At 41.2% G+C, this 144,179-nt stretch overlaps 2 protein-coding genes across 2 annotated transcripts; one reads left to right on the top strand and one right to left on the bottom strand.

Moving 5' to 3' along the window:
* The first annotated feature begins 4,724 nt into the window (after nucleotides 1–4,724).
* On the top strand, nucleotides 4,725–6,266 carry ier2b (immediate early response 2b). Its single transcript, XM_085276050.1, has one exon. The coding sequence runs from the start codon at nucleotides 4,874–4,876 to the stop codon at nucleotides 5,423–5,425; it is 552 nt and encodes a 183-aa protein (XP_085132176.1). The 5' UTR covers nucleotides 4,725–4,873; the 3' UTR covers nucleotides 5,426–6,266.
* A 21,985-nt stretch (nucleotides 6,267–28,251) lies between these two features.
* Nucleotides 28,252–136,249, bottom strand: cacna1ab (calcium channel, voltage-dependent, P/Q type, alpha 1A subunit, b). Its single transcript, XM_085276049.1, has 47 exons — nucleotides 136,073–136,249; nucleotides 134,337–134,476; nucleotides 106,465–106,556; nucleotides 105,970–106,122; nucleotides 105,372–105,559; nucleotides 103,166–103,269; nucleotides 102,928–103,043; nucleotides 102,747–102,791; nucleotides 102,378–102,470; nucleotides 101,979–102,176; nucleotides 99,980–100,092; nucleotides 99,138–99,250; nucleotides 98,539–98,670; nucleotides 98,371–98,443; nucleotides 97,054–97,174; nucleotides 96,754–96,821; nucleotides 95,907–96,013; nucleotides 94,700–94,853; nucleotides 92,256–92,869; nucleotides 85,009–85,316; nucleotides 83,967–84,099; nucleotides 83,631–83,760; nucleotides 82,387–82,446; nucleotides 82,082–82,188; nucleotides 72,073–72,172; nucleotides 71,362–71,522; nucleotides 70,901–71,038; nucleotides 70,337–70,538; nucleotides 70,074–70,238; nucleotides 69,875–69,985; nucleotides 69,468–69,551; nucleotides 64,684–64,800; nucleotides 64,526–64,591; nucleotides 61,665–61,756; nucleotides 61,339–61,489; nucleotides 59,989–60,116; nucleotides 58,842–58,938; nucleotides 49,788–49,893; nucleotides 49,364–49,471; nucleotides 45,818–45,921; nucleotides 42,109–42,230; nucleotides 40,724–40,859; nucleotides 39,348–39,461; nucleotides 37,080–37,115; nucleotides 33,044–33,236; nucleotides 30,336–30,574; nucleotides 28,252–29,161 (listed from the first exon to the last, which is right to left on the bottom strand). The coding sequence occupies exons 1-47, from the start codon at nucleotides 136,247–136,249 to the stop codon at nucleotides 28,433–28,435; spliced, it is 7,038 nt and encodes a 2,345-aa protein (XP_085132175.1). The 3' UTR covers nucleotides 28,252–28,432.
* Between the last annotated feature and the right edge of the window lie 7,930 nt (nucleotides 136,250–144,179).

Raw genomic sequence — 144,179 nt, 5'->3', positions numbered from 1 at the left:
ATGTCATGTTCAGTTCACCCCGCCCTGTCTCGTTATGGTTATCTGTGTCACCTGTGTTCCCCGTGTGTTCCCACTTTCCTCGTTAACCCTCTGTGTATTTCTGTCTGCGTCTTCCTCTGTTCGGCGTCGCGTTCTCCCTCATGTTGTGTGGATCTCCCTGTGTCCCTCTGCGTATGTTAGTTTACTTTTCCCAGTTTAGTTTTGTATTTCCTATGTTCTGCCATTCCAGCATTAAAGCTGTGATTTTGAGTTCATCCCCGTGTCTGTGAGTTTTGCTATTGGGTCCTTCTCCTGCCTGCCACACAACGTATCATGACATAGAGAGTGTGTGTGTGCTTTTGGATTTACAGCAGGTTTCTCAGCAGGTCTTAAAATCAGGTAAAGACAAACTGATCATCAGCAAGAGTGAGCAACTAAGAAAAAGCAGAGGTTTTGAAAGTTCGCTGATCTGGAGCATTTGGGTGTGTGATAACACAACGGCGAGGAGGAAAAACCTCTACAATGGAATTAAAGAAGAAGTTGCTGCCCATCAGCTTGGGATGGGTTATGGGGCATTTTCAGACAAAATGAAGTCTGTCATTCTACAATGAGAAAGATTATTCAAAGATTGAAGACAGTTGTCAATCTCCGCAGGAGTGGTGGTCTAAGCAAATATACTCCAAAGTCCGACCAAGCAATGCTAAGAGAAACTGCAAAAGTCCCAAGAGCTACATCTCAGACTCTCAGACCGGCCTCAGCCGGTATGCGAAACATTGAAGTTCACGACAGCACATTTAGACAAAGACTGAACCAGTATGGCTTGTTTGGAAGGGTTGCCAGGAGAAAGACTCTTCTATCTAAAAAAACCCAAAAAAAACCCCCACGGCAGCTTGGTTTGCAAAGCTGAACAAATCACAAGACTTCTGGATCAATGTCCTGTGGACAGACAAGACCAAAGTGGAGATGTTTAGCCATAATACACAGGGCAATGTTTGCTGGAAACTAAACACAGCAGATCAGTATAAACACCTCCACTGTCAAGCAAAGTGGAGGAGGGGTGATTTAGACCTATTCTGCAACCACAGGACTTGGACGCCTTGCAGTCACTGAGTCAACGGCGAACTCCTCTGTTTACCAAAGTATTGCAGTGTCACATCTGTCTGACAGCAAACGTTGGAAAAAACTGGGTCATATAACATGGCAATGATCTCGAGAACACCAGCAAATCTACAACAGGAAACAGCCTGACTGAAATGCTACGGTGGGACCTTAAAAGAGTTGTGTAAATATGAATGCCTGCAACTGTCAATGAACTGAAGCTACACTGTCAAGAAGAGCGGGCCAAAAGCCCTCCACAACAATGTGTGAATGTGATGAAGTCGTGCAGAAAACAAATGCTTCAAATTATTGCTGCTAAAAATGCTTCTAACAGTTATTGAGTCATGGGGTGTACTTGTATTTTTCTTAGATTTTCACACACTGCTTCCACATTTTGGTTCAGCTTTTGTCAGATGACGACGTGGTGTAATATGTGTCATGCACTGTTGTTTATCTAAGGTTGGATTTATCTATATATATTTTTTTTTAATTTGGGAAGGACTAAATTATTTTTTATTGTCCTGATAGGTAAAACTTTGGGATTAAAATAGGGTGTACTTTCTCTTTCCCTTGACTGTGGATATCCTACTGAAGAGCATTAACAACCGTCCTTAAAAAATAGACGATAGCAGCTATGGCGCTTTAAAATGTAGGCATATGTTAATAAAATCTCAGCCATTATATAATGTTCATTGTAGCAACTGTTTCTATGCTTTCCACCTGTAGTCTGCTTTGCCAACTAGGTCATCTCCCAGCACTACCAACCACTGTTTACTGTATCCTATACAAAGAATTACTGCGCAGTGAAAAAGCAGGCCCTGCCCTCTAGTCTGCTGCGCACACACACACACACACCAACTCACACTCCCCGCTTCACATTTGGCCTTAGGCAGAGGCAGTGTAAGTATAATCTCACATAACATTGTCACCATAGCGACGGATCCACAGACCTCAAGTGAAGTCATGTTTAGTTGTTTTCTTTGCTTAAGATCTGCTCAGCTTATATAGCTCATTAAACGTGCATACTAGGAGTAAAATGTGATTATAAAAAAAACAAAAACAAACTGCTAACAACAAATCAGTTTATTTTTTTACAATTTTTACTGATTCAGACCAAAAACTTACGTGATTGTTGAAAGAAAGAATGCAAGTAGTTTATTGCTACTTGCATTCTTGCAAGTAGCAATAAACTTTGATCATTTGCTTTTCTGAACATTTAAAGCGATCTCTGATAACATCTTTGTGATCTTCTAATTCTATTCTTTTACCCAAGTGTAAAGTAAAATCTATCAAATGTAAAGCAACCAGCTAAAACGACAATGTTTTGTTGGCAAAGTCATAAAAATATATTGCAGCTATTGCAGCCCACTTTATTGCCCCTATTCTTTTACACGTCCAGTAAATTGTATAGTTGGAATAACAAAGAAGACAGTGCATGCAGTGCAAGCTGTATCCAATATATTGTTTGTGTTTCTGGTGCCATGTCCACGTCATCAGGGAAGGAAAAGCAGTGATGGGAAACGTTTCCATGGTTACCGCTTGCATGTTTTACAGCACTTGAGGGCGATGATTACCAGTGTTAGTGATAACGAGTGTAATTGGGATGGCGCGCCAATGATTATACTGCACTGACTTGCAGTTGTGTGACAGGCAGAGTTACGTGTGGGCGTAAAAAAAAATGAAAATGAGTGCCTGACGAGAGGGCATAACTGTAGTTGTACTAAGTTATGGAATTTGCCTGATTTCAGGTGTATGAGTTCATTTTGTTTGATTGCTTTACTATTTCTGTCCTCCCCCACACACCCCTCCACACACACACACACACACACACACACACACACACACACACACACACACACACACACACAGTGAGATGCTTCAAAGTATAAGAAATTCATTTTTCTGCTTTTTAGTTCAAGTTTAGTTTAAAACACAAATTTACAAATATATTGATAATGTCACAAAGCTGTGTCCATCTTTTATATACAGTCCATCATCCCCACGTATTAACCTTAAACTGACCTTTACTAAATACCCAGAATTTGCATTTAAGCGTTTTTGTAGAAAAAAAAAACAAAGCAAACTCAGACAGGTTTATGACACAAGTAGGCTAAGTGAAAATATTTACTTTTGTCATGCTGACTTCTCTGATGCTGCAATCTGAATGGAAGAAATAGCTCGTTGTAGCTTTTATGCCTTTTTCCTTCACCTATTGTCATATTTCATTGTCCCTACCAAATAAAGGGAGAGATAAATAACAAAATGACTGATAAAAGTGCGTGCACATCCGTTTGCTCTCTGGAAAGACTTCTATTACGCATTTCTCCCTGCAGAATCTGAGGCTTTTCTGCGCTGTTAGGCTAAGATAACATATTTCCAATGGGACTTGAAAGCAGCACGGACAGAAAGGCTCCTGCCGTTTGACTTCGGTCGTACAGCTGCTAAGTAACCTTATTTACACCGGTGATAACTCCATATATGGAGTACAGATGACGCCACCACCGCCACCGGGCACACAGAGACAGAGGGGACCGTGGGGAGGAAGGGCTGCGGTTGCGCGTTCGCGTCACGGCTTTTCCACTGTGCGCGTTCCCAGGCTACCGGATGAGCCATATATGGAGGCAGAACGTGTGAGTGAATGACGCGGCGAGCGCATGAGTGTGTGGTCCAGGCGTTACTCCTGTTGTGGGGACCTAAATCTAGTTATAGAGCGTCTTCATGCTAAAGTGACAAACACACAACAAGTTGGTCAGATCTGAAGGTTTAAGTTTGGGACTGGGGCTAAGTTTAGACAACAAGCACTCTGGGCTAGTTATGGTTACAGTACAGCTAGTCATGTAAGTCAACGGAATGTCCTCTGAAGTCACGAGTATGCTGCTCTGTGTGCTTGTGTGATATAGAGGAGGAGCCAAAACTCACGAGAAACTGAACACACTTCCTTTTCCCACGTCAGTTCTTCGAATTGCTGCCTGGGTTTTTACCCGAATGTAAACAGCGGTTAATCTCACGCTGCTCAATTACCATTCTTCATTTATTGCTTTTTAAAGGTACTTTACATTCAAAAACATCCTTAAACACCAGGCAGCACATCTGACATCTGATGTGCTCAATAGCCTCTCATGTTTCAAACCTCTGCTCGTAAAGTTGCCACGAGCAAGTTTTTTAGATAGATAGATAGATAGATAGATAGATAGATAGATAGATAGATAGATAGATAGATAGATAGATAGATAGATAGATAGATAGATAGATAGTAAAGGGCGATTTAAGCCTACAATGATAATAAAATAAAATGTCTTAGAAATATTTTTGAATAAAATATGCATCAAACATTGAGACCATGTTTGACATATTTAAAATGTTTTATGGAAAAGTTTGAAAATGATAAAAAGAAAATATGTTACTAGAAACCAAAGCACCATTCAAGTTGATTACAGCTAAGGGAAAGATATCCAAGTAATACAAGACAAAACTGTGAGGAAGGAATGCTAGACAGAACAGATGGTGTGTGTGTGTGTGTGTGTGTGTGTGTGTGCTGCTGCTGCTGCTACAGCTACATCAGGTGTGGGCGGCGCCTGTTTGTCACTTACAGAGGAATGAAGTCCACATTACGTCAGAGAGGAAATAAAACACCACCCTGCTACTCACACGCTCTCATTTCTCAGATGACAACAAACGGAGAAGAGCCGGAGTCTGAGCTAAGATAGAATACAAGCTAGAAACTAAAGTTAAACTCTGCCTTTCGCCTTTGGTTAAAGTGCCAAAACAACGGTGCGCAATTACGCACAGAAAAACAATGAGTGCCACAACAGCAATGGAAGTGAACATCGAAGCCAGGCGGATCCTGGCCGTGTCTATAAGCAAGCTGTACGCCTCCAGGACCCAGAGAGGAGGACTGAGACTTCACCGGAGCCTCCTACTCTCCCTGGTCATGAGGTCTGCCCGGGACATCTATCACTCTTCCCGGGAGAGCGAGGTCCTGAGCGGGGCGCAGTCAGCTCCGGAGGAGCCGATGGACACCAGCTCCAGCCCAGGGGAACAAACCCGGCTACCAGAGCCTCAGCCAGAACCCCAGCTGGTACTTAACTCAACCGAAACGGCTCCAGAGGAGCCTGACAACACGGAGGACGGGTGTGATAGCGAAATCATAGAGGACAAAGAGAACTTAAGCCCTGCCAAGCAGTCCAGGAAACGCCGAGGGAAGGCGTCGGCGGCGCCTGACTTCCTCCCGAGTAAGAGGGCGAGGCTGGAGCCCGGGGAAGAGAGGTATGAGGTCCCACTCGGCAGCTGTCGCGCCGGGGAGTCCCTGACCACTTTGTCTCTAAATCGGGTTATACCTGCCTTCTGAACAGATGGAGGGAGAAATTAGCCTCCTATGGGGACTTTAGAGCGGAGTGATTCTCTACTCCTCGTTAACCTATAAGGGCGCTGTGATCCCTTTGCGCACCGCGGAGCTGACCTACATCAGCAGTCCCGGGACAGTGGGATTACCGGGGCACTGGTCCGAGCTCTCCGGTCAATCACAGTGTGCCTGCCGGGCTTGTAAAGCCCCCACAGATAACAACAAAGCACACAAGGAGAAGAAGCGGGCCGGCAAGAGAGACGGCGGAAAGTTTGAGGAAGAACCCGAAGGGGAACTGGTTGTGTTGCTTTTTGTTTCCTGGTGATTCACCTTCAGTTTAATGAGTCCAAACAAGTGACTGCCGCTGACTCAAAGTGTGTGTATGTGTGAATCAGCAGAAAGAGACTTGAGTCAGACAGAGAAGAAGTGAAGTGGTTAACAGTTGACCATAAACCAGTACACACACACATACACACAAAACCGGGCATTCAGGGATTTCCCGGCCTTTACACCCGGATATCACACTGAAACACTGTTAAGAGGAAGGACAGTTGAGGCAGACACACTGCTGCGCATACATTTACATGCACGTTCAGCTGCTGCTGCTGTGGACTTTGATAAATCGATACTACTGCTTGGGGGACTGTCCTACATACTGTGTTCACATGGCTGTCCACGTGGGGTTGGAAGCCCATTAATTTAAACTGTGCGTGTTTTAATGTCATTGAAACCACCTTGTTCATGTCTCGTCTGTGAAATGATGTTACCTCACATTCAAAGCTGCTCTTTAATTCATGTGACTGAATTAATGTTGTAAATGTTTCTAATAAACATGTAGAAAGGTTAATGAGTTGTCCTGAAATCTTTGTTCTAATAGACTGACGTTTAAAGTTTCAAACACACACACACACACACACACACACACACCTCCTTTTCAGATCAAAAGGTCTGCTAGTCAACATTAGGCCACAGTTTAGAGGGTCAATCCTTTAAAACAGGAGGAGGATGGTACAGCCCAGCGCCAGTCTGGCTTGCTGTCACTAATCTTGTGCTTACACTAAGACACATACAAACACACGCACACACAAATGAACAGCTTCGCTGGTTGTACCACTTCCTGTGGATTATGACAGAATTCTGAATCACATCCTACCAACATGACCTGACACCGATTCGGTGAGGGGGTATTAGAAGAGTTACGCAACATCGCAGCTGGGGCCAAACGCCGCTGCTGAATAATGCACACAGCAGCAGGTGGTGTTTAGAACCTGAGGGTTTCTTCATCATTAACTTCCTGCCAGCTGCCTCGAGTGTAACTACACCCCGAAACTCAACGACGGAGGCGACTCTGATCAGGTTGTTCCGGTTGTGCAGTCATCATCCTCATTATCATGTAAGATCCCTGTCACCTTTAACATTACCCTTCACCCACGTCTACTTCCTCCTCATTTACCGCATATTGAAGCAGAACCTGAGGTGAAGAGGAATTAAAAATGAAAGAAGAACTTACACAGCTCACACAATTACAACTCCCCCTGACCCCAAATACTGAAAAATTATAATTTTTACTCCTCAGCTTAGCTGTTATTTAGTAGTTCTGGCAAATCATTACCATTATTTTTGCCACTTATGGGTCACATGCTGTTCTAATGTAGGAGAGGATGGCAACACTGCTGCAACAAAGTGTGAGAGGCAGAGCTATAAATAAGCCAGGCTGTTTGTAAAAGACTGGAGTAATTCTTCAGTGTGACAAATATCCTGTTGACAAGACTCGGACACAGTATGTGGAATGTTTGCTGAAAAACCAATTGCGATGAGTTCATGGGTTTGATTATAGTTGCAGCCACATTTAGTACACAGTGAAGTCAGCAGTGAAGAAAAACAAGGTTCCTGGAAGTCTGATCATGGCATTCCTTTATTACACATGAGCTACAGTGCAGAACAATGGAGAGCACTAACATGACTGTGAACATTTATTATAAGGTGTTGAGGAAAAGGTGAAGTAGAAAGAGATTTTGACCTTCAGTCTGATGTCATCCTGAAGTGTGAAGAGTTCATTCGTTGGAAAAAACGAAAGTAATTCGAAGGTAGAGTTGTCTAACTTTTTCCACTGCTGTCAACGTTCCAGAGAGCCGCTAAGTCTGGAGCCACATGAGGTTTGTGAACACCTTAAGCTTAAAACATTAGACCCGTGTGTCATTCTTTTTGTCTGTAAACACAATTACTCAAAAGTTTTTGAGTAAGTTTACCTTACATCCACCGAGGTGTTGAAGGTAAACTCTATGATTTATTGGTTGTAAACTGACAAAAACCTTTATAACCTTATCACTTAGAAACTATGATTCGTGTGTGGTGTATGAAGTGTGGCGTGTTTTATCAAGATATTCAAAGTACCACATGAAGGTTTACAATATCATGCCACATTTGACCTCTGACCTCTCCTCCAAGATCAATAGTTTGGTCTCAAGGTCAAAGTGATAATAATGCTATGTTTCATAATGCCATTGTTTGTACTGACAACATATAGGGAATGATATAAGGGGGTTCTACATATCACCACTTTTCACTCACTTTTGCATTTCACATCTACTTCTCTTTCAAGTTGACCCCAAAATGTGTTTTTTAATAATAATAATAATAATAATCATAATAACTTTATTTATAAAGCGCTTTCAAACAAAGTGTGTACAACTATTTGAAACTAAAGAGATAAATAAAATTAAAGCGACACATAGCAATACAAGTAAAAAACACAATACAAGTTAAAAACAATAAAAATGTAAAAACTAAAAGCCATAGAATTAAGACATGTAAGATAGGGTGAACAAATGCATCTTCAACTTAGTTTTAAAAACCTCCACAGAGCATGCCTGCCTAATATCTTGAGGGAGGTTGTTCCACAGAAACGGGGCACGAAAAGAAAAAAGCACGCTCTCCAGTTGTCTTTTTTCTGGCTCCAGGAACCTTCAGAAGGCCAGAGTCCTGAGACTGTAGAGCACAAGATGGAACATAAAGGTGTAAAAGGTCGGGGAGGTATGAAGGTACCTTAAAATCTGCTCGAACCTGACAAGGTATCCAATGAAGACATCTCAGTACAGGGGTAATGTGCTCAAATTTCCCAGTTCTTGTTAAAATGCGAGCAGCTGCATTTTGCACCATCTGTAGACCTCTAAAACGTTTCTTTGGTAGCCCAGAAAGAAGAGCTGTACGCCTCCAGGACCCAGAGAGGAGGACTGACACTTCACCGGCGCCTCCTACTCTCCCTGGTCATGAGGTCTGACCGGGACATCTATCACTCTTCCCGGGAGAGCGAGGGCCTGAGACACAAATGCATGGACAAGAACCTCTGCAGTGTTGCTTGACAAAACTTGTCTGATTCTGGCTATGTTCCTCAAATGATATGCAATTTTTGTACTACAAACCTCTTAAAGAATGTGTAAAAAGAACAAAGAAAATTAAATCAATATATAGAAAATACTGTTATTAATGTAAGGGTGTTATAATGTATACTTATAATTTCAGTGCTCTTATTATCGTTATTATTTTAGGACTGCAGCATGCTACTTTCAGCCGTCCCGGTTATGAATTAGTCTAAACAGAAAGGACCATTTCACCTCAAAAATGAATGAAATGATCGATTTGCTTTCAGCTATTTTCTTGTGAGCGGATTTGGACTAACAGGAACTGTTCTTATTTTTCTGCAATAAATATAGTGCTATAATGGTGTGTGCTCATATTAAACATGGGTATAGTTTCAAATCATTTTTCTGAGCATATATAAAAGTGAGCCAAGAGTTTACGCTTATGATGTTAAAGAGAGGCAGTATCCTTCATTTGGCCACCCGAGCACACATCTCTGGCCTGTTGTTTGCATAGTCCATCCAATCTGAAGAAAGAGTTAGCACAAAGGCAAGGGTAATAGAGCTGAAATGGCTTGTTTCAATCAGAGGATGAACTGAAAGAGTGCAGTAAAAAACACATCTAATATTGCAAACTGTGAATCACATTAAACTGCTCAGCACAAGTAGATCCAAAATCAAAAACATGGAGGGATCATTTTTATCTCTTTTATCTTCCACCCCTAAAAAGAAGGAGCGTCTATTTGTGATTGATGTCTTGAGATCATCCAGAGTGATTTGAAGGTGTTTGTTTTTTAATAGCTGAAAAGATTTCACGAAACAAAAGGACAAAATAAGAAAAGTCTTTAAAATATATAAAAAACTGTGTTCGTCCTTAATTAAGTGGTGACCACTCCTCTGTGGTAGAATTTGGACCTTCAGTTTCAGACCCTCTGGTTTCTAATAATTCATATTTACAGCTATCACAGTTGTTTTCCTTCAAAAGGGCTCAGCAGCTTCAGTATCACACTATAAGTGTTTTTGCCACCAGATATGCATGCTTGTATAAGCTCTCGGATAAGTGACCCTGATCTGCCAACAACAGCTTCCACATCTGGGTCAAACCATACGTAGTAAACCCTACATGTGTACGCTTTCTGCGCTTTCATGTATAAATCCGTCTTTAAGCTGCAATAATTATGCTGCCAGAGTGAATTCCAGTGTGTGTGTTTATCGCCATGTGAAACAACGACTTAACTCGCTCTGTGTAATTTAAAACATGGGCTAAAACAATGCCACTTATTGGGTAAGTGAAGTTCCATGAGAATGAAACCCCCCCACAGAGGTGTGGTCTTAGCTCTCTGACTGTCATAAATAACCGCCAAAATTTTACATGTCATGCCAGTCAGCCACATTTTTCACTGCTGACTAACCGAGGCACTGATCAGTCATCATATTTCTCAATCATTGTCATAGTTTCATCATACCGTATGAGGCAGGAAAAAGCTTGCCCACACTTTAGTTTTGATGGAGGCTCATATTAACTCTTCACACACCACCCTGCCACCACCACAGTCCAGATTGGTCCTTTAATACCTGCAACTTCACTTTTTAGACAAGAGAAAAACCTTCTACTCAGAGGATGCGTACCTGAACACACCACGTTTTCCACAGCTGCGTACAACAGCTGTGGTACACAGTGTTCTACTTTAGCCACTTAAAGAAGAATATAACATGTCCTTGGACAGTTCGTGTGCTCCAATCAAACAGCATTACACACATTTAATAACAACAACAAAAAAATAGAAGCCTGAAATAAGTACTTCCATCAAACTAAATCGAATTTTCACCTCACACGCTGTTTATCTTATAAATTTGCAGGCTTGTGTGTTCACGCTGTTCTGAGAGGTGCCTTAATGGAGTCAGAGGTGCAAATCTTCCTTTTAAGTGAACCTGCACGTTTTTAGTTCTTTGTCTCTTTCCTTTCAGTGTGCCTCTGCAAGAAAAGCTGGTACACAAATGTACCGCTTGTTTCTAAAAAACCCAGCACTTCAAAAGGTAATAAACTGGGCTCAATCTAAGGACCATCAACATCAATTTTCTGTTCCTTGTAATTACGTCCTGCTCGTTTCTTAGTGTCTGACTTGACCGTGAGTGGAAGTCCTGGATTACAGCTGATAATGCTTTATAATCCTATTAGTGTTCAAGACCTAAGTCAGGATGTTTAGAGGTTTTAGCTTGAATTGAATTCAATGAATTACTGTATTATGTTGATACACTCAACAGTAATAGAGGAAGTCTTCTAACCTATAGCGAAAAGAATCAAGCACAGTTAAATCACGGTTTAACATATAAAATCAAAACCTGATATTGAGAGAGATTCAGTTTAAACCTTTAGTCTTTAAAGCTAGTGTATTTGTACTCTGATGAATTAAGTGACTTTGAAGGTAGCACGGTTTTGGTTTCTCTGGGCAAAAATGCCTTGTTCATGTCAGACGTCAGAGGAGAATTGCCTGACTGCTTCGAGCTGATAGGACACCAAAAATAACTCAAATAATCACTTGTTATGACCAAGATATACGGAAGAGCATCTCTGAATGGACAACACATCAAACCTTGAAGTGGCTGGGCTACAGCTGCAGAAGACACCCGATGGCACTCCTGTAAGGACACTGAAGCTGCAGTTCATACAGGCTCAACACTGGCTTCTTGTTGAATCCATGAACTAAAGCAAAGCAGGTTCCAACCTGGTACAAGCTGGGTGTAACTAATGAACTGTCCAATGAGTGAAAGTTCACTTTACCAGTTAGGCTTTTAAAAGGTTTGTCTGTTAGAGATGAATTATCCAACATGAGGGATACATAGAGATACAAAACAATTGAGTTCTTTGATTATATAAAATGACTCTAAAACGCTTTCTCAACTTTGAGTTAGGAAACTGATGCAGAGCCTGGTCGGAAGATTAAACTAACTGTCAAACATGGAGGTGATTGATCAGGGTGAGTTAGCCAATGATTAGCATTAGCTGTCTGCTTAGGTAAGTCTAGTTTATCCAGAAAATCTTCTCTCTAGTCATAAAGGTCTAGTGTGTCCAGAAGAGCGCAGTCCTGGGAACAGCTAAGATACTGCGCAGGACCCTCAAGCTCCCAGGCTGGTAGAGGACCTGAGCTTGAAGGATAAACCGCCCGCAGGGGCGTGCTGGGTGTTGTTATATGTATATATATATATATATATATATATATATATATATATATATATATATATATATATATATATATATATATATATATATATATATATATATTGCTCTGACTTGTATTATGAGTATGAGTCTATGGTCAGGGAGAAGGTCCTGTAACTCTCTGTCTGCAAAATACACTACATGATGACCAATGCTGGGCAATTAATTATATAGTTACTTCTTCAATAAAGTAACTGAGTTATGCAAACAACAAAGTTTTTTGCAGCTGTTTACCTAAAAATGCAGCCAAGGCGTTTTTTTAAATAAACATTTCAAAATATTTACAGAACAATCAGCTGTTCTGCATCAAATTTGATGCCACACAAATCATTTGTGTCACTCCAAAAAATAATTTCTGTCCACTATGAGATAAAGGAGAACAACAGCCTGATACCTGCAGGCCTGGCAACAGGAGATGTATCACTCCTGTAACATTCAGCAGTCGCCTCATTGTCCTGACACACACAACAAAACTATTGACTACACTACACACTAACTACACAAGATTTGCACTAAACATCGAAAATCTCTCACATCTCAAACACCGCCGTCACTCCTAAAACTTCCCCCCTGCATAAACAACTAAATGCCATACTGCCATATCATTTTTGTGATTGGTCGACATGGTACATTTTTCGACCAATAGGAAAGGCTGGGGGAGTTGGGAGGGCTGTTTTTGCTCACAGGGGAGAGTGCTTTTGAGGTTTTCCTTATAAAACACCGTTTTTACCGTTTCTTCCTGCAGTAAATATAAAGAATGATAGTATTCAGGAAGAAAACCAAACATTGCATATATTTTTATCATAACTCTGGTTTTACTTGGCCTGGTATAAAGTCCACACTTTTCCCGTCAATTGTTCTGCTCACATCTCCAATGGTTGTACACGTTGTCATTAACGTGGCTTCACTCCACATCAGCCACGCCGCTTTGCTAGCTAAAACACCAGTGTCAGCACATAAGGAAGCTGTCATAGCCTGTCAACGACGTTGATTAGCTGCGTATATATGAGTGTGAATCGCATCATTGGCTGGACTATAGGTTAAAGTGGCGTCGTTCTAATCCCATACGGGAGCAGCCAGTCACTTACTGACTAACACTGCAAAACAGAATTCTTAAAGTATTAATTTTAATTTCAATTCAGGTTAGATTTTTTTTGTGTGTGTGCAACGCAGATTTTCTGTGCGCAGAGACCGTGCCAGCAGTGCGCAATTGCGCAGAGGGAACATTGATTGCAACATGGAATTTGGGTCTTCAAACTAAAATAGGAAAATAGGAACATAGATAGTGCCATCATTGCCAGACCTGGCCCACATCTGGTTGACATACACCCTGCCATGACACCAGTCAGTCAGAAGTGCCAGCTTGATGCCGGATCCGGGCCAGACCTGTTTTCTATGAGCCTGGGCCACATACACCAAACCACAATCGGGCCAGATGTGGCATGCCATCACATAAAAAATGCCACCTACGTCAGGCCTGACCCATATCTGGATGACATACCACTTACCGGTCAGTCAGCAGTGCCGGCTTGACACCAGATCTGGGCCAGACCAGCTTGCTATGTGGGTATATTAGCACTGCTAGGTCCCAGCAACATTTAATTTTTTTTCAGACTTTCATTTAATTACATGAAAATTTAACTAAACTCAATTAAATTTTTATTTGTTTGTTTGAATAAGCTTCAGTCTTGTAAATGGAGACCTATACAGCATATCTATATATTAGCATGCTAATATATATTAAAGGATAAGACTTTATGGCATCACGTAGTGTGTTGCAATAAACACAAATTAAAGCTGACACTAATGGAATGTTATAGGTAACTATTTTATTTATTAAACATTTTATAGGTAATATCAGGAGAAATTTAATGCCAGTTCAGTTTAGTCATATTATGTATCGTTCATGAGTTTTCAACTCTAAGCTCTCGCTGATTTTCAACTGAAGATATAACAATGATCCAGCGTTAATATTATATTTCTAAAATGCCTCAAATACATGAATATAAAGTTAAACGTTTCTAAACACTGTCTATGAGAGTTGGGACCTATTTTTAGCAACCATGACTCATGCGGGAGTAAACAACAGTACATTTGTTGGGGACTATTTTCAGCTGCAGATTAATCCTCGCTTGCTGTTCTAGTGAGCATTTCCGGCAGAGCAGTTGTGTAACCGAGACCTGGACAAATTAAACAATAGACTGTGTGTTTATAGTGCATCAACTGGACCTTTATGCAAAGAGCTATTTTTTGGCTTTATTTCCACTGATCATTTAAAGGATCAGTTCATTCTGTGGACTGTTAATTGATTATATTTTGATGGTAAGAATAATAAGAGAATATGTCCAGGCCTAGTTCTCAAAATGAATGAGGTAAACACAGCTCTTACATATCACGCTGTTGCTACAGCAGCAAAGCAAAGAGATATGATGGATTCCCTGGATCAGTGCTGCCTTGTGAAAGCCATGTAAGAAGCTGCCTGATTAAAATGCAGAGTGCAGAGGCCAGGCAGAGGCATGACGTAGAGCTGTAGCAGCTCGGAGCTAAAAAAAAGAACAGGCAGGAAATGTCACAGGATGTATGCATGCGTCCAATGACGCCGCGCTGCCTGTGATGGTGGGAGATAACCTGTGTGATCGTGTACATGGGCGTAAATACAGATATTCTACACATTATAGCGCTGCATTACACTGCTTAGATGGTTTCAATTAATGTATCTGACATTTATATAAGCACATTAGCTATCGACATGTTAAAACAATGCATGTGCAAACATTAGCAGGACACAGAGCGGGATAGAACTGCAACTGACAGTCTCTGATATCTTAAAATAAAACATTGGCATTCACCACATTAACACATTAATGATTTCATGACAGTCACTCAGCCCACTTAGCACATCATACAGTCACAGGCTACAGACACCTCAGAAGGTCTGTTAGTACAATTAAGTGCACAGGAGGGCATGTTATTTGTTACATAATGACTGAGGTATAGTAGTATAACTAGCTGCTACAGTTTCCGGTTACAGTTATAGTCACAAAATCAGCATAAGATATACAAGGTACACCTGTTAAACTGTTGGTTAACACAAATATCTAATTAGCCAGTCTCATGGTAGCAACTCAGTGAATGTAGGCATTGACACATGGTCAAGATAATCTGCTTTCACATTTCCTACTTTATTCTGGTGACTTGTGTTTTGCTTTTGGTTTTACTTCCCTTATCTAATAAATGGTTTGCTTTTTGTGAAACCTTGCCTCCATATGTCTGCGCTTGGGTCCTCCACACTAAAGCTCAGGCTGCTATAATGGTCTGGGGGACTTTTTCTGGCACACCTTGGACTCTTTGTCTTCATTTAAACATCAAAGTATCTGAGTGTTACTGCTGACCATGTCCATCCCTTTATGACCACACTGTAAAGATCCTCCAGCATGATGTCACACAACTCAAATAAATCCAAAGCGATTTCTTGAAAATTACACAAAGTCACCAGATGTCAGTCAAACAGAGCACAACTGGGATTTGCTGGACTGGCAGATCATGGAAGTAAGAAAGTGCAAATGAAAATGATGGTAGAAACGTGACAAACGCAGCAACATGCAAAAACATCAGCTGTCTTTTTCTCAAATAAACAAATGAAACAAACATAAATGGCTATTTCCTCTCATAGCTACCACTTTAATTGCACGCTCTACTTGTGCAATGTTTCATTACACCTGATGGTAGAATTAGCACCACCTACGCCTTATGCTGCATTTCCATTACTGGTGAAGAAACAACTGTCCACAGGTCATTTTTAACAGAAGCCCACGTGATTGGCAGGAAATAAAAGTTTATCTGGCCTCAGCTTTTTTTTTCTTGATTTTTTTTTTTTAATGTTTCTGCGATGAAAGGGTGAAGCATCAAGCAATTAAGAGATCATATGAGCCATATGAGTAATTCAAAGACAGGATTTTTGGGGGAAATTACCTTCCCAAAACTTGTCATGACTTTTTAAACACTTCATTGTCCTCCAAAACCCCCCTGCTGAACAAACTGAAGAAAGTTCTTTGAACAGGGAGTCCCGCTCTGTCAAAATGTGGTTAGTGAGTGGCCTTGGGCTTCTCCAGAGAGGAGAAGGAGGAGGAAGTAGTTAGGAGTTGCGGCTCTGTGCGTGTGATTGCTCGATGAGTCCATGTTAAAAGGCTGTGAACACATGATATCCCGCTCTATTAGTGCTGACTGATATGTTTCATTAAAGCAGAGGAACTATGAGCATGAATGAGTAAGATAGCCTGTGTGTGTTTGTGTGTGTGCGTGTGTGTTTGCGTGTGCGTGCGTGTGTGTGCGTGTGTGTGTGCGTGCGTACGTCTGGCAGCAGCAGAGCTGGCAGAGATGGGAAATGATGCCGACGGGCAACACATTGTGTAGGAGGAGTCTATTTTAAGACTGCAGGAGAAGGACAAAGCGCTCTAATGTATCTGGCCTTGTGTGACTGTGTGTGTGTGTGTTTGATGCAGTAGGCAGGCTAATGGCCTGTGGGTATGCTTTAAGTGTCCTTAAAGCACACAGATCATTGTATCTTTTCATAAAAATCTAATTAAGACGCAACTCTTCTCATGTTTTTAGTCTATTTGGGTATCTGTCACGTGCCACCCAGTGAATATTAGTGTGTGTGTGTGTGTGTGTGTGTGGGAGGAGGTGGAAGACATCCATGTGAGTGGAGACGCAGGCAGACAGAGAGGAGGAGGAAGGATAGATGTGAGAAGAAGGATGGCTCCAGGAAGAGGCATTCAGAGAGACGAAGGGAGGAGGGATGTCAATAAAACGTGACTCCGTGGGGAGGAGGGGAGCGTAGGACACAGCAAAGGCTGCATGTGTGCGAACATGTAGGTGTGTATGTTTGTGTGTCTTCCACGGCTGCCATCAGTGACGTAGTGCCAGACGTAGACAGAGAGTGGGAGGAGGAACAGGAGGGAGGCACTCTGGGGACGCTCGGTGAGGGGGCGTTTGATTTCAACATGCTTCAAATTCCTAAATAGAGAGGCAGCTTTTTTTTTCAGGGTAATCACACCTGTGATGAGCTGGCTGCATACATGGACCACTTTTTCATTCACTAACTCGCTCATCCATTCAGGGATCTAGTTTGCAGGAGATACTCAGGAACATCTCAGTGACGTATATATTATCACACTGATAGTGATTAAAGTGACAGCAGTGATGAGATGGTAGTAAATCAAGCCCTCTCCAGGTTCTACAGTGAAATGAAGCTAATATAGAGAAAAAAGAGAATCTGAAAAGAATGACTCATTAAGAGATAGAATTTGGATGACAGATGCTGTTGAATCATTGCAGTTTAATTGCTTAGCAATTGCAAAACTCTAAATTTCTAATATTGTGCAATAAATCTGCCTGTTTGTTTGTTTGTTTGTTTGTTTGTTTGTTTGTCCGGAAACTCCTCACGTATGATCAGGATCTGCGCAACCAAAGCTGGCACAGGGTGCTTCACAGATCTCTGAAGGTTCTTATCGATATCAGATCATGTTGCCTAGCAATCACCTACCAACAGGCCAAACTGACTTATTTGTAGCATTTATGCACCTATAACATATTCAAGAGAGTAACGACTAATTTATATCTGGAAAAGTTGAATTTTACACGATATATTGTAATGATTTCAATGAATAATAATATGCCATGAAGTTGCCTAGGAACCACCTAACAATGGGCAAAATTACCTGTTTTTTGCCAGGGCAATGGGGCTGTGACCCAGCATTTTGAGTTTATTATGTATGTCTGATTTCTTATGATGTAATGGTAATTTCTAGTGTTATTATTAGTGTGTCTTAGTTAGGTTTGGTTTCATCCACACTCCCTTGTTTATGTGTAATTTTCGGTTTCCTGTGTAAGTTTGTCCTTTATGTGTGATTTTTAGTTACGTATGTGCCTCGTTTCCCTTTATCTGTTTCACGTTCCTCTAGTGTATCAGTCCTTCTCCCCAGACTGTTATGTGTTTCCTGTCTGTGTTTTCCAAGTCATATTGTCAAGCTCGTGTTGTCACAGTTTTCATCTCATTATGTTTCCTGTTTTATTTTTACGTTCTTGTGTTTCCATGTTCAGTGTGTTTAGTTTTGCTTCCCCTGTATCATCATTCATTTGTGTCAGCTGTGTTTCCCATGTGTTTCTACTTCCCTTGTTACTCTTCTAAGTATACATGTCCTCTGTCTGCCTTTATTCACTTTCATGTTTTTTTCAACTTCATGTTTTGTTCTTTGTCTCTTGTGTTTAGCATTTAGTTTTTCCCAGTTTAGTTCTAGTTAGTTTTGCCTCAGTGTGGATCGGCCTTTTGTTTTGTACTTTCTCCCAGCCACAAATAAACAGCTCGCCTTTTGTTAGATTATAGTTTGATTCCAAGTGTCTGTATTTGGGTCATTTCATAGCTAACAGCATGAAAAGATTATAATCATTATATTAACACTTACATTTATAGCTGCTTAGATTATAAATGACCACAATGTAGACATGAATGCTCAAAGTAATTTTTGCTGTGAGAAAGATTTTTCCTCTTTTGTATCTTTCTCCCACTTAAGTGTTTCAGTTCATCAAATCATTTCTATCATTACACTTAATACAAAATACAGTTTTTAAGTGAGGATTTCATTTCTCAAGGGAGAAAAGCTATCCAAAGCTATGTGGTCTTGTGTGAAAATATAAGTTGTGTGAGCGTAAATAAATCCCACAAACTTAGTTTCCCTGATACTGTTTGTTGCTTTTAAACTAAATGCAGATTAAGTAAAAGTTTCACCACATCATTCCTGCTGTTTCACTGTGAGCACGTGTGTCTGCTGTCATCCTGTTAGTGTGTAACACTGTATTATTCACATATTACTCTGTCATACCAAGTTGCTCTGATCTTGTGACGTCTGTTTCTGTCTTCTTGCTGTGACACTGTGAATAAAGTAGACAGCTGGTACAAACTAACATAAATGGTTTAAAAATGCATATAATAGTTTAAAATTTTTGTACTGACTTTTCTAAAACATTGTTCTGTCATCCATAATTTGGTTTAGTAATGAAACAGTACAAGAAGAAGAGCCACTGGTTACAGTGCTCACTGTCCCCGTATTTAAATCACCACACAATTTATTTACTCCTGTTACATGTGATCGTACAACATACGTCCTGAAAGTTCAGAAAACTCTCGCACGGACAGAGTAATTCATCTGTTGTTCTTCTCGGGATCTGGAAGCTAAAGGTTTAACCCTGAGTTGTCACGTGCCTCATTTATTTGGTGTTTTTTCATAATGAGAATCAATGACGTCTAAGTCCTCAGGTAAATTTAAAGAAAAAGTTAACGGAGAGCAATCTCTCAGTAAGAAAAAGAATCATGACAGATAGCTATTCCTATATGAACTGGGTAATGTTTTTGGATCCCACATCATTTGATGGAAATGAAAAGTATTGAGCTACAGGGGGCTGAATGGAAAGACAACCTGAAAATCAAAGTGACAACAGCTTTTTTTTTGTTTTTGAGCAGTGTAAATGACTCTGCTCCCAGCACGCCTGCTCATGTTTCTCATTGGTCATATGGTACCAGCACCTCCTCGTAAACAGATGGGTGATTTTTTCTTATCTTAATGAGATCTTAACAATTCACTTTGAGATGACAAAGTAAAAGAAGGCAGGCAAGTGTTTTGGGAGGATGTCTGGGCAAGGTTAGGTGGAGTCTACAGCAGCTAGCAACAAGAATAAATAAATAAATAAAAGTGGCACAAATATTTATCAAGACTTTTAACTAGCAGACACTATGAACTCATCCAGAAAGTATTTATTGCACTCATGAATCAGGGAAGGCAGAAAGTTGTTTTTTACAGACTTCTTTGCAAGTTGACTTTTATTTTAACACAAGAAGAGGCACCCTGCAGGCCATTAGAAATACTGCAGAGTAAAATGTAAGTAATGGTCATCCTTTATTTCCAGTTTGTGACTGTAGCATTTGGATTTGCGTTCAAGTTTGCAGAACATCACAATAAGCTTCTCCGAACAACCGAAATCTATTTACATGCATTTTCCATGTGATCAATTCCAATGAGAGTTTGTTCAGTCTTGTATTGATTTCAGTGAGTCCACCTACAGTTCTTTGTGGAGCTAAAACAAGCTATTTCACATCTGTTATCACACCAACTGTGATTAGATTATGTGTACTCTGATTCGTCAGCGGTGTCACGGTGTGTGGCATCAATGAAGCAGACAGGAGGATGGTTAGAATGCATTCTCTCTGGTTTATTCAGGTTCTTTAGGAAGAGTTCTGTTTGAAATTACAAAATGCACTGGTAGAAACAGCAGAGATAGAGAAAGAAACAGGGAGAGAAAGAGATGGTCAGAGAAAGTGAGAAAGAGAGAGGAAGAGAGAAAGAAGGGAATTCATAAACGGGAATAACATCACCAGATTCAGGTTCAGGCAGCTCTTTACTCTCAAAGGGATTGTTTATCATCCAGGAAAAGTTTAGTATTCCTTCTCCCCCCTTTTTAAAATCTTTTTTCTCTCTCTTTTTTCTTGTAATGTTATTTTAAGTGTTATCTATCCTTCTTACCCCATGGATACCCTCCCTCCCTCCCCGTGAAATAACTGGCAAATATAAGAAACAAACATTCTTTGATTTTATCATCAAAGTCATTTCCATTTTTTTTGTTAGCATGATTTTGTTTTTCCGTTTTTTTATTTGTGTTTTTTTTTATTTTTGTTTTTAAAAATAGAAGAAAAAAGAAACACATTGCTCTTAAAAACATCTATCTATCTATCTATATATATATATTTTACATATATATACTTTTTCTTTATATTTAATATATTTTTTTTAATTCCTGAAGTTGACTTGTTACCCAACATAGTGGCATGCACATTGCACATGCAAATCTGTAATTAAATACTTCTCTTTTATCTTAAATTGCCATGTATGATTATATTTTTATCTTTTTTTTCCACCCCGACTTGCTGTATGGTTTTCTACTGTGGCACTGGTTTTGGTTCTACTGGGTCGAGGGTCGGATGGCGTGCGTGGCGATGGATGGCTGGTGGCTGCTCCAGAGAGATTCCCAGCTTTGCATCTCAGCGCTGACAAAGCGTTTTAATCGGCTGGTATTCGGATCCCTTGAAGTCAGATTGAACCCTTTGTTTTTTAACAGTTGATGGAGGGCTGTGTAACTGGAGAAGGTCACTCTGACACCTTTAACTCCTTCTGTTTGGCTCGGTGTGACTGTTCCACCAGCTGTTGCCTAACTGTCACAAAGCAGCAGATTAAACATCTCTAGTGGCTTGAACATGACGTAATAGCTCGTTTGCTGCATCACTAATATTCCCTAAACTGGTTAAAGGGATTCAGAGTCTTCTTCACAAGAACATATTTAACAGTATTTTCAAACCTACAAAACAGTCCAGTTTTGGGATCTATCAGCCTGCAGTGTCTGACGTTGAGAGCAAAAAGCAAAAAAGAAATCGAATCTTCTGGAGGCAACTCTTCTCTGGTGAGCTGATGGCGATGCAAACAAACAGAGAGCACAGAGATGGTGAGGGAAGAATGAAGGACATGGATGGAAACAGTGGGGAGCTTGCTTGAGGGTTGCAGCGGCTACAGCAAGAGGCATTTCACCCGTGTTTCTGAAGAATCGATTTACTGATTGGATTAGGGAACCAGGCAGGTGTCATGCTTTTGCATTAATAACTCTCTCCTTCAGTGTAAATGTAAAGACCTTATCTGCTAAAGAGATTATCGATACGTTAAATGCAGTTTAATCTGCTAACATACAATGTAAGGGTTTGCCGGGCTGTATTTGCTGTTCTTCTGTTTCCTTGAGGTGAGAAACTGATCACTGAGAATGGTTTCTTTTCTCACTGCTGATCAGATGAGCTCATTTGAGTTACAAATTATTCATCTAAGTGAATAAATTCAGCCCCAACACCTGCCAGGCTCCACGAGGAACTGAGCAAGGCGCACACGCGGCAGACAGACGCCTCCAAACCAAAAATGCGCACACAAGCATCAACTCACTCAACCAATCCACACGGGCGTTTCACAATGAGCGATGACTGTGAAAGCTCAATCCCACCACCTTGCGTTCACGGGTGGTATGACACGATGAGGGAGGGCGAGGGGACGGAGGGAGAAGAGAAGCGACACGAGTGTAGAATGAATGGAGATCTGATGAACACAGAGAGTTTTTCCACAAACTTTATGGATTGTATACACAAGAATTACAGAGGCAATATACACATTAGATGGCATCGGAGAGAGAGACGATGGGTGACACATGTGACATGATGATCTACTGAGCCCCACCCCATCCCCACCCACCCCTTACAAATACAAACACGCACACACACACCCTCCACACCATCCTTACCAATGGGCAATGAGGACGTTAAAACGTAATGTGTGTGCGCTGTGAATATCTCAGATGAAGAAATCATCTTAGTGTCCTGTACAGTGTAAGGCACTGAGGATTACCTTCTGTAGCCGATGGTGCCAGGACACACACACACTCACACACACACTAATAAACGGACGAATGCATGCAAACCCAGTCCCGTATCTTCTCACATGTACACACACACACAGTTAGTGCTGAAACGATTAGTCGATTATAGAGACAGCCAACGCAACCTTCCAAAACCATTTACTACTTTAGACTTACTTATTTAACTTGAACCAAACTTGACTGTTATTTTATTCATTTCAAATAAAGACCGGGCTCATTAATGAACACTAATGGGAAAATGTGTTTTCAATGCTTGTAATCCACATAACAACAAACCTGCACTTTAACAGGAACTCTTAAGCCATTGCCAAAAATCTTAGAAGCTTGAAGTGATTTTTATTAGAAAAAAGCTATTAGTCAATCAGATATTCACTGGCAACAGTATTGATACCAGCGGTGCCGTGTTGGCCTCCCCCAGCTGACACTGAACTTCACACACTAGCAGACAACTCAACAGCTGAAGGAGATAACGCTCATAACTCTGAACAACAATGTCGTATTTTTTGCACACGTTCGCACAACTTAAAAGTACTTTTGCTGTTGATGTTTCTTTTTTAAAATATTCTCTCACTTTTCCCTGTGGTATTGACATTGGTTCTGAGGATTTTCCATGGCGTCAGTATTGACTTTTAAATTCTAGTATCGTGACAAACCTGATACGTATATGTATAATAATGACAAGGCTTAGCGATTAATCACACAAATCGATTTCAGCACTAAACACACTTGGACGCCACTCGAAACACCTGCTCAGTCATATACACTCACACACTGTCACAGACATCACAAACAGAGGAAATGTCTCCTTATGGCAGCAGTAGCCCCGCCTTCCTCACAGCGGGACAAAGCGTGGATGGGTTGACGGTGGAAAACATGGCTTCTGAGGATGAGTCTGAAAAGTGGTCCAGTGCCATTGTGAAATTGTGTAAAACATCTCTATGACCTCTGCTGCTGCTGCTCCCTGTCCTCCCCTCCCCCAAACTCCCCCCTCCATCCCCTGGAGTCACCAAAACCTCTAAGAAATTGCCTTCGGCCCCTCCCACCCGTCCCTCCCCTGCCTTGCTCTTGACCCCCCTTACACACACACACGCATGCACACATTTAGTGCTGTACAAAGGGGAGACCACAGAGTGGCTTCAGCTACATAAGCACAACTTTTGGCAGCACTACTGTACATTAAACCCCACGGTGTACTGTTTCTTCTTCTTCTTCTTTTTTTTTTTAAAGAGAGCCCTTATTTCTGTGTTTTCGAAACGTTGCCTCACGACTGACCCGCTGACACAATTTCACAGCCAACTGAGTGGATGGGTTGGTGCATCTGTTCGGTTTTCCTTTATCCCACAAGGAAGAAGAAAATCCAGAAATGATTAGTCACACATTTAGAAAGGTGACAGAAGCCAGAGGTGAAGATGCGAAGGAGATGTGGAGAGAAGTGATGACTGAGCAAAAAACCTTGCAGACCCTCCCCTCCCTCCCCAATCCTGTGCAAAACAAAGAGAAACACCCACAAAAACTAATAAAGATCAAATGCTCACTGATCTTTTATCGTCAAAGAGAACGGTGTTTGTTTTTGGAAATGCTCACACACAACATGCTTTCACAAAAGGGCAGTGTTGTGTGTCGGCCATTTTGGATCTGCTGTTACAATTCTGGACAAGCGAGTGGTGTCATGGAGCCAAAATGGAGGTGGCTTTTTAATGCCTGCCTGTCAACAGTGTGGCGTGTCGGCAGGCTGTTGACGGAGAGGAGTCGGTGTATAATGTGCTAGTGAAAGCAGAAAGGTGGGGTTACCGTTCCAACCTCTGACACCACACCAGGTAAAACCATACAATAACTCAATCTGACGCCTGCGTGTTGTCGTGTAGCTGACTCTTTGTTATGTTTTCTATCTAGCTACCTAACTCTAGAGGGACCTGAGAAGTAAGCAAACTGCCGTGCACCTCTGTGAAACTCTCACTACACCGCCTGAAACTGGACCCAGGACATCTCCGGGATGGACACGAGATGGTGCCACACCATAGCCAAGAGGGCTAGCCAGTTAGCAGGATCCTGAAATGATGGTCATTTTAGTCTGTAGAGGCCAAAACCTCAAGGCTTTGATTCCAACTGTGTGGATCTCTTAGGATTTTGGCAACTTTTACAAAAATCTGTATGTCTGAATGGGAGTTTTAAAGTCGTCCGTCCCACTCTGGATGCGATGTGGCTTTCCTGCTTCGAGTCTAGCCTTTTGACCGTTTCCTCACTGTGGCCCAGTTTTAAAGTCACCACTCTCCCCATTTCTATGCTAGTATGGGCGCCAGTGGGACTCAACTTTTAAGGCGTAGTGTGGATGATCTCATCTACTACAGTGGGTTAAGGGTTGAGGGGGGTGAGCGATGGACAAGATGGGGCATGACAAATTTGACTCGGATACAGAAGGCACTGTGGCTCTGTAGGGGGCTTTGGGGAACATTCCCCACCTGCCGTAACCTCTTGATTGTAGGTGAGGACAGAAAGGGGGTTTCGTGTTATGCGCCCCTTCATGCCCACCAAGCAAATGAACAGTTAACAAAAAACAACCACCCCCCCAATCCACATCTTTCCTACGCAATGCTCTCAACTACTAGGCCTGGAGGCAACACATCTTTTGGAGAGAATAGAAATTTGTGGAGGAAAAAAGGGAATCGTCATCAGGAGGAGGGAGGGAAAAAGACAGCTACAGAGGTACATGAACTGTGGGGGTGTGATGTCATGTGAAGTCTGGGGAAAAAAACATCGGTGCCAGTGTTCACATTTTCTCAGATCTGCATGTTCCCGTTTCCTCGGCCTGTTTTACAGAACCACTGCGTCGTAGGTTCACCTTTTTGAAGTAATATGATGAGGATGCCTATGAGGTCTGCATAGAGTCAACACGTGGACTGGGGTTTGTTTTCTGGCTTTTGCAAACAGCGCGAGGTTTTAAGAGTAGCTCGATTCTTTGACTTCTTTGTGAGCATGATCGGTATGCAAAATAAATATTTATCTGAAACTCTAATTATACTCTGTTGTCTATAACTACATCTACGATATCATATCTAGGTTTATCTGTAGGTAATCAACTATATTTATCTATACTTTATCATTTTGTCCTAGAGTTATTGAATATTCAATAAGTGTTATCCCTCATAACAATAAGGATGAAATATTATTAGTCCTAAGTGTTTCTGTCCTGAACCTTCAGCATCACTCTCTACCAAGCTGAAAGAACAGACGTCAAATGGACAGCAAAAGAAGGATAAATTAGGGAAAAGAAGGTCGGTGGATACTGAGGTTGGTTTTGGCAGGGAATGGTTTGCTACAACCGTATGTGACTGAACTGGGATGACTAGTTGACTCTGGTTAGCCAGACCTGAGAGAAGGGGTTGTAGGGTGGGGTGGATGGTCAGCATTGGCGCAGACAAGCAAGCGGAAGGGCGGACTGACAAACAGATATTGTCTCTCGGGCTGCATCCATGTTTCCTGCGAAACACAAGGACTTAACATATATATCTTGCAAAGATATAAGGTAAAGATCAGCTTTGACTCCTGATCTTGAAACTAGGATGTGGCTCAGAGACTGTCCTGTAGACAGGAAAGGTAGGGCCAATAACATAATATGTTTATCACTGCCCCCTGGTGGCAAAAATACTGACCGACACCAACACTGTACCACTAATACTGTGCTGTTCTCACTACAAAACTGCAGAGCCCAACAGATTGAAAAGCTTTTTTTGGCAGCAAGTGGGAGAATTCAATCTCAGTAGAACTTTTAACTTTTAATGACCTTTTCTGAGCACCTCTTAAGCGTGAAGAGAAGACAAAGTTTTCACGGCTCTCAATAAATTGTCCTACCTCTGACTCTGAACCTAAATTACTGATCTTTGGGTTGGCTTGACAGAGTTCTGACCCCTTTTGAACCACTTCAGGTCAGATAACTGAGAGTCCATCTGACCTCCAAATCCACCATTCCAGAGAGAAAAAAGTGTGTCTTTAAAGATTTGCATTATAGCACACAATGCTGCTCAGGAAGAGTTCCCAAGCCGCAGTTGACTTGAAACATTGCAGCAAGGCATCAGGAACCCGATAAACATCATTGAACGGGGGAATAATAACATAATGGATGTAAACAGGATGAACATAGCATACACAGCATAACTCCAAATAACATGACAACAAATCTACAGCAACAATTCAACCAATCATCACCATTATCATCATCATTGTCACCATCATTTTGCATTGACATTGATATCATTATTCATAAAAGTGTCATCATTAACAATAATAAATAAAGTGTGTTAGAGGTTCGCTTCTCCATGCCCTTTCTCCCTCTTGTTTCTCAAGTGCAGACAGAAACTTTAAGGTGCTCCTTGTCTTCTAACAGGTTGCAGTAACAGAGCTTTGGGCAGAAACGGAGACAAATAAAATACCCAACTGTCAAAACCTGCTTCAGGTACAAAGAAACCACAAAACAACATTTCTGCTGAGATCTGAGAGAGAAAGAAAGAGCTGGAAAGAAGGGAGCTTCTTTTGTAAACCTAAATGCAAAGTTTCCTACAAAGCCCCCCAGGTCCCACCCACACCAGTTAGATTTCCACTCTAATATGTATTTAATCAGTCATGCAGGTTTCCATCAAATTTTGAGCTCTGAAAAAGATCAAAGGAGGCTGAGCGAATGCAACAGAAGAACCAAGCTCCAATGTCCTAAGAAGAACAAGAAGTAAACGACAGAAGAAATACTGAAGAAATTAGTCTTTTTTTCCCATCCCTCCTTTCCTCTCCTCCGCCCTATTCAACTGTGTGATGTCATTTCCTGTCGGGTCATCCTCTGTTGAGTAACAGAGAGGGAAGGGGCTTGACAAAGTGTCCGACTCCCTTTCTCTAGTTACCTGAGCCCAGCCCACAAGTGCAAGTGAACAGGAAGTGAGCCCACACTGTGGCTCTCCCCCCTGCCACCACTATTACTACTACTACTACTACTATCACCACCATCTGCTGGACAGGAAGTGATGTCACATCAGTTCCATCAGCACTATGCGAGTCCTTAACAGTAAACAGAGATGATAAAACTCATCAAATATCAGCCAGCGCTGTGATTGGCTGGTTTTTGCAGTATAGGCGGAGCTTCCTGGTTCTGTCAGTTGGACAGGAAAAAGGTTCTAGATAAAGTGGTTGTTCTCCCTTTTTTTTCTTTTCAGTGTTTGTCATGTAAAGTTTCACTGTGTTCTTCATTGTTCAAGTTTGATTTTCTGGAGGCATAGCTTGGCATGTAAGGGTTGGGGGGGTCCTGGCTTTTTATTAATTGATGTATCTTTAAACATATCAGTCTAGGAGCAGAGTCTAAGCGGCGGACTCTGTGTTCCAGCTCATTTTCAGGCTTTTACAGTAGCAGTCTGGCCAGAGACAAATAGCACACGTCTAGCAAATCTAAGCAATCAGGCATCAGTCTGAGAGAAGTGCTTTTAGGCCTCATAACATCGCACTTGAATAACCTCGTGCTCCTCCCTTGCTTGCACTCCCACACCTCTCTTTTCCTCCTGCAGCCAGGTCTTGATGATCAAGGCTGATTCTGGGAAGTGTAGTTCTGAGATTGAAAGAAGCAGAGGTAAACTGTGTCCAGGCCTTGGCGGTCCCTTTTTCTTTTTTACCCATATGCTGCTCTGCCACTCATTTGAGTATTACACAAAATGTGTAAAAGGCTTTTCTGCTGCCCCCCCCCCTCCCCTCCACCCCTTCCACTCGTTCATAGTCTGAGAGCTGAAGGTAGAGGGTTTTGAGGGTATCCAACCCCTCCCACCACTCCGTTTTGTTTTTTGTTTTTGTTTGTTTTTTCTTTTAGTCTACATATCCAAGGCCAGAGCACTGGAGACTGCTGTTCTTCTTCTCCTCTCCTGCCATATCCCAAGCTCTTTATGGTTGCTAGCACCAGTCATCCTCATCCGTCTCACTATAAGGTTCATGCAGGCCCTTGCGGGGCCCTCTGGCATGGGCAGGCCGGTGGTGTGGGTGGGGTGGCACCCCTGGTGTTCCCCGTCGGTGTGGGGAAGGTGAAGATGAGCGGTAACCATTGGGTACCCTGCGTGGATGCGGTTGAGGGGGTGGAGGAGGCCCGTGGCGGGCAGTCCTAGGTGAACGTGGGTGTGGGTGAGGATTTCCTCCATGTGGGTGAGGGTTGCCGTGGGAGAGGCTCTGCTCGTAGGCGGGAGGCTCGTGGTGACGCTCATACTCATAATCTCTCTCGTAGAAGGGCCCGTCACACTCCAGGCTGTCCCCGGGTGGAGGCCCGCTCCAGCGGCTTCGGTGAGGCGACCTGGGTGAGCCGTGGAGGGGCGAGCGTGGGGACTGGTGCCTAGGGGAGCGTGGTGAACCATGCCGGGATGAAGAGCCCCCGTGGTGGGGAGAGGCGTGGCGTGACGGGGGTCGGTGGTGGTAGCCTCTGTCATGGTCTGGAGGGGAGAAGTGTCGTGGAGAGGGTGAACGCAGGCGACCTGGCCCTGGGGGGCCATAGCCAGGCTTGCGGACTGCGGGGGAGTAGGTGACATGTGGGCGTGGGACTGCAGGGGTCTGAGGCAACTGGCGGCGGCCTCTCCTTGGAGTGCTGGTCCCCGAGGTAGAGGGAACCGGGCTGCCGCTCACCGAACTACTGCCCTACAGCAAAATGTAAACAAGGAAAATCAAAACGCACCACAACAATAACAACAGAGACCAGAATAGAGCAGAACGGAGGTGAGATAGATAGACAGAAAGAAAGAGAGATAGATGGATAGAAAGATGGATACATAGACACCATTAAAAATCATCCAAAAACATAGTGATGAAGCAAAAAATTGACATCAAGAAGCCACATGTCACATTGAAGAAAAATGGACAGAGAAATGGTGACAAAGAAAAAAAAGCATAACAGAAAAAAGAGAGATTGATATCCATAAATAGAAGTGTGGAAATAACCTTTTGTGAACTCTTACTGGAGATTAAGGGTCACAATATATGTGAAATGATTAACTACTGTCCTCAAATCATAATAAGAAGATCCAAGTACATCAAAATATAGATCTAAGACAAAAACAGGTCATACCATACTATAATTGCATGTTTACACTGGTGCTTGAGACTTTGTGTACTCTTTTCTATATTTCTGCAAAAATGAAATTAAAACTTTTTGTTTTTAATATCAGCCCTAAAAGCAGATCCTGCAAATGTGAAGTATTCTACTTTGACTCTTCCCAATGTTACTTGGCTGTCAATAAATAGTACCTGAACCTGTTAGCCAGTAATTATTTTTTTAAACTGATCATCTCAAAGTATTTGCAGAAGTACATCGTTCAGGGCAAAAGAGGGTGAGTTGTTGATGTTCATTAGGCTGGAAATGTTACAGAACTATTTCTGAAGATATTGGATTTCATCAACCCACAGTTAGACACACTGTCTTTAAAGAATGAATTTCAGGACCACTATTATCCTCCCCAGGAGTGGTCGGCCAAAGGGATCGGCTGGGAGCTCACAAAAGAAGACTGGGTAACTTTTAAGCAGTAAAAAGCCATCCCGACATTACTGCATTCCAGCATAAGGACCTTATCCTATCTGTGAAACCGGGTGCTGACAGGATCATGTAGTAGGCCTTTTCTGATGTCCTATTAATGCCACCAAAATAAAAATCAACAGATCAAGTCATCTGTCTGTGAACTGAAGCTCAAGAGAAAGTGTCTCGTGCTTATGCAGAAATAGAGAAAATCTCAAACAATCCAAAATGCTCCCGATGAGACATTCTATAAAGAAATTAAACAGCTGAACCTTGACAATAATCTTTGCTTTTGGAGCCCACCTGTCTGTGACCTCGTCCGTCAGGCCCCTCGCTGGGTGACCGGGACCAGTGACGGTCGTGGGGATGCCTGTGGGAGTAGTCGTGGCGGTCGTGGCCGTACCGCTCCTTGTCCATGGAGCCGTGATGATGGTGATGGTGATGGTGGTGACGACGGTCCTTGGTCCGGCCACGGTCCCGCTCGCGCTCCTTGGGCGGCAGATCACCTGACTGTGTGGTGGTGCTGAGGTCTGTGCCCAGGCCTGGCAAAGAGACGTCTCAGTTTACATTTAAACCAATAATTTTATTATCCTTGAGAACATATTAACAAAAATTCTACTCAAAGATATTCTTAATTCTCAAGAAGTCTTTATCCACTTGATTAACACAATAAACTTTCCATGTTTACTGTAAAGCTAAAGTTCTTAAAACTGCAAAAACATGCAAGAAGAAAATCTACTCCAGTTGTGCAGTCAAATGCAGAACATCTCCACTCCAGAATCGATGTGGCAGAGCAGAGGATTCTCCATTAGATTAGAGAGCTCTTCAATTATAAAAGGGTTTTAGAGGTTAACTCTGTCAGCGTTGTTGCATTAGTTTTACAGCTGAAGCATGCAATTTGGACTCGCAATTAATGATGAAGTGGGCTGTCTGCTTTGTGCAATGTTCTTTTTAAGGACTTCTCTGTGCCAAGATTTGAATTGCACTAATATTTGTGAATATGATGATCTGTAAATGTATGTTGACTTAGGTAAATGGAGTAACTGCTGCTGAATTACTCTTGACCTGGCTGCAAACAACACTGCACGCAGTACTATATGTAGAAGTTTCTAAATGTCCATATGTTGCAATCTTAAAAGGTACTATCAAGGTACTATTTTGTCAGAAAGCAATTGCAAGTAGTTGCAGTCACCATCTGGTCACCCAGAGGTTCATTGGGCTTTACTCTGAATCGCTCAGTGACCACTTTCGATCACGAGGTGATTATACAGGTTGCATGGTGGGAGACAACCTGTCTCCAAACAATTATGGTCCTTCTAGGACTAACTAGAACCACTGATTGGTGAAGGTTTGTAAACCATTACCATCTAATGCATAAATGCAGTGTTAACGGATCGCAATTATGTGCAAAACACATCTGTCACATGATCTTTGCAATAGGAGACTCAGCTGATTGTATTTCGGTTCTATTCCTTTATAAAAGCAAGGTTGCGGAGTCAATTTGCAATTAAACCATTGCCCAATAATGGACCTAGCAACTAGGTCACTATTTGTGGAAGAATTTCTGAATTTCTGCTTCAAATCTATGAGGTTTGGCTCTGAATGTAAGCAGTTAATGTGAATTTCTGTGCATGTAGAAGGCAACAGCTTTCTGATGCAAAAATATTAATTTGAAGATGGCAGGTAGTTGCAGACATGGTCACCCTTGTTGAAGTCAAAGGCAGCAAGATTACAAATCCATTGCACACAGTTGCAATAAATTTTTGGACATGTTTTGGTCCTTAAAAACGTAATAAGTTAGATGAAGACAACATCGAACTTGAGGCTAATGTTTAATTTTAAAATATCCATTTGAATCTAAATCAATTCCTATGACCTTCCAGTCCTTAACTTTAGAGAAGGAAGAAGCATGTTTATAGCCTGGTACAAAAAAACCCCACTTTTGATTTCTATAGCTACTTCCCCTTGACCACAACTATGTTAAGGTTGCCGTGAGTCCTAAAGTATTCTTCTAAGTGATAGGCAGCTAGCTTAGCTGAACTGAGCTTTGACTGCTTATGTGTCTTTTGTAGCATTTTTAACTCACTTATTTTGCAGTTGGGGTTATGTGTACTAGCATATATATTACAAGAAGTCTATGTTACAATTTTTTTGAGTAGATATTCTAATACATTATTTGTATTTCAACATTAATAAGCACCTAGTCTCTGAATACATCTTGCTAACCAAGCTAATGTTACTAACAAATATTGTTACATCAATGACAGCCTTAAATAATAATTGATTTCTCATAGTGTCACAAATCACAAACCAATGGGTATTTTTTTTTATTCAGTCTACTGGTCAAACAAACGTTTCTTATGCTAACATGGCTAACATGCTAAAGTTTAGCATGCGAGGTAGAATTTTCTATTTTTCAGCTAAACCATCTATGATGTAGTATAGCTTAGCATAAAATGCCACATACTAATACAAATGGTAGCCTGTTATCAAGACTTAAGTTTCTCCTTGTGTAAAGAGACTTGGTGACATGAGAAAACTCCTTTCTTCCAAAGCACAACCTGTGCTTGAATGAAATGACAATAACATATTTTCCAAATTAACTGTGAAGTCTTATGATTTTGTCTACTTATTTCCAAGCCACAGTTTATTTTTCATATAAAAGCAAAGTTAAATCAACAAATAAGTCAAATGCTCATGAACAGCCACAACAAACTTGCCCTATATTTGTGATTGTCCGTGATGCCAATTGTACAACCAATTTACATTATTTAATTTTAACACTAGCCCTCAAATATGGAAAGTTACAGTTTTAGGGATCTTCTCATGGTGTTAAACATGACAGTCTGACCACAGCAATCAAAACACCCGTCAGCTTAGCCACACCATCTGTACGCAGACGATGCACTGCTCTCACACTGAGATTTATGGCTCATCTTTCTTTGGTGAACTGAACACTGGTGCAGATGTTGGTCTGATTTCAAAGGAAATAACCATTCTGAGTTACTCACCCGTGTCCGCGTCGGTGTATCTGGTCAGGGAGCGCTGCGAGGTGCGGTGGCTTCTGTCCCTGCGTCCTCCATGTCTCCCCTCCTCAGACACCACCCTCTCCAGCGAGTAGTCGTCCAGCCTCACGCCCCTGCCTGTACGCCCATGAACTAGGCTGGACGTGGAGCGACGCATCGGACTTGTGTCAGTAATGGTCTGCGAGGATAAAGGAGGCAGAGTAGAAGAAAATACAGAAGAGGGAGATAGAGGCAGATAGAGAAATCATAAGGTAGGGGAGAGAAAGATAAAAAGAAGTGAGATTTAAGGCCTTGGACTGCTGGAGTGGAGTCCGTCCTCATGTCTGAGAAGGACACCAGTCACTTCAGTGACTTTTGCTGAGTATATAACATTATGGTATTGGGCGTATAAGTGCTTTATGATCCAATGCCAACTCTTGATTTAGATGCGTGGTGGTTCAGAACAAGACGGCAATTCAGGATTTCAGAAGGTGCAGTTTGATTTGATAATATGAATATTTGGCTTGTGTGCTGTAGTGTGTGGTGACCTATACAGATCTAAATATGATTTCTGAATAGCCTAATCTGACCCCAGCTAACGGCATTAGCATTCATGTAACTTGAAGGAAAGGACCTGAAATCCCTTAGTATTAAGTCTAAGTATGAAACAACATGTGACACCATGCCTCTTCACCAAAATATGGTGATATGAAACGCACAGATATAAACAGGGAACTCACAGGGAGAGGAGAAAAGGGTAGCGCGACAGAGAACAAGCATGAGGTTGAGCTTTAGAAACCATGCCTCACATGCACAGAGGAGCTATATTGCTTTTCCCCACAGCAGCCATATTTCATTTACATGAAACTCGGGTTGAGATACCAGACAGTCTTTTTATGGTTTGATTTATAATTAAAAACACAAAATGCAAAACTGAAAATTCCACATTACTTGGCATTTCTTAAAAAATGTGTATATATTTATAGCCATGAAAAAGAACAGATTTTATGTAACTTTTGCTTTTCAAACTGGCATATTATAATTAGCTGGATGACATAAATGTCATGCCAGAGGTATGAAACACATGGTAAGGAGAGCCTTAGTCCTCATCATTAATGAGAATGATGCAAAGATGGTGTGGGAAGAAAACATTACGCCAATCTGACAATAGAGCAGCAAGGGTTACATCTTATTCAAAGACTGATCTTGTTTCTCACTACATGCATACTTTCTTTCTAAGTATGATCGAATATAAATCAAATATGGACACTCTGCGGATAAGACAATCCATCATTCTAGGCGCTCTGAGCCAGAGCAAAAGCTCTTCAAGAACTCAACAGGAAAATCCTACACTAAAAAAACTACGAGACAAAATGTTTCACTGTCCACTGTCTGTTTGAATAAACAAAATAATAAACAAATATCAAAAGTGAGCTGGTGATGTGATTTACTTCCTGCTCACCATGAAGGCTCATCTACTCATCTCATCTACTCACAGCTGAAATGTGACCTACAACATATATACTGGGACCAGTTCTACATGATTTTCCTGCTGGGTTCATTGTCAGGCTTCTCTGATCAGGAAAAAGACCCTGCCCACACTGTGAACCCCCACAAAGCCTCACATTAACTCGATGATAAAGCAGGTCAGTCTGCAAGCAGCAGGCCAGACAAAGACAAACACAGGAGGATTCTCCGCCCTGAGACGAATGTCACCACTTACAGCAGTCTGTACACAAGCCATGCATGTTCTCTGAGTAGCTGGCAGTACAGAAATGTGTACACCCTTAATCCACCCACACACACACACACACACACACACACACACACACACACACACACACACACACACACAGAGAAAAACTTGTGTCGGACTTCGAATAGTTTATTTTGACAAAAAGCCTCATTTCTCCATTTTAAATTGATGAGTTTGACAAAACAGCATTTTGTAAAGTAATGTTTTATTGAAGAATAAATAAATATCATTAAAAACCATTAGATATTTACAAAGTTATATTCTTTTCCCCCATTATTTGGACACTACAAAGGCCAAAGCTAATATCAAAAAGTTGCATTGCTACACCCATAAATCGCAGAAACTTTACCTGCTGCCACTTTCATTGTTTTCAACATGGATCTTCAAGTTTCACAGAGAGGATCAAACTCTGTGTCAAACTGACCCACCCTCGACGTAGAGGAGCTCCACCCTTTGTGAGAGCAAGATTTCTGGCTATAATCCAGAGACCAAACAGAACTTTTGAGTGGAAGAGTCCAGCTGTGTCCAAATCTGAAGACGGCACATTAGGTGAGGAGCATGATCAGGAGTATATCTGTCTTTTTTCTTTTAATTTAAAAGGTTGTTCCCCAAGAATATGTCCCAAGAGTCAGACTGTCAAAGCAGAGTTTTAGGGAATGTTCTGAAAATTCTGACTGAGAACAATCAGCACTGGAGTGTGTTTTTGTGAGATGGTACTTTTTTGGCTAGAATAACAATATTTAGTCACTACCGATCCGACTTGCCAGATTTGACTAGTCTTCCCTGGTTTTTAGTTAGTTTATCAGTCTCTTCTGTGGTCTTATTGTATACCTTTTGAGAGCAGTTGACTCACATTCTTGTAGACATCCAAGCTCTCAGTAAACTAGTCCATTAACGCCTCATCAGGCAGGTTTCTTTCAGTTTTTCATTTTTGTTTCATCCCTAGTTATACTGTTAATTTTGAATTGAAAGCAACTTAATGTAAGGTGCTGAACACAACGCAGCTACATCATGAGCATCACACTCTGCCTTTCATGCCACCTTTTATGCTACTGAACATCAGGCTTTGACTAAAGCAACGCCTTGCCTCATTGGCACACCACTTTCTCTCGCATCCACAGTGAGACTTTGCCACGTCATGCATGAGTAATGACATGCCGGCACCCTGCCTATCCCCGGTACTGGCCAACAGTCACATATCAGGGCAGTCCATGCTTTTCATCATACACTGTTGACCCGGTCTGCAGTGATGCAAAGGATTCAAATGCACAGGTAATAGACACACACAGACGAGCACACACAGACGCTGCGTACGAGCTGAACTCCTGTGAAACTCTCACAGGGAGTGAAAACAATGGAGCGCAGAGCGAGCTCAACATGAGCAAACTCGAGAGAGAAAAAGGAAGAAGAAAAAGAGAGACTCAGATAGCTCAAAGAAAAGCCGACAGAAGAGGAAGACAGAGGAGAAGGCCTGATCAAAGTAGATCTGAACAGTGACAATTAGGTCAAAGCTGAATCAAAGAGGCTCGAGTGCCAGATGGGTGGGGTTCACTGCATTAATGTAATAGAGGTTGACTTTTTCTAAAGGTGCATCAATGAAGGAGAACACAACCCATTACCACAAAAGACTATATGCAGACAACACAGAGATTTCTTTTAAAAAGGCATAAAATTCCTGCTTGATGCTGACTTTCATATTGTGTCTACAGACATGAACACAAAAGTGTGGCACAGCACTTAAAATGGTGGCTTTTGAAAACTAGATAGACGTTTGATTTATCTGAAATTTGGGAAAATCGCTGAGTTTCTGTCCAAGAGATGAATACCCTTTGCTCAGAACACTTGAGTGTGCAGCCACTCTGGAAACACTGGAATATTTGGTGAATGAGCAGAAGAGGTTTTGAATTTCCATTCAACCGACTGACCCACTTGGTTCCATCTCAGTGTTTGATTGAAAACTCAATCATGGCCCGTGAACACTCTGAATGGCTGTTGAAGAACAAATGTCGGCCACACAGAGTGCTGAAAATTTTGCTAAAATGAAAAGGATTTGGAAATGCAAACTGCCCTGAATACCAGGGCAGGGGCAGTTTCTTTGACACCGAATGGCGAGTCGAACTGTTTCACTGCTGTTCAGCTCCACCCATATGGCACCTGATGTGGGGCGAAATGACCAGCAAAACTACAATCTGCTGCAGATCCAGTTTGGAAAGACAGACCGTCAGAGAGAGACAGAGGAAACGAGCGGGGGAGAGGGCAGATGGAGATAGAGCAAGAGGTACATACACTGAGGTTATTTCCGCGAGGCCTGTGTCTCCTCCGCTGCAGAGCAGGCGAACACAGAGATGATAACGTATAGCAGAGCAGTGTAGCACGCACACGCACGTACACACACACGCACACAGAGCACAGGCCCGACGTAGCATAGCCACCAGGACCCGAGGAGAAAAAAGGATGGAGAGAGAGAGAAATCGATAACAGGATAAGACAGTGATTTGTGGAGGAGAGAAAGAGAGGATTTGTTTTTTGAAGAGGACAGATGAGGATGTCGGACAAAAACACAGGAGGATGAAAAATGAAATACAATAAAATGATATAAAGGAAGAAATGAAGGAGGAGTTGGGGTGCAGAGACAGGAGAAAGAGAGAAAGAGAGAGTTCAGTTAATTTCAGGATGTCTAGCGCGCAGCACACATCAGAGCCAAGAGATCTGCGGGCGAGCAAGAGGAGACAGAGGACATCCCCCCCCCCCCCCCCCACACACACACACACAAACACACACACACACACTTACCGAAATAGCACGAGCACTCTGGAAGGCAGAGCAGTGTTAGAATACAGTAAGTAACAGTGTACAGACGCACATGTATACTGTTTACACAACACACACGCTTAAACACAGATACACACTCACAGATACACGCACAGGATATTTTCTACAGAACGAGCTAGCTTTCCGTAGTTTCTGGATACTTTACGATTATAGAGACATTTTTCGTTTCAAAGCAGCGTCATATTAAACTACACTAAACCTCAACTCTATTTTTCAGAGTTGAAGACTTAGCAATGTTCAAATGTATAGGTAACAGACCTGGGTCAGGCAGTGTTTGCTTTAATGAGTGCATACTGGTGCGCAGATACTAAATATGAAAAGCATCTAAGACAATACAGTACAATAAATCACAGCCATTGGATAACTGTACAACAATGTGAGGGTAAGGTGATAACCGTTAGCTTTATTGTAACGTTACATTTAATAAGTGCTTCCACAAAAACGTAAGTAAAAAGGTATAAGCTGATTTTTTATTATGTACACAATCCTGCTGTTTACTCCAACTGCTCGGACAGAAAAGCCTTATGAAGGAACCAACATACCAAAGTGAGAGCAACATGACGTGATGCAGTGAAATGCTGTGGACATGAATGTGTTGGTGTGTGTGTAACTGCAGCCAGAGGCTTCAAAGTAAGTACGTAGGTCCACAAGTGCTGTATGTGACATGTGCTGAAATGTTTGATTAACTGAGTTTCAATAATCCTTCTTTAAAGTAAAAAGCAGATTTATTGCGTTATTTAATTAGATCCTTACTGAACTATTGCAACACCTGCCTTGGCGTGACAGGTTTAGCTAACACACCTCCGACTGTGGAGTGCTGGAAAAGCTCTCTGTTGGAATGGATTTGTGTGCCACAATTAAGTGAGGATACACAAACCTGATCTGCAGATGTATCGAATCTTTTTTCTTTTTGTCAAAGTTTTGTCAGTTAAAAAAAGGCATGCCTTACATGCGTGCACCCATCATCATACACGCCACAGCTTCACTTCAGTGACAGCGTGGGTAGCTGAGATCATGCTCTTCATCCTGTCAGTCATGGCCCAGTATAATGAACGGATGACCCACTTTATGTGTAACTTTCACGTCAACAACCGTGTGCTTTGTTTCCCTTTAAGTGTTGCAGACGCTGAGTTTTATTTATTTCGCAGCTGAAGAGTGACTCTGGCCACAGTTCACACGGGACAGACACACCAAGGATTCAATGGAAATGGAGCGGGGAGCAGTGACAGGGGAGGGGTTAAATATTCTCTACACACAGGTCTTCTAGATGTATATTAATATACATATCTAGGACACTGATCCAGCCTTCAGACCCAGTTTTACATTCTGCAGTGCTGCTCAGAGATGGAGCTTGGAGATGAGCAGTGATGGGTCAGCTGCTGGAGGAGTGAAGGGTGAAAGGGAGGCAGTGCTGGTTAGAGGATGGGTGGAAAAAGAGGAGGGAAGGGAAACGAGACAGAGGGAAGTGAATTTACAGCAGTCTCCTGTCCTGACATTGCATCCTAAGTGGCACGTCTCATTCAGAGACCCAGAGTTACCTGAAATGCTTTAAGAAATATGAAAAATTATTATTCGAACGAGAAGGTTTTAGATGATGTCAGACTCGTTCCTTTTTATTTGTTTTAGGATGCAGAGAGAAGCTTTTCCAATTCACTTCAGCTGTCAGGCATAATGTGAGAGAGTGAGGATGACAGTGAGTGATGGTGAGATGAAGGTGCTCACTTGGTTGTCTGCCGAGAGGCGGGGCATGGAGAGGGTCCGCCCATGCCCATCCATTGGGTGATAGGGCTCAGTGTCGGAGTACCCGTCCCGCCCCATCTCCCTCATCTCTACCGTCTGTAAAACACAATGAGAGGGGGCGTGACCACTGTCTGCTGAGGGGGAGACTCACTGACCAATCGAGCGAGGGGCATGACATGATGTTAATGAGTTACAAGGATAGGATTATTCATATGATATTAGTTTTCTTTTTTTTCAATTGCAGGACGAATAATAGGACAATTTATGCAACAAGCTGCATAAATTTAGTGTGGGGATGGATTAGGTCAGCTTATAAACTATAAAACCACATAACCATAATATATTTAGATCCAAAATCCAACAAGGAAATACTTCTTTGGAATCACTGGAAAACTATTTTAATATCAAGCTGCCAACCCTCTGAAAACTGGAGCCTCTCAAGAGCTCAACAGCCAACTTACACAACTTGTAATTCACATTTCGTCTTTGTGCAGCCGTCATGGGATTCAGAAGGGAGACGAGGCACTGGGGAGTAGGAGCACCCCAACAGACAAGCGGAAGTAAAGGAATAGTGGGGAGGAAAAGGTGTAGGTCACAAAACACATCTGTAAACTTTAAGCCACTGACTCGAGAGGAGGTTGGAGAGGAAACAGGAAAACTCAAGGGAGAGGAAGATGGTCAGACTGAGAGAATAAGGCCGGGGGAACATGGACTAGGGGGAGGAAGATGGAGAAAGAGAATGAAAGGAGAAAAATGGGCACATCTGGAAAAAGAAAAAGACTGCTGTTGTGCCTGCGGAGTAACAGCAGCAACATCGAAACGGCAGGAATGAAGGAGCTGATTAAGTGCAAAAGTCCAGGTCTGTAAAGGTGTCTTCCATGGCTTAGATGCCTATCCATCCACTTGTGTGCTTAGATAATTACAAAAAGACATTTCTAAATAAAATGCTCGCCAAGGAGCAAAGGAAACCAGGAGGTTAATGACACACCTTACCTGTCTTTAACTGCTCTCTTTAGAAAGCTGCGCTTTTCACTTTACAATGTAGAGCTCTGAACATTTTTACAGGTTAATATAAGATCGTTTCAGCTTTGAATTAGCAGCGGACACTGAAGTGGAGAAAAACCCTCTGAAATGTTTTGAACTGTATTTATTTAGCAGGAAGTTTTACATGTTAGATGCTTTAGAAAAACGTAATAGCAAGTAGGGTCACTGAGTAGCTACACAAACTGAAAAACCCTGCAGAAGTAGGTTGTTGAGTTGGGATTGCAGTTTCTTCCCTTCTCTATTATGTCCACAGATATTACTAGACCAGTGTGGAAGCAGGGACTGGTTGGGTTTAGACTTCGGTGTCATTATACCTGGGGGTTGTGACGGTTGTCGTGGAGGTCGTCGGGGTAGGGTCTGTCCGGGCTCCAGTTACCCGTCTTTTGGAACATTTCCTGGGCTTTGGCCGTCACCCATGACTGGCTCTCAGTCATGCCACCCTCAGGAGGTCTGGCACCCACACACACACACACACACACACACACACACAAACATAAATATGAATATTATTGGAATGCTAGGGATACTGTAATTTTTCAGTAATCCTTAATGCAACAACACCGAATTTGCAGAAGACCAAGGAATTAATTTAGAGTGGGATCAATATGTCGGCTACTATTGACCTGTTTACTGATTTATAGAGTCCGTCTAAACAGGAGCTGTACTTCAAGCTTAATTTTAATCTTAGCATGGTAACATGATTACAGATACTATAATTATCATATTGTTGCTTATTTATTAATCCTTTATTTATCCAGGTAAAAAATCTCATTGAGATTAAAAATCTCATTTCCAAGAGAGACCTGGCATCAAGACCTTATACTCATGTCTTGATAAACAGCGCTTGTACTTTTTCTGTATCTGATCTGATTTATGTTTACACTACATTTAAAATCCAAGGTTTGGAAATGAAAATGAAAACAAAATTACATTTTAATCTACACTTGAGGAAAAACTAATATCATAATTAACTGAAAAATAACTATGTTACAGAGATCACAGTGTATATTTGTCAGAGGTTTGTTTTAAGGATTAGGGTTTCTTTACCTCAAACTTCTCAATCACAGTAAAACATCAGTATATTATTTTGTTTGATGTGATGATATGATTTAAAAAAAGAGAAGCATGAGATTCAGCTGAGGTGCTGTGGATGAGCTGGTGCGAGCTAGTGGCACCATCTTTCTCTGCAAAGACTTTAATAAGTCTTTAATAAGAGAATAATGATAAAGTTATCAGAATTCCAGCAAACTTTGAAGCATCCTAACTGTGGCATGTTTTATAATCAATATCTTTCAAAGTTTAAATAAGGAGAAAAAACTAAATAAGAGTTTTGATAACCTTCAAGAAGTCACATGATGCCTTATATTCTAAATATGGCTCCTAAAATATTATAGTGAAAAATGTACAAAAACTGTAATAAGGCATAAAAGGTCTGGTCAAAAAAAAAAGAAGAAGCACATTTTGCTTGTTTTTACTTTCAAACCTTTCCTTTCAGCTCACTATAGCTCACAATCAGTGTTAAAGGCATTAGCTGGAATGGAACTGGCACAAAAGGGGGGAAAATAAAAAACAAACAAACAGATTTTTTGAATTGATCTACAGTGTGGATGCGACTGTATGCTTAATGTATTTGTACTGGACGTTTCTGTCTGAAGCGCCTCATTGCAGTGTGTATGGGCTTCCCCCGTTTTCTACTCACATGCTGTTGATGTTGTCTAGCTGCGTGCTGGAGAGGCCGTTCTGGCCCTGGCCTCCCTGGCCGTCCGTGCCGCCTCCCTCAGAGGGCGGCTCCATGCGCTGAAACATTAATGGCGTTCGGTTCTGTGTGAGATACACGACATGGCCTGCAGGCTTGCATCAGGCACACTCAGGGGGGCAGACACAGGACACAAACACAGGATGCACTCGCAGCATGCACCCACACGGGGGCGCCATCAGCAAGCACATGGCTGTGGGTATCCAAGGTAAAGTTTCCCCAAAGACTACTTGATCTGGAGTCTGCTTGCTACCCAGAAAGTGTTAAAGGGACACTGTTAACTCTGATATGTTGGGTAGAGATTCAGGGTAGCAAAACTGATCTCAGATCTGTGTCAGAGGGGAGCTTTTACCTTGAGGTAAGATTGCTCTTAAATCTCAGGTCTTGGACCAGGTTCTCATACTCACAAAGTATATCTATATAGAGACATTTTACTCAAAAATCATATACTGATCTGCCAAGTTGTTTTGAGTAACATGCCATTTCAAGAGAAGTAGTAATCTGATCCTAAACCAGCAGTATTAAAAAGCAACTTCTGCTTCCATCAGACAGGTCAAAGGTCAAGCCGTTTTACTCTCAGGAGATCCTGTTTCAACAGAGTCCTCTCTGGAGTGGCTTAGCGTTGATGGTTCATGACTGCGAGAGCCCATGTCATGTCCCTCCATGGTCTGGAAGCTAAAGGCCGGAGGATAAATGACTGAAGAGCTGCTCAGAAACAAATTCAAACCTCTTCAGACACATCAGGCTGATCTGTTGGACAGGAAGTCCGGCTACAATGTGCACCATTAATAATGGCCAGCTTTGGTTAGCTGCTTAAAAATGCTGACATTATCTAAGCTCGCCACAGGACACACGTCATACTGATTGTGTCAGACACAGAGACAACCGATATGACTTCTGTTTGTTCTCACGAATGAAGTCACAAAGATATCACTTTAAAAAAAAGCCATAAGTTTTTTGATCCTGTCCAACTGTCTTTTCCAGTGTCAAGGAGAAAAACTGTTTAAGTTTGTCTCTGAACAGTTTTGTTCTAGCACCAGAGCCACTGATGGATCCTGACAAAACTCATGGTAGAAATGTTTAGATGGATAGGATAATGACAAACAGAGAAACACTGAACACCTCTGGCTCCAACTGAGTATGTTTCTGCAGTTGTGTGTGTATGAATGAATGCTTCCATGACAGAATGATTACACAGGGAGACACTGGTCTCAGGAATCTTCCCTCAACGTCCCCGCAGACAGAGAAGGGAGCAGGCAGATTCAAAGAAACACAGGCTGAAGAGAATGGGTCTCGGTTAGAGAAACGTGGTGGCAATCAACCTGGATTGACCAAATAGGGAGAGCTTGACAGGTCAAAGTCTCTAGCTTCCTGGAAGGATAAATAGAAGACAGAAGGACACAGATGGCATGGAGGATGGGCACAAGGGACATCAGACAACATCCATGCCAAGGAAACAAAGTAGCCAACAAAGACAAAACAACAAAATACTGACAGACAACGATAACAAACAATGACTAAGACATTTCACACTTGACATGTGCACAGCAGGAATGAATGGAGGCAAAGAGGTAAACAGATGAGTTGTTAAAGAAAGGAGCCACCCTTAGCTTCTTTTATTAGTCATTTTAGGTCTAAAATAAATATTTGTCAATTTTACTTATTTTCTCTTTCTGATTTGGGGTCTGAGCAACAACAGGAAGCCGTCACGACCCGAACGCCTCACTGAGGACCCATCAGGAAGCATTCTGCCTCAACTGCCTCCTTTCAATGTGGAGGAGCAGCACCTGTACTCTGCCTGTGTGTGCAACCTCATTCTTCAGGGTCACTAACCACAGCTTGTGGCCATAAGTGAGGGTGGGAACATAGATCGACAGGTACAGCATCTAGATGAGGTCAAAGATATCACTGACGTTAAGTAACCTTATCCATTAACCATATGTTTTGAAGAAAAAACCCCTCAAGACTTTGGAGAACATTTTGCAAAAGCCCAAAGATCACACATTTTCATTGTACAGTGCTGCTAGACCTTAGAGCAGAGGTAGGGAACTCCAGGCCTCGAGAGCGGGTGTCCTGCAGGTTTTACATCTCAGTCTGGGTCAAAACACCTGAATCAAATGATTAGTTCATTACCAGCCTCTGGAGAACTTCAAGACATGTTGAGGAGATAATTTAGCCATTTAAATCAGCTGTGTTGGATCAAGGACACGTCTAAAACCTGCAGAACACCAGCTCTAGAGGCCTGGAGTTCTATACCTCTGCCTTAGAGGGTTAACCAAAAGTGGGCTTGTTGGCTCAGAAACTAAGGAAAGCAGCTTTCACTAGGGAGCACTTAAATCTGAAAAGCCACATCCAGGCAGTTCTGTTCACTAATTACTGTTTGCTGAAGAAATCAGCGTTCTATGTAAATGTGAAAATGTTCCATCATGCTGGATGTGAAAAATTAACTTCTGGCACGTGTGTTTCTTTTTCACTTGTGTGCCTTTATTGTGTGTGCATTGGCCACACATTGCACATTACAGAGGGTGGATAGTGTTACTTTAACGGCAGGATCCCAGTGGCAATGCTATGGGTAATGCCGCAGGGGGATGATAGGATGACTGAAAAGTGAAACCAAATGCCCAACCCTACTGGGTATCCAAACCTGATGCTACAGAAAAAAAAAAGACTTCTCTAAATATACACGTGAAGATTGTGGGTGGATTCTTCCTTCAAAGCAGCACGGTAATATGAAAACAAAGACTGCAGCAGAAAAGAGGAAAGCAGTGGCGAGATAAAGTAGAGATGACGAGATGGTTAAAGTCATCGTGCACTGCTGATGTTGAGAGAGCTGGTGTCGAACTGTCCGTTCAGTCCGATGGGATAGCCTGCATTCAGGACACACGCTGTTTTTGACATGATGTAGTGTTGGTAAGAGAAAGGAACAACATACTCTCCATTCACCAATGCACTCCTTCATTCGACAAAATGGAAATCTGGAGACAAGACATGCATCTGAGTCAGTAAGAATGAGCCTGACACCATTTCATGGGCAAATCTAGGAGCGATTGCACAAGTGGAGAGATGTTTCCACACAAGCGAGTGCATCTTAAAGGCATTCATTGACACAAGGGGACGAGCACTGACAAGGAACAAAGGTAAGGCCATGTGGTATCATCATCATCATCATCATCATCACTGTTCAGAAGATTACAAGCAACAAAATCCTTAGTTTAACCTTTGGTTATGCTTTATCCTCCTTACCATGCTCAAATTATCCATGATACAAAACAAACAAAACAAGTGAAAGTGTGGGGGAGGGTCAAGTTGCTAACTGTCTGGAAAAGATTATATAAAATAACCCTTTTAGCAAGCTTTGTAAAATAATAGGCTTCTTGATCTCTTGGTTAGCCAAGAAAGCAAGAAGGTACTAGAAAAAGTATGCAGATTTTTAGAAGCATGCTAAAGAGACGGTACAGTGCAAGAGGGAGGTAACCTGTGCTCAGAAGTGTAGCTGGGAGTCAGCACAGGATTTAAATGTATAAGACATGTTTCTTATTCTTTTAAATCCATATCTGGCAGAAGAACGGCAAACAAGAGACGACCAGGAGGAGGAACACAAAAAGAAAAAAGTCTTTCGGTATTTGGAATATTTCTCTGGCTTGGAGTCTACCTGTTCCTCTCGCAGGGCCTGCAGCTTTTTCGTCTTGCTCTGCCGGTAGTACTCCATGATCATCATGGCAGCGTAGATTTTGCCCACCGTCAAGTCTGTGGCTGCTGAGAAAATGACAAGTTACCCTGCAAGATTAGACCCGAGTGTGATGGGACCCTGAGCCATGGGGGAGGGATGGGAGTGGGGGACAAGACACAAACACTGACAGAGAAATACACAACATGCATAATCCACCAGCAGCTGGACATCCTAGCTTAGCATTAAAAAATAAATAAAACTGTAACGTCAACAAAATACTCAGCATTTGCTTTTTCTGAGCTGAGGAGCTCCTAGCTTTAGCTGACAGAGGTACACGCCGAGAATATTTGATCAGAGGTTACTGATACTTCTGAGCAAAGAAAAACTTTAGTTTCAGCAGTTTTGGTATGTGGATAAATAAATCAAATATATAAATTAAATACATTAAAAGTTTACCAACCATTTAAGCAACTGGAAAGCTTTGGGTGTTGCTAGGAAGCATAAACACTTGACTCTGGACCAATAAAAGAAGGTAATGTGGTCTGATGAGCCCAGATTTACCCTGTTCTAGACTGATGGGCACGTCCCCGTATCATCGAGCGATGACGTTTTTCTCAAGAAGGCAGCAGCAGGGACAATTTCATGGTTTGAGCCAAGAGTTGTATCATGACCGCTTTCATACATTTCAGAATGTCAGTGGGACAGTTTGAGCTCTTGTTGGGAGAATAGGGACCAAATCTATTTAAACTGCTTCAGTCTGCACACAGTTACTGCTGCCACTGCAAGCCGATTTGCAACCCACCTCCACCCCAGCTTCTACATTTCATTCCATTATGACTTAATCAATGTCATGTTGACCCTATCTAATGTTTGTTATCAATGATGTCTGCTCTCGATTTTATTGGCGTTCTTCCCACCTTAGGATTTCCACATATGCGTTTTACAGGGTGGGAGGATCCCAGAACAAAGCCATCCCGGCAAATATGAAAACAAATGAATTCTTGGGAGAAATTTATGAGCAAGCACACAGTCTGAAAGTTCACATAGCAAATACCTTTAAATGTTAAAGGAGCATTTCTGGCAGTTCTTAAATTATATCTTGCTCATGAACACTGTAGCTTGTCATGTTTTAAAAAAAAATTATATTGCACTTTCTAAGGGCAAATAAGAACCTGTATTACTTCATCAAAATACTTAACATTCAACAAACGAATAAATTTTTTTGTTTTTTTGAAGAATATCAGTAACCACTGTGCAAACATTCCCGAATGAAGCCTTAACTGAAACAAGGTTAAGCTCACTTGCTGGTGTACTACAGGCATATACGATATCACAACACAGTACAGTAACAAAGCTGGTAGTCTTTTCACAGGCAGATGCTGTTCTTATATCTTTTCAAAGGACATGCTCTTATTATTTCGCTATCATCTTATCATACAAGGAAAAGAAATTCCTTATAGATTAATATGAAGGCTTAGGACTAGGCAGCCACCTCATTAAGAAACGTGGACACCACAGCCAAGTGATCCCTGAGAAAAAAAGGAGCTCAATTTTTTTCCAAAAACTCCGGATACATATCCCCAGAGTTTGGGTGAAACACATAAATATTTAAAATCAGAAAAATATTGAGCTTTGTTTCGACTGTCTGTGAACATTGTGAATTACTAGATTACACCGCATACTTGTGGCGCCCTTTTCAAAGTGGCGTGGCTAAAAGTCTTCGAGCATTAAAACTGATATTAATGTGTGATAAGATATGACCACACATATCTTATATCTCAATCAATTCCATGCAAGTACTAAGAAGTAAACATGCACTATATGCATTTTCATAAACTTATTTTTAACCAATCAGGCTTTACATTCATTACATTTGTATAAAGGTTTAATCCTAAAGTCTTCCTGTAGTGAAAAGACTTCTATAGAGGATCTTCTATAGTAGGCACCTCCTGATAACAGGAATGACTGAATGGGTGGATAGTTTCATGGTGTGGGTTTGTGTCCTGCTGTTTCTACTCTTATGTGATGTGTCTGTGTGCCCATGTGAATCTAAGTATGGTATGCTGTATCTGTACATGTTATCTGAAGGGTAATCCCATTTAAAATCAATGAAAGCTGAATAAAGTTCCCACCTTTTTTATGTACAATCACTTAAGTATAGTTAGTGAAGGCATATCAAATTTTACTTTACTATAAACACTTTTTCAACTACATGAGGGTGAGTCAAAACGTTGGTCCCTTAGTTTGCTGAATTTGAGCCCTTGTGTCTTTATGAGATAACCTCTGCGTATTCAACTTACAACAAAAGCCATCTTCAGGACTAAATTTATCTGATCAATGTGATATGCCCAGACTATATTATGGAACATGTGAGCACTAATGATGCTCTTCCATTTCAGAGCCATAAGCTATATTAGCAGATTACAGTGACACAGGAGTTACAGCTAGAAGCTGAGCCTGATACCAAAACACAAGGACGAAGTACAAGTAATCAGTTTTTCACATTGTTGTGGAGGAATTTTGGCCCACTGTTGCTTTTGTTCACTGAAGTCTGCAGGCATTCATTTAACTCTCCACAGCATTTTAATCAGGTTGCAGTCTGGACTTCATTGCAGCACCTTGATCTTTTTCTTTTTCTATTGTAGATTTGTTTCTGTGCTTGGAATCACTGACCTACTGTATGTTGGGCCAAGCTTTAGCTGTGGGAGACACAGCCTCACATTTGAATGAGTTCATGGTGGACTGAATGAGTGCAAGGTGCCCAGGTCCCATTGCTGTAAAAAAAATCCCAAATCATCACTCCACCACCGTGCTTGACAGCTAGTATGAGGTGTTGTTGATGACGACATACTAATTTTTTGGAGCTAGTCATTATAGTCCAACACTTTTACTTTGGTTGTCCTGTAGAAAATGTACACAGAATCCTACAAGGAGGTAAAAAGAGACCTTTTGTATTAACATTTTAACCAAGTTTATCCAAAATGCCCAATTTTGAAGTTTTCCCCAGTGAATGATCAGAAAACAAGTAAAACTTCCCAGTTACCAAATGATTTAGTGCCACAAATTATTCTCTCCTGGACCTGGAGTTAAAATTATTCAAATTGATTAAGTGCTAAATTTTGACCCAACCTCATGTACAGTGAAGGCTTTGAAGTAACTTTGAAAACTTCTAAAGTGTAAAGTTAACTGGATTTGGATTCATTAAATAACTGACCTTGAACACAAATGACACGGTGTGACAAAGAGGCATCATCCATCTAAATTTACCGCCCAATTGATGATATTAGTCTGGCTTTATGCACGTACTATTTTGCTCTGGCCCAAAGTATTGGAGCAACATTTGCAAAGAATTTACATTTGTAAATCTATGCATGTGTGTAAGTACTGTTAATGTGTGTGTTTTTTGTTGTTGTTCCCCGATCAGGAGATGCAAAGCAGTGAATGACACTGGCTGGTAGAAGCTTTCCTCTTGGTGAGTTGGTGATCGGACACACACACACCACTTTGTGCTGTTTTCCTACAACTTACCCTTGTGAGGGGTAACCAGCAAGTCCAGTGTCTTCTGCGATAGGTTGGGCCAGATAGCCATCATCTCCTTTCTAAGCTCTGCATCCATCTGGTGCTTATCTGCACCACCTGGGTAGCATGTACCAAAAGCGTCCATGCACACACATTGAACATTTGTAGACACATGGAGACGTCCGACCACATGTGAAGAGCCCCCAGACACAAAAAGAGCAAGGTACCGACCAAAAGAGAGGCACAATGGCATGAAATCCAAAAAGAAATATATTTATCCATTCAGGCATCCAAACATTCACCCAAAAACAAAAAAGTAATTTGTTAGCAATTTGTCATATTTGCTACAATAATCTAAAACATACTTCTCAAGAGAAAGAGACAGAAACTGTGAAGAAAGAGACTCAAAGTGTCACAGTACTTCATACCATACCCTTAGCAATCTTTATGTCCAGTGCTGTCCTTATCAGAGCCATGAGCGTGGAGTTAAAATGCACCGTGCTGTCATCAGCAACCGGTAGATCCATGCGCAGCAGCCTCTGTGGAAAGCCAGTCAGGGATGAGAGGATGAGAAAGGGATGTGTCCCTGCTGAACTGTGGTGTGCCTGAACCTCCAGGAAGGGGAGGGGATGAGGGGTTGGGGGCAGGGTTGAGAGAGCTCCATAGACTACAGCCAATTCCAGCTGGACCGGATTTGCCCAGGTTTTAGTCAATATTCCCTGAGAGAGATTAGAATTAAGGCACAGATGCCTGGGTGTAGAGTCAGTGAATCCTCTGATAAAGGTGTGCCATATAGAGTGACTCTTGAGAATTCGTGGGTTAAGTCTGTTGCACAGCTTTGCTAATTTTTTGCATTGGCAAGTGCAAGAGCATTTACGTGATGACAGAATGTTGAATAGTCGAGTTCCAGTGTCTCCTGTTTCTTTTTTTTTCCAGTGATACTCTACGAAACAGCACAGCTATATCCAATGAGGGCCATCTGCTGCTAAGCAACTGTGAGAGCTGAGAACCACAAGGAAGAACAATCGGAGCCGAAATGGCCTCCGACCCAACCTGTGCCCATGTTCCCTAAATGTGTGAATGCATGGGTGCATTTACACATCTCTGTTGTTACACACATATAGATAGATATAACAGTACACATACACAGACCCGACCCCCCCACCCCCCACCCTACCCCAACAATCATCCCTTCCCTCTACACTTACACACAATTATTTGCACAGACTCCAATTAAGAGTGCTTAATTGGAGTCCTTTAGAGACAAAATAAGTTGACTGAAGAACAATAACAGTATCACTGGTGTAATTCTGCTATTTTTCAGGAGACTGCTGTGGTTTTGTTTAACTGAGGCAACTGCTATAGAGCTCCCCCTACCTCTAAAGAGGTTCCCTGTCTTTACATGTCTATACCAGGTAAAACCAATGGAGAAACCTGCAGATAGAACTGAACAAGCTAGGCCAGCTGGGGTCGCTTGCCGTTCCTATCTTGACCAGTTAACATCCATCAGATTTACCTACGAACATGAGCGTTGGGCACTCACGATGGCAAGCACGGTAGTACGATGGCGGTGGAGTTGTGTACGTGCTCTTGTGTTCCTGAGTGTGTGCAAGTGTTGGGCATGCCCAAAGCCAAGTGTGCAGCAGGCAGAGGGCATCGGCCAACATCCACAGCGCTCGACAGGCAACAGGCAGGCAGGCTCGATGTCGCCCATAGCCATGCGACAAAGAGGATTTCATGCAACACCCCATCAAAAAATCCAACAAACCCGGACACAGCATGCAACATGCATTTACTTCACTCCCACTATCTAAGCCCAAACTCTTCCCACCCAGCCCACTACTCCCCATTACTTCCCTTAAAACCCACTTTTACAATACAAGCAGCCGTGCATCCGCGCAAAGAGAGTATCCTCAATCCAATCGGATTGATCCTACTGATTGACAGGTAATTTCACACTTTTTGGATTCTTCTTTTGTTTTCTCCTTCTACTTTTTACATTCATGGCTGCCCTAAAGTCAAATTGGACAGCGAGGTGTTACTTCGTATCAAGTCAAGATCTCTCTCAATGCCAGACGGGTGCAGTGTTTTAAGGGGGTGTAAGAGTTAGAGAGGATTAGAGTTGTGGCATTCCCTGAAAGAAGAAAAAAATCATATAGAAGTTTAAAAAACAGATGATTGAAGTTCTGTTTTTTCTGTTTATTTTATTTATTTTTTTGGTTTTGGACCAACCAGACTTTGTGGTAATAGAGCTGTAGGGTAAGGGGACCGGGGCGTATCAAAGGGGACACATGGCAGGGATAACAGTTAGTCGGGCTAAACTAGTCAACTCTAAGCTTGGTCATGAGATGTAGTTACAGATAAAAAGGTAAAGGTGAGAATGAGCAGGGAGAGGAGGGTTGTGAAAACACTGAAAGAGTAAAAGAGGAATCAGGAGAACGTGAGTCAGTGTGATTTAAACTGAGAGGAGAACTGAGAGTGTGTGTGTAGATAGAAAAGAGAAAAGAGAGGCTGAAAATTACAGAACACGACAAAAGATAAAGACGAAGACTAAAAACAACACTGACAGAGGTCAGTTCAAAAGAGACAATCTGTCGTAGCAATACACATTTAACAGCTTTTTCTTTTTTTACTTTGAGTAAAGGGCTTTGTGTCCACTAAAGTGAAGATCAAGAACTTTGCCTAAATATTAAGGGCAATGTAAACCTTCCCCTCTTTATTCATTAACTGTTTCTCATATCACAAGGTTCTTTAATTGACTTCTTTTTGTCGGATTTGTGTAAATGAATACTGGAAGGTTCTGATGGCTGAAGTATGTGATGGGTGCTAGTGCCAAGACAGTTTGACATACTGGAGAGGAAACCAAGAGAAAGAACAGGAAGGAGAGGTAAAGTGGAGACAGAGTGGGCTTGACAGAGGGATGTAATGAAGGAGTGAAGATGGCTCCTAATTGGTGACAGACAAGTGGATGTAGAAGTAGAAAGACAGAAGAATGTGAGGGAAAGGATGGCTGGCAGGCAGAAGGTCAGTGGAGAGAAGAGGAAAACAGAGGAAAAGGAAGAATGAGAGAGGCAAATGGATAGTACAAAGATTACTGACATCCAGATTCAAAAGAAATGAGTAACGCTGGAGATTTTCTAATAATTGTTAAAATTACTGCTTTTCACTCACCACATATAATAAATGGGAGGCTACTGTACACACAGATATTTGGAGATAAGTGGATCGACTGCACGTACAGATAATTGACTTTAGGAGTCATATCAGGTGTAGCTCATTACAGGAGCAGGCAGATCTGCTGCAGATGACTGTACTGTATTTATTCTTATTGTATTCTAATTTTTGCGTCATAACTTTTGCACTGTCCACTTCCTGCTGTGACAAAACAAATTTCCCACGTGTGGGACTAATAAAGGTTATCTTATCTTATCTTATCTTATCTTATCTTATCTAATTTGGTGCTGGCTAAACAGAGTTGGCCAATTCATTAAGTATTTGCGTGAATTAGTGACTGTTGTTTCTTGGGAAATAATTTTAAGGGACTTTTTTTTTTGCTGTGAATTCTTCAAATAATTAACATATTTGTAATAACTTTGCAAAAATTTAAAGTAAAGTAAAATTTTGAGGTAATAAAAGACATTTAAACCATTTTGGAATAAAGTTGTAACATTACAAAAGCTGGAAATAGTGAAGTACGGTCAGTACTTTCTGGATACACTGTAGCTATCGATTCCCAACTTTCTGAGCTACTATTTCTGAGCTCCTGCTTCAGGTAAGCAGCATGTTTCTAATTTCTTTTTTCAACCAACACCATCGCATGTGAGAGATTAGATCCTTTCACGCCAACCCTACAAAGAAGACCGTGACCATAAATATTACTATTTTTTAAAGAGTATAACATTTCAATAACTATAGTGTGGTTCACCAAAAAGGGAACACAGTCATTATTAATAATTTTCCAGTAGTGTATTTTACAACCTACTCACTTGTGAGTAGCTTTGTTTCGTCTCCCTTCTTCTCAGTCCTCGCGACAAATAAATTGAATAAAACTGAATAAAAAATTGACATGAATTTTCTGTGAAAAGTGAACCACAAAACCCTTTAAGCTGCTGCTGAATTTCTAGGTGTAAGTAACATATTTCCTGATTTTAATTTAAAAAAAAGCTTAATTAGATGTCATTTAAAAAAATAAATAATCAGAGAAATCACTTCCCTCCTGGTTGAAGCACAAAAAGCACCAAACCATCTTGTCAACAGTGTTTTAGTGAATCTGGATGGCAATAAGAAGAAGGACAGGTTGAGAAGGACTCAGCTGAGGTGTAAAGAGAGAGTAGACAATAAGACGAAGAGACAGTGAATGCTGAAATGCTCAATCCAAATCTCTACACTGGTGGTCTGAGGAACAAAGAAGCCAGAGATGCTTGAATGTCAAAAAATCATCTTGAAAAATGAGGAAAAAAACTACAAGGGCCAGAACATGGTTGTATAAGCATTGTATATGTGTATGGTAATGTGTGTGTGCGTGTATATAATACACAGAATAATAGAGCCATCCACAGGAATAAGAGGCACAGAGGTTTGAAGACAGAAACCACTGCCGGTCCTTCTGTACCCGCATCGTGAACAAAACCCTTAATAAAATTATCTCAATTTAAGTGTTGCTTGTATATGTTTCCTGAAATAAATCAATGGCGTGTGGAAATTATGTATTTTTCACAAATTTTCAAGCATGATTTCACTGCACTAAAAATTTCTATAAGCATTTTATAGGACATAATTTTAAAATGCAAACCTGCAATAAATAATGAATAAATGTAGATTAAGTAGATGTATATATTTTAAAACAATTTTTTTTCTTAAGTTTGAATATTTCAGAACAAAATAGGCTATAAATAAATGAAAACTGAAAGTAGTCATTAATATTTAGTGGACTTACTTACACCAATCTAAAAACACATGGACGTCTGAAAGTTTTCTTACTTTCTAAGTTACACCTGTGCTTTAACTGTGTTTTGCTTGCGTCCGTGCAGGTTGCAGAAGGACTGGCAAAGCCTCCTCCGTTCCCTTACTCCTGTGGCTTGACGGGAGGAAATCAAAGAAAGAGGACTGACTACCAATCCACTATCACTGCACTTCACGACAAAAGCCCATCCCTCCATCCCCGCGGTCGGAGAGAAAGAAGAGAGGACAGCGCTCACCACCACCACAACCACCACTAACAGACAATGAGGAGAACACCGCTGGGAGGAGGGAGGGAAGAAGGGAGGGAGGTGGAGGAGAGTGGGTAAGAAGGAGGAGGAGGAAAAGGGACAGGGAGGCTTGAGCAAATGAAAGAGAAGAGGTTCTCTTCCCCAGCGATGGGGAGGCTGAAGAACGGAGACTTTATGGATGGGGAAAAGGAGGAAGAAATGAATGATGGGAGAGGGGAGGGAGAGGAGGAGGTGAGGGTGGTGGCTGAGGGGGGTGGAGGGGTAAGGTGGGGGGCGAGTCTACCTTATAGGCGACCCGGGCGGGACACCTCTTCCCGAGGCCTAGCGGCGGACACATGTGTCTTAGCATCTGATACATGTCTGTGTAACTGATCCGGCCGCTGGAGTGGCCACGAACACACATACACACACGCACACACAAACACACACACGTGCACCATATATGCACATGCATCCAACACCCCATACGCCAACACACCCACACCAGACAAAACAAAGACGGACGACGTAAAAACGTAAGAAAGAAAAACAATGGGGGGAGGGAGGAAGAGGAGGATTAAGAGGGAAGGACGGAGACAGACAGACAGAGGTGTGTTCGGGGGAGACATGAGGAGAAATAAAAAGAAACCGACAAAGGAAAGGAAGAGGGGGGGAAACAAATACACAGAGGTTATTGTTTTGATCACTGTGGATATGTGGTTGCTGTGGTGAGAGAAAAAGAGAAGGAAAGAGAACGAGAGAGAAAGAGGGGGTGTGTTACGTGGCTTCTAGTTTGATATATTGTAACGTTAGTGGAGAGAAGAGGAGGGAAGGGAGGAAGGCAGGGAGAAAGGTTAGGGAAGGGGAGGGTTGGAGGAGGTGTTATTTAGTTTAGTTACTTGCTATTAAGATACCGTTCTATGCGAGTCGAAAAGGGGATTTGAGTGGGTATTTTTTTTCGTTAAAAGTCGGTGCCCTCTTTCGCCGCTCGGATAGAACTGGCAGCGGGGCTTCTAGCAGGCAAAGAAAGCACCGCTGCAGAGATCGGAGTGAGTCACAGTGACAAGTCAATGCAGTCCATTATTGAGGCTTAGTCTCCACCAGGAACCTCCACTCACAGCTGTGCCTTTAGATGTTCAGGGGAGCCCTCCCTCAAGATGGGAAAGGTCACGACACATTTACAACAAGGGTAGCAGCTGAGTAGAAGGTATTCAAAAAGTTTTGGTTGTTTGAGAACCATTAGTTGTTTATAATACAATAAAATGCAACTGAATTAGCCTGTCCAGATAGCTTGTACCTATTAGTTTAGGTTGAATGAAGTGGAATATCTACTGAAGGGTACAAAGCACCTCAAAAAGAACCATTCAGTTTCAAAGTACTTCAATTTCGCAGCTGTTCAGCAGTAATAATCAAAAGACGTACTGTTAGAAAGAGTGGATTTGAGAGTTTTGCGTAATTGCTAGAGGCTGCCATGCCTCCAGACATGCTCGCAAAAGTATAGGATGAGTTTGATTATCATATGGATGTATGTTATGCATCCGGAGGGAGACACATCGAGCACTTGTGAACATCGTAAGTAAAGCTTTTTATTCAGCCATGTATTTAAAACTTTACTACAAAGTTCTATGTCTATTACTTAAACAAATATAGCCTTTTGAAATTGGGTGGTTCTTCCGATACACCCTGTATACAACAGGTCTCATACTACAGACATATTAGACGTCTCACAACTCAAATATAACTAAGTCAATAGAGGACAAGAACAACTTAACAAATGGAAAGGTGTAACATTGTGAACACACATATCTGCAGCCTGATGCAGATTGTTTGGGTTTTTTAACTGTTAAATACTACAATGTGAATTAAAAATAAATTGTAAGTTCACTTCAACTGGCTACTTAGCAGTAGCTTCAAAAAGCAAATGTAAACGGTATGACTAACAAATCTTCCCACGAACCTCTGCCGACACAAGCAGTTACTAAGAGGTACCTGGTGGACACAAGACTATTTTTAATGTCAAGAGTCCTCGCCCCAAACCACACACACACCCTGCCCCTTTCTTTTTTGTCCCCCACACACCAGAGCCACAAACAGAGCAAGTTTGGCCATCTCATCACAGTACTTCAGATAACAGTTACCCAACTCCTGCAGATTGATTTTACATGAAAATTATACTTAAAGAACTATAGGAGGTCGTTTGATAGCTGATTTGTTGTCTTATGAAACTAGTTAATAGTAGCTAGTCCTTTTAGCTTTAGGAAAAGTATTGCAAAAGTATGTTTAACTTCGATATTACTGTGCTAAAAGTACAGGGTGCATTTTATATAAAGGTAATGTAACAGGCTAAATACTGGTTTTGGTGTGTCTAATTTTTAAAGCCACTACGTGTACTGGTTTGAAAGTCCATACAAGTTAAGAAGGGTTTAGAAAAGAAGCTACTCAAAAAAAAAAAACCCTTTCAATCATTATATTTATCATTTACCATTATATCTGAAACAACCTTTTGTGCTACAAGGACAACCCAATAAGGAAGTGAAGAAAAACTGCAATTCCTCAACTGGACACTTGAGGCTGACTCCAGTCCATTATTGAGAAAATCCATCTTAGTTTATACTTCGACTTTGAATAAATGTAGAGCCTACCATACACACTATACAAGTAGACAATGCTGTTAGCATTTATCCCCGTGCTCTGCAATTTTACCACCAACACCAGGTGGCAGTGAAGTTTCCTCTCTTCCATTCTCAATCACCAAATTAATTTCCAGTTACTAAAAAATTAGTAACTGGAAATCCATATAAACAAATGCTGATCAGAATGGGCCATTCACAGCCTTGTGACCTGAGCTGATGTGACATGCTGCTACATTTCTAGAGATACCAACCAAGTTATGATAAACTAGTTGGAGTTGCTGAAGGGAAATGTTTGTAGATTTGTTGGCACACTTTTAACCTTCATCATTGGTGATGACCATAACGCTAAGGCTAGACAATCAAAAATATATCAAAAAGACTGTTTTGCCTTTCTTCAAAGTATGGGTTTAGGGTTAGATTTGCTATACACGATGACTTTGACCTCAGAGGGTTAATGCAACTACCTGATAAATAATATGCCTCTCTATATGACTAATTGTACATAAAACTTTCTAAGCGGTCCTGGCTCCAGTTTTGCTTTGTGGAATTACTGTTAATGGGCAGGTATTTGTGTATGTAATATAGCCATATAATGTTTGGTCACACCTTGTTAACACTAGGTTATAATGTAGCAATGATTTCAAAAAGCCAAGATGGCCATATTTCTATAATTGAGGCGTAATAACAAGACTTGGTGGTTTTGTCCATCTTTTATATACAGATTTTGGCTGAATTATGGCGTTTTTTCCTAGTGACATAAAACACAATGTTTTAGTGTTTCTGTGATCTATTTTAAAGAAATATATTCGATTTTTGTGTGAGTAATCTATCAGTATAAATGCACAAAAGACTACACATAGTGGCTTTAAAATGTAATATTACAAACAGGTTAAGACAGCTGTTCCCAAACATGTGCCATGGAAGTTAAAGATGTAGCAGCTTTTCATTTCAGCTAGCAACAAGAGCTCGTACTTGCTAGTTTAACTAGTGTCTGTCACCTGAATGAGCTGCTTCAGTGAGTACAATCAAAGTCTGCACACGTTTGACTTCCTGTGGCACATGGCTGGAAAACACTGGCTGTTAAGCTCAGACCAAACTCTCTTTGTATGGCTCTGTAATAACCCCTGCCTCCCGCACCCGAACCCCAACTCAAACAAGAACAATGCACATCGCTCAACCATTTTCTGCCCAGGCAAAATTAGACAGCAAGCAGAAATAAAACACAATGGCTGACTGGAGTCTAAAGTCTAATGTTTACACAATCCTGAATTCAAAGTAAACATGTCAGTGTAATTTTCCCCAGCTTTCAGTCAGAAGACAATAGCAAGTGCAGTGCACCACCTCATGCTTCACACACTGGTATCAGTGTGTGTGTGTGAGTGTGTACAAGAGAGTGAGTGTGTGTGTGTGCATTTCTGCATTGTCCCAAACATTCTCATTGTCATGTCAGAATGCATATACAACAGAACCCCCCCCACCAAAAAAATGGTTAAATGGTGAAATGAGCTTAAAGCAAACCCAAAAAAAAAACTCAAACCAATGGAAATCAAAAAGTTGAAGTAAGAACAAATTGGTTTTAAGAGTGATAGAGAGCAACATTCATTCCAGTCTCTTAAAGGCGAGCAGGTTGCGTTTAAGTTTGTGCTTTAGGGGTTTGGTCCAAACCTTGCAGGCCACCCTATGTGGGCACTTCTTGCCAAGGCCCAGAGGAGGGGAGATAACTCGCAATAAACTGTACATATCCTTATAATGTATGCGCCCGCTGCAAGAAAAATACAAGGAGGGGAGGTTAGGTGAGGGAACACACAAAATACAGAGAGAGAGAGAAAAGAAATACAAAGGGAGCAGAAAGAAGAAAAAGAAAAAAAAAGCAGAAAGATTCAGAAAATCATCTTTAGCATGCACGCTCAAAATTCACAGGGGAGAAGGGAGGGTCACATTCATCTCAACTTTGGAAGAGAAGGCATTTAAAGTTATGAGAGAGAGAGAGGAAAAAGAGAAATAGATGCTTGGAAACTGCTCAAGCAGGCCAGCCTTAACTGTCCCACTCTGAACTATCATCACACGTTGTAGATCCCATTTGATCTGCACGCTTCTTGGATAAGACATCGGCACGACAGCAGTCTTTACCCATTTCAGGGCAGGAGAGAAAGTCAGGGGTTAAGATGTTATTTTGCATTCAGCAAAAGACTATTTATACATTTGTGTAGATCAGGGGTGTCAAACATAAGGCCCGGGGGCCAGAATTGGCCTGGCAAACACACCAATCTGACCCACTGGACAACTTTGGAAAATGTGAAGGAGGCATAAATTTTGGACTTTAAATTTTGGAGTCATGCTGAAAGATTGCTTTCATTTACAACAGCACCATGTTTTTTTTATCATGTGGAAAAACTGAGAAATATTGTTGTGTTTGCATACTAAACAAATGTCTGTCCTCCTCCAGAAAATCTTATGTATGCAAACACGCGCTGCAACTTCTTATCTGGTGCGCGTCTTTTATTTTGACATAGAATGCTCAGCTGCGGACCACTTATGTGCACCCCTGTTTATATGGACGTTACCCTGGAAGCATTATAATGGTAACAGTACAATGGTATTCAAAAAGTTGACAGTATTATTTTGTAAGACTTTAATATAATACAGTACTATAAGGGGTTTTTTACACTAAGAAGCCATTTTTGGAGGTTAGTGTAGGTACACGGTAAAATAATAGTATATCGCTGTAAAATCAGAGAACTTTCCAACAGTGTGCAGTGTGTGTTTTAGTTGTATTTTTGTGTGGATTTGAGTCCACCTGTGTGTCACTCACCAGGCGGCAGGGTCGTACTCGGCCCATATCCTTACATACTCATCCAGGTGATGAGGCCCCAGGATGGAAGAGTCTCTAGTCAGGTACTCAAAATTGTCCATGATGACAGCCACAAACAGATTCAGCATCTGGAACAAGTATGTCGCAAACACAGTGATGTAAAAAATTTCTTCAAACAATAACATACCCTCACTGGCCACTTTATTAGGTACATGTTAGCCCTGGGCTGGACCCATGTTTTGCCTTCAGATCTGGCACAGATTCAACAAGGTGCTGGAAATATTCTTCAGAGATTTTGGTCCATATTGACACGACAGCATCACACGGGTGCTGCAGATCTATCAGCTGCACATTCATTAAACAAATCTCTATTTCTAGCGTATGCTTGAGGAATGCAGAGGCCATTTATGTACTGATTTCATTTCAAGAAACCAGTTTGAGATGATCTGAGCATGTTATACTGCTGGAAGCAGCAAAGTGGCTGGTGATACGAGGCTGGATGGATCCATGCTTTTATGTTCCATTTTATTGTTACAGCAGAAATCAACAGTCCAGGCAACATTTTATTCACTTCTGTTGAGCCTGTTATAGCCTCAGTTTCCTGTTTCCTGTTGACAGGAGTGCTACTTGTTGTGGCCTTCTGCTTCAAAGATTTGAAGTATTGTACACTCACAGATATTCATACACACCATGGTTGTAATGACTGGTTATTTGAGTTACTCTTGCCTTCCAATCAGATCGAAGCTGACTGGTGATTCTCCTCTGATGTCTGACATCAGCAAGGCATTTGTACCCAGGGAACTGCAACGCACTGAATATTTATTATATATATTAGAGATATTAAAGATGGCTGTATGGGGAAATCACGGTAGATCAGAGGTTTCTGAAATACCCCGTCCAGCCAATCTGGCAAAAACAAAGTGTCTGACACATTAAGCAGATTTTCTTGACCACGTCTGAATGCCTAAATGCATTCAATCTCTGTGATTTGATTAGTTGATTAGATATTTGCTTTATCAAACAGTTGAACAGGTGTACCTAACAAAGTGGCGGGTGAGTGGAATGGACTGAAATGCTTACATAGTGGCCTTCTTGCCCTACTTAAAGCACTTTCTAGTACAAATTTCACCTAATCAAACACATTCATACAATGCTTTTATCTATACCTAAGCACTTTGAACTAACATTCACACTCTGGTGGATGCATAGGAGTTTTTCGGGTTTCAGTATTTAGCCCAAGAATGCTTTGACGCATCGACTGAAGCAGCCACCGACCTTGTGATTGGCGACCTGCTCTATCACCCATATTTTGATCAACTGCGTAAAAGTGTATCCAGTGGGTTTTCTCACCAGAAAAGAGCACAAGAAGATAAAGGAGACAAAGTATGTGTAAGCGAAGGTGCTGCCACATTCTTTTTTATCATTCCCTGATTCAGGATCACACTCCTTCCTATCCAGGCAAGCCAACATGATCTCTTGCCACGCTTCACCCGTAGCACTCCTATGAGAGACATTAAAAAAAGAGGGCATTGTACACGACTTGATATGAACAAAGAAGATTATTAATATAGAAGATATGATAACATATACAATAGCACATCAGTGCTACTGTCCTGCTTCTAAGGAGAAAAAGACTGAGCGTCAACAGGAGAAGAAGAGAGGAAGTAAAGTCTTACCTGAACAGCAGCATTAGGGCCATGAAGAAGGTTCTGAAGTTATTGTGCTCATTGATTCCATCATCCTCAGTTAGTTTTAAGTTCCCAAACAACTACACACAAACAGCAGTCAAACAAGGAAAAATCAAGAAGTTTAGGCAACGTCGTTACAACAGGAACTGCCTTGTTGCAGCGTTTTCAGCACATTAACACATCAACAATAGATATTCTGCAGCACTCGACTTTTAATTGTCAATTTGCACATCATTTTCGTCGTTTAAGTTTTATTCCTACTAAATATTTCCATTTTTAAAAACATTTTCTTTATTCATATGTATTGCATTATGACTAAACCGTTAAAAGGAAACAAATAAGCAAACAAATAATACACAAGGTTTAATTTGGATGATCCCCCCTTCGTTATCATCTGTTGCATCTGTGGACAGACTCCAGGGATAAGATAAGATAACCTTTATTAGTCCCAAATTTGTTTTGTCACAGCAGGAAGTGGACAGTGCAAAAGTTATATAGCAAAAATTAGAATACAATAAGAATAAAATACTGTACACAACTGTACAGAATAGAATACAAAAAAAATAAAATACTATATACAGTAGAATGAATAAATAGAATAAAATATACAATAGGATAAAAATAGAATACAAATGCTTAATACAACTGAGTAAAAATACAACTTTGTCAGAAAAAGAGTATTGCACTTAGTGTTATTGCACATGTGTGGATGTGTGTGTTTGGTCAGTTGGAGTCTTTGTTGTGGAGTCTGACAGCAATGGGGAGGAAAGACCTGCGAAATCTCTCCGTCCCACACCGTGGGTGCTGCAGCCTGACACTGAAGGAGCTGCTCAGTGCTGTCAGAGTCTCCTCCATGGGGTGGGAGATGTTGTCCAACAGGGATGACAGCTTAGCTACCATTGTCCTGTCACTCACCACCTCCACTGGGTCCAGAGGGCATCCTAGAACAGAGCTGGCTCTCCAGATCAGCCTGTTCAGTCTCTTCCTGTCCCCGGCAGAGATGTTGCCAGCCCAGCAGACCACACCGTAAAAGATGGCTGACACCACCACAGAGTCATAGAAGGTCTTCAGCAGTGGGCCCTCCACGCCAAACGACCTGAGTCTCCGCAGCAGGTACAGCCTGCTCTTCCCTTTCCTGTAGAGGGCGTCTGAGTTATGAGTCCAGTCCAGTTTGTTGTTCAGATGAACACCAAGGTACCTGTAGCTGTCCACAGTCTCAATGTCCATACCCTGGATGTTCAGTGGTTGCAGTGGAGGATGCTTGTGTCTGCGGAAGTCTACCACCAGTTCCTTGGTTTTACTGGTGTTGACCTGGAGGTAGTTCAGCTGGCACCAGTCCACAAAGTCTTGGGTCAGTCCTCTGTACTCCTTGTCGTCTGCATCAGTGATGAGGCCGACTATTGCAGAGTCAACAGAGAACTTCTGCAGGAAGCACTGGGTGGAGTTGTGGGAGAAGTCTGCAGTGTAGATGGTGAAGAGGAACGGAGCCAGAACCGTTCCCCGTGGGGCCCCCGTACTGCAGAGGTTCTCACATACTGTGGTCGGTCAGTGAGGTAGTCCAAAATCCAGGTAGTGAGGTGATGGTCCCCTCCTGAGTTCTCCAGCTTGTCCTTCAAGACCGAGGGAAAAATAGTGTTGAAGGCACTGGAGAAATCAAAGAGCATGACTCTCACAGTGCTTCCAGCGGTCTCCAGGTGAGCGAGGGAACGATGTAGGAAGTGAATGACGGCATCATCCGCTCCAATGCCAGGCTGGTAGGCAAACTGAAGTGGGTCCAGTGATGAGCTCACCAGGTGCCGAAGCTGAGCCAGGACCAGCCGCTCCTGCTTCATTTGGATTGGATCTCTTCAAGTTAGAGGTACAACAATATGGATGCTTGTTCAACATGCATGGGGCTGTGCACTGTTAATTCATCCTACAGGGTCAGAATGTCAGTGCAGATTTCTACTGTCCAGAGACATGTGAGGGAGAAGATTAGCCATAAAAGAACTGAACCGCACTGGTATACAGCACTTTAAACAGGCAGGAGATTTTTGATTTCCCCCCTTGCAACTTTATCCTCTTTCTCAAAAGCAAATTTAAGTTGAGATGTGACGATTTCGACCCAAAAAAGTAGATGCAAAAGTGACACTCCCACAGTGGCATCCAGAAACAGCAGCACCGCTGGAAGCAGACAACCTTACAGCAAACATTTTGATCACACCTTGCATTTTTAATATTGTACTGCAGTATTTATTTGCCAGCTTATTTTGCAGATTTTACGTCTATATACAAAACCTATAATGAAACCCTTGTGATGACTTTTTGAAGCTTAAAGCAGCTCATTACCTCACCCTGCCTTTGATTTGAGATTAGTATGTATACTTTGCAGTGCAATTTATACTATGATGTTTAAAAAACTTAAAGGAACACGTGGTCATCACAGTTAAACACAAAGTCAAACATCAGCTATATGAATCTGTCTAGTTAGTTATGATGCAACAATATTTTTGGCAGTTCCATCCATTCATTTTATTCCACTCCGCTGAGTTGCGGACAGCCTGATATCCCCCAAGTTTAACTGACTTGTGTCACACTGTGATGATGGAGTGTTCCCTTAGCGGTTCTGAGTATATGTATATGACATGTTTTATGAGACGCACTGTGACTGCACAAGAAGATCTTTAATTTAACCTCTTTTTATCTTACTTGCACTTCTATGATGTGTAATGTAAGTAAACCTTTGGATACAGGATAGACACTTCTATCCTTTGTGAACAAATTCTGTGTTGTTCACACTGTTGCTGAAGCATTTAACTGTCCCAACCCATCAAATGTAAAAATCTCAGGACTCTGTAAGCAGTACTCACCTGCATGCCAATGATGGCATAGATGAAGAACAGCATGGCAATAAGGAGGCACACGTATGGCAAAGCCTAGCATGGCAGATAGGAAACACTTTTTAGTCCCATTAAGTGTATTGTGACATGTGCATACCTTTTGATTGTGTCATTTATTGACTGAATACCTTGAAGGACTGGACGAAGGTCCACAGCAAGATGCGAATGGTCTCTCCCTGTCTCAGCAGCTTTATAAGGCGAGCTGCTCTGAAGAGCCTCAGGAAGCTCAAACTGAAGGCATTATTCTAGAGCACAAAGGGAGAACACAGTGAGTTTCACCGAGTATGCCGCACCTGCACAGCATTCCTCTAACAAACAGAAAAAACAAAATCAACACTTGAAGAAAGAGAGGACAAAGAAAAAGAGAGAAGGGAAGTCAAAACCAACTAAATGAATGCAACTGCAAACATAACGGCTCTCAGTAAAAAGGCTGAAGGGGAAAAAAGACAGAAAGGAAAAAGGAGGAAGGAAAAAAAAGAAGAAGAAGAGTTGTACGAGTTTAAAGGTCATCATCCAATCTGATACAACAAAACAGTTTTTTTAAGAGAAAAAAAATGCACTGATCTCTGGGGAGGGTGGGGGCAAGCAGGCCACATCAGATGGAGCATAGTGCAATGTGCCTGTCAACCACACACACACACACACACACACACACACACACACACACACACACACACACACACACACACACACACATAATGACAAACCCTAACAGAGCATGGCTTGAGTTTGCTCCCATCTAGAGGAAGCTAGGTTTCTCTCCGTTGTCTCTAGAGGAGAACAACCAATCAGTATTTGACAAACCTTAATTTAGAGTGACATTACGATATAGATGCCTGTATGTCCTAAAGATTTTGGTATTTTTTGTTCCCTTTTGAAAAGAACTGATAAGTTAAATGTAAAATATGTGATTCTTACTGCCGGGATCTTTGCCAATGCCCTTGGGAATTTGTACTGAGCCTATTTCTGCTTTTTTGGCATGTCACACAGAGAAAATATTTCACACACAACAGCCAAACTCTGGTGAGGCTCTGGCATTTTGTCGTTCAAAGGCAAGGCAAAAAGAGGAGGATGAGGAAGAAGTGGTATAGAGGAAGGCGTGGGAGAAGGACCAGAGAGCAGCCTCAGTTCAGGCAGCATACTTTAGGAGAAAGGAGCTGGCCGACATGCAGTCCAGAGAGGGCCACTGGTGCAGATTGTACTTTTAACTGTATTTGAAGATTTAATACTCTGATACATTTGTGTGTGATACATTCTTGTGAGGAACACAGACATCTCAAACTACAGAATTCAAATATAAAAAAGTTTGGCTTTGCCTTGTAAGCAATATTTTTTTTAAACTGTCCACCTCGTGTTCTTAATCAGTAACCCTGGCAAGAAATTTACCAAACTACTGGAACTTTTATGGATGAATCTATAGACTATATAAAAGATAACACCTGGTAATCTTGGCCCAGGTGTAATGACACGGTGGCCATGTGCTATGAGCTTGTTGCCTGTAAAATGGTTACTAGACTGATGGTCAGCTGCTGTTTTTGGAGCAACTTTGGTGCATCAAGATGTTAACAGAACGGCAATAGGATGGAGTCACTGTGCAATCATTTTTCACTATTTATTGGGGTCAAGTTAGCAAATACATGTAATCTATTTGTAATAATACAGAAATAATGTGTCTAGTGTGGTTTAGTGGGGTAATTCGTTTTTTTACAGGGCAGGATAGGTCTGAATAATGTTTTTTAGTGAATGAAATAATCATTTAAAAGCTGCATTTTATATTTTTGTATAATATTAAAATTAGTTTGATGATCTGAAACATTTAAGTGGGACCAATATGCAAAAAATAAGAAATCAAGAAGGAGGCAAATATGTTTTTACAGCACTGTATGTAGATATTAACAGATTTGTGATTTTCATGGTGTATTATTAAAAATAGTCTGCATGAATTTGCTAACGTGACCTCATTTAATCGTAAAATGATAGTTGACTGAGTCCATCTTGACTCACCTAACTTGCTTCGAAGACGGCAACTGACTGTGATTAGTGGTCGCAGACCTGGTCCAGATCTGGGGGAAGATCCCCCAGGACATTTTGTTATCAGGCGCAAGCCCCACCATTGTCAGGCATGGATACAAGCATGTGGGGGCCAAACAAACTACTGAGTACTATTTCGAGCTGCTGCAATAAAATTTTGGCAAAATTGACTAAAATAGACTAGCGTGCCTCATTATTTATTTTTATAGTGTCTTTTAATTCAACCCTCTTTAGCCTGATAATTTTCATTTCCATATATTAATGTGGTATCCTTCCACCCCAAACACATTAGTCCTTATAAGTGTAGATATCCAGCATGCCCCCCCACCCCCCCACCCCACCTAGATCTGATGTGTTTTTAAAGTGTTCCTTTAATTTTTTGGAGGACAAATGTCCATCGACCTCACAGATCAATTTCATCCCAGGAGCCACCTGAACTATTTTACATTCAGTCCACGGATGAGTGAAGTACTGTGACCAGGAAGTTCAGAGAGTTTAAAAGTCCAACATCCAGAAAGCGCATGCACTGGGTTCAGGGTTAAGACTGGCCATGAGAGAGCAGGTGACTGGGGAGCAACAAATGAATCGAGGGTGTGCACAGTCAATGAAGATGCAGGAGAAAGTTTTTGAGAGATAAATTACAAACCAACCGGATTCTACATATGCCAATATGTAGAAAGAGGAATGGGAGGATTTTTGTTTTCATTTGTAGTAAAATGTGAGTGGGTGAAAGATATTTTTTGGGGGAGGAGGGGAGAAGGTAAGTGGGTGGGTTGGCGGGTGTTGGTTGTGTGTTTTATTTGGACATGGAACACACACCATCACCATCATCATCATCATCATCATCACAGGACCACCACCACATGTCATGGTGCAGCATGGATGGAGAACACGATGAAGGATTTCATAGTGCATTTTGATTGGATGGATTTTATCAGAGGAGGAGGGAGTGGGAGGGGCGTAGGGCGCCAACAAAGTAGAGAGGTTTAAAGAAAGCATGTGAAGAGATAGAAGAGGAAGACAGAATCAATATGGGCGTCATCACAAAAGCACTGAAACACTTCAAGACAACAGCAGTTCATTTGGGAAAGAGTAAGTTCAGCCTCTCTTCTTTTCCAGCTTTCATTAACCAAAGTTCATTTATTTGAAGTCAAAGGCAATTTGCTGCTCCATATTTTTTATTCTTTGACACTAGTGGAGTAGGTGTGCATGATTCACAACTTATACAAGCCCTCACTGACAGAGATAAGCTACAAGAACTCCTCTCCCTTTTGAAGCCAACTATCTTCAGGTGAGCAAAGCCAGGGCTGTGACTACAACATGGGTGCAAGATGAAACTATGACAAAGCAGACAAAGCAGCTAGAATATGGGTTTGTGAGATTTGCGAAACATTGCACCCTGTTTTTATTTACATGTTACACAGGGACCCAACTTTTTTGGTATTGGTGTTGTACAAAAGAAAGAAAAAAAGAAACAACAGCTTCCTTTTAAAACACTAAACGGAAGAATCCGGATATTTGCTTGAAGTGTTATTATTTGTCCAGATCCTAAAACTAGACAAAAATGAATCGACCTCTACATACATTAGTGTTTAGTCATTAACTTGAAAATGTCTGGGATGCTCTTGAGTTGACTGGTGTTTCGTGCCATTCTGTTTAGCAGATATGTCAAATCTTTAACAATGAACCAGACACAAAGCAAGCCAAGATGTTAAAGAGAAAAATAATAATCTTATTGGGTTTTTTTCTTTCTGTAAATATACAGCCAGCTCAGTTAACTTTAACCAAAAGCTGTTTTTGGCTATGTATGAAAATTCACAACAAAAGTAAGTGTTAGCTATTATGAACACTCAAATTTACTTGCGAAGCCAGTAACCAGCAGTTCAACTGCTACCACCTGGCAGCATCCTGACAAGAAATCAATCAGCTGTCTGAAACAATCAGTTCACTGTTTGAAGCAGCATAGGTGTCAATTAAGGCCTGTTCACATACAAATGTGGCCCCTCCAACACGGCCAGAGGGTGTTTTTAATCATCTGCAAACACTGCTAGACGGCAGTACTTAGCACAGTTACTGCTAATCTAGTCAGTGTGAATGAGAGGAAGACTTAGTAGAAGAAAGCCTGATGCCAAATTCAAAACACACCAAGCAAAAATGATACAACAGCTGGACAGTGAAGAGAGGCTGAAACTTCTACTGAAGTACTGGTCTCATATCCACACTTATATTAACTCATATGTACATACTATTACACATACAAGTACCAACAAACTCACAGGTAACATCGAGAGACTGCTCACTGAAGACAGGTTCAAAATGAGCTAGAAACAACAGCTGCACCGTGATACAATGTTCACCATCTACCGTAGCTTCCATAATAGGAGGAGCAGCCAGTGACTGCCTTCTTTTCTTTAAGTCCCACTTTTGCAAATGTGCATCTATATAATGTGAGGACACTTTTTTGGGTTGCAACCTACTGATCCAGATTACTTTTAATAAATGATCTCTGACAAGTCCAAAAATCAGTCCGAAGCTATTATTTATCTATGATGGACTGATGACTTCAGAAGGCTAAGCAAGATTTATGGAAGGATTCCTCATAGTCTTGCTGAAGCCTTAATATTGAATATCTCTTGCATCTAAAATAGTTTAATATCTCATGAATAAATTGCTTTAATACAGGCCATGACTTAATAATTCTGTCTGTTAGTGGTTTCAGTGAGGCCTTGGGTAGTGATTGCCTCATTTTAAGGACTTCACAGACGTCTCCAAAGGCCAGTCACCACATGTGCAAAAAAGCTGGCTTTTCCTCTGAGCCTCTTTTATATTCGACAAATCATTCTTTATTGTTCATTTGGGCCAAACACCGTACAGCACTTACCCCAAATTCTGTCACTAATATGTCAGTGATGCTTCCAAGGACAGACACAAAATCAAAAATGTTCCAGGCATCTCTGAAGAAATTCTGTCAGGTAAGAAAGACAACAAAACGAGAGATGTTTAAAGATCTGCATCTTTCACAACCTAAAGCCAGAAGGAGGTAAGGAGCCCCCATCCAATAGTGCTGATGTTACAGTAGAGACAGGGCGAAAGGAGGCTGCTAGCATGACTACTGCTCCACACGGTGCACTCTGGGTTTCTCCAGAAAAACATGATCTAGATCTGCCTCCCAAAATAACCTGCTTTATTAATGAATAATAGGATGAAATATTGGTGCATATAGACTGGGTCAGCCTACATAAGGAAAGTGTGTTTTTGTGTGCAGGTCGTTTTCATTTAAAGTCTCACCAGAGGGCCGAATGCTATGATCTTGAGCACTGATTCCAAGAAAAAGAAGGTGGTAAACACAATGTTGAGGTTCTTCAGGACATTATTGTAGACCATCGATGCACCTTCGAACTGCAGACACACACATAGACAGGAAAGCAATGAGAACGGCATTAGTGACATATGATGCATTATACTTCACTCAGAGGGCGACTTCTACCTTCATCATGAGGACGATGGTGTTGAGCGCGATTAGAGCCATGATGCTGTACTCAAAGGGCGGAGATACCACAAACTGCCACATACGATACTGGAAGCTCAGTTTGTTCTTTGGCATGTGGCGAGTCAGAGGCCTGGCATTGATGGCAAAATCTATACAGGCTCGCTGGATGAGGAGAACAGAGGGGAGGCGTGTTACGGTTAATTTACTTTTGGGACAAGACATCTGAAAAAGCACAAAGCAACTTTAATCTCTCTCCACACCTCATTTTTTTCTAAGCTGTAGTCCTCCATCATCTTATCCCCCTGTTCCTGGAAGGTGATGATGATGAGAGCCACAAAGATGTTTACAAAGAAGAAGGGGAAGACAACGAAGTACACCACGTAAAAGATGGACATTTCCATCCTGTAACCTGGGCTCGGGCCCTGATTCTCAGAGGTGGAGTCCACTGAGTGCTTCAACACCCTAAAAAAAGGGAGAGATGGAGGAAAAAGGCTAAATAAAAATGTACTGATACATATATTATCATCCCCAGTGGCTCAGTTTCACTCATTCAGTTCAGTTTTACATTTTATTTACATACAGCAGCACCAAATTCAAAAATTCAAATTCAAATTTTATTTGTCACGTACACAGTCATACAGAGTACGATATGCAGTGAAATGCATATATTAACGATCGTTGCTTAAGAGAAAAGAAACTTTTTGTGTGCTGAAGTAAAACTCTCGCTGTCACAAAGTAAAATTTGTATATCAGTAACAAATTTGATCAAAAAATGAGTTTATTATTTGTGTGTGGGTTTCTGTGTGTGTTTATAATCCACTCACTGTGGCCAACCCTCTCCAGTTGAGACGGTGAAGAGGGTGAGCAAGGCCCAAGCCACGTTGTCGTAGTGGAAATCGTACTTCTTCCACTCCCGCTTTTCAGCTTTAACTTCATCTTTCTCATATACCAAGTACTCGCCCCTGGTGAGATGGCACAACATGTTTTTTTAAATAATACAAACACATGAAAAACATTAGCCAATATGTAAAAATGTACGTTCACAAAAGCACCATAGCTATATGTATACTCATACTTAAAGGTATATTTCTGCTTTGTTTATATTTGACATAATAATAAGTTGGTTGGTTGGCCCAGTGTTCAGTAATGGCATTTTCCTATTGAAAAAAGCAGAATGTATTATGATGCCGAGCAAGCTCCTCTAGGTGGCAGTATAGCCATAAAGACTGTAACATTTATTTCTTGGTAACCAAAGACCGCCTCCCCAGAGAACATCTGAACCCACCTGCAGTCGCGCTCAAACTCCTTGGATTCATCTGTGCAATGGAAGAAGTGACCTTTGAAGAGCTGAACGGCCACCACAGCAAAGATGAACATAAAGAGCATGTAGACAATCAGGATGTTCAACACATTCTTCAGAGAGTTGACCACGCAGTCAAAGACAGCCTGCAGGGCAGAGATGGAGACATTTACAAATGTAATGAAGCCGTCTGAAAATTCTTAGGAGATGGCAGAGACAACTTTTAGAAAAGATTTTTAAAATGTAATTAAATTTGTTTGTATTTATATAGCGCCAAATCAAAACAACAGTTTTGAAGTGGTTTTATATTGTAAGATAAAGATGATACAGTAATAGACAGAAATTTCCAACAATCAAATGACCCCGTCTGAGCAACTGTACATGGCAACTGTGGGAAGGAGAAAGTCCCTTTTAACAAGAACCGGGCTCAGGGGAGCCATGTGCCCCACGGTTAAGGGTGATTAACTATAGTTAATTAAAACCAGGAAGTCTGTAAATCATCACAGTGTTTTTGCACTTTGGGGTAACACATTTCAGCTAGTTTACAACCTGTAGGATTATGATCCCCAGACAGATGTTGTTTTTCCCTCTTTTGGACACATTTTCAGCAATTTTGTCACAGTCGAGGAATTCAGTGAGTATTCAGTGAGTATAATGTTACCTGGGAAAATAAAAGTGATGGGCAAATGGCTCTACCTTTAACTTGGGGAGACGTTTGATGGTCTTAAGAGGTCGCAGCACCCTCAGCACACGAAGGGATTTGATTGTACTGATGTCTTTACTTTTGTTATTCCCCCTAGAGTTGATCCAAGGAATGACAAAAAAAACACAACGTTAGAAAAACATCTCAGCACCAAGTGGAGAACTGATGGGATGAAACAAAGAGCTCTTACCAAACCTTTTGAAATTATTCAACAATTATATTTGATAAAGGGATGAGGTGGGGTGAGGGACATTTTCATTAACTTTAATTTATCTTTTAAACATAACTTCTGTGTGGAAAACTAAAACAAAAACATATGATACGGCCTTGTATAAAAATCATACACATAACATTTGTGCGGACAGTCGCTTCTTCTGCAGGAAAAGAGAAACTTTGAACTGCACGTCAAACATGAAACCGGTGGGAGAGAACGTGTTCGGTTGTCTGACCGTTTGGTTTCATGGACATCGAGAAGCATCGCGACCTTTTCTTAAAATCTTCACTATCACACAACAAGACATTCACTCATTCCATACTGACAGGCATCTCCCGGCAGAGTGCCCAGCCAAACCTCTTTCTTTCTTTTTCAGTCATGCGCTGTTAGGTTCTCCAGGAGAAATGGATGTTTCGATTTGGCAGCATGAAACGTGAACTTTAAGTATTACATGGCTAGGATTATTTTTGATATAATCCTGAATTTGTTAAAGTTTAATGGACGTGTCTCCGATACGTTTCACATAGCTTCGTTTTTGTTAAAATCAGCTGTCACGTTTTGGATTTCTTGAAAGAGACGAGGGCAGTAGACAGAGGCTATGTGAGACACTTTGGACATGTGACATTGCTAGCAGAACACAATATTACATGTTGTAACACAAGCAAACACCAGGAGTGTTAAATGAGCCATGAAAGTGACCAGAGGAAATTATCTTGGGCTGAAAGTCAAGCGTTCTCAGTCCTGTGTTTTTAAATGCTTGTTTATGCCTGAAATCTATAGCTAAACATTTATTTGTGATTTGTGTACCCATATACCAATATCAGTGAAGAAAAAATTGAGGTGCCAAGGAACTAAATAGCTCAGTTGATCTTAACAGTAAGTGGATGGGCCACTTTGGGTGACAAAAACCAGAGGCCGGAGGCACTGGAGGCTTGCCAAAGCCAGTGCAGAAAAGAGGTTGTCCATCAAGAAGGAGCTCTTTAACTATGAACTCAGTTCCTGTGACAGAAAACATAAGACAATTCAATTCTTTGCTGATTGACTGAGTCGGAGCCTTGGCAGTTCTTCGTGTCTGCACAACAGGGTTTGTGTTGGTGCATGTGTGTGTGAGAGAGTGGGACTAAATCGATAATCAATAGGAATTCCCCTTTGAAGTTGACTCCAGGCAGCTTAGAGTATTAGAGTAAAGCCAAGTAAGGCCAAAGGTGTTGGGAATTAACAATATCCCTGCACATACAGACACGCACAAGATCTCACACATGCACACTAGCATAATAGCAAAGGCAGCAGTCCTTTTAGTTTAATGACTGACATATGATTAAATGTTTTTGGTATTCTGCCAAGTAAAATGATGTATGACAGAAAGGGGAGCTCGTTAAAAAGCGGAATAAAGTTAAATATAGTTAAACACCTGTGATCTGTGAAGGACTATAAAGTCTCTTCTTGAGGCCGACGACTCTCATGTAAAAATATCACAAAATACTTTGTCTTGCATTTCAATGTGGGATTATCTATGACATTATCTATTGATAGAAAGTTGCCTAATTTAGCCCAAAGGCACATCTATAGTAATAGCCTGTATTTCACCTTCATCTGTGTAGCAACACAACCACACCAGTAGAGTCTTGCAAATATTCTACATTTTCTGGGTGACAAAACAAAAGATACCAGACTCAACACAATGGGTTTTCCTGACCACCAGATGTATAACAGCCACAGAATGCACTTGCTCAGAAGCTTTGCAGCGGTGTTTGTAAGGTGTAGAACAATAAGTTTTCCCGTGGGAGTTGCAAATTTTGCAAAACCACATGACTTTGCCTCGATCAGGTGCAAAAAAAAAAAGCCAATGTGACATTTAATCTGAAGGCCACCAGGACGCAAAAGACTTCTAGTCGTCAAAGGAGCTTGCAAAGAAAAGCGTCAAATGGTCAATGGTCAATGGTCAAATGGTCAAATGGTGGAGAGTCCCAGATATATCTGGGACTCTCTAGTCCTACAGAAGGACTACTGATCGCTCTACAGGCTTTCCTGCTGATGGCAAAAACGCTCATCTTGAGGCTTCAAAACAATGGCCGGTGTAATTGTAGCTACATGCATCTTTTATAGATTTAATTTACTGGTTAGGCTCTGCATTTCCTTAACCCACCACTTGGGGCTGGCTCCTAAAGTGAGTTGCGTGCTAAAATGTCTAACTGTTGAGCTGAGTATTTATGATTGCACCAAAAATTTGTTTTGGATGAAATTCCAGCAGGTATCAGTGTTTCTAGGATACACACCCATTTTTTTCACTAGTATAGAAAGTTAAGTTTTATATATTATTTTTATATGTTTCCACAGTTAAAAAAGGCTATTTTCTGTGAATTAACAAAAAGCTTTCTGATTTATAATTACAGAACAGTCTGGCCAATGAGCCACCAGAGGTTTTTATGTGATTTTGCACATTTATTTCTTACAATTTAAGCCCAAAGAGCCATGCACTTAGTTTTTTATATTAAGATATCTTAGGGATTCAACTTATTTACACTAACAGGAAGAGTTTCATCAGTCCGGTCTACTTGAGATGAAAGCGGGCTCCATGTGGCCCATGATGTAAAATGAGTTTGACATTCCTGTCACATGGTTTGTAGATGTACCTTGTAATGAAAATTTCATAGCCTTATTTAATAGAATTACACTCCATGCTTTTGTCTAAATTTGGTCACTTCTGGGACTGAAAAACAAGATTTTGGAGAAAGACATAGCAAGGCTTCAAAATGCAAATTCAAAACGCTACGGATGACAGCATGATGGCTATGTCTAAGGTAAAAAAACCAAAAAACATTTGCTGTTGCAATTTAGCCAAAACAAAAACATAAATTCTAGGAAATTAGGTTAGAATACAGGCCAATAACAGGGAGGGACACACGCGCAGAAAAGGTTTATAGCCTCCTTTAGAAAGAGCTTACAAAACGACAGTGGGGGTGGGGTGTCACTTTGATACTATTGTTCTGGTAATTTTAAGTTGTGCGTTCATTAAACAAGGTATTATTACAAATCAAAGCCTTTAAGTCAAATCTACTGAGGTGTTTAGATGGTTTCCTGTGGTTTGTGGACACAGCGGTGGAAACGAGAACAAGTGGAAATGATACGGCGAGAATGAGTATGGATGACAAGAACAGTAAAGAAAGAAAGAGAGAGAAGCCAATTTGACCCGGTGATGGAGAAAAGAAGACAGCAGGATAGAGCAGGGCAGAGGAAGGACTTTACCCGCTGACGCTCCTGTTGAGTTTCCCCGAAGATGGAGACAGCAAGAGTCAGGGACAGCGACAGAAAGAAAGACCGAGAAAGAAGACGAGAAAGAAAGGAAGAGGGGGAGGGAAGGGAAAAAAGACATAGAAAGACACAAGCACACGCGCACACACAGATACACACACATACACAAAGAGGCCAACAAAGACAGACACAAGAGAGAGGGGGTTTGGTAGAAACAGGAAAAAATACATTCACATGAGAGACAGACAAAAAAGGACAGCAAGATGGGCATACCTGCATACCCGATTACAAATACACACCCTCCACCCATCAACACACACACGCATGCACACAGATTATTCCTTTCCATGCCCACCTCGTCTCCATAAAAAACACTGAGTGGGATACCGAAATACCTGTCAGCTAGAATATCACTCAAAAGTTTAGTGTAACTTATCAGAAATACACTATACTTAATGACTAAAGGAATCACTAATCATATATTACTTATGATTCTTAATGGAATATGTACATAGGTACACAGAAGCCCATTTTCAGTAACCACCACTCTGTTTTTCCAGCAACACATCGCATTACCTAATGCAAATTCCATCCATCTATTTTCTTATCGATGTGTCCAACCCTAATGTAAGCTTATTATATTAAAATGATTATTGATCTGAATATTTATTGAGCCAAAAACCACTTTACATTTGGCTCGTTGGGGCTCTGTAGCATTAGGCAATGTTGGCTTAATTACAGTCTTAAATTTTCACCTTGAAAAAAAAACAATTTCTAGTTTAAAAAAAGATTTAAAAAGAAAGTTTGCAACAGGGTGTACGACTCCTTTGAGAAAAACTGGTGGTGTTCTGTGAAGGACGCACTACAGGCTGTCACATGATACCGTTCATTCCTTTGAAAAAATAATACTTTCATATTTTTCATTTTTTGTCATTTTGAGACAATAATTAAACACATATTCTCCAAACCAACTAGCAAGTGTTCTTTTTCTTTTTCTTTTTAGATCAGCACAACAGTTTTCAGTGCTGACCAAACTGGAAAATGATTTCTAATCATCGGTTCCTTTGAAAGGATTGTACTGATATTTATCCTTAAGCTGCTTTACTTGATTTAGCTTAATATTTTCTGTTTAACTGAGCTCCTTTTCTGAGCTTCCTGAGCTATGTTTTTGTCCAGGGAACACACTGGAACAGTGCTGGAATGAGTCTTTTAAAATGGGCTGTATCGCTTTATGTAGATATTCCCTTAAAAATGATAAATGATTCATGGTAACACACATGAACAACCTCACATTTTATACTTAACTGTTTATCAAGTGGTCTTAAGAAATACCTTTCCAGGCTTTCTGCAGATTTCATAAAGTTTTTATTTAACATCGGCTCCTTTTTTAATACTCAATTTTAAGTCCAGTCCTTGTACCTGAGCTTTCTCAGAGGAACGTTTTGGGGTTTGTGTTGTTTCTTTGTAAAACCACTTAACACTGACTGTGAGTTATTCACAGATAAAAACAGCACCTAACTCAAGGAATAAACCAGTGTTGTGGCTACACAATTTTAAAATCATTTGTTCACATTTCTGTAGCTGAAGCTACTAAAAAAGCCAAAGATAACACAGTTTGACATGGAAACAGGGAGAAAATGCTGAGGTGTGCTAAATTACACAAGAACTGGACTGAAAATCAGCGGCGACACATCTTATGGAGTCATAAATCTGAATTCAGACATCGACTTCATCGAAGCAGTCTGGGATCATAGTAATATATTATGCTAATATAATATAAGCACATAATGTAATGCTTTTATATTTTTTAGAACATTTTGGCTCAAATCAATCGAATGCAATAAAAACGGGGGCTGTGTAATTTATTAAATAACACTACAACTCTTTAGAGTAGATTCTGTAACATGACATATAATGTAAAAGATTTACACTTTAAAATAAAATATAATAATATAGTTTTGTTGAGCCTCTTCGTGCCTCCTTACGTTGCAGCAATGTACCTTTTATTCCATCAGTGCTGCTTTACTCTCAGGTACCTTATTGAGCTCTGCAGTTATAATAAGAGCACTTCTGTGAATCAGGCCCCCTGCTGAGACTCTAGACGTGCAAATCTTCCCTCCCTCCTGGCTGTCTTTTGCTGCGGCCTGCTGTGCTACCATCTCTATGAAGAATTACCTTCACGGCTGGAGGAGGAAACTCAATTGCTGCATCCATTTACACCAATTCTTATCTTATCACACCATAATGATCAATTAGACAAGGCCTACAGCACAAATTGCCCTCATTAGATCTGCAATCAAATCTAGCGGGATTTTATCAAAGCTTGCTTTGCATGCACATCTACACAGGAGAAGAGAAAGGCGTTAAATCTTTCCAAGTGGCCGGTTCCAGGTTTTCTTGACACGTTAGAGCGCATAGATATATACACAGGACATCCATCACGAGCGGACACTCAAGAAACCAGGATTTGTGTGCACTTTCCCATACACACACACCGTCAACGGGAGAGGAAAGACACTTTCACAGTGTACTGTGAGTGCATGCAAATTTCACTAATGACACTGTATCATTCAGCATTTATTTTGGAGAATGAAAGGTGCCAAAAGCGTGGTTGTTGTGTTCAAAACCCATAAAAATACGAAGCCATTGTACTGCGACCATGCTAAAAAACCCTCTGTACAATGGTTCTGTGATGTACCTGCTTTTAAAGAATGTCATGCGTCAAAGTGGAATTACACAGGTGGGAGTGAAGCCTTCGCCCCCTTAAGTAAAAATGTCTGGTAGCTCAGCCCTGAAGCGGATGGTAGGATTGGGGAGGCAAAGGAGAAAACTACAAAGAGGGCGGAGAGAGGAGGCGAAGGTGTGAGGGGAAATGGTGGGAGAGCATCCTAAAGAGAAACGGGAAGGGTGATTCAAGAAGTAAATAAGGGGAGAGGAGAGGGGAGGAACACCAGTGCAGGGGGGCAGGAGGCATCTTCTTTTCAGTGGCGAGTCATGCTGGGGAGGGTGCAGCAGTGGACTGATTTTTAACTTGCCATTACAAATTTATCATCCATCTGAAACAATTGTTTGTGTTTCTTTCTAAAGTGGTGGAAAATTGTCACCTTTTACTATTTATATATTTTGCTATTTATACTTGTGTGTGTTTGACATTTTCCTTGCCTAACCAAAATAATCTAAAACCCGGGTACTATAAGTGTGTGAATGGGTGTGTGAATGGGTGGATGACTGCATGTGTAAAGTGCTTTGGGGTCCTTGGGGACTAGTAAAGCGCTATACAAATACAGGCCATTTACCATAGGTGGTGCTGGATTGGTGCTTTTAAAGGTAAAACCAATTAAGACCTTATAATCAATTAGGTATAAAAAAGTTACTATTTTTATTACTATTAATATTATCTGCAGTGCTTCACCAACAGTGTGACAAGTTCAATTTGTAGAGTATCGCCTTATAATTTGATACCCTATTTTCTCTATGCTGTATTTGCCTGCATCTGCAGCTTCCCTGGTCAGCTAACATCTACTCAAATACTGACCAGCGCATATGTGTTCATTCACCCTTCAGCTACACCATAACTAATACTATGTTGCCCTTTCTTTGTCCTCCTAAAATAAGGGAAGGATACGGGACTTCGGGGAGCCTGGGATGTTTGTTAGCTATGGATCTTTTGTTGGTTTGTTGGGAATTTGGAAGCCAGATCAGTGCTTCTGGCTTCTTACAGACACACTTCTGGGCAGTTCTTTCCTACCTTATTCACTTCACCTATTAGTTCGTTACATTTTGTGGCTGATTGATATGTATGAATGATTGTACATAGTTGAGCTGAGCTGATTTTGTGATGATTTAGAAAAGAAGCAAGTAATTGTTCACATTGGGTGAGAATTCCACTTTCTGGCCTTATATCACGAATATAATTTGGTATACTCTGTGTCTTTGGACTCAGTACAAAGTGTCACAAGTTGTGGCATTAAGATCAAATGTGATTAAGTGTCAAGAATTAATCAAAGAATCGAAGGATATGGTAACAGCTAGCATTTGATTTAATCTAACAATGCGCTCGATCTGTCTAATCTGTGTAATCTGTATTGATGACCTAAATCCACAAAATAATAATTTGATAAAACAAAAAAGCTTTAGTACTCTCATCAAGTATCATTTTATGGTTGTCAGGATGCTGATTTAATACCAATCCCAGTTTAATACTTGATACTATTTTCGGTACCTCTGCAGTAAAGAAATGAGTAAATGTTCTTTTCTCCTTACGTTATTGTTTTTCTTCATATAACCTGTTTTAAAAAATGTTCTTCATAACAAAAATAAATGGTTGGATTGCTGTTGTGATTTTCTAAAAAAAAATAAAATAAGAAAAACAAGAAGCTTCACTTCACGTCACATTCCGATTTCTTACCCCTTAAGTTTTCATGCAGTGGTGCTGTCTCTAAAACACGCTTCATATTTAATCTGAACACTCCCTTACAGTAGCTATTTGCTCAGATACAGATGCCATATTTAGGAGATAATCCTTTGCTTAAAACATCATGAACATAGCTCTTAGTGATGCTGTCTACTGTCCATCACAGCAAGTGTTCATGTAGACACTAAGTAAGACATGCAATAGGCATCCAAAGAGCTGAGGAGAATGCATGTTTTTATTTTCTACCAAACACAAACACACAAATGATCCCTTCAGCTGTATCCATCGCAATAACGTCTACTAAATCATTCCATCCACTACACCCTGCCCCAGCATGCCTTGCTTATTACCCTCCCATGTACTTTCCTGGGTCGTGCAGAAAAAGGAGAGTTAAATACCTGTGCCTCCAGTTTCATTAACATGGTCAGAATGGTGGAGGAGTATGTGTGTACATTTGAGTGTGTGCTGGCAAAAGAGAAGTAAGGAGGGACGCTGAGGAGATGAGTCCTTCCTGGGACAAGTGTTCTTCCAAGTGGCGGATGTAGAGCCTGGGCAATTAAAGGGTTAAAGGTGTCTGGGGCGCCCTCACCCCCACGGAATGACTAATTTTGACCTCCGGACAGGGGCATGGGGAAGAATGACGAGGTGGAGGATGTTGGATACAATGGGTTTTGGAGAGTGGAAGCTTGAATGGTGCATTTGGTGGAATCTGAATAATCAGGAGCGGATAATAGGAGTTGTACTCAACAAAGATTGGAGGTTGTGGTTTGTGGGATTAATGGTAAATTAGGGAGCAATGGGCAACACCTCTTCTTAACATACAGCATGAAAATTCAAAGCAGGAGTACTCCACAGCCAGATGTGAACCATACGGCGAGCAACTTTGCACTGTTTCAACAACGTTGAATAAATCTGCATTTAATCTGATGGTGTTCATTTCTAAATTGAGTACCATCAGATTTTCTTACATTTCTTCCACTGTATCTTTGTGCCAAATGTATTTTAAATATATAGCACATTCTAGTATTATTACTTAGTTCCTAATAATGTTCCTCTGTAGTCCACCCTTAGATATCTCAAAAACTGACACTCATGGCCGACAGAGGATGAATCTTACTAATTTTGATGATCTCCCAACTTTTCCTGTGGGAGTTCTCATGGCATACACCCAGGGGCTGTGGTTCAGTACGGAGAGGCCAACTAAGATCATAGAGAGCAGTACAGCACTCCCTTGCTAGGTTACTCTCTCTGCCATATGTTAGGAACAACAGAGGTGTAGGCGATGACACTGAGAAAACGGGTAGGTGAATATAGAGAGGGGGAGGTGCTGATATGAGAGAGGGAGTTGAAAGGTGTTTGACGAGAAGGCATCAGCAGGGACATGGGCTGAAGAGGACCTGGGGGGAGTGTTGGTAAGCAGGGCTTGGGGGATCTAAGTCAGGGACTGAGATGCAAGAAAAGGGAAGGAAGGACAAAAGAGATGACTCACGGCCTGGTTAGAAGGAAATCAGAGTGGCATGGATTGGCAAACAGGGAAAAAAGGGATCGGGAGCAAGGAAGATTTGGGAGGAGAAAATGTTGATAAGGAGCAGGTTGCACTTTATAGCTTATAGACAGTTGTGTGGGAAATGATTTGGGAAACTCTTACAGTGGTTGAAATGAAGATGACAGTATAACAAAAAGCCTCTTTAAATAAAAGATGGTGATGATCTTTTAAGTGTGAAATATCAGGGATACATTTTAGTTATGGATCGCCGTCAGTTGTCGAGATGAAGGTGGCGACTGAACATCGAGAAAGACCTGCTGATATGATGACACATGTGATGGCGGCCAATACAGAAATAGAGATGAAAATGGAAAGGAGTCAGCCTACAGAAAACAGAAAAGACTGGGAAAAAAGATGGACAGAAGCAGAAACGGGAACAGAGCGAAGGGGATACTAGACAAGAGGGGATGATGAGCTCTGACGCAGAGCAGACTGAGACAACAGGAGGGTGGAAGCCGGGCCTCGCCTAGTGTACACGGCTGACTGACAAAGGTCTTTCTGTCAATGGTTAAATGTGTGTGTGGGTGTGGAAGGATAGTGGAGTAGATGAAGAGGAGGATGGGGAGGGGAACTTACGTGAAGGCGAAGGCCACCAGAGCACCACTAACCACTATAAAGTCCAGAATGTTCCACAAGTCACGGAAGTAGGATCCCTCGTGGAGAAACAAGCCCAGCACCACCATCTGGAAGACAAGGAGTGTGCTCAGCATGATATATACTCATATACACACATACACAGGGACACTGACTTTACCCTCTAAAGCACGCTGGCCTTAACAAATACAGAAACACACACACAAACAGAGGACGCCTCATACAACTGCACAAAAAAGGGCTCAAAGTAGAGAGTCACACACAGTCGCACTGTGATACTTTGTTACCTTGATCAACATTTCAAATGTGAAGACTGCTGTGAAAACGTAGTCAAAATTACGCAGCACCTGCGGAGGGACACAACACCATGAGATAAATTAACATATTAGAGAGAGCAGATGAATCAGAGTGAGAAAAGATGCGACAAACGGAGGAGAGATTAGCAAAGAAAAAAAAGTACACACTAGAAAGACAATGATCCTAGTTCTAAACCTATTTTAGGTTTCCATTTTCAAACAGCTCAATCACAAAATCCACTTGCCGTGAGTGAGATTATTCATAATTTCTTCTCTTTTGTCATAATATTTCTTTGCGGTGTTAACCTATCCTCCACATTCTCTAAATCTTGATTTAATGTAATAACAGAGAAAAAAAAGCTACTAAATATCCAATCTCCATAAAGACATGTATTGATGCATGATCAGTCATCCAGGTAAGGAAATACGTCTTTATGGAAATCCCAAAAAGTTGATTCTGTTCATCGTGATGTAGCATTTTCAGTGGGAGGTGACTTCTTCAGTCTCAGCTGATGGCAGGTTTTCCCAACCCTCCATTTACATAATGACTAAGACGAGCACCAGTGACGATGATCAAGAATCATCATGGTTAATGATCAAGAAATTGACCCCACAGCTTATTTTTTGTTGGTGGTGTTAGTTTCAGTCATTATGCAAACGTACTGTTTATAAGGTTGGGGAAACCTGGGTTGATGAACAGAATCCGCAAAGAGATATTTGCATGTGATATATAGCCAAGGGCCTACATTGGTAATAGAAGCTTTCTGGTTTGCATTGCTACCGACCAATCCTGTTTGAGTAAGCTTTGGTTGGATGCAAGGAAATCCATCGATGGAACAGGAAATCTTGTGTGCCGGATATGAACTGTCGGTTGCAAAACTGCAAAATATCTGCCTTGCAATCACTCCTTGTTATCACATGTGGGTGTTATCAATAGGTATGTAAAAAGGAAATATTAATTAGGATGATGTGATACCTATGATTAATATGTATTATGAACAATTTAGCTGTAGCCAAATCCTTCTAGCCCTAGCACAAGCTATTTATATCACCACTGCTGACCTCTTCACTGACAGGATTTATTAACAACTAATAACTTTACTTTAAAACCATATACTATTCCCAGATCTTGCTAAAAGTTCTCAAAATATTCATTTTTATATCTGTTGTACACATCCCATCAAAAAAGAAGAACGATGCAGACAGAAAAACACAAACACATAGTCGTGTCTCACATCGTTTTGCGGTGACTTAGGGTTGACAGGGTCCTCTGCAGCAAGAGCGATGCTGCTCATAGCGATGACAGAAAGGATGGTGAACTCAAAATACTTCAGAGTCAGGATATAGTGACAGCACTTCCGAAACCTGGCGCAGACACACAGACGCGTGTGCATGTTAAGAAATAATAAACAAAAAACCCCACAACACATTAAATATGAAATATGTCTTAGGCTGTAAAGAAAAACTTTCCTTTACAATAACTTTTCCATATTCTAGAAAACAGCATGGTACAAAGCTTGGAGCTTGTGTTTGTGTATAAACACAGACACACACACAGAGTATATACTCACGGGTTAGTGGTGGACAATATGAAGCAAGAGCTATAAGGAGGCATGGGTTTGGGGCCATCTTCATCTCCGCCCTCGCTCTCCTCCTCTTTCTTCTCCTCACTTTTCTTCTGGTCGGTGTTGGCGTTCTTGTTCACTAAGAAAATCCAGCAAAGAAAACAGGGAGAACTCAGAATCGACAAACACAAAGAGACAACGTTTGACACATAAAGACTGATATTGCACTGTTGTTAAGTTCAAGAGGAAAGCCAACAATTTTAATTTAGGTGTCACTGCAGTGATATTATGCACAGTATTATAGTACAGTCAAAAACATGTTTTAAAAATAAATTAAACTGATAAAAAAAGTTAGACTGGGGTGCAGTATTGTAGTGAACTGCTCATGAGGGACCACTGGAGGGCGCTCTTTATTGGTTGAACAGGCAGCAGTCTGGAAGCAATGGTGACTGTGAACGTTTGGTTTAAGGTAAAAATAAAACTGCAGCCATGCAGTTTAGTATTAATAAAAAAAGGTGGAGGCCAGACATTCGTCTATTGCCATATCTAAGTGTATACAAATGCAGTTTATTGACCACATTGTCCACAATCCTATGTCCTTTCAGTAAGCGCAGGTAGCTGCTGCAGCAGAAATTATCAGGCATTATTGGAGCGTAAGGAGTGCATATTATTATAGTTGGGTACCTGCCAGAAAGGTTTTTCGTTACTGCGTTAGCTCTCGTTGCATTAGCACTACATTTTATTGTTGAAAAATACTCTGAAATACCATGAAGGTATAATGGCATCAGAAATAAATAATATTTTAGAGTATAATGTTTTTGCAATCTGACCCATAAAAAAAAAACACACTCTTTTATACATTTTTGAAAGTATCTTTGACGTGTTTCTCGAAGAGTCTTCTAACGTTAAAGTCAGTACAACCAGTCAGAAGTACAGTTTGTACTGCATTAATGTCTCTCTGTCTAAACTAGAAGATGCCTATCAAACAAATTATAGACCCCAAAAAGCCATCTTTAGTTTTATAGTCATACGAGCCTCCAAGATTCACCTTGTAAGATGGCGTTGGTCGAGGGGTAAGGGTAGACAGGGGGCATTTCTATGGCTGTGTAGTCAGGTTTAACCATGCTAGTGAGAATCAAGCTGTCCATGCTGTGAAGCAGCGTGTGGGTATCAGCATCGCGGCAGTTGAGCAGGTTATTGACATGGTCAGGATGGTCAGGGTGATCTGGTGGTAGGGCGTAAGGGTGCTCGTGGGCATTGGCCAGCTTGCTGTTGTTGCGGAAGTTGTCCAGGTCCTCATTATACTGCTGTATAGGACGGGTGGTAGAGAGGCTTGGTCCAGTACTGTGGTGTTCCCTGATGAAGGAAAAAGAGATGGGGGAGATGTCACAAGAGCAACGCAGAGCACACAGAAGGGCAGATTCTCTACCAAGGCCAATATCCTATGATGCACTTGATATGTGTCTTTATATGGTTGTAATACATAGCCTGGTAGTTTTAATTTAAAAGTCTTAAACTCTCAATAAACAGTCTTTACAAAATTCTAAATTCAGAACTAACATTTAAAATGGCCTTTTCATTTCTTTTCCATTCTATTATTTCATTGCATTTCCTTTTCCTGCTTTCTTTGGGATTACCTACAAAATTAGCAATGGGAGTAACTATGGAATTAGCTGTGAAATTAGCTAATAGATTAACTATTGTATTAGCTATTTCACTTAAAATTTCCCTAACTCCTTTGATCCTTGTAGACAATGCAATACAAATTAGCCATGTGGAGCAATGTAAGGAGCTATCTGATTGGTTACAAAGACACTGCAATTTGCATTTATAGCTTTGCACTGTTCAAGGACATTTAGCCTAGATGTTCACTGTCTTAAAATGTGCAACGCAGATATATGAAGAATGTTAAGGAACACTGCGATGAAATGGAGCCCTGATCAACTAAGTGTGCAGTAGATTTAATCAGTGAACAATTTGGTTGAATTTCAGATTTTAAATGGATCTGTTTGTTAGTGAATGACAACTAGCTCTGGGAGATGAGGTCACACCCTCATCTGTCCTAAACCATGTTCATGGAGGATGTTACAACATTGACAGACGATGACCTCTCAGCACTTTGAGTCAGCTTTTTGGCACCAGGGACCCTCATAGCAAAACAGCAACTTGGACTTCATGCAGTAAATTCTACCTTTCTGGTGTTTGATTCTACTAATTGCTCTCTCATTTAACCCACAACTAAAATCAGTCCCAAAGAGCTGGGTAAAAATATTAAGAAGGACATCTAGCGTGAACACATTTGTACTTTTACTTGTTCCGGGAATTACATTACTGAACAGTAAATCTATTAAAACAAATGAATGTCTTCTTTCATTTTGCATTACGTTTTGTATATAATATGAACAGGACTGCAGGCTGTTGAATAGATCAAATCACTAAAGTCATACTGAACAAAATGACCAGGTGAGTTAAACTAATTGACCACTTTTACAAGTTTTAGTTACATAACTGATTAAAGATCATCAAACTGAAGTGTGCTACCATATTCATATTCATATTAATGTACAGAATTCACCTGCTTGCTGCTACTACTGCACATTCACCCAGTGTATATACTATATGTGTATATATATATATATATATATATATATATATACACACACACACACACATATATATATATATATATATATATATATATATATAATGTTCTTCCTCTACCCCCCCCCCAATTTTGGCACATGTCGAGGAGCGTGTCAGGCTACATTTCACTGTGTGTTATACTTGTATAACTATGCATGTGACAAATAATAAAGAACCTTGAACCTACCAAAGGAGATAGAACGTTGGACCAGGTGTACACCAAAATGGCGAATGCATACAGAGCCCAGGCTTATCCCCGCCTGGGTAAATCAGACCATCTCTCCCTTCTGCTACACCCAATATACACACAAAAGATCAAGAGCACTGGGATTACAACCAAAACCGTGAGAACATGGCCGCAGGATGCTATTCCGATGCTTCAGGACTGTTTCCACTGCACAGACTGGGATGTATTCAAGGTGCAGGACACTGACAATCGTGTCGCATTGGACAGTTATACCTCCACTGTCTTGGACTACATCTGTTTCTGTGTGGACAATGTAACAACTTGGAAACGACTCCATGTGTTCCCTAATAATCCACCCTGGATGACACACGGAGTTCAACAACTTATTCGAACGAGGAACAACGCTTTCAAATCCGGGGACCAGGAGGCATACAGTGCTGCCAGGGCCAACCTGAGAAGAGGCATCAAGACTGCCAAGCAGCAGCACAGGAGGCGTATCGAGGCCAGGTTTGAGAACAACACAAACCCAAGGCAGGTCTGGGAGGGCATCAGGGCTATCACGGACTACAAAAGGAGAACACCATCACCCTCAGCCGACAGTTCTACTCTGGCTGAGGATCTAAATCTCTTTTATGCCCGTTTTGATAGGGAGAACACCGACCCTGTCCTGTCCCCTCTCCCCTCAACCGACCCTGCTCCGGTCCTGAGCACTCATGAGCTGAGGCGTGTGTTCCGGAGCATTAACACCAGGAAGGTGGCCGGGCCAGATGGAGTGCTGGGCCGGGTGCTAAAAGACTGTGCTGCGGACCTGGCGGATGTCTTCACCTCTATATGTAACACCTCGTTGTCCTGTTCACTGGTACCATCCTGTTTCAAAGCAGCAACCATCGTTCCCATCCCAAAACAGTCAAATGTCACATGTCTGAACGATTTCAGACCTGTGGCACTCACCCCCATTCCCGCCAAATGCCTGGAGAGACTGGTCATTAAACACATCAGAGCTGCTTTTCCACCATCCCTGGACTCGCACCAGTTTGCATACAGGAAGAACCGGTCAACCGAGGATGCCATCGCCACAGTGCTGCACACATTACTGAAGCACTTGGAACACAGGAACACCTATGCACCGCTCCTCTTTGTAGACTACAGCTCGGCTTTTAATACCATCCGGCCATACAAACTCCGTCCCAAACTCCACCAACTGGGACTTAACTCCTCTCTGTGCAACTGGATTGTGGACTTCCTCACTAACCGTAGACAGAGTGTCAGAGTGGGTAAGAACACCTCTTCCACCCTTGTGGTCAACACCAGTGCCCCTCAGGGGTGTGTCCTGAGCCCTCTGCTATACACTCTCTTCACCCATGACTGTATTTCCTCCTGCGCGTCCAATCTCATTGTTAAGTTTGCCGATGACACTACAGTGCTCGGACTTATATCCAACAACGATGAGACAAACTACAGGACAGAGGTGCAACAACTAGAGTCATGGTGCCACGATAATAACTTGGTCTTAAACACCAAAAAGACCAAGGAGATCATTGTAGATTTCCGGAGGAAGGGTCATAACAACCATCTGCCTCTCTTCATTGGCAGTGAGGCGGTGGAGAGGGTGAGCAGTTTTAAATTCTTGGGGGTAACTGTGACCGAGGACCTGTCCTGGGGCAACCATATCACCTCAGTTGCACGGAAGGCCCAACAGCGCCTCTACTACCTGAGGAGACTGCGGAGCGCACACATTCCCAGATCTCTGATGTTGAACTTCTACAACTGTGCCATCAGCAGCGTTCTGACGTATGGATTTCTAGTGTGGTTCCCCAGCTGCACCAAGGCCGATCAGCAAGCACTCCAGCGGGTGGTGAAAGAAGCTGGCAGAATTATTGGAACAAGTCTGCCAGAGATTAGTAATATCTTCCCCTCTCGCTCAGTATCCACAGTATCCTGCGGGACCAACATCACCCTGCGCGCCACCTTTTCCACCTGCTGCCCTCAGGGAGAAGGTACAGGTCTATACAGGCCAGAACATCCAGACTGGCCAACAGCCTGTATCCACAGGCTGTGAGGCTCCTGAACTCTCTGCCCCCCTCTCACGGACAATAACCATATCCAACTTCTTAATAGCACTGAACTGGTCTGCATTGGTGCATCATATCTTTATTCTCTTTCCCCCCCTGCCCCCCCCCCCTTTCTTAAATAGATAACTATCATATCTGACATCATATCTCACAGTACAAAAATATTGAATGGGTTGCATTGTTGTACTTTGTCATGTTTCTCAGGTCTTTGTCTGAATTTCTTATGAACATTACTTGTCATGTTCTCATGTTGTTGCTAAGGATTGTCTTATTGCACTGGAGTCACACTGGGTTAAATATTTACACTTGGGTTTTAAGGAGTATTTATTATTTTCTTCATTATTTTATTTACGGGTTGTACGGAAGCCCCAAACACAATTTCATTGTTCTCTGACAATGACAATAAATACTTAAATAAAAATAAATACTAAGTAACTTTAACCTTTTATTTCATTTTTTTCAGTGTACAATAAATAAATTAACTACATACAGTGGTCACTCGCTATAACGCGGTTCACCTCTCAAGGCCTCGCTGTTTCGTGGATTATTTTTTGTGCAATTTTGCATGCTTTTTTTTTTTTTTACAGCTCATTGTGTTCTGCATCCTGATTGGCTGTACACCACTGTCAATCAATCCCGTGCCGTGTCTCCTGTACAGCACAGATTGCGTTCAGCTTGTCAAATTTACATAAATCTTTGATCGCTAGCAGCGTGACTCTGAAGTGCTGCACTGCATGTTTGTACGTTTTCTCCCCAACAAACACAACAATGTCAATGAAATGTTTTGCACCGTCAAAGGCAACCGCGGGTGACTTTGGTTTTATTCTATAATACTGGACTTGTTTTTCTACAAGGGTTTGAACGTTAAGAGTGTTTAAACAAGAGAGAAAAGTGTGAACATGTTCATGCCTGTCTGAAAAAAGTGTATAAAGTGTGTAGTGAGGGGTTTTACAGCCTTAAAACATCTATAATAATTGTAAAAAATAAAGCTACTTCGGGGATTTCACTTATTGCAGGTTATTTTTAGAACGTAACTACTGTGATAAACGAGGGACCACTGTATACAGGGAGTGCAGAATTATTAGACAAATGAGTATTTTGTCCACATCATCCTCTTCATGCATGTTGTCTTACTCCAAGCTGTATAGGCTCGAAAGCCTACTACCAATTAAGCATATTAGGTGATGTGCATCTCTGTAATGAGAAGGGGTGTGGTCTAATGACATCAACACCCTATATCAGGTGTGCATAATTATTAGGCAACATCCTTTCCTTTGGCAAAATGGGTCAAAAGAAGGACTTGACAGGTTCAGAGAAGTCAAAAATAGTGAGATATCTTGCAGAGGGATGCAGCAGTCTCAAAATTGCAAAGCTTCTGAAGCGTGATCATCGAACAATCAAGCGTTTCATTCAAACATCAACAGGGTCGCAAGAAGCATGTGGAAAAACCCAAGGCGCAAAATAACTGCCCATGAACTGAGAAAAGTCAAGCGTGCAGCTGCCAAGATGCCACTTGCCACCAGTTTGGCCATATTTCAGAGCTGCAACATCACTGGAGTGCCCAAAAGCACAAGGTGTGCAATACTCAGAGACATGGCCAAGGTAAGAAAGGCTGAAAGACGACCACCACTGAACAAGACACACAAGCTGAAACGTCAAGACTGGGCCAAGAAATATCTCAAGACTGGTTTTTCTAAGGTTTTATGGACTGATGAAATGAGAGTGAGTCTTGATGGGCCAGATGGATGGGCCCGTGGCTGGATTGGTAAAGGGCAGAGAGCTCCAGTCCGACTCAGACGCCAGCAAGGTGGAGGTGGAGTACTGGTTTGGGCTGGTATCATCAAAGATGAGCTTGTGGGGCCTTTTCGGGTTGAGGATGGAGTCAAGCTCAACTCCCAGTCCTACTGCCAGTTTCTGGAAGACACCTTCTTCAAGCAGTGGTACAGGAAGAAGTCTGCATCCTTCAAGAAAAACATGATTTTCATGCAGGACAATGCTCCATCACACGCGTCCAAGTACTCCACAGCGTGGCTGGCAAGAAAGGGTATAAAAGAAGAAAAACTAATGACATGACCTCCTTGTTCACCTGATCTGAACCCCATTGAGAACCTGTGGTCCATCATCAAATGTGAGATTTACAAGGAGGGAAAACAGTACACCTCTCTGAACAGTGTCTGGGAGGCTGTGGTTGCTGCTGCACGCAATGTTGATGGTGAACAGATCAAAACACTGACAGAATCCATGGATGGCAGGCTTTTGAGTGTCCTTGCAAAGAAAGGTGGCTATATTGGTGGCTGATTTGTTTTTGTTTTGTTTTTGAATGTCAGAAATGTATATTTGTGAATGTGGAGATGTTATATTGGTTTCACTGGTAAAAATAAATAATTGAAATGGGTATATATTTGTTTTTTGTTAAGTTGCCTAATAATTATGCACAGTAATAGTCACCTGCACACACAGATATCCCCCTAAAATAGCTAAAACTAAAAACAAACTAAAAATTACTTCCAAAAACATTCAGCTTTGATATTAATGAGTTTTTTGGGTTCATTGAGAACATGGTTGTTGTTCAATAATAAAATTATTCCTCAAAAATACAACTTGCCTAATAATTCTGCACTCCCTGTATACGCTGTGTGATAATTGTGTGATTTTAACTAGAACCTACAAAATTGTACAGTACTCATGTTACTTTACCAAAGTTTTGGTGGCTAATTGTGCTGCTTAATACTTTTTATTGTTTAGATTCGACAATCAGATTTTAAATGGATTTGAAATGTTGTGAATAACACAAATGAACTTCAATCAATGGTGTCCTCACTAGTCTTTAATCATTCTATCTCAGGTCTTTTAACTCTTAACTATCATAAAGTTATGACAGCTGGACTGAGGAGACATTTATGATCGTGGCTCAAGAGTTGGCAGTTTGTCTTGTAATCGTAAGGTTGCCGGTTCGAGCCCCGGCTCCGACAGGCTCGGTCGTTGTGTCCTTGGGCAAGACACTTCACCCACTGCCTACTGGTGGCGCCAGTGTCCGGCAGCCTCGCCTCTGTCAGTGTGCGCTACAATGTAGCTTGCCATCACCAGTGTGTGAATGGGTGGATGACTGGTTGTGTAAAGCGCTTTGGGGTCCTTAGGGACTAGTAAAGCGCTATACAAATACAGGCCATTTACAGACAGCGTTTTAAATAGTATCTTTAATGGCTGTAGGTTGTAGCCATTAGCCATCTAAGACTGTATGTAGGATGGAAGTGACTACTTCAAAGGCACAGTGATAGCAAGTTCATTGAAAACGTTTGCAATAATTTTGGTTGTTAGGTCATTTCTAACCACTGTATTCACCAGTACAACAACCTATACTGACTGACAGGATTAATTCGAGACTTTCCTTACCTTCTGCAATGCCCTTTGCTCTTATCATGGTTGCCATGTCGATGTCGTCTTGCTCTCCGCCCTTCTCCTTCCACGATTTCCCCCCCCTCTCCTTCTTTCCCCCTGGATCGGTGTCGCCTGCCTTCCTCTCCTTCTCTTGCTGCCCTGCGGTGCTGCCTGGCCCTCCTGTTCTCATTATGTCCTTCTCCTGCCTCACTCTGGTGGGGGGAAACACTGCGAGCTTCACAGCCTTCCCTGTTCCGGTGCCGATGGCCTCGATGGCTCCGGTGGCTCCGGTGGCTGTGCCTCTCCTCCCCTGGACGGCCCTCTATGCTCGCCTCCACATTACCCAGAGATGTGCAGCTGAAGCCGTGCTCCATACGGGTCTCTGATAGCTGGCTTGTCTCTCTGCTGTCTGGCCCAAAGGGTTTCTGATGGTGATCGCGGTCGTAGTGATAGCAGTGGGCGGCACGGCGGCAGTGATCTATGTCCTGGCGCCGGTACTCCTGGTCAAGTGGCAGTTCTCCAGGTTGGGTCTTGTTGGTGTTATTATTGCGGTTGTCCTGTGGGTTCACCACCAACGGCCTGTCCAAGTGGGTTTTCATGTCACCACGTCCTTTCCGTGGGTAAGACGCCTGAGTTAGGGTGACAGGGTAGCAGATGACATTACGAGGTTATATGCAAACATCAGCCAAATGTTAGCCCTGGAGTAGCTAGCCATGTATGATCATGTTTTTCTAAGCAGGTCTCAGTACACCACTTATAATACATTTCAATCAAATACATTTACTTGAATTTAATTGAATCCTAGAGACTGACTTAAAATCTTTCTTTATCATTTGCAAACATGAATCTCTTGTCTAGGTGATCATTTATGTTAAGATGTATATTTTTTAAATCTAAATTGTCATTTGGAATTTTTTTTCACGTAGCAAGTAGCAAATTTAAACATTAGTGGTTGTTTTCCATGGTATATTAATAAAAGACAGTAAATCATGTAATAATGAGTAAAAAAAACAATACTGCAAACGGAAAGAAAACAGCTGCTCTAGAATAAAACCACAGCAATGACACTGCCATCCATGCATGCTTGAAACCTTTTAAATTGCTGTTTTAAAGAAGCAAATGCTCATCAAGCCAAGCAAAATACATCAGCTTTTCATGTATTTTGGGTTGCAGTAGCAATTGCTTCTAAGCTGGCAAATCAGATATAGTCCGGAGTATTTTAACCTTCTTTGGTATCATATTTTATATATACATATGTTAACCCAGAAATAAACAAGTAGGATTTACAGCACTCGTGCCGGTCCCATTCCCTCCCCTGGGTCACAGATACACAGTTCAGCAAACAGACCACCATTTTTGGCTCCATGTGAACAAGTTTTTAAACTTTTTTTTTAATTTGTAAAGCCACAAAATGCTAAAACAGAACCAGCTGTGAACATACAGTTTGCTGAGTCATATCCAGCCAACTCCTGATTTGCACTTTGCTCCATTCCAGTTTTGAGTCCACTGCTTTCTCTGCATGCCCCACTTTAATATTGCATTGCTCCCAAGCACGCAGCTTCAAGCCGTCCCATATAGCATTGCAAAAATAACACTCCTTCACAGGCTTAAAGGGATATTACACTCTGGCATCAAAACATGTAGATTACGTTATGACCCAGAATACACAGCAGTTATTAGTTTTATATATGAAATCTAATTATGGAAAAGAAGACAAACACTGAGCCATGACTCCCAAAAAGTTGATCCTGTTCATCTTGACATTTTCAGCTGGACGAAAATGCAACGTCCAGATGAACAGAATCAACTTTTTGGGATTTCCTTACCTGGATGATTGAGCATGCATCAAGACACCAAGCAATGACTGTCACATTGACTGGACATTGGATATTACTGTGAGATAAAGTTTACCGATCTTAAATAGACTTTACATTCAATACCCATCTATGGTCTAAGTCATCATCAGTGGAAACCATAACTCTAACTCTATGCAATCAGAATATGTAATTCTTTTTAAGCTGTTTTCCAAAATCTTGGTAATCAGGGGACAAAAAAGGCACACATGCATAAGGTTTGGAGCAGCTGTTGGGGTTATAACCAATGATGACTTGGACCTAAGAGGGTTAAGATAAACTCAATCTCAGAATTATAGATTAGCTTTAAAATTACTTGCAATTGAGCAGGATCTCCAACTCTTGGAGAACAATGGACACAAACGTTCTGATACAATGTTTTTGACCTTACAATAGATGATTTTCAATGTCATGTTACATATTAATACATGTGTCACAAGTGTCCTCCAAGAGTCATCCATTCAAAAAGAAGTGGTGTTAATATCCCTTTAAGGTGTTTACAGATTGCTTTACACACATTACAACAAATATTTACCATATATATCAGGAGTAGACTGTATACATATGTGTATATGTGTTTTTTTCTTAGGGGGGGAAACACCTCACCTCTTCTCCCTCCACTCCCGCCTTCCAGTCTTCCTGCTCCAGCTCATTGTAGAGCGCCTCGCGGCTCGTCATTAGGTTCTGTCGGCGAATCTCACTTGTTCTCTGCTCCCACACCGACTTATTTCCCTTGGTGTGGTTCTTTTGCTGCTCCTTACTGTTGGGGGAAATTAGGGGATGTTAGGCAGGAGAAAAGGAGTTTTAGTTACAGCGAAGATGGAGGGGAAACACAAGAGGGTGTAGTAAAATAAAAGAAAGGCAGACGTGAGTGATTTCAGGTAAGGCAGGAGGACGAGGTGGAGATAAAGTGAAGATGTTGAAGAATGAATAAGCAAGGAAATTGGTGTCATTGTATTGTTGTCAGAGGTGTTATGGGGAAAGAGATGGTAATGAGTAAGTGAGAAAGAAAAAGGAAAAGAAGGATTAGACACTTGAGGACAAACCCACTGAAATTTAGCCACACATCAGTAGCAGTAATGTAAAAACGGTTCATCCTTAAAGGGAAAATCCAATTATATGTATGACTTTAGGTATGTTCTTATTTATCCATGTAGACTGTTTAGGTAAGAGCTTTGCAGTTTGGCTGATACTGGTTTGAATAAAAGAAATGCATCTTACTTGCCTTATTATTACTGAAAACAACAAATAAAATTAGATTGGAGTTTTTTCAGAAATTAATCAGACCATGTTGTGAGCAGTTTTATGAAAAAATTATCTTCACCTGTGACTGAGGACCATCTCTCCAACACAAATTTACCAGCACCAAATCTTCTCAGCACAGGCTCAGTTAGCCACAGCGACTAAAAAGTCTAGTGGCTTCCAAAGGAGCAGTGAGTTTATTTGAGCAACATTCTCATGTATACCATTGTCAGTGTTTCTGCTGCCAGGAGAAGATTCTACAGGCTGTCCGCCTCTCGCTCTTCTTCCCTTCACAAAGCCCTGAATCTGTTCCTTTCACTCTCAGAACAATCGCTTTATCGTGTTTTAGAGAACAGTGAGAGTGTGATGGTGACTGTGTGTGTGTGTGTTGTGTGCAAATGAATGCCTGCCAATCATAAATGTTACGAAAGACAGTCCTGGAAGAAAAAAAACAAACATTGCACGTGGGATTGTGCCTCTTTGTCACTGCAGCCACATGATGGATTTTATGTGCAGTGTTTTGAATGTACTCACATCTTTGAGGGTTATCTGTGTAAATGTGTCAACTCACGCAGCAATAGACAGGTTGGCAGCCGACAGAGGGCTGACCTCTGCCACCTCCTTTGCCTTCTGTAGTGCTGTCTTCTGATTGGCTGCCTCTTCCTGTTCTTCTTCATCCTGTTAAAGAAGAACAGTAATCTGGTCTAAATTTTGGGTGAGCACAGAGTCCACTAGAGGATGCCAGACCCTGTTTTTGATTGTTTGGTCAGAGACATTCACACCAGTAACCTGCTAGAGGTCATGCTGGCCCTCCTTGCACAAATGAGCAGATACCGGTCCTGCTCATGTGTTAAGGACCTTCTACAGCCCTGTCCAGCTCTCCTGGAATCTCCTTCATGCTTTTGAGACTATGCCGGGAGAAATGTTCTGGCAGTGGCACAAATTGATGTGCCATCCTGGAAGACTATCTGTGCAACCTCTGCAGGATCCAGGTATCGCCTCATGCTACCAGTAGTAACACTGACTGTAGCCAAATGCAAAACTAGTGAAAAAGAAAAAAAAAACGTCAAAAGATGAGGAGGAAAAAATCTCAGTGTCTGTGAAACCGTTCCTGTTTTGGGGGTTGTCTCACTGCTACCCCTCTAGTGCACCTGTTGTTTTTATTAACACCAAAGCAGCTGAAACTGGTGAAAAATTCCCTCTGCTACTTAACTGACCAAATCAGTTTAACAGAGTATAACTTGATGTTATACTCTGATTAAAAAGTGTTTGTTTAATTTTTATCAGCCGTGTATATTTCTATAAACTGGCCCAAAGCATTCTCACAGTGAAAGCTGTCAGGAAGATCATTATGCTTGCAAGTGCTTTAGCTAACGACAACAGCTTGGTAACACATAGCATAACACGTAGACCTGTACCTTTGTAAGCTCCTGGGCATTGGCCAGATTGTCAACAGCGATGGCCAAGAAGACGTTAAGCAGAGTGTCTGTGGTGGCAGAGGTTAGGGAGAAATGCTGACAGGAAGCTGAGTGTTTTTCATGAAAAGCAAGTGGAGACAAAAAAGATACGACATGTTGTAGATAAGCAAATGACAGAAGAAGCAAAACAAGTTGAATTTTATGTATATGACAAAATATATGCATCTGTATAACTTTTCTTAGAACATATAGATACAGCACATTTGAGTACATGCACAGGTAAGCGTGAAGGCAGGATACAGTTGCCAAAGAGTGTCAGGACAATAAAGAAGATGGAGAAGATCATCCCCTTGTCTTTCACTCCACCCTGGGACTCAATGCCATAGTACATCACCTCATTCCAGTCTTCTCCTGTCAGGATCTGTCGAGAGAGTTTTAGTTTCATTGGTCTGATATAAAAGGAGTGAGTTTGCTGTGAAAGCCTTTAGTCGCTTCACTGCTTGACCACTTATCTGTTAACAATAAGTAATCAAGCAGTAATAATAACCTAACCAATAACATTTGGATCCGAGCTTGTGGTGTAATGTATATGCGCACTGAAAGTGTTGCATTTTTGTGGAATATTCATCCTCAAAAATCACATAATAAAGAGAACACAGCAGCTGGGAGAACTTCATGGTTTGCACATATTTCGCTCGATATTTCCAGAGAAATAATTTCGGAGATCTGATTGACCCAGAGCAGCATCTAGTTGTGTGTCTGAGCTAAAAACTGTATTATTTTACTATATTAGTACTGCGCGTTTTGAGCTACAAGTGCACGTATTGCGAAATGCAATAATCTGATTGGTCAGATCTGTTTATTCAGATCTGAAAAACTGGAAAACTGGAGCAAATTCTTTCAGCAAAATTACACAGTTGGTGTGCACGGCTGCCTTTAGAGCACTGGAGTTCAACGAAATACACGACACGCAAAATATTCACAGAGATTTTACGTATTCTGGTGGTTTTTTTGCGTCAACTCACTTGAACACCATTTCTAGTTAAAAGGTTTTGGGAGTTGCTGGACTGCAACGTCTCCAAGCTGCAGCGGCTTTGCTGTGAAATTCCTCCATGCTACGATAACCGTCATGCTTAATCTGCTGTTGATGTGCTTTGTAGTAAACAACAAGTAAGCTGAATTTATCAGCCATACATACATTGTCCAATCAAGCTTTACGAGTAAGGATCGGACCACTGTCCAATCCAAATATCAGATATCCCTAATTAGACATGAAGTTGTGTTACTTTAAATGCCCTCAGCCCTTTAGATACCTCTACACACTCTGATACACACATACCGCTGGTACATTTGAGTGACACAGCTCTGACAAAGTCACTCAAAGAAAATAAAGCAAAAACTGCTCCTAACAAAAGACAGCTTTCTAAATCACTGCAAGACAACACAGAAACATTGGACCTGCAGTCAGAACTGAACAAGACTGATGACAGCACAACAATAGGCTTTGTTAATATTCAGTCATGTGAAGTGTAGAAATGAGTCTGGAAAACCGAGTTACTCTCATTTTAATATTTGCTTCGTTCTCTAAGAAACCAGGCACAAAGCTTTCTTCCTCACCTGAAACACTGTCATGATTGCTGCAGCAAAAGTGTCAAAGTTAGTAGGAGGCGTTCCGTCGTCAAAGTTAAATCTAAGGAGAAGAAAGGAAAATGTACAGTAAGAAAATAGATGCTCAAATTTAATACTGGCAGTTGAGCTTCTTCTTAAGTTAGTGGTGATACTGACTGTCCTCCAAACAGCTGCATCCCCAACAAGGCAAATACCACGATGAAGAGGAAGAGGAGGAACAGCAAGCTGACGATGGACTTCATGGAGTTCAGCAGAGAAACCACCAGGTTTCGAAGTGGTGCCCAGTACCTGAGGAAAAGGAGGACGTGTGCAAGGAGAAGGACACATGATGAGGATAAATGAGACAACAAAAAAAGTAAGCAATAGAAGAAAAGAGAGAGGAGGAAGGAAAGAGGGCAGCGATAAAGAAGAGGATCGAAACCATTTACGTAAACTCTGAACAGGTACATGTTTTTAAGCCAAATTCAGCCTTTATTTTGTTAATTTGAAATTTTAACATGAAATTGTGTCTGAGCTGTTTTGCTCCTTTTCATGTATACCCTCCTGTTTTTACCACCTCTGAGCTTCTCCAGTAACCAACAGGTGTCCCAAATAGAATGACGTGCACTAGTAAAAACATCCAACTCTCTTTCATTACATGTACCATAAGCTCAGCCTCTTATCATGTGCTTCATTATCATCATCGTCTCATTTGTGTACTGATGGAAGAGCATGAAAGTCTAAGAGAAGTCAGAGGAAGAGCGAGAGACACTTACTTTGTGACTTTAAAGATGCGGAGCAATCGCAGAGCTCGTAACACGCTGATCCCGAAGGACGTGCCTGGTTTTATGGTGGCCCACACAACCTCGAAGATACTGCCGACTATTACCTGCACGCACACACAATTCAATACAGTCAGAATGCTGAGTTCAATCAGCAGCTATTAGAAGTTTAAGCTTGTATTTATTTATCAAAAAAAAATCTCTGAAGCCCCGAAAACAGAATTTTTCCTCTGCCAAGGCACAAGAACCCTTGTTTATACCATAGACATTATTAGGATGCTGCTTAGTTATCCAAGAAGCCGAGGTAAATGCATATTTTTCTTTATTATTATTTTACTTTGAATTGTCGGGTCCTTTCCAGGGGACCACCGGCTTTGTCAGTAAACATTACTTATATAAAGAAGAAGTCATAAGAAGAAGATTAGTCTAGTATTAGACTGAAGCTAAAAAGGAGTCATAGGTTATAACTTTAAAAGAAATTTGACCAGGCACATTTTGCACTTTTAGTTTTTGAATGATCACAAAACAGAGAAAACACCCATGTTTACTAATACCTATCACTAAACATTTAATCCTGAGATGGCTTAATTTAAAACAAAAAACTGGAATTTAAATGGAAATGTCTCTGTGTTGGAGTTAGAGTCTTTGCTTCTGATCACATTTGCTGAGGAATTAATAAACTGATAAGAAAAAACCCCAATAAAAACAAAACTTACTACAGAAGCAGACCACCACACTAATAAATTCAGTGAGAGATTAAATGCAGTGTTGGATTTTATAATCAGTACTTTTTTTTTTTTTGCACTTAGTTTCAGTGTGTGAGTTTGTGCACTCACCACACAGTCGAAGCAGTTGAATGAGGAATGGAAGTAGGGCTGGATGCCCAGACCGTACATCTTGATCAGCATCTCAGACATGAACAAACCGAGGAAGACAAACTCTGCATAGACTGGAGAGAGAACAAAGGAGAAAAGAATGATTTGGGGCACGAATGAAGCAAAGAGAAGGGATTTTGTTAGAAACAGAAGGCGAGGAATGTGAGTTAGAACAAGAGGGCGACGTAAGGATGTGGAGAAAGGAAGGTGAAAACGAAAGAAAGTGAGGCCACGGAGAGAAAAACCAAATGAGATAAAAAGACAAAAATCAAAATCAGGTAAAAAGAAGGTAGTAGTGAAAACCAGATGGGAGCATGACAGAGTGAGAGAAAGACTCAGTTGAGTGAATGATAATAGAGGTGCGAGCCACTAGCAAGTGTTGTATGAGATTGTGGTGATGAAGGGACTTCATCAGCAACGACAACTTTGTATGCTAATGCAGCTGAACACCAGCCAGGGACAACAAGCTGACTCCATCACGGCCTGTGTGTACACATGTATAAGTAAGTATTTATGTGTGTGGTCACATCAGCAGCAGCAAGCCAGCAACTAAAACTAAAGAGTTACACAACGTGTGTCAAGTGGAACTCAGCAAACAAAACTCTTCCGAGCATGATAGTGCAGATCAAGGATACGTGTAACTACAGAATGGGGATAACGCTTGAGAAATAGAGAACACACTCTGTTTCTGCTGTTTGGTGTAGTTAAATTTGTAAAGGCTTGTTTGCATGTGTAGGAGGAAACGGCAGATCTGAAGTGTAAAAAAGATGACTCAGGTTGGGACGAGGTGAGAGTGGGCAGCGGTGGAGATTAAACTGGAAACAGTGAAGCACATCACACGTAGTGTCAGATGTTTGCCTTAGTGTTGCATTTTGCATCCTGTACTCTTATTTGCATGTAGTCCACCAACGGTCCCTGCACATGGTGTACTGTTAATGCACATCAGTGCCAAACAGACATTCCTGTGACCCAAATAAAACATGCAGCATTAGTATATAAAGTAGTGTATAAATACTGAAGTAATCACTAGTTTTAATTTCTCCTGTTTTTAATCGTAATAATTCTTAATCATTAGCATTTAACATGCTGCTCACACAATAACACGTGATAAAGAGCTGGGGTAGTATTTTCTTTTTAAGTTACATGACTCACAGCATAAAGGCAAGAGTACATTCTATATTGAGTAAATGTTTTGAGCCACCTTTTGTTTGTATTTTACTAGGGAAATGGGAAATATGTGCAGTAATTTATTGAAGCATATGCAAACATAAACCTGGGTATATAAACCAAAAACAGACGAGCTTGAAAGTCAACACCCGACCTCCTCTGAACATACTGATCGTGATTTCAGCTAAAGAGTTTGATTCATCACTCTGTGAGAACTGTTGGCCCTGATATTCAATCCAGTTCTTGTGTAATTAGGTTTACCTAATTATTATTATTCAGTTCCAATGTACAGCGTTTTGCGGCAGCTGTGGTTGTTTTAAAGTGCTTTATAAATAAAGACGACAACGATGATGATACCTGAGCCTTCTCTTCCCGTTTCTCTTCCTTAAGAATGGCGTCTTGATGGACAGCCTTCCACTGAGACCATTTCTGATTATGCTTCCTCAAACAATGGATGGATCAACTTAAGGGCATTTCTTAGGTCCTGTGTCAAGTCTTTGCTGGACTTTTGCCACAACTTTCAGATACTATTCATTTACCATAGATGAGAAATCTGGCTCTAGCAAAATATAAAGGCAAACTGAACTAGTGGGGGAAATTCCTGTGTTAATTTATTAAAATGCTAGCAGTAATTAGCAGCGACCTGTGTGTGTGTGATGTGTCTATAGAATCCATGAATGTACCTTTGTACAGAGGGCATCTAGTATCAAAACTTAAAAATTGGGGTCCACAAACAAGTGTTTGTCATCACAGTGCATCCATCTTTTCTGTACAGTCTCTGGCTTTTACTCACAGAGAAAGTCAGTGAGCATCTCAGGCTGGTCGTAGTGCACCACGGCCACACAGATGGTGTTGAGGCCCACCAGAAAGAGCACTATCCAGTAGAAAGCCTGCGTCTTCACTATCTTACGGATGAAGAATCGCAGCCGTCGCTCTTTCTTGCTGTAATTGGAGCCCTCCTTACCGCTCTTTATGCTGGAGCGTGCAAAACCTAAGAAGAAGAAGAAGGAGAAAACGGGGACGAAGGGGATATAAGGGAGACATAAGAGTCTATATTTAAGATTTAACAGATTTATATCTCCAGTTCAGTTTCCTCTATCTTTACAATGATGACGATAGTGTAGAATTCAAAACACGACTCTGTTCTTGGTCCTTATTCGTCCTTTGCGTGTCATCCCTGTGTTTGTCTTACCTACTGCATCTCCAATGTTGTCCTCTCCTTCCTCAGGGTTCAGCAGCTCTGTCTTGTTGTTTTTGGTTTTGATGGTTGGCCTACGCCTCGAACCTAGAGAGAGAGAAACGAATTGTCTCGTCTTCAGTCTGTCTCTCAGATGTCACTCTCTCACCCTTCCCACAGAATCTGTCACTTGCTGCTGTACCGCGCTAAATCCCACATTTATTTGCACATTTAAATGAGCAGCTCTAAAAACCGCTAAAGCATTTAAGATAAAAAAAAAATTGTACTAGACTTTTATTTGCTGTACCTTTATTTATACTCTATGGGCAGTGCCTTTCTCACTGTCATACAAAAACATTAACACAGCAAATGAAGTTTAGTTACCATCAAAGTTCCCTGTAGTATCTTCCTCAGCCAGAATCACCTCCTCTGTAGAATTCAATGAAATGAGATTTTGGAGCATTATATCAGGATTTGGTTGTGTGTGTGTGTGTTTTTTTTAATTCTCTAGTAGGAGCTTGAGCAGCATGTGTCAGCACTGGTGTGAATGCGAGTGCGCACTGACCTGCTTTACAGATCCACTCAAGGTATCCGTTGAGCTCCCTCTCAATCTGCTGCTGTCTCCTCAGCTTGAGGAACTCGCTCCTGTTCTCCACTCGCTCCCTCTCTTTGGCAAATTCACTGTGGGAACATTTGTCATTTATTTTTTTTACTATTCATGGAACGAAAGTGCAAAACATAAATTATTGTGGGAAAAAAAACAAAGCTCAATTGTTTTTGTAAGACAAATGGCAGGCTTTTACCCTGAGAGTACACCCAGCACCAGGTTGAGCATGAAGAAGGAGCCGATGATGATGAGGGGGACGTAGTACATCCAATTAAAGTAACTGCCACTTACATCGTTACTCTGCAAGAAACACACGGCCACACATCGGTCATGCACTGTTGGTTTAACTTTCCTTTGCTTTTCTTCTGCAGAGAATGTCAACTACGTTTGTTCTAATAAGCCTTTCAACACTTTAGTCACTCTAGCACACAACTGTCAGATTTGATTCCTTTGTTCATTTTTGTGGAATGCTTCGGAGAGATGAGATCAAGGTTAACATGTACCAGAATGATGAGAGAAAGTGCACCACATCATCTGTCAAACATGGTGGCGTGGGCATTTATGTAATGCCAATGCCAGTGTGACTGTTCATACAAGTAGCACATTGAATTTTGAAATATTTGAGGCTAAACTCTTTGCTTAAACTCAGTCAGATGCTGCAAAACACAGAGATGGATAATGACCACTTCTAAACCAACCCTAAAGCTTCTCAAGGCAAAGAAAGGGGTATTCTTCAGTAGTTAAATCACTGATCTGACCCCAATCTGATCTAATAGATTAGATGTATCTCATAGATAGAACCTAACACAGCAGTCATTCCAAAAGTCAAGAGTGCTGTGGCCCATTTAAAACATCCCAATCTTAAATCTTCACTCTAATCAAACTACAAGATGAAGTGATGCACTTCCTTAAAATTTTTATTCAAGAAACCTAAACAACACAGGTTGTTGTCTATAAATTGCTAATGCAACCCAGTCTTATGCAAAGTGTTATTACCAAAACTTTGATGCAAGAACAGTAAATGCAGGTCAAAGTAATATCTCAAACTAACCCCCTCCTATTACCAGCTATAATTCACTTTTCATATAAATGAATAAATTCATACAGAAAAATTGTACCTGAACTACCTTCAATGCTCAACACCGCAGTTTGGGCATCACTGCAACAATGTATGCTTTTCAGTTACTAAAATCAAAACTGAAGGCAGCGAGAGCCACAAACAAGCAGCAATTGAAAGTAAAGTGGAAACGATTGTCCTCTGAGTATTATAAACTATACTAATATTTTAAAAATGTTTGCTTGTCCCATTACCTTTGAACCTCTGAAAACAGAGGACTGTATAGAAAATGTCTTTATACCTAAAGAGTACATTTTATTTTCATTCTTTTTTCTAAAATGAAAGCCAACACTTTACTCACATGCTGATTGTTTAATTTAAAATCCACTGTGGGTGGTGTACGGAGGCAAAACTAAGAAACATTTAGAAAGTATGTCCAAAGGTTTTTGGGTCTCCCTGTAATCCTCAGACACTGTGTGACTTACTTCTTTCACTCAACTCACAATAACATGAACCCGGCTGCTGGAGGATATTGTATTTCTTTTTGATAAACTATGAGCTAATAAGCTATGATTATAATCCACTGTTGGAGGGCTGCATCTATGCACTGGATTTTGTACTGCTGCTACAATGCTCAGTCCATCCTCTATTAAATTTTCATTGGTTTCCTCCCAACTGCTCGTGTGAGAGTGGAAGTCAGCCTTCATCCATCAGAAAAGATGTTAAATATAGAGCAAGACGGACCAGAATAGTGAGCGGAGGAGAAGAAAAAGAGAGCAGCTCCAAAAGCAGGAAAAGGACAGATGATGGATAAAGGAAGTCAAAGAGATAATGACAGAGTATACGGGATATGTCTTTTGGGCAAATAAATGGCATTTTGAATCAGATCTTTAAATACTTTATGCTTCGTTTGGATAATTGAAATTCAGCTCAACTCTAACCTCCAACCAATGTGGCAAGTCCAGTGTGCCTAAATACAAAAAAAGAGTAAAAATCACTTTACTGCTTTCACCAAATTTAAACCTCAAACTGCAGTTCCTTGAATGACCAGAGGCTTAAAAGTGAGTCAGTCTCTACCGGCTTCTATGTTAATACATTGGAGCCGTTTTAATGCATTTATCTGACAAATAACATGGTTTAGTCAATGGTCACGTTTCAGCAAATTTTCATTATGCCTAGAGGATTTTATTTATGGTATCACGAATTAGTAAATATTGGTGTTGGTGCAATGCACAAACCAGTGGGTACAGGTAACTGCTTTCCACAGTGAAAGCATGATGGTTCTCCCCAATCGCCTGATGTTCAGTTAAAAGAAAAAGGGTCTCGGGTGGCTAGTCAGACATACGTGGTACAGCATGTTTGTCCATCCCTCCATGGTGATGCACTGGAAGACGGTGAGCACGGCGAACAGAATGTTGTCGAATTGGGTGATCCCGTAGTTGGGTCCAATCCACCCTTCCCCACAGTGCGTGCCATTGGAGCACAGCCGGGATGGCGATGCAGTACCACACGGCCTGTCATCTGCAGTCTCATCTGATCACAGAGAGAAAGATACAGCTTCACTATAAAATAACTAAATAACCCCCATTTTGGGTGTCAGAAAGAAAAAAAATGCAGTGACTGGCTGTGTTCATCTGTTCAAGAGGCTAACAAATTCTGACAAAGTAACACGCTTTTTTCAGTGAGTTACACACATCATGTATTTTGAGTCTATGAACCCGGTCCTGTCCTATTCAAGTATTAAAACAAGCCACAAGGATAGCATAAAAATACCAGGACCCAAAAAACCAAAGCCTCCATCATTCATTTTATTATTTATTTGTTATTTTCCTAATGAACAGAAAACCTATGTACACCTGAAATGGGATGGGGCCACCACCCTTTCTGTTGGAACAAGTCACAAAGGCTCACCACACATTGGTTTTTTACCACTTTCTACTTACTTGTAACATCATCATAGCAAGTCTTGTGGAACTGTCCCATGTAAAACTCCAGGCCGATGATTGCAAACATGAGGATGGCCACAAATAAGAGGAGACCAATCTGCAGCAGGGGGATCATAGCCTTCATAATGGACTTGAGCACCACCTGCAGGCCTGGAGGATTCAGTGCAAGACACGCAAATAAATAATAGACATGGAATAGCTTGGGTGCTTTTTAGAACAAATCAAAAATAAAGTAGACAGTATGATACTAAGTGATAAATGTAAGGTCGATGTTGTTAAATGTCAGTCAGTAAATTAAGAGCAGTGAGGTTAGCTTGTCTAGTAGCTCCTCGATTGGCAACCACGTTGTAATGACAAAGAATATATAGAATATCAAAAAACATTGCAACTTGCAGTAAAATTTAGATTTGTTCAGATTTTATTCATTGGACTTGAATGTGACATGGTTGGTATGGAAGGATCTGAAATTAGCATAGAAGCAAAAACACTTACTTGGAATTCCAGACACCAGTTTTAAGGGTCGCAGCACCCTGACGGCTCGCAGTGTCCTCAGGTCAAACGTAGACCCCACTGACGACAAAATACTACAGAGAAAGAAACAAAATACATGAGATCGTCTCTGAAAGCAGTCAACACTATCATTTACACTCTCACCACTTTTTTAGGTACACCTAGCTTAAACCAGTTCTGCTCAAGGCAGCTTCAATGAATCCTCTCTTTGTGCAGGTCTCAAAACCGATTTTGCATTCTGAATATTCACAGAGGTTTGTAGTGAAATTTAAAGATGCAGTTACGATGTGTTGTTGTGCTCTGTTGTGCTATACTGACAAGGTACTTCAACTATTTTACCCATCAATGCTAGGCTAAGGGCTAAATAACAGAAAACGTCTCAGTTGAAAGCAAAAATAACAATCAGAAAACATAAAGACAACTATATGTTCACCTTAAACCAATATCTATGTGTGTGATGTGTTACTTCAGTAACAATATGTTTGCTGTTGGAAACTGCTGACACATTCTGTATCTGTTCTGACTGCTCTGTGTGTCTTTAATGTGTAGGTGTGTGTGTGAGAGAGAGAGAGCTCTGGCACAAAGTCAGCTGGAGAAGGAGCATGGAATTTTCCAACCTGTCTTGAACGTAGGCGGAAGGCAGGGTAGGTCCTATAGGAGGGGGAGGGAGGAAGTGTGGGGGCGTAGACAGGGGATGTACTGAGGAAGAGGAGTGAGATAGAGGGAAGGAGCGCACTGCATTGGCAGACATCTGATGCTTAAAAGTTTCACTTTCTTCTTTAAAGCTCAGTTAGTTCAAACAAGGATACTTTGAAATGATTTGCTTACTGTAACTGTCCACACATTAGCTACCAATGACAAGAAAGAGAAGCCCAGCTGTCGCACAGCCTCAGCATCATTCTCATTCACTAGCTGGCATTTTTGTGCATTTGTATGACTATCCTTTGACCACTGAAAAAACCTCATAATTCATATCTGGACTCATTTATTAGCTGCTTTCTCATAAATCAGCTTTTACATTGCCTGTAGTTGTAAGCAAGCTTTCCTATAGCACCATAATACATGACACCGTGGACCGGATTTGCTAACACAAACTGTGGTTGGTGGGTTTGGTGGTTCTGACCCTCTTGTATTTGTCACAAACTGATATACTAATGTTTGCGTTATTTCATATATGGGCCATGATTTCACAGCCTATGCAAAGACATTCAGAATGAAATCACAGAAGAAAAGAGAGAACAGGGGGATCATGATGATGAAATCGGACCTTATCCTGAAAATAATCAGGCCATACATGAACATCAGCACGTCTGATCCATGCATATACGTTAATAACTTTACATTTTTAAAGATTGCATTTAAAGGAAACCGTTATAATTTCAGGACCATGGACAGCTCATACGGTTTTCACTGTGATCTCACGAGCTGTGCATACATGGCTGTTTGTAGTGGTTGACCTACACAAATTCAAAACGTGAGATATAGATCACAGATACAAAAAAAAACCTGCATATTTTTTTTAATTTAATTTACTTAATTTTTTTCCTAAACAAATCCACCATAGTAAAGTTGTGGTGGCACTGTTAACACAACCAGTCTGAGAGTATAGAAATGAACCTTTGTCAGTCAGACATTTACGGTTTGTTCTGAAGATGGACGAGATGTAAGTTGTCTTAATACAAGAACAGAGCGTGATGTCAAAATACTGTAGCACAGTTCACAGTCCTACTTTGGGCACCTGTCAGTTACTGAACCCCGTTTCTATTTTTATGACTCTGTCTGCCACACTGCCTACGTTTAGCATACACATTTATATGGTTTTCTGATTACAATTAACGAGCAGCGCCTGTCCTGTTAGTAAATGACTTGCAGCTGAATATCATCTCTCAGTTTGCCTAATTGTGCTTAACTGCACGACTCTTGGAAGACTATGCATGCCATGTTGAAATGAACAGATTGTGCCTATCATTAGAACAGCACAACTTTTGCAAATCACACGCAAACCTAACCCCACCTATCAGCACTATGTGGAAATGGAGGTGCTCACACGCTATTTTGTCCCATCTTTATGTGCCGTATAAATGTATGCCCTAAATTAGAAAAAAAGCAATATTGTATTTTTTTAACCATGTGTGAGAAAGGCATGAGATTTAACAATAGGAGTAGCATTTAGCAGTCAGTCGTACCACCCTTTCTAAGAAACAGGAAGTGGACTGAAACAATGACAAAAGGGCTGCACAAATCAAATCTAAAACTTGCTAAATGTTGGCATCTGCCACCCTGCCATCCATCCATCCATTGCTTTTCCTGTTCCAGCCACTACCTTCTTAATCTCACTCCCTCCTCCACTTCTCCACAGGTTGGTTGCTAATTCCAGTAAGAGGTCATTTATTAACAGACACAGGGACAGCAGCCAATCCCCTCATTCTCTCAATGGCTTTTTAACTGCCACAGCTAAAGGCAATGCTGCAGATTTGAAAATACCTGACCTCAGCAAAATAAGCAAACGGCTTCAGTCTTCAATCACCGCGTTCATGAGAGCACTCAGAACATGAAGCAAGTGAAACAGCATGACGTTTACCGGTGGCTTGAGCTGATGTTTAACTACAGGTGATCAGAACAATTGTTTTAGGAATGTGCACACGCTGCATGGCTGCTGCTAGTGGCAGTTTAATAAGTTAACATCTACTTTTAAAGCATACTTAAACATTATCAAGTTTCATGGACAAAACAGATTTTGTCAATAATAAATGAACAAATGTTCTCGATGAGAACATCACGACGAGGTTCTAGTGAAAACAAACAGCTCAGAGCAGCTTGTTTAAGGGAGTCTACACTGAGATAGTTAGGTAGTTTAATAGTAACCTAAATGAATTTAAACCAGATCATTATAATCAGTGTAAACTGAACTTCCGTTTGCCCTTTTTTCTGCCTTGCTTAATTCATTTTTCTCATACACTTTCCCACAGCATGATATTATATAACACTGTAAACCTGACATACACCACATCCACTGAATAGGTTTGTTGTTCATGATTTAATCTATTGTGGATGACTTTCTGTTGGTTTTATGATCATATCGTTTTCTTTTTTGGCCTGCACAAATTACTGCTTACTCACTTGGAGCATTAAAGCTTAGGGGACATTTTTCTGGGCAGTTGGGTTTATGCCTGGATAAACAAATGGATGAGGTAAGAGAACAAAGGGTCTGTTTTGATATCATTAATCTGACTTTTCTGCTGTTCCGTCTCACTGTGTCTGTCATTTATTGCCTTGCCTTTCGCCCTCTGTTTATTTTTGTCCCACTTTTTTTCTCCTGTGACAATCAATTTAAGGTGAATCTAGAGCTCCAAAATTCATTCATGTGAGACGGCATCTACCGCTTTTGAAGACAATTCTAACACTGAGGATGCAGTCGCCACTGTCAAAGGATGAACCTGCCCACAGTGTATTGATGTGGCCAGTAGAGGGAGCAGAGAGTATGCTGCTGGTGGTGATAGATGGATGAAGTGGAAAGCGAAGTGCATGGAAGATTGCGAGAAGACACAGAGGAACAGCTATGGGTGACAAATCCCTAAGAGTTAAGTTGAAGGAGAGGAGGCAAACGTGAGGAGCAGAAGGCTGTGTAATCATGTTATACATGACCATTATGATCTTTTTAATTAGTATCACAACTTTTGCTTAAATCTTTCATGAAAAAAGGCACCAGTTAAACAAAGCTTTGATGCCACAATATTAATTTACGATTGAAAATCTGAATATTTTAATAGTCAAGACAGTTATTAAAATCTTTAGTAGGTGAATGCAAAGATAGGACTAAAACCAAAACTATTTTGAAGAAAAAGTTAAAACCAATACTCAAAATAATAAAAGAATAGCACCTGAATGGACCACCAACAGTAGGGTCCATTGTATATACCTAAACTAGGCTGGTGTCTTTGACGTTAGATTTATTCTTTAGTCAAGATTGGGATTAGAAAGTGATTTAACTAGCTCCTCAGTGAAGCCTGTGGCACGTTGGCATTTTGGTATTGTTTGCTAATGCTAACTGACATATTTCTGTCTCTGAATTTGTTTAAATGCTAATAACCATACACAATTAGTATGTTTTCTCAGACATGGATTACACTTAGTAGCATACAAAAAGAAAAAAAAAGCTCTCCACTAAAAAAAAGAAAAAGAAAAAAAGGTCATGGCCCTTAATTAGGCTTAAAGAAACAAGCTCTATATCTCTATTGCCCTAAAATCCAAATTAATTCAAATAAACTGGGAATATAGGCTACAAACACAGGGTATTACAAGGGAGATTTATCTTAAACTAGACGCTCCCTAATGAAATACAGACTGGGAAGAGGGAGACGAGGTATCCCTTAAGAGAGAGTAAGTGTGAGATAGAGTGAGCGGATTGAAAAAGAGTGATAGTCCTGTGTGTCAAAAGTGTGAGATTCAGCAGTAGAGACAAGCAGAGAGTCAATGAACCCCCAAAGAGAGAGCTGAAGAGACTCCAGAGAGAAAGACAGAGTGTTTCAGCTGCAGAGGGAGGAGGTGTTTGGACAGTGATGACAGAGGATCTCACTGCTGGGAAACACCTAGCTATCAACCTGCAAAGATGCACACACGCACACACACATGCATACACATACACGCACACACATATACAATTACATATGCTAACAGTGTGTTAGCTTTGCCTAAGTTCACCTGAACTCTATTGTCTTGTACAATATATGATAGAAATGATAGGACGCAAAAAAACACAAGACATCTGTGTAACAGATGCAAATGAATGAAGTGTTAAACAATGGCCTAGGTCCAAACATTAGTCAGATCTTTGGACAGGTTTAACTGTAATCAGCCTAATCACTATCTCCTAGCCTTCACCTTATTTAACTCAAATCGCTGAATTAGACCTCTCATTCATGTTTTTGTTGTTAATGTCGGCTGTGTATTGTTATTTCTATCAAGTCTGTGCTTTAGTTTAATAATTAAAAATCATTTAAAAGTATTTTAGTAATCATTTACGTAGCACTGAATCTATGCATTGCACCTACAGAATCTAAAGATGCGCCTAACCAAGCTCTACGGTCACGTGATAACTTACCACTCCACCCTTTTATCTAAATATACCTTTAGCTTAAAAAACACCCTGTAGGGTGCTCAAACTGAGGTTTCAAAATAGGCCTTTTCAAATGAACAGTAGCTACATGCGCCTTTCATAAAAGGTGGACGTAAATAAGATAAACACTAAACGTCACGAGTATCCCTTCCAGCGTTTAGTCATTATTTTGATGGCAGCAGGTTTAGAGGTTAACTGGAATGTCCTGTATAAGTATTGTAAGCCTGGTGTGCTGTTGTTTCAACATTATTTTAATCATGTAATTATAACTTGCATGTTAAAGATTGAATTCATTTCCCCAAATTTCTTTACAATTCACAGGTACTGTTCAGAGAATAACATGCGAACTATCCTAAGTATCAAAGTATCAAATCAAGGTCCAAGACCTGCTGCAACATGAGGCTTCTGTTTGCTGCTGTCCCGCCGAGGAACAGCGCTTTGATGATGATGATTGATGGCACTGATTAAGATCTCAGAGGTCACTCGCCACCTTCACTCTGCTCGGTCTATCCCTGTTCATGGCATTGCCATGGCAACTGGCAATTCCTCTCTTCACTTAGTCTCCACAGTTACCGACCTGCTCTCATTCATAAGCGTTGCCAGGGAAACGCAGCCCATGCTCATTGATGGAATCTTGGCATTGCCGCAGAAACAGGGATGGGAAGTGGGTCTCCCAGCGATTGATTTTCCAACCCCTCCAAACACCCGCATCTCCCACCCACATACACTTACACACATAACCCTCACCTACCCTGCTGCCCCTGCAGCTCCCCTGTTCTAACCACAGATCCTGAGCCTGCTGACAGGAACACAGCACACAATGCAAGAGCAGCTTCTTTGCATGCAGACTGATGCTTACCAGCGCATTGTTTTACTGCATGGAAACACAGACACACATATTAGACACGTGTGTGTGCATACACAATGCATGATCAGATGACAGTGATGAATGAAGCCCAGGTAGAATGGATGATCCACTTTCTCTGCTTCTGGTTTATTCTGAAATGGCTGTATTGTACAAACATCAGACATCCCACACACGCACACATAACATAGATGTTATTATTTATGCAAATGAAAACCGGCCAAACCTCTTTGTAGACTTGGATCTTGATTTCACTAATTGGTCTTCCTGTGAACAATTCTTAACCTTTTTGTTAGACACAGCTAAGAAGCAACTATTATTTCCATGAGATAAAACAGGAAAAATTATCCATACATCCATTACTTCTGATATTTTGTGCACGTATTTTAGAATTTTCAATGGTTACTTATAGGTCTTGCAGTTGAATTCAAGCCTTTACTAATTACCTTGGATGTGTACCAGTCTTGGCCAGAACTGGCAAAACCCCAAGCTGCAGTTTGAGCACAGGACTTTCTCTGATCATGTCTTTGTCTTAAGTGTTTGAGGTTTTTACAAAATACATCTAATTACCAAAATTTAAAAAATAAGACCCTACTTGTACTTATACAGAGGTTCTCTGTGTGGTTTCTACTGTTTCAATTGGATCCACCTTCTTAAGAATTTAGCTAGGCAAGCAGTTAACTAGCAAATGGGGCGTGATAACCTAAAGTGGTAGTTGCCATATCAACAGACTAGTATGTGTATGATGTTTCTTCTCGATTGGGCTGCGATATAACTGTAAGTTGCACACATAAAATAATGTGATTCACATTAAAATTAAGCCACTGTAACATGGACATGACAAAAACTTCAGTTCCTTTAATGGCTACTTGAGGCTGGTTTCAAAGGTGACCTGCCACAGCCTGCCATGCCAAACTTTGCATCAGTACAAAGCAGTACCTGATTAGCTGAGTTCTACAGAATGAAATCATACAGTAATTAATAAAGATAAATATGATATTACTTTAACAACCAAGCTTATTTTAACTGAATAATTAAAAAAATGATCCTAACTTGTCTGCCATTTTGGACCAGTGGAAGTTTAGGGTCAAAAGTCATAGAGGCAGAGACGAGTTGGCGACCAGTTTGTAACCAACGGTCACAGGTTAAAAAAACAAAAAACATTAAAAAACATTCTTGCAATTGATTAGGCCATTAGCCAGTTGCCCCAGTCACTTATTCTATTGAGTGTTCACTGGTGGTGACTTGCATTGACTTGGTGAAGTCAAGTATCCCAGAATGCATTTCATCTGAAACCCCACAGAAGAAATAATGGAAGAGAGCAGCTAAGGCTGTAAGCAAAGTTTTAAATACTACTGTTTCTGTGACACAGAAATATATTTTTTAAATATTTTCAGGGAAGAATGTAGATGTGTAAACTTCAAATATCTGCTCGATTTATTGCCTATTAGTGAAAGTGCTCCGAGGTTTCCAGAGATCAGGGAGGTTGAGACTCATCGTTTTCAAAAACCCTGTGTGCTTTTGCTACTCAGTAGAGGTTAAACACAAAACACGATTTATAAAGATAATTTCTAACGGTTTGTTTGGCTTATTTTAGTGTTTTATTTGTTCCCGATCAAATCAGTTAGGCTGAGATTAAAGTTAAGTTTCATAACTGCATTGTTTTATTTAACTTTAATGTCTCACTGGAGAGCTGTCAGTATATTTGGAATTGAATGTCTCACTTTATTCCCTGATGTACAAATGTGCTGTTCTTATTTTAACAGCTTATTCTGCATCAAATCTAACATTAAAGATATTTTAATCCAGGAGGAAAAAGCAGAAACATCTGGAGCAGCATGTTGATACGTGGACATCTTGAAGACTGCTCCCGAAATGATTAACTTGTGTTTTTAACATTTATTCTTTTCTTTTTTTCCCCCAAACACCAGCTGTCTACTGTTTTGGGTGTCAACTAAAATGAAAATAAAAGCATTCTCACATCAGACCTGATTTTTTTTATCCAATAATCATCTTGAGTCCAGACTGCCATGTGAAATACAAACTACCAAGAATGCAAGTACAGACTTGAGTATTGCGAAATGTCAATAGTGAAGCTGAAAAGTGCAACACAAACTGGAAATGGAGACTGCCTTCAAAATAAAGGTTGTGCCTTCTGAAATGTGTTGACCACAGTGCACAGTTTTACTGAAAACTTACAGTGTCAATACATGTGTGTATGTGATGCAGGCTCATACAGTTATCTGTATGTAGAAGCATACAATGTTAAATGTTATCAGCGTATACACAACACGGTCTGTGTGCAAAAGCCACGTGTGCTGCGTGTTTAAACACACACAGACAACATGAAAGAGCCTTGGACAGGTTCCAGCCAGTCACACGTGCATTAGCTGTGCTGTGTTTGTGTGCATGTGTATTTCTATGTAAATGAATTCCACATAGCCCATGTGTGCCTTGTGTGGAAATAGTGTAGGAGTGCCATGTGTCATCACAGTGTGAACTCCTGTCCCCTTAGTGTCTCCCACTGAGCCCTCAACCATTAAACCCTCCACACATATTCACACATGTACTGGACAATATACACATATACATATTTAAGGGATGTGTTTGAACCTAATGTAACAGATATTCAAATTGCATCATGTGTCTCATAAATCCAATAAATGCTGCTTTCATTGATACTAATCTAAACTTAGAGCGCTAATTCTTTGTTTTTCTTTTAAAAGCTTTTCTAATGTATTTAGTAGTAAAGAAAGATTCTTTAAAAAGACATGTCAGAGAGTTTTCCTCAGTTCTTCTGTGAATTAAAGCCATCTTAATTGTTTCAATGGCTTCATTTAAACCCAGAATGATTCAATGTTTTCGGCTGAAGTGATTGGTGGTGCTGTCATGATCATCATGATTCCTACCTAACTGGGTTATGATAGCATGAAGCCAAACATCTTAATTATCCTAAAGCTTTTGCACAGTACTGTATGTGGGCCAAATGCATTATTACAAATAATACATTTCCTCAGTGTACTTTTAGGGACAAACAATAACTTGTGCTCTGGTTGTTTATAATTAATTAGTTTTCTGCAATTACTTTATGTTTAGAAGCTAGAAATGTGGCCTCATATTTAGGAAAATACAATCCAGATTGGCTGAATGGACACAAGCTTTTTGTAAGTAGAAGCAATATCACAATATACAATAATAATGCTGCATTACAACCTAAGGGTTAGCCAGTGCTTCCAATGAATTCCAACAGATAATGAAGAATAAACAATGAGATGACTGAGCATGTTTTGTAGCGTGCTGTTCATTTCAAATTTGTTTGTGGAACAGTCATGATGCAGTACAGCATTTATATTTTCAATCAAACAACTGGTTTGTTTTTTACTCATTTCATTCTTCTCTGTGTTTGTCCACTCCTCTCCGTCTCCTCATAGCTGAAGCTTTCATTGGCAGCAGCAGGACAGAAGCACTCATTCTCACCACATTCTCCACCCTCATCACCCCCTTCCTCTTGCTTTCCCTCGGTTAATTTTCTCACTCTAGCGTTATTGCTGATCTCAGCAGACTACTAACACTCAGCTGATGGACTCTCTGTCCATCCTTCTATCCCCACCCAAACTCACTCCTTCCCACCACCTTTCCTCCGTTCTCTTCAGTTTTTTTTTCCTCTCTCCTCCTTTTTTCTACTTTAACTTCACGTATATAGGAAGGAAAAGGACAAATTATTAAAATGTATGCTGTGCTTTTCTGACCCGTCTGGCCAACTTAATGGCTGGTTTTCAAGTAATTAGGAGAGGCAATTTTCTTATATCGGTGGGCAGTATTCTTTTAATGAATACTTTGAACATTTGCAGAATATTTTCTTTAGTAGGTACAAAAGGTGCTTCCATTTCCAGGAGTAGTTGTGTCACTAGAAGTTTAACTTTCCGATATGTTGTATTTTTAAATTTTCTAATTTTCTGTGTAATCTAATTGTCAAGTAGAGTCACTGGTTGTCAGTTCTTCTGCAACCTTCATTTCATTCCTCTGTCCTTTAATTATATTGGGACATGCCTGTTGCCTTTCTCCTCCTCACACAATCTTTCCCATGGCTCTAATCTTCGGTTTTTCCATTCACCTCTCTCCCTTGTTCCCTCGATCTCTGCCGGACCGGCTGATTTGCCCACCTGTTCCTCCGTCTCTTGCCAGCATGACTGCTGGACTTCACAAGGACACGACGTCTGGACTTCTCTGTCCTTGTTAGCGTGTGTCTTTCCTTTCAGTGTGTTGTTGGACACTTGTGTGCATGTAATGTTCTTGAACGTTTGTGTTTACAGCATGTTTGATTTCTGGAGTTTTTGCAGCCAAAATTCCCAACATGTATAATCATGCTGCCCACTGTGAATTGCCTGACTCTAATTCACTCCATCCATCAAGGTTCATCAATATCATTGCATTTGCATGACTATATACAGTGTGAAAGGATGGGTTGTAACCAAGTTGCAAAGAAAGAAAAAAAGTATCACAGTTTTGCAGCAAGTCTGTCAGACAAAACCAGCAAATTATCCACTCAAAATGACATCAATATTAGAACTTATAATATGACACTGCCAATGCATAAACAACGTACAGAGATGCAAAACTGCGTCGCTGGCTAGGAGTCCGAACTAGATCCAATGACAGTTGCCCAGATAGCACCCAGAAGTCCTGCAGGGAGCATGTCCCTTGAATTTTGAACATTCACCAGGTTGTGCACGTGGAGTCATCCCAGAAGGTTAGACAACTAACAGGAAGTTCTACTGTAGGACATCTGAGGAAGAGCGTTTAGTTTTTGAAACTTACATCAAATTCTGTCAAATACAAAAAACTTTCTGTTTCTTTGAGAATACAATGTCTAAGCTAACTGTGCAGCTGACAGCTTTTAGTGAGGATAACATTATCTGTTCAAAAAGCCATTAGCCTGATATTGGTACATCAACACAATCGTTATTCACCATTCACCCTAATCCATCTCTGGTTATTGCCCTACAATTGGCCAGTCTAGTCCAAAATAAAGTTCAAGTTGAAGGGTTATCATCTTGAAGCAGCAGTGGAGATCAGAGGCAACTGCAAGTTGGTACACAGCTGACAGCCGTGTTTAACAACTGTTAGAATTCATATCATGGTAAGAACCAGCTAAGCAAAGAGAAACAACAGTCCATCATTATTTTAAGAACTGAAGGTCAGTCAGTCCAGAAAATTGCTAAAACTTTGATTGTGTCCACAAGTGCAGTTGCAAAAAATGTTGTGCTACAACAAAACTGGCGAGCATGAGGACCGCCCCAGGAAAGGAAGACCAAGAGTCACCTCTGCTGCTCAGGATAAATTCATCTGAATCACCAGCCTCAGAAATTGCAAGTTAACAGCCACTCAGATTAGAGCCAAAATAAATGCCACACAGTTCCAGTAACAGACACATCTCTACATCAGCTGTTCAGAGGAGACTGTGTGAATCAGGACTTTATGGTCAAAAAGCTGCTAAGAAATCTAAGGAAACACAACAAGCAGAAGAGATTTGTTTGGGCCAAGAAACACAAGGAGTGGACATTAGACCAGTGGAATCTGTGCTTTGGTCTGATGAGTCCAAATTTGAGATCTTTGGTTCCACCTGTGTCTTTGTGCGATGCAGAAAAGGTGAATGGATGGTCTCTACATGCATGGTTCTCACCGTAAAGCATGGGGAAGGAGGTGTGATGGTGTGGGGGTGCTTTGCTGGTGACATGTTGGGGATTTATTCAAAGCTCAAGGCACACTGAACCAGCATGGCTACCACAGCATCCTGCAGCCACATGCCATCCCATCTGGTTTGCGTTTAGTTGGACCATGATTTATTTTTCAACAGGACAATGACCCCAAACACACCTCCAGGCTGTGTAAGGGCTACTTGACAAAGAAGGAGAGTGATGGTGTGCTGCGTCAGATGGCCTGGCCTCCACAGTCACCTGACCTAAACCCAATCCAGACGATTTTGGAAGAAATGGATGCAGAGTGAAGACAAAAGGGCCAACAAGTGCTCAGCGTCTCTGCGAACTCCTTCAAGACTGTTGGAAAACCATTTCAGGTGACTACCTCATGAAGCTCATCAAGAGTGTGCAAAGCAGTGATCAAAGCAAAGAAGAATCTAAAATATAAAAGATGTTTTGAGTTATTTCACACTTTGTTTACTACATAATTCCATATGAGTTCAGTCATAGTTTTGATGCCTTCACTGAGAATCTACAATGTAAATAGTCATGAAAATAAAGAAGAACCTTTCAGTTTTAATATGATTAAATCACATCAGAGTAAGGAAATGATAAAAAACACGCTGTTAAGAATTACTGTACACAAATTGCTGCAAAGGTGTGAGAACGATTGCCATAAGAGGTCACCTAAAATATTTGATACTGTGATGGAGAAAATCTCAGTGTGATCAGAGGTCAGAGGTCAGAGAGAGTGATTGCATATCTTGGAAAAGGACACTTTAAGGCTAAAGAATTCGGGACAGACATGCTTGTTAACTCTGTGTGTATGATAAACGACAATTACTGGCTTACCTTTAACACTCTGCTGCCCTCACATTGTGTGTCTGTGGGTGTGTGTTTCTGTCTGTAACTCTATTTTTGTTCACGAGGGTGTGTGGGTGAACACAAAGCACTGCACACTGAAGCAGCAGCTTTGTTTGAAAGACTACTTCATTGTGCAGTTGTATGGTAAATGGCAGGCTGATCAGTAGTGTTTTCCTCAAACCACAAAAACAGATTTTAATACAGCTCTATTGTGCATTTACCAAGAAGGCAGACCCAAAACTGCTCTCCAGAGTGGCACTTAAAATAAGATTGTTTCTCCACCCCAATAGCACGTCCCTTAAGAACCACCTGTCCACCCTATTTTCTTCCACCTACTTCAATATTGGTTTATTTATTGCTTTAAACCAGAAGCCAATGCTGCTGTTTTTCCAGTGAATACAGTCAAGCTCATAATGTAACTCAATGCCATTACTTTTGAACAAGAACAGCTGAGTGAGTATCATCAGATATGTGGCCACTACAATCACTGTACAACCTTACATCTATTTTTTGTCCTTCTTGTTCTGTGGGTTGCGGCAGATAAGCTGCAGGGGACAGAGCTTGAGGGTATGGGAGAACGTATAGGGGAGAGATGAGCCTGTAAATGACTGCAGACCAATAATGATAATGGAAGTGGTGGCAACAAGACAACTTTCAAAAAGTACGCGCTCCGTCTCTGACCTCGTTTTTCTCTCCTTGTTGGACTTAAATTCCTCTCTCAGTTGTTAATGCAGTTGTTCTGTACCCACTGTGACACCCCTGTGTACCGCTTCTTAATATTTGATTACATTTTGATTTGCTGCTGTAATGTTACTGTAATGTGGCATGCTTCACATCAAAGTTAGCCAGCATTACATGCACACAGAAGGAGCTATTCATAACTCGTAGGGCCTGAGTCGATACGGCCGAGAACCATTTTTATGAAGACTGGTTTCATCTCATCTGTCCTGTTTCTGACACAAAAGTGAGCTCAGCTTTCCCTGCAGTGAGTCAGAGTTTTCTGTTACTCTCCGTCTTGGGTTCTGAGGTAATTTGGTGTCACTGCCAAATACACCAGTGACTCAATAGAGCATCTTTACCTACTGAGATGGGGAGAAATGCTCCAAACCTCTCAGATTCTATTTCTCAAATGTACAGTGTGTTCTTGCACATTTTTAAGAGAAAGAGCAAGACGGTTTTAATCTTAAGCATGGTATGCTAAATTGGGAGCTTTAATAGCAGGGACAATCGTTTATAGTTTACTTAATGATGTTTAATTTTGCTGTATTCAAGAGCAGCACATAGCCTTTTCAGTGATTTGTAGATCCAACATACACTGCTCAAAAAAGAATAAATAAATAAATAAAAGAACATCCAGCATAGCATCAAGTCAGTTAAACTTGTGGGCTAAACTTGATCTGGTCAGTTAAGTAGCAGAGGGGATTGTTAATCAGTTTCAGCTGTTTTGAGGTTCATGAAGTTAACAACAGCTGCACTAAAGGGGCAACAATGAGACAACCCCCAAAACAGGAATGGTTTCACAGGTGGAGGACACTGAGATTTTCTCTCTTCTCATCTTCTGACTTCCTTTCACTAATTTTGCATTTGGTTAGGGTCAATGTCACTGCTGGTAACATGAGGTGATACTTGGATCCTACATAGGTTGCACAGGTAGTTCAGCTCCTTCAAAATGGCACATCAATGGGTCCCTGTGTTGAGGTGTGGTCGGCGGTGCCGTGCGGACGCACCTGCATGTGCGGCTGGTAGCTTGTGAGCTGCAGCCGCAGTAAATAAAATGGCTCAAAACAACACACCCGCATATCTCAATCACACCACAGTGCCATTGCCAGAAGGTCTGTTGTCTCCCAGCACAGTCTCAAGAGCATGGAGGAGATTCCATAGAGGAGAGCAGGACAGAGACCAGAACCAAGGAGGAACAGGATGAGCACTGCCAAAGCTACAAAATGACCACCAGCAGGCCATTATTGTTAATGTCTCTGATAAAACAATCAGAAACAGACTTCATGAGGGTGGCTTGAGCATCTTACATCCTCTAGTGGGCTCTGTGCTCACTGCCTGGCACAGCGGAGCTTGATTGGCAGCTCCACCACTGGCACCGTGCTTTTCACAGATAAGAACAGGTTCACCCTGAGCACATGTGACAGACGTGAAAGAGTCTGGAGAAGCCGTGGAGAATGTCATGCTGCCTGTAACATCGTTCAGCATGTATGGTTTGGTGGTAGGTCAGTGATGGTCTGGGGACACACAGACATCTACAGGCTAGGCAACAGCAGGCATCAGGATGAAGTCCTTGGACTCATTGTCAAACTCTACACTGGCGCACTGGGTCCTGGGTTCCTCCTGGTAACAATGCAGGCAATTGCCGGATGATAAATTAATTGATACCATTGACTAGCCCGCACACTTGCCTGACCTAAATCCAATAGGCAATGCGTTTCAGTCCATCTGATACCACCAGATTGCATCTCATACTCTCCAGGAGCTCAGTGATTCCCTGGTCCATATCTGGAAGGAGATCCCCCAGGACACCATCCGTCATCTCATTAGGAGAATGCCCCGATGTTGTCAGACATCAAACACGTGGAGGTCATACAAAGTACTGAGTACCATTTTCAGTTCCTGCAATAAAATTTTGGCAAAATGGACTAGCTTGCTGCTCATTTCATCACTTCTGTCTTTGAATTCAGCCTTTTGTAGGTCAATCAAATGATGTGGCATCCTTTCATTGCATTACCTGACCCATATCAATATAGATATGGGTCAGGTAATGCACGATTTGTTTTACACCATTGAGATGTGATGTTTTTCCAAAATGTTCATGTCTATTTTGTGCAGTCTATCTTTTTATGGTTTTAATCATATGTTTACGCTGTAGATAGGTAAACTCATTTAACTCTCTGTTTGTCATGATAACAGTATAGCATCATTAGCATGATTGTACATTTCTGCACTGGTGTCTATTTGTCTATTTCTCTGACAGAGAAAAGGATTATGGGAATTTAACAAATGCCTAGTTGACTGGGTACTGCTTAAGCAGGAAAGGGAATGGTCATAGCTCACTTCACAAAGAAGAGAACGAAGTTCACATCATTCAAAAAAAGATCAAAGAAGCACAGTTGAGCAGCTGAGAATCACAAACAGGGGATAGTTTTGTCTTTGTCATCACCCAATCGCTTCATTTTGGTGTAAATAAGTTCTTTGCATATTACGGTTTCTGTCTTCTTTGTGGTAAAGTTAAAGAACCAGCAAGACCACAAACATGAACAAGACATTACCAGTTATTCCACAAATGCTTAACAATGCCTCAGGTGGCACTAGACAGCAACAGAATGTAAAAGCTCTGTACAGTAACTCGCTGATCTCTACAACTGTCAGTAGTACACTGTAAACCAGGTATTAGTACCTGTGCTGCTGCAACATCAGGTTCTAGTTCTAGTTCTTAGTGTTTTTCTAAATCCAGCCAAAATTGCAACAAATTACAGAAAGAGGTTCTGTAGGAAAAAGAAACAAAAGAAAATGTTGTTTTCTTATGCTAGCCCCTTCCATGGCTACAGATGTTAGTGGTGTCAAGTTTTGTCCCTTTTGTGACGTACCAGTGCCAGTTGTTTTATCAGTGGGAATGCCAGCTAGTTCTAGAGTCGGTGCCCTGTCCTTGTAAAAAGAGGTATAAGCTATGACGTATGCAATTTAATAAAAGATAAATCCGTAACAATAACTTTGCCTTATAATGAAAGCCAATGAGACTGCACATGCAAAAAAATATACCTGGCTGAAGAATGAGCGAGGTTTATATTTAACACTGTCTCTGTGACCATCCATTAGGAGAATCACAGGGGCATATATGGTGTCCTCTCATTGACTGACTGGCCCAGACTCTACTATAAATGATTAAATTACTTTGTGACGTCACAGTACTAAAAATCAATGGACTGTCATCCTTGAATACTAAATACACTAGTCACTGTGTGTGTGTGTGTGTGTGTGTGTGTGTGTGCGCGCTCCTGCTCCTCTTTTCTTCCTCTCATTAATTCTTGTCCTCATCAAGTATCTGTCTCACCAGTGTGTTCGCCAAGAATGAAGTCAGCACACGTGCATGAACACAGGCAGACACACACACTTCACGACACAGTGGCAGAAGCCTTCTCAGTCACGACTCACACAGCACAAGCACACACTCTCCCAGAAACCAATAGAGGAGATAAAAAGTGAGAAAGAAAGAGAGTGACAGTAGTAACACTAAAAATTGAAACTAAACTACAGGGAGTGCAGAGTTATTAGGCAAATGAGTGTTTTGTCCACATCATCCTCTTCATGCATGTTGTCTTACTCCAAGCTGTATAGGCTCGAAAGCCTACTACCAATTAAGCATATTAAGTGATGTGCATCTCTGTAATGAGAAGGTGTGCATAATTATTAGGCAACATCCTTTCCTTTGGCAAAATGGGTCAAAAGAAGGACTTGACAGGCTCAGAAAAGTCAAAAATAGTGAGATATCTTGCAGAGGGATGCAGCAGTCTCAAAATTGCAAAGCTTCTGAAGCGTGATCATCGAACAATCAAGCGTTTCATTCAAACATCAACAGGGTCGCAAGAAGCGTGTGGAAAAACCAAGGTGCAAAATAACTGCCCATGAACTGAGAAAAGTCAAGCGTGCAGCTGCCAAGATGCCACTTGCCACCAGTTTGGCCATATTTCAGAGCTGCAACATCACTGGAGTGCCCAAAAGCACAAGGTGTGCAATACTCAGAGACATGGCCAAGGTAAGAAAGGCTGAAAGACAACCACCACTGAACAAGACACACAAGCTGAAACGTCAAGACTGGGCCAAGAAATATCTCAAGACTGGTTTTTCTAAGGTTTTATGGACTGATGAAATGAGAGTGAGTCTTGATGGGCCAGATGGATGGGCCCGTGGCTGGATTGGTAAAGGGCAGAGAGCTCCAGTCCGACTCAGACGCCAGCAAGGTGGAGGTGGAGTACTGGTTTGGGCTGGTATCATCAAAGATGAGCTTGTGGGGCCTTTTCGGGTTGAGGATGGAGTCAAGCTCAACTCCCAGTCCTACTGCCAGTTTCTGGAAGACACCTTCTTCAAGCAGTGGTACAGGAAGAAGTCTGCATCTTTCAAGAAAAACATGATTTTCATGCAGGACAATGCTCCATCACACGCGTCCAAGTACTCCACAGCGTGGCTGGCAAGAAAGGGTATAAAAGAAGAAAAACTAATGACATGGCCTCCTTGTTCACCTGATCTGAACCCCATTGAGAACCTGTGGTCCATCATCAAATGTGAGATTTACAAGGAGGGAAAACAGTACACCTCTCTGAACAGTGTCTGGGAGGCTGTGGTTGCTGCTGCACGCAATGTTGATGGTGAACAGATCAAAACACTGACAGAATCCATGGATGGCAGGCTTTTGAGTGTCCTTGCAAAGAAAGGTGGCTATATTGGTCGCTGATTTGTTTTTGTTTTGTTTTTGAATGTCAGAAATGTATATTTGTGAATGTGGAGATGTTATATTGGTTTCACTGGTAAAAATAAATAATTGAAATGGGTATATATTTGTTTTTTGTTAAGTTGCCTAATAATTATGCACAGTAATAGTCACCTGCACACACAGATATCCCCCTAAAATAGCTAAAACTAAAAACAAACTAAAAACTACTTCCAAAAACATTCAGCTTTGATATTAATGAGTTTTTTGGGTTCATTGAGAACATGGTTGTTGTTCAATAATAAAATTATTCCTCAGAAATACAACTTGCCTAATAATTCTGCACTCCCTGTAAAAGTCTGAAGCCTTATTTGTGTACCCCAGATGCTGCACTGTGTGTTACATGAGTTAATATTGCATTGTTGGATGAGCTGGATTTATTAAAGCCAAAAATACTGGCCACTGCACAGTGAAGGTAACCGCCATAATGTTAGAACAACTTACTAGTTATCTTTCCTGCAAAATTTCAATATTGGCCTGGCATTGATGAGCACTGAAGAAAAAGTGAAGAAAATGATGTAAAATGGACAGGGTTCATCTTCTGGGCACGATGAGAGACACTTTTAGACATTTAGTAGTTTATATGGTTTACTGTATTTACATTTTGTGTATTTATAGTGATATACATGCTTTATTTTAGACAATAATATGAATATTCTTCATGTACAGTGTTCCCTCATTTATCGTGGGAGTTATGTTCCAAAAATAACCTGCGACAGGTGAAATCTGCGAAGTAGCCAACTTTATTTTTTAAAATTATTATAGATGCTTTAACCTCCTAAGACCCGAACTCTTCCACAGTATGCATTTTTAATTTCTCTTTGATATTTGGGCATACTGGGGCCCAATGAATGTAAAAACAAAGAATTACCAGATTTTTTTTTAACCTTATTTTTGTTTTTAAGAAAAATATTCGTTTAAAATTTTGATAGAACAGTAGCAGTATAATGTCCTCGTAAGTGGATATCAGGCCCTTGTAGAGCAAAATTGAGTATTTTGGTCTAAATAACCCAAAATGTGATGTCCACATATGTGGACGCCAGGTCCTAGGAGGTTAAGGCTGTAAAATCCCTCACTACACACTTTATACACTTTTCTCAGACATGCATCGACATTTTCACTTTCACACACTGCAAAACGTTTTGTCGACATTGTTGTGTTTGTTGGGAAGAAAACTTACAAACACACAGTGCAGCACTTCAGAGTCACACTGCTAGTGATCGAAGATTTATGTAAATTTGACAAGCTGGATGCATTCTGTACTGTACAGGAGACACAGCACGGCATTGATTGAAAGTGGTCTACAGCCAATCAGGATGCAGAACACAATGCGCTGTGTTCTGCATCCCAAAAAAAAAAGCATGCAAAATTGCATATTAAAAAAATTGCATATAAAAGAAATCAGCAAAACAGTGAGGCTGCGAAATGTGAACCGCGTTATAGCGAGGGACAACTAGACCTTCATGTATAAAGGGGAACTGCTACCTGTGAGAGACTTACATGTACTGCTGTGAGGTTTCTTATGTAAGGCTAAGTGACCTCACCTGAATGATTGAAAACAACTGTCCAATACAGCGTATAGACACTTTGATTTTTCTTTTAATAATTACTTTTGTCAAATATAATATTCAATATTCAGCACCTCCAAATCTGAGGCCATGGTCCTCAGCCGGAAAAGGGTGGAGTGCCCACTCCGGGTCAGAGACGAGACCCTGCCCCAAGTGGAGGAGTTTAAGTATCTCGGGGTCTTGATGATGGGAGAAGTCTGCAGTGATGCTGTACCGGTCCGTTGTGGTGAAGAGAGAGCTGAGCGTAAAAGCGAAGCTCTCAATTTACCGGTCGATCTACGTCCCTACCCTCACCTATGGTCACGAGCTGTGGGTAGTGACCGAAAGAATGAGATCACGAATACAAGTGGCGGAAATGAGCTTCCTCTGACGGATGGCAAGCCTCTCCCTTAGAGATAGGGTGAGAAGTTCGGCCATTCGGGAGGGGCTCAGTATAGAGCCGCTGTTCCTCCACATCGAAAGGAGCTAGTTGAGGTGGTTCGGACATCTGACAAGGGCGCCTCCTGGGCGAGGTTTTCCGGGCATGTCCCACCGGGAGGAGGCCCCGGGGCAGACCCAGGACACGCTGGAGAGATTATATCTCTCGGCTGGCCTGGGAACGCCTTGGTATTCCCCCGGATAAGCTGGAGGAGGTGGCTGGGGAGAGGGAGGTCTGGGCTTCTCTGCTTGGGCTGCTGCCCCCGCAACCCGGCCTCGGATAAGCGGAAGAAGATGGATGGATGGATAATATTCAATATGCATCTATATTCTTAAATATCAATATTCACAGAATAGGACATTTAATCTTAGTTCATCTAAGACCAGTCAGATCAGCCTGGAGGCTGCTTAATGACTACCTGGCAACTATTAGTTGCTAGGGAAAAATTAGTATTCCCCAACTGGCTGGTCAGTGGTTGTAGGTGGCTTTTGGCGGTTGGGGAAATCAGTCACAAAGAGGTGCATGGTGCAGTGTTAAACATTGTAAAACCTTGTAGATCCTCTTGTAGATCTGATGTTATTTTTGATCACAGACATGTGACTTCTTTGATATCTCACTGGCATCTTTGTTGGTCCAGATATCAGCAATGGTAGTACCAGGCCTCAGTCACACAGGCCTAGAAACCAGGTGGTGACCAGTAGCTAGAGAAAATAGAAATTCAAGACTTTGCTGCGGTGTATTACTCGTGATTCAATGACAAATTTACGTGTTTTGCAATAAATTGAAAATAAGACAGTGGTCAGAACTCCTGAGGTAGCACTGATACACTGTACAAAAGGGAAGACCACATCTTAACCCTAAAATCGCACAGATATAGCGTTCACACATAGGAAGACTACAGAAGGTTGATTTCAGAGTAAAATATACATAGTGGTTTGAAGTATGATTGCACTTGGCAATATAGGCCAAGCATAGTAATTGTGCGTAATTGTGTGTGTCTACATACAGTGTCTATGTGTGTGTATGCACCATAAGCTACAAGCAGAGTGTGTTATATAGGCTGTGGCGAGTGATTGATCGTAGGGAGCAGGGAAAAGCAGGTTACTGCAGCGCTTACACACACACATTCATTCCCTCTCTCAGCGCGCTCCTCTTGGCATTTCTCCTTTCCCTCTCTCTTTCTCCCCCCTCCCCCCTTGTTCCATCTCCATCTTTGACTTCCCTCCTCCTCCCATTTCTCTTCCAAACCTCTCTCTCATTCTCCATACATCACTTTCACTGCCGCTGTCCCCCCAGCCATCACTTTTCCTTGCTTCCTGTGGTCTCCCTCCTCTTGCTCTAAACTCTTCTCTGCTCTCCATCCTTCTCACGCGTTCTTTAACAGCCAAGCCCATCTTGTATTCTTTTTCTGTCCTGTTATCCAGAGCCCAGGGGAATAGAGAAACAATGTCACGTGTCTTCTACTTCCACCTCCTCCTCCTTTTTCCCTCCCTCTGCTCTCTAGCTGCAGTAGTACTCTACTGCTACTCTGGCAAGGGGCTTCATTGCTCTCAGAGGACTCACTCTGCTTCTCTCGCTCTACCCATATCTACATCTATCCATTTACTGCATCTATCCATCCATCCACACAGAATGCTGCAGGACGTGTTGAATTTCAGTGACTGCAGTTTAAAGCTGTATTTAAAGTTGAATGTAAACATGGCAGCTATGAAGCACTAGCCGTTGGTTCCGTTATGATGTGAGATGGCACTTGGATGTAAAAAGCGATTATGTGCATACTCAGCTAATGATTTTAAAGTAAAACCCTTCTTTGATTAATCTGAGACATCTGAATGTGTCAGCTTCATGTCTGAATGGGCACCCTGGTAACCTTTTCATAAATGGAACAGCAGGTTCATTTATGTATCACTTTCAACACAACACAATTCTGAATGTATGCAATCACATTAAAAGATAGGCAGGCACACGGTTGCTCTATGTTTTCCCTGGATCTCAAATTGCTCATTTCACTAACGTGACAACAATTCAAAGTAATCCAAAACAAGCCAAAAAATCACTTTCTTTTACATTGTGTTGTTCCCCACCCACTTAGTGCTACAACTTTACAATTATTAAAATATTTATCCTCTTAGCATATTAAAAGGTGTTATAAAAAGGGCAAAATGTTTTCACAAATTACTGAAGCTACTGATGTCACCTGCGATCAGGTTGTGATTTGTGAAAACAAAATAAAAAAACCCTCTAAAAAACAGTTTGACCAGGCTTGAAACTTAACCTAAATATTTATCGGCTTTGGCTGCAAGGTGATTGATGCCTGTTGCAGTGGTAATTTCTGAACCAAATGGTAGACATCGGAGGTGAAGGGAGCCATCAAGCTGAAGGAGTCCTATCAGCTTGGTTATTTTGTGGGACTTACAGGTACTGACAGGTCAAGCAGAGTGTGGGTATGGTAGCTGAAGTAAAAACATGTGTGGGAGGGCACTGAGACCACAGAACAAGAGAATCTAGCAAACTGTCAGGTGACTCTGGTGGAAGGAGCAAGGATCTCCACAATTCTCCACAAAATTCTGCTTTAGTAGAGGAAGCAGACTCTGGGGACGACTGGCACGACCCATCCATCACTTGGGTTGAGGTCACTGAGGTATTTCAACAATCCTTTGGTGGTAGGGGTGGATGAGGTTTCCCCTGAATTCTTTAAAGTTATGGATGTTGTAGAGCTGTCTTGGTTGACACACCTCAGCAACATAACAATGACATGGTGCCTTTGGACTGGCAGACTGGGGTGGTGTTTCCGATCTATATTGCTGGCCATAGTAAGACTCAGTTCTGGTGGGTGTTGGACTTTGCCAGGGCTGCCCAAAAATTGTGTTCATTTCTAGGCGCAGCCAGGTGGCAGAAGGCTTCCACTTTAGTGGCCTAAGGATTTTGTCTCAGATTTTTGCAGATAACATAATTCTGTTGGCTTCATCAGATGGTGGCTTTCAGCTTACACTGGAGTGTTTTGCAGCCAAGTGTGAAGCAGCAGGAATGAGAATCTGTCCGAGGCCATCATCCTCAGCTGGAAAATGTGGTGTACCCCACTCCGGGCCAGGGATGAGTTGCTGTTGCTTACCAAAGTGGAGGACTCCATGTATCTCGGAGTCTTGTTCAAAAATGACGGGCAAGTGGATTGGGGGATTGACAGTTGGATTAGTGCAGCATCTGGAATGATGCTGACACTGTACCAGGCTGTCATGGTGAAGAGAGAGCTGATCATATAAGGAAAGCTGGTGATTTACTGGTCGATCTATGTCCCTACCCTTACCTACGGTCACATGGTTTGGGTAATGACCAAAAGAATACTGTTGTGGATAAATCAAGAGAAATTTGTTTTCTCTGAAGGTTGGCTGGACTCAGCCTTAGCGATACGATGAGACGTTCAGTTATTAGGAAGGAACTCAGAGTAGAGCTGCTACTCCCTGCACATCAAAAGGAGACAGTTGAGGTGGTTCGAACATCTGATTAGGATGCCACCAAGGTGCCTCCTGGGTTAGGGGTTCTGGGTATGGCCTATTAGGAGGATACCCTGGGGCAGACTCAGGACATGCTGGAGAGATTATGTCTCTCCACTGGCCTAGGAAGGCTTCAGTGTTTCGCTGAATCAACTGGAAGAGGTGGCTGGGGAGAGGCAGGTCTGGGCTTCTCTGCTTAGCCTGCTGCCTGGATGAGCAGTATCAAATGGATGGATGGATGGATCCTTGTCACACTAACAAAATTATCTATTTTAGTGACAGACCTCTGTGAAGGGTTCATCTGTGCAAATCTTGCACAAAAGACTGAACAGGGAAGGAAGCAACCCCTAGTCCATATACTGAGAAAAACAGCAAGCTTTTGGAATTTGAAAAAAACAAAACAACTACACAAAGTAAATCATTAGACTGTATCGTAAAATGACTCCTGCCTTTTACTGTTTTTTAGATCATCCCAGACAAAAAGTTCTAACTTGTGACTCATGCTTTAAATGAAAGTTACCAGGGTGGTTGCTCTTCTGTAAAGCTTCGCCATCAGTGGCAAGGCCAATAAGCCATCAATACAGTACAGTACTACTGAAATGCTCTTCATATAAGGCTTAGCAGAATGTCATAAGTAGCAGCCCTACATGATGTCCATCTTTTACGTATCACCTTCATGGGGAAATAATTGACTGATGATGACTATCAGGTGTCTGGTTAAGACTAAGACTCAGTAATTATATTTCTAGGATTTTGATGGTGCTGTAAAATATGAACATTTGTTGTTTTCTTTCAATCATCTAGCTGCAATTTCTATGGTGGGACAATCTATTTGTGCTCAGTGGCATAATGAAAAGTTAGGTATGGCTCAAGCTAGCTCCCATTTGCCATTTGAGCTTAACTGTCAAAGGAAAGTCAGTGAAAGTCCATTTGTGATGTTATTGTTGTTCACACTCTAGAAAAAATCACTTGGGGAGAAATTTATCTCCACCAGGGGTAAAAATAATTCAGCAGAGGCAAGAACATGTAGACTGCCCCCCAGCAAATCACACTGAGTGTATTCCCAGTCCGAAACCATTTAATTTTTTTTTTTCAGGGAATACAGTTGAAGAACAACCTGATGTGCTGCTCATCAGTAGGTGAATCCACTACGCTGTAAATCCCCTGTGTTATTCCAGCATATCTATAATACCCCTTAAACCCAATAAATGTTATAATTTTCCTTACTGCTTTTTTAGAATTCTCTTTTTTTCCTCTAAGAAAAGAAAATTTAGGGAACCCATTAGATGGGACCTGTATTTCCATTCCCTTACAAACCCAGAGACCTCTAATATGGTGCTCTACAGCAGGACAGTTTGGTTGTGATCTGCCAAAGATAAACAAAAGAAACTACAGTATGCTACTTTCTGAAAAAGTATTGCATTGTGCGTGGCTTGTCATCAGTTCTCTGGAGACACTATGTGGTAGCAGAGGTGATAAAAACATCACTACATGTGAACACACCTTACTTGAGGACTGGCTGCGATTTATGCTTGCCTGTTTAGCTCCCATGGCATCAGTTAACATCTTGTAAAGCTGAGTGACATGATGATGGGGGTAAAGCGGAAGGGCTAACAACACTACCTCAAGCAGTAAAAGGCCACCAGTTTAAAGCTCTAGTTAAATCCAGCTGGGATTTTCTCTACTTCTTGTTTTAGCTTCAGCAACTAGCGCTTTCAGCTAACTAAATACAGATAGAATAGCAGAAGAAAAGAGAAAGAAGGATGCAGAAAACTATGCTACCACTCTGTTGGCTATTGCCATAACAACAAACCAGCTCCCCCATCTCTTGCAGAAGTGACATTTCACTTTGCCCTGGTTGCTGCTCCCTGCAGGGACGCTCTGATCCAGCCTGTGTACGTGTATGTGTGTATGTGTCCTCATTAAAGGAAGAGTGACTGAGGAGGAGTGGCCCTGATCACAAACACACACACACACACACCTTGTCAAACCAGACCTCTGCTGAGTCTGTGTGAGTGTGTTTGAGATTAGAAAAGACACAAAGTCAAGCTACTTGATGCAAACACACAAACAGACTGAGTAAGGATTCATCTAAAAATTACTGATGATGTGTTGTCTGTAATATTGTTACACTATCACCGAAATAATTGTGTGTATGTATATGCGTATCTGTTATTTGCCTATTTCTCCTCTCGACATCTTCTTATCATCTGTACCCCCCACCCACCCACTATGGTTTAGGCAGCCATATTTAGATCACCTGGCAACCACATGACTACTCATGCCACCTGCTGGCATATATGTAAAGACAATGCAGCTGGGTTGGAGACATGACAATATGAGCAGGGCTGTTCACTGGCATTTCAATGATATACTGCTGCAGGAGCAGAGATTCTGACATGTTACAGTCAGTAAAGATGAAATGTTACGTAAAACAATACTGTGATTGGTGTTTCCTGTTTCAACATCTATTCCCATATCAGCACCGATACAGTGGTTTTTGTTTTGTTGTTTTATTTAGAAGATTGCAGTGAGTCCAGCACACCTCAAGTGCCAGTATAAATGGTTAATGGGAGTGTGTTGATGTCACAGATTGAGGGAGTACTAACCACCACATTAGTTGTAACTGTGGCTTTAGACACATCCTGTTTCATTGTGGTAAACTTCTGTTGTTTAATTTCCCACCTTTGTCTGCTCAACAATCTATGATTTCACTTTGTTAACTCCTTCTGTACTTATACCCCTCATTACTTAGTCTGATAGTCTCTTTACCAGCTCCTGCTCTACCTTGTTCAAAGTTTGTCTCCTTGTGCCTCGCCTTGTATTTTTGTCATCCGTGGTTAAGAGCCAGTATTCAGGCTTCTTTACTCTTGGATATTTATGATGTCATAGAATATCACAAATATGGTCATCTCAGGCACTGAGCTCTGGCTATGAGCAAACAAGGTCCACCCATTCACATGTCTGAATATTTTTTGTGGGGAGGGGGATCAAATCAGAAGAAAGTTTCTTTAAGGGAATTGAGAAAAAAGCTAAAACATCTTGTTGTGGAGAGAAGATGAACTGAAGGGCTGCTCGAAGATCCATTATAAAATCAAATAGTATTCTTTTGAACCATAAACTATAAACCATACAGAATGACTCCATTCATAGAGTCCAAGAATAACAATATGGAGCTAGAGGTAAGTGTGATGGACCCTCTTTGATATATTTTGTTTGCCTCCATTCGTGTCCCCTATTAAACATGCATACCATTGCAGGATACTAAAATACGCAGTCATATGAACAGCTTACAATTAAGTCCAAGTCGGGTAGTAAGCTGGCATGTCATTGGTTCTAGTTCTCCTTGAGTTTGACTATCCATAAAAAAAATGCATTTTCTATGTGGACTCCAATGGAGTTAAATGAGCTGCTCACAGCTTCCTTTTGCAGAAACCTGTCTAGGTCCAGACCTTTGACATATTCCATCTGACTGGGCGGACTGATTCATCTCGCACTGTGACATGAAACTCCAGTTTCTCAGCTGAGGAACAACCTGTCCATTGACCGCTGCAGAAGGATCAATGACTAGTCAGTCAGCGCCATGGGTATGACTAAAGCAATTATCTAATGATGCACGACTGTTTATTCTGGCACTCCTGAGGAATGGCTACAATACATAAATGGAAAAACGTGGTGAACCTTAAGAGATTTAAGAGCATATATTGGTCTCTAGTGATTGATTTGGGAAAATCGAATTCCTGCCTGAATGAAATCAGTTAGAGCAGAGGAGTGTCAGACTCAAGATGGAAGCTGAATGTAACAACCTGGAAATTCAGTTATAACGCTTGGCAGAGACAATATTTCAACATTTTCTGTCCTAACTGTAAATCTAGCCTCAGCCATCAGGTTAGAAAATGAAGAGAAATTGGCTGACACTAGTGTCGTTATGTGGACCCACTGCTGTTTTTTTAAAGCTGAAATGTTTATGTTTGTGATAAATGCCCAAGCAGAAATTAAACTGAAGGAAAATTACAGCAGGACAAATGTCCACTTTAGGCTAATTACAGATGTATGAATCCCCACACAAATATCCCAAATTATTCACTCCAGAGGAACAAATTTTAACAAAGCCTCACCATGCGATTACCCCACCAAACTTGGAACTCGAGTGAAATGGGTAGCCATGGAAACACAGCCTACACATTTCAGTGTCCAAAAGCATGTACACATTAGGAACCACTAACCACTATAAACACAAACAGGCACAAACACAGACAAGAAAATAAAACCTCATCTTAACCCCACTTAGAAGAACATCGCTAAAATAAATCCAAAACTAAAACGAGAGCTGTGGACTCACCCGGTGAGGACAACTACAAAGTCCATGACGTTCCAGCCGTTCCTCAGGTAGGAGCCCTTATGTAACGCAAAACCGAGAGCCAGGATCTTTATTCCAGACTCGAAACAGAAGATGGCTATGAAGTAGGGCTCTGTCTCCTCCTGCAGGGGAGAGGAAAAGGATGGAAAGGGAAAAATGGGAGAAGGAATATAAAAAGTGAAGTTATGGGTAGTTATGTGAGTAGAAACACAAAGAGAAGGGAAGAGCAGATAGAAAAGTGAAATGTAAGAGAGAAAAAGAAAAAGGGTCAAGGAGATTTTTTCTTTAGGGTTTTTGTTTTTAATGGCAGCCTAAAACTTCTTTACACAAATCGGGCATAACATTATCCCTAATGTTAGGTAAAGTGAATAACAGAGATTATCTCGTCATCATGCCATCTGTTAGTGGTGGGATATATCAGGGAGTAAGTGAACATGTGGTCCTCAAAATTGAGGAGAGCTTAGAAACAGGAAAATGGGCAAGCATAAGAATTTGAGCCAGTTTGAAAAGGGCCAAACTAGACTGGGTTAGAGCGTCTCCAAAACTGTAGCTCTTGCGGGGTGCTCCTGGTCTGCAGTGGTCAGTAAGTCCAAGGAAGGAACAGTGGTGAACCAGCAACAGGCTCATGGGTGGCCAAGACTCATCGATGCATGTGGGAAGTGAAGGCCAGTGTTGTCAGATACAACAGATTAGCTACTGTAGCTTAAATTGCCCCAAAAAGTGAATGCTGGTCCTGACAGAACGGTGTCAGAATACACAGAGCATCACAGTTTGTTGTGTATGGGGCTGCATATGCAGACACCTATCCACTGACGAAAGCACCACCAAAGATTAGAACTGGGCCACAGAGCAATGGAAGAAGGTGGCCTGGTCTGATTAATCATTTTGTCTTTCAAATCACATGGATGGCCGGGTGTGTGTTGCTTACCTGGTAAGATGTCAGCAGAGGCTGCTGTGCATGCTGGGCCCTGTCATCCATATGGACGTTACTTTGACACATACCACCTACCTAAGCATTGTTGCAAACCATGTACACCTTTTCATGGAAAAGATATTCCCTGATAGCTGTGGCCTCGTTCAACAGGACAATGCACCTTGCCAAAAATGCTTCAGGAATGGTTTGAGGAGCGTAACAACGAGTTTGAGGTATTGACTTGGCCTCCAAATTCGCTAGATCTAAATTCGTGGGATGTGCTGGACAAAGAAGTCTGATCCATGGAGGCCCCTTCTCGCATCTTAAAGGACTTAAAATATCTGTTGCTGAGATCTTGGTGCAGATACCACAGCACACCTTCAAGGGTCATGTGGAGTCCAGGTCAGGGCTGCTTTGGCAGCAAAAGGGACCAAAACAATATTAGGCAGGAAGTCATAATGTTATACTTAATCGGTGTAAACCTATGAAGTGCTGAGAACAATATCAGTCAACATGGTTAGAAATGTACCAATTTGCTCCAAAGTTCAATTCACAGGCCTGATCACATCAGAAATAATGATGTGATAAAAATGATGAGAACGTATTGTTTTTCTTTTCTTATTTTAGCCTGTGTGAGTGAGCTCTGCATATTTGGTATCAGTGTGTCCAGTGTACCTCAACGGTCTCCATGTGTATGTACTTCCATCTGTGCGCACACTGAATATGTATGAATATGTTGCACATGTACATGAACCACATTTAAATGTGTGTGTATGTGTGTGTGTGTGTGTAAAATGTGTGTTACCAGTCGTTCGGACAGAGGCGTCTTGTCTCCATCGGGAAGGTGCTGTTCCAGAGCCAGGACGATGCAGTTTGCAATGATGGTGGTGAGAATCATCCATTCAAATGGAGTACAGCTGGGGTTAAAGCCAATAGCACCAGGAAGAAGCACCTCATATACAGTACACAACACTGCAGCCATTCACACCACAAAGATCCAGCCACCGACACATGCAAACATTTTTACAATGGATTTGAAAAGAAGTCCAGCCTACCAGGTGACATTTTTCTTTCTGTTGCTCTGAATGTCTGTTTACATATTTACTATTCTTTGTAATGTCACACAGCCAAGGAAATGTAAATCTGCAAATCTCAGTGCTTTATTGGAACAAGTAAAACAAGTAGAATTCTTTGGTCCTGCAATGTTCTTAAATACTACAACAGAAGATGTAGTATTTAAGAACATTTAGAAATAAATATAAAGATTGGAGCAATAGTTCAAATAATAAATAAAGACTAATAACAAGAACAGCAATGACAATAAAAGGGGAGATGGTGCTCAAAACAGTTTAAAACATTATGATAAATAAAGTACAAATACATAGGAATTTTGCTACATATCGTATAGAAGGCAGGGCTTTTCTTCACTGTAGCTTTTCCCCCTTTGTTTGTGTCCATTTTTATGTCTGTTACCATTTCTGTAAAGCACCGTGTGACTCATCTGCTTGTTTACCGTCTTTGTAAATACACTTAACTGGACATGAACTTCAGTTAATGTTGATTTTACCATGTCTTTATAGGTGCCACTGCAGCACATTACGCTGTTATTATATTATTTATTGTACTTAAACTTTATTTAAACAAGACAACCCTAGTGCCACCACCATGAACTTTACCTTCAACAACCTTTAATTTTACCGAACAGCAATGAACGCGAGACAACAACAACAAAAAAGCCAAATAATATTGCGTATGCCTCAAGAATACTGCAGTACTTCCGTGTACGATTCTCGATATTCCATTTTCAAACTCAGACCCATCAGTTTGACGAAAGAGAAAACCAATAAAGCCCGAGGGAAGATTGATTTGCTTTGTCAGCACACCACGTTGCACAGTTTTGTTTCTGCAGAAGAAAACGCCAGAGAAACAGTGACTGACATTATGAAATTCAAACCGAAAACGGTCACTTTATTACAGCAGTACATGAGAGTTAAATTCCAACTCCCACCACAACACACAGACACACAGCCTGACTCACAAAGGTTGCCTGGTGGGGCAGCCAGCTTTTCACAGTGCTCCATCCAGTCAAGTGTGTTTGAATGTGTTGCGCTTTGTGTGTGTGTCCATGCCTGAGTAATGGCTGCTGGAGGGGCTAAGATGACCGGATACATCTAGACAGATCAAGCCTGTGCCTAATTGTCCAGTCATTATCCTGTTAGCTTGCATGTGTGTGTCTGTCTCTCTGTGCGCGCGCTAGTATGCGCCCATTGTCGTGTTTACCAGATGCAACATTGACACTGACACTATGGCCTGCAGGACAGCCTCTGTGCATCAGTGTGCGAGTGTGTGTGTGTGTGAAGGATAAGAGGCGAACGGCTGACGTGAGAGGATGAGACAGGTCGGTCTACGGAGTACACACTAACAAGACGGCACTGAACTCCATGGCACATGCTGGCTGGCTGACACAACACACACACCTATACTTGTGAAAGGTGCAGTGGTAAGAGGCAGACTACAATTTCCAAAGTTGAATCTTATTACTGGTGAAAAAGTGCTTTGTCCAGATGTTCCGTTATTTAGCCACTGGGTAGCTGTGGTAGTAGTGCTAGGTAGTATACCTGATGAACTGGTATCCTGGCTGTAATTTAAATAAAGCTATATTGGTCAAAGACAAAACACCCACTATGGCTCTTTAAGGGGTTCACACCTATTATATTATTAGCCTCCGGGAGCACTATTGAGCAGTAGAGGAGCTGCATTCTTCTTGGTCATAGTTCTAATTATATGATGCAAAAATCAAAATAATATCACCAGCAATAGTCCACAAATCTCTCTCTTCTACATGAAAACCATCCTATGAGTAGTCAATTTAATAATAGTCCACTGGCCAAATTACAGCGGAGAATGGCAGCGCTACTGGAAAGACAGATGGAGAATGTAGAGATGACTTCAGATTCTTCCACCAAAGATTTTTTTTGTGTGTGTGGCAGTATAAACCATCTCAGTACCAATCATCCTTTCAACTGTCACAAACCTAGACACTTGTTAAATAGGTTTAGCCACTTTTCATTTAACTTTACCTTATCCAAAATGTATGGATGGTATCCTGCTGCTTTGCAACATTTCGCTCCCCTGTCACAGGAACACTGCGCTTACACTCTGCGTTTCTGTGCTGTGCTTGGTGCGCCATGTGAGAGACCACTTTTGCCACTATATCACAAAGGAGAGGCCAGTATCTAATGCAGAAACAGTTCTGCTCACAGGTGTTGAAGCAAAAAAGCAAAAAAGAGTCGCAGAGTTGGAGCGTGATGTTAAAACCAGACGATGTCCAGATGTACCCACAGATTCTGTCTGCCATGATGTCCTAACCACTCAAATGACTACTCTGGTTATTAAAGGTGCTGAAGACAGAACTGGTTCCATATCTGTAGAAAGAGCTTTTTGTTGATCTAAGTGCAGGATTTACAGCACTTCACAGTGTGTAAGTGTTTTTACATGGTTACTTCATATTTAAGTTATTCCTTCACTTTTAGGATAACCTTAAAATGTATTTCATTTGAATAATCTAATTCAGGCCGCAGTGCAGAGAGTGCATGTGTATGTGCTTGATGACTACATGCTAGCCTGCCACACCATCTATTATTCAGCAGATAGACACTCTACTGGCCTAACAACCTGCTGAAAGCAGGAGGTAACACTCTGCCTGTGTGTGTGTGTCTTTCTCTTTCATTTCCTCCCATTCCTTCAGATCTTTATTTCTTTCTGTGTGTTTTTCATTTTATCCTCAATGTTTCTCTTTCCATTTCCTTCTTTCCTTAGTCTCCTCCAAATGTGACCATTCCTTGTTTTTGTCTTACTTTACCTCTTTCGTCTGACACATCACTCTATTCATCTTTTGAGAAAAAAAAAAAGAGGTGAATCGGAAGCAATTAAGGAGCTGAAATTTCTGGCAAGGGTATTATTGGTGAGCACTGCAAAAATGAGTGTGTGTGCTCCTCTCTTGTTAATTAAAATGGCTTTCTGATGGCCACAAACAAGCTCTACCCTGCCAAATACACTGACCGCGCGTGCACATCCACACACTCACACGCACACACACACAGTTATTGCAAAAAAGGTTTCTTTAGCATTTCTAAACCTACACAATCTGAATATATCATGTTGTCCTGCTGCTGTACTATAGTATGCATTATTCCCTAATACTGCTACTACAGTAGGAGCTTTTACTATACTCACAATGCAATTGCAGTGTGGGTATAACAAAAGCTGCTACTACTGTAGCACTCTTAGGCAGTGAAGCTTGGACTTTTGTACAGTAAAAGCTCTCAGCAAACTGTTAGACAACAGACACAAAGAGGACTGGCAGGTACTGCAGTCAATTTGCAGAAAGAAGGCAACAATTTGGATAGTTCATTAATAATTTAAGTCATTTTAAAAAAAGAGCCATAGATTGAGCAGTTGTATTATCGTCAGTGAGTCGCTTCAATTATCAAACAAACAAATTACATAATAAATAAAAAACTATATGAAATAAGTTTGCAGAAAACAATCACATAGAAGTAATCAATGAAGTTTACAATAGCCATCTCTTTGCTACATTAGAACAAAAATCATATAATAACAATGTCATAAATAAATTCAGTGAAAAGTTAAAAAGAAATTGTAAGTGTAAGGTTAATGATGCTAAGGGCCATGAAATCAACAGCCCAGCCATGGTAAGTGTGCTGGTAGGAAAACATCAGACAGGAAGTGGTCTGGACTATCTCACCTGCAGGTCTTTCAAAATAAGAATGAGCAGATTGTTAACCTCTAAAGAATCGTTGAACTTCTTAAAGGAAACTATCCCCCAAACACACATTTCTAAATACACTTGTACAGCCAGTAATATACCCTGATGACCTACGACTATGTTTAAGTTTATGTGCACAAAACACTGTAGACAATTTGATGAGACATTTACATTATGGAAACTAAATTAAACTAAATTATGGAAAAGTATCTCCCAGTTTTATTGACATTATAATTTAATGCAAAGTTTTAAGTCATTTTAAATTCCTTCACTCAACCTGACAACTGGGCCCTAATGAGATAAATATCACATTAGTCATTTTATGGCATATGTTTTACACCCAAAGACCACTAACCAGTTCATTCAGTCTGGTTAATTTAAAGGCTGACAATAACAGGATTTTTAACTCTGTAATACCAAATGTATTGTATTTGAAACAGATTTTGTGAGTTTTTTAGACCGCTGCATTATCAATGTCACTTTTTGCTGCATGTGGCAAAAATAACACAAATTAAAACATCTTTTGTATTTTCTTTTAATTTATAAGAAGGTTAAAAGTGTGATACTCTGATAAATCAGCTGATATTTTTCTTTTTCACACTCAAAAAACAAAAAACGTATTTCCCTGACATTTGTTACACCCTGTCACTGTAGGTCATGGTGGCTGACTCCACAAAAAGTTGGCGATACATGCATTCTGGTCACAGTTACTTTTTTACATACACAAACTTGCATTATGCTTTTGAAAAGGAACCTTCACAGCTACGTGATGGATGCATGTACCCACTGTAGTAAAGAAATTTGTCCATGTAGACAATAAACTATTAACCTGCTCAAAATTCTTCATCTGTCCACACACCATGACCCCAAACCTCCATAAAACTGCCCACACCTATTTAAATTCCTCCGTCTCAGTCATCCAGTGAAAAATGTCCCAGAGTACCAGCTTGCATTGTACACACACACAGACACACATCCATGCCCACACCCGTGCGGGAGGCTGTGTGTGTTTTCAGCTGATGAGGCATTTTGGCGTGGCGCTGAGGCTGTGCTTTAGGGGAGCCGAGCCTGATGAGGGGGAGATTTTAAATCACACCAAATGAAGCTTTATCAAATAAATGAAACAGTGTAGCACCCAACTCAGCAAGAGTCAGTCCCTTTATGGGAGTGACGCAAGCACTCTCTCTCTCTCTCACTTTGTCTCTCTCCATCCTCCTTGAAAAACGCTTTAGAGTTTATAAAGAGCATTTAACAATTTCATGCAAAGACACACATCTTCTAATTTTTTAACTCCACTTAAGGTTAGAAGAGTCTCTTCTGCACTTTTGTCACATTTTTCAAGTGGAGTGAACCTGAATGCAACTTGCAGGCGAAATTGCAGGGAGGCAAAGTGAAAATTAGAGAAGACATAAATCCAAGAGCCTAAACGGAAAATGTAAAAACACTTAGGTAGGTATCACCAGAGCACATAAATAAGTGCTTGTTAAATGAGACTGAGATGGGGGCAACGTCTACAACCACTCGCAGTCAGTAGCCATCTCTGAAGAGACTTTTGCTGTATACATACACAGAAATTCACATTAAACAAGAATTCACATTAGCTACTTACATTCAGAGTCCAGTCAGTCCTGGAGTTGAAACAGAGAGTCAGTGAAACATGACAAAATCCTCAGCAACCTTTTATATTTTACAGCGTAACCAAAGTACAGCAAGTTGGAATATTTGAGTCGAGTCTCCTATTGAAGACAGATACATGGCACATGATTGTGCCCACTGGTGCAGAGCAACTCAGATTAATTTCAACATGTGTACGTTTAGAAAATAGACGGAAACTATTTACAAACATGTCCCGATCTTTGTGACAGAGGTCAATGTGCGTTGACTGTGATTGATTGGAGACAGGTTGACTTCTACCACAAAAGTGGCCTCCCAGAAGTTGAGGGTGTTAAACACTCAACCACTGGGAGAAGAGCTAGTCATTGCTGCGGCAATTAGTTGCAAAATTCCAAAAACTTCAATGCAACCAATTTATATTTGTTGCAAGGAAATTGCTGTCCTCTTTTTGCTCTAATTTCACAAAACCACAAGCCAATCCAAAAATCTTAAATGGGGAAAGCTAGTGGTCCAAGGGATCTCTGTTGATCCATGATCCGAACCGATCCCACTTCTTGGCACGCACGTGATCCGAAGATTTGAAAAAGAAAAGAAAAGTATGTGTATGGTGTGCGTGGTCAGTCTGTCAAGCGATAGTCATGGCCAGCACTAGCAGACCAAGTGGAGGAGCAGAGGAGTTTGTGGCATTTAACCCTTGTATGGTGTTCGGGTCTGTGAGACCCGTGTTCAGTTTATGTCAAAAGAAAAATTAAACAATTAATTATTTTTTCACGTGTAAATGTGTTGTGTCTTTCCACTCACTCCACTTGATTATAACTGATTTATTTATAACATTTTATATAAAAGAAAAACAAGAAGCACATTAATTCATAAATGTGATCTAACAAAGGTAAAGGGAAAAAATTAACCATGTTTGCTGTTCATATGTCTTGTAATTGGGATGAAGTAAACATCTGTTGAGTAATTTAACATAAAATTGTTTGATAGTGTTAATTTGGAAAGCCAAAACTCTAGCGGGTCCACCAGACCCATGAACACTGGCTGAGTAACAAAAATACGAACACCACACAAGGGTTAAGCAGCCCTTTGCTGCCCAATCGGGCTAAAGCTATTACAAAAGCTACAGACATGCGTGAAACAAGGAGTTTAAACATATAATGAACGTGCTTGAGCCATGCTATGTTATCCCGTTGCACATCCACTTCAGAGACGAGATCGTTCCAAGCATGTATGAGCAGGAAAAGTCTAAAGTTATGGCTGAACTGTCACAGGCATCTTTTGTTGCTCTACCTACAGATGGGTGGACCTCCAGGGCAACGTAAAGCTACGTGACCATGACCACTCATTATATTACAGTGGAGTGGTAGATACACAGCTGTGTACTGCCCTATATTGCACCTTAATTTGTTTTTACATAATTGTGTGAAATGAGTCTTGAGTTGAATGTTTTATAATGGGCAAAAAATACTTAAATAAATAAATGGCAAGTTAAATTTTTCTTGTCTTTTTTTTTTTGCTGATCCGAAAATTGATCCGATGATTTGAAAACCGTGATCCGATCGGAACCGTGAGTTTTTTCATCCGTTGCACCACTAGCAAAAGCTAAATCAAAAATATTAAAATACCACAGAGAGTGTCATGATGGTGATGGGGGGAGCTGTGGTATGTTTGTGGCGATCATCCAGTCTGCCATTACAATAGTGACCTCAGCTCCCTGCCTGCCTTACTATGATTTATTTATTTGGTTCGCTCTAACCTGCAGATTTTCCACTGAAGTCCAGTTTTACCGGCAGGCCTCTCACTTTCCTCGTGTGTCTGTCCCCCCACCTGACTTTTCCTTGTCTCTGTTCCCTGAAGATGGTACCAGCAGGTTGAAAGCATTCTCCTCCTTTTCCTTTTTTAAATCACACACACAGATACACACACGAAAAAAAATCACTCTATTTCTTTCCTTATGCTCCACTCTAATTCAGCCATCTTGCCTTCTCTCCATCCTCTCCTCCTCTACCTCAACGTCCCCTCCCTCCCATGCTGCTCCACTCTTCTCCACCATGAATCGCTATATATAGACATGTGAAAGATAAAAGGGTGCGTCTCTCTCTCTCTCTCTTGCCTGACCCTAGCTCTTTTTGATTTGTGGAAAAAGCTTGTGTGTGTATCTATGTGTGTGTTTGTTTGTGTGTGTGTGCCGTTCTGGATTTTTTTTTTTTTTTTGCAGAATATACGCTGTGCCACTTTGCAGGCTGGTAATGAGAACTGCATAGATTCTCGCTCTCTGCAGCCTCTCGCACACGCTCACAGACGACGTCTGCTGCCCGTCACTCTCTCGTTTCTTTCTGGCCCAAGCGGAGCCATTGTACCCACCGCTTCCACACAGAATGTGAACCACACACACAAATAAAATGTCACACGCACACAAGCATGCATAAACACACAAATTATTCACACAGACCACATTCACAAACAAACACACAGTTACACTTGCAGCATCTCCCATGATGCAACTGAA

Source organism: Mchenga conophoros, linkage group LG6 (genome assembly GCF_057382185.1).
Source record: "Mchenga conophoros isolate Kocher_MC1m ecotype Shallow Benthic linkage group LG6, M_conophoros_male_GT1.1, whole genome shotgun sequence".
Lineage (NCBI taxonomy): Eukaryota > Metazoa > Chordata > Actinopteri > Cichliformes > Cichlidae > Mchenga > Mchenga conophoros.
Note: the sequence above shows the minus strand (reverse complement) of the source record. Positions and strands in the feature narration are given on the sequence as shown.

What these genes read in the sequence shown, in the direction of transcription:
- cacna1ab (XM_085276049.1), bottom strand. Translation starts at nt 136,249, where the DNA reads ATGGCTGCAGTGTTGTGTACTGTATATGAGGTGCTTCTTCCTGGTGCT. An exon ending in CTAAGTCACCGCAAAACGAT is followed by an intron (nt 82,447 to 83,630) that starts GTGAGACACGAC and finishes GTCCCTCCGCAG; the next exon opens with GTGCTGCGTAATTTTGACTA. An exon ending in GCCCTAATGCTGCTGTTCAG is followed by an intron (nt 61,490 to 61,664) that starts GTAAGACTTTAC and finishes TGTCTCTCATAG; the next exon opens with GAGTGCTACGGGTGAAGCGT.
- ier2b (XM_085276050.1), top strand. Translation starts at nt 4,874, where the DNA reads ATGAGTGCCACAACAGCAATGGAAGTGAACATCGAAGCCAGGCGGATC.